General features: G+C 43.6%; 7 protein-coding genes across 18 annotated transcripts in view; 4 read left to right on the top strand and 3 right to left on the bottom strand.

Annotated features, from left to right (window-relative positions):
- Nucleotides 1-962, top strand: part of exoc7 (exocyst complex component 7) — an 11,204-nt gene extending 10,242 nt beyond the window's left edge. For all 12 annotated transcript variants that reach the window (XM_070926662.1, XM_070926663.1, XM_070926661.1 and 9 more), the window contains 2 exons: nt 2-135; nt 657-962. In XM_070926662.1, the coding sequence (XP_070782763.1) occupies nt 2-135; nt 657-759 (237 nt within the window). In that variant the 3' untranslated portion in view covers nt 760-962. The remainder of the gene's footprint in view (nt 1; nt 136-656) is intronic.
- Nucleotides 963-3,311: 2,349 nt separating this feature from the next.
- On the bottom strand, nt 3,312-4,716 carry LOC139303562 (galanin receptor 2a). Its single transcript, XM_070927413.1, has 2 exons — nt 4,406-4,716; nt 3,312-3,951 (listed from the first exon to the last, which is right to left on the bottom strand). The coding sequence occupies exons 1-2, from the start codon at nt 4,714-4,716 to the stop codon at nt 3,312-3,314; spliced, it is 951 nt and encodes a 316-aa protein (XP_070783514.1).
- A 45,431-nt stretch (nt 4,717-50,147) lies between these two features.
- On the top strand, nt 50,148-57,276 carry kcnj16a (potassium inwardly rectifying channel subfamily J member 16a). Its single transcript, XM_070927152.1, has 2 exons — nt 50,148-50,235; nt 55,886-57,276. The coding sequence occupies exon 2, from the start codon at nt 55,896-55,898 to the stop codon at nt 57,147-57,149; it is 1,254 nt and encodes a 417-aa protein (XP_070783253.1). The 5' UTR covers nt 50,148-50,235; nt 55,886-55,895; the 3' UTR covers nt 57,150-57,276.
- Nucleotides 57,277-63,919: 6,643 nt separating this feature from the next.
- kcnj2a (potassium inwardly rectifying channel subfamily J member 2a) lies at nt 63,920-65,203 on the top strand. Its single transcript, XM_070926553.1, has one exon. It carries the CDS (start codon nt 63,920-63,922, stop codon nt 65,201-65,203), a length of 1,284 nt encoding a protein of 427 aa, XP_070782654.1.
- Nucleotides 65,204-106,267: 41,064 nt separating this feature from the next.
- map2k6 (mitogen-activated protein kinase kinase 6) lies at nt 106,268-124,085 on the bottom strand. Its single transcript, XM_070926694.1, is given in 13 exon segments — nt 106,268-106,390; nt 106,662-106,707; nt 107,935-108,074; nt 109,447-109,524; nt 110,312-110,439; nt 111,564-111,615; nt 111,754-111,870; nt 112,649-112,768; nt 113,047-113,160; nt 113,747-113,795; nt 114,516-114,579; nt 123,948-124,040; nt 124,043-124,085. Coding segments are annotated over 13 exon segments (1,122 nt in total). The 3' UTR covers nt 106,268-106,312.
- Nucleotides 124,086-126,337: 2,252 nt separating this feature from the next.
- Nucleotides 126,338-129,681, bottom strand: btbd17a (BTB (POZ) domain containing 17a). The gene is made up of 3 exons (XM_070927262.1): nt 129,603-129,681; nt 128,125-128,419; nt 126,338-127,409 (listed from the first exon to the last, which is right to left on the bottom strand). The coding sequence occupies exons 1-3, from the start codon at nt 129,679-129,681 to the stop codon at nt 126,338-126,340; spliced, it is 1,446 nt and encodes a 481-aa protein (XP_070783363.1).
- A 6,817-nt stretch (nt 129,682-136,498) lies between these two features.
- gpr142 (G protein-coupled receptor 142) lies at nt 136,499-143,438 on the top strand. Its single transcript, XM_070927438.1, has 3 exons — nt 136,499-136,623; nt 141,089-141,222; nt 142,480-143,438. The coding sequence occupies exons 1-3, from the start codon at nt 136,499-136,501 to the stop codon at nt 143,436-143,438; spliced, it is 1,218 nt and encodes a 405-aa protein (XP_070783539.1).
- The last annotated feature ends 741 nt before the right edge of the window (nt 143,439-144,179 follow it).

Raw genomic sequence — 144,179 nt, 5'->3', positions numbered from 1 at the left:
GGGTTTTAACGACGGCTTGGAGGAGTTGTGTAAGATCCAGAAGGGTTGGGCCATCCCAGACAAAGAGCAGCGAGACTTCATCCGCCAGTCTCAGAAGAAAGTGGTGTCCGATGCCTACAGGGCCTTCCTGCAGAGGTGAGACATCGTCCAGAGGAGTTCAGAAATATCCCTGGTGGATGTGATTACCTTTGAGATGATGTTTATTACGTTCGGTACGCTTCTCTTTGAATCAGTGCAGCTGTTTAACACAGGGCCGCACCACGATCCCCCCCCCCCCCCGCGCTGTACACCTCACACAAATACTTTAGGTTTCGTTAATTCTGCTGTCTGTGATGTGATTACGACTGATTTCAAGAGTTAAACTACTAATAAATCCACCTGCTGCTGATCTTATAATCCATCTGTTTAAAACATGCATATGCAAATCATTTGGTAACCACGGTAACACAATCAGACCGTCAAAATGTGTTTAAATTGCAGTTTGTTGCGTTTACATCCTACAACTGCGAACTGTGTACAGTCCATTAAGTCACATAGTGCAGTGGTTCCCAACCTGGGGGCCGGGACCCCCACAAAGGGTCGATAAAGATAAATCTGAGAGGCCACTATGTGATGAGGACTCGCTGACTCTCGCTCTCCTCTCGTCCCTCATCTAGATGTGCCAACATCTCCTTCACCAAGAACCCTGAGAAGTATCACAAGTATCGAGCGGAGGAAGTGGAGGAGATGATCGAGAGGCTGTTCGACACGTCCGCCTGATCAACACCCGGCTCATGTTCCCCACGCTCCCCACGACACCCTGAACACAACACGACCCCCGGCCTCTCCTCGCACTACTGCCCCCCCCCCCCCCCCCCGCTGTGTCTGATGAATGTTTTGTACAAAGATATGAACATGATGTATTTATGTAATTTAGCCGTTCCAGCTTTGCATTTCAGACTAATAAAGGGAACTCTGAATTAGTCCGGCTGGTGATTTGTTCTGAGCAGACAGTCTGACTGATTCACTGACATGAAGAATAAGAGGCAGAGCTGAACGTCGAGTCTCCGCACATTCATCATTTTTTCCAGTTTGATTTAAATGTGTTGCCACACACAAACACAAGAGCGTTGGCCGGGAGCATCCAGCTCTTGTGCATCCTGAAGAGCGTTCAAGGGTTTCATTTGAAAGCTCCTCATATCTCGATATTTAGGATCACATGACTAGTGTTTGTGAAAGAGGAGGAATGTAACTAAGTACATTTACTGAAGTATAAATTTGAGTTTTACTGTGTTAAGAGCCTTGAACTAGAATACCGTAAAAAGTCTCTAATAGTACGTATTCAACATGTAATAAAGGCCTGTTAGAAAACGTTACACAACAGAGTCAAGTTATGTGATTTTCTGCTCTTTCAAATGAAGTACTTAATAAATAAAAGAAGAAAAATAAATAATTCATGTCAGTAAAAGGATTTAATTAGAATCAACACAGATCGTTTGTCAGGAAATGGGTCACCTATTAAAACAGCTGGATTATCAGTCAACAGTAATTTATTCATTTACAACAATCAGAACAAAGTAGGTGGGTTTCATAAGACGTTGTGTAATCGCATGATAAAGGTAGATAGACCAAAGGCTTAAATACATACAGACTTATCAACAATAATAAATACCAACATGACCTAAATCAATATACACAAATACGCTGGAACAACACACACTAGAAAGAAATGTAAAAGTACATGAATAATATGTTTTTAAGGGGTGTGTGTGCGGGCGATACCACAAACACCTGTGGTTTATTATTTTTTACTTAATAATGTTTTGATTTACGTCACGTTCTTTACATCTGTATGAAGGTTAAACTGGTTAGTCTTTAGTTAAAGGTGACAATATTAGTTCAGCTTTCTGCAGGAAAACACGTCTCCTCACATCACAGCAACAGGTCGACACTGAGGTGTCACACGAGATCACAAGAGGCACCATGGAGGCTCGGTGAGGTATCGGCACAAGACGCTGAATTAGTGATTGAAAATCTGTCTGGCAACGGTTGGCGTCAGTCCAGCACCACCCACATCTCCGCAGACTCCTCAAGGCAGCTTCCAGCCAAATCCTGAACCACCGCCCCTCTTAATGTAAGACTCATCTGCTCCTTTATTCCATTAAACCTGCTGGTCCACACTGACGACCCCCACCAGGCAAGGAGGCCCCCACCAGGCAAGGAGGCCCTTTATCGGTTTTAAAAACATTTTATTTCATTTAATTCATATTTCACTTTACTCTGATCCACACGTTTTCCTGACTTTATATCTATTAATAAAGCTTGTTTTTGTTTTTATAAATTAACTTAATTAGTAATATTATATAAATAACATTATCACACAGCTCGCTGAATACAATAGTGGTAATATCCCTTTGTCTCCTTTATTTCACTGAACATAAATTACTGCCGTGCTTCATCAAATGCTCTGAGACGATCTTCATGATGAAGCAGCTCCGTCTGCCCCTTTCAAGCCAGCGGTCGTGTGACTTCCAGGAAAAAGTACTCCAGAGTCTGGCCAACCATGAGTCAGCTTCAGGGTATTCGTTGAATCACGTACACCTTGCTATGTTGTGTCGTCACGGCGGCGTCCACATGCTGACCACATGTGCGATTCAGTGTCTGGTGCAAGAAAACTGGATCGGCCTCAGGTTGGACTAATAAGCAAATAAGCAATAAGGTATAACGTTTACCATCTTAGTTTAGTGTGTTAGCAATGTTTTCTAATTAGCACAAAGTGCAGCTGAGGCCTGAAGACTATCCTGAGGGGAACATGGACGTGTGCACCAAATACATGTAGATATATAACAGATAAGTTAAAACGTGTCACATGGAGTATCCTCGTGGATATCTGCAGCAAAAAACAAACATGTGAACCTCCTGGTGGCACCAGAGGAAAGGTCAGGGGATCACTAATGTCAGTAGGGCTTCTTCCTCTTTCCATCATGAACGTCTGTAACCAGTTTCACGGCAATCCACTAAACAGTTGTTGAGATATTTCAGTGCGGACCAACCGACAGATCAAGCAGCACTACTGTCCCTGGAGCCACGCTGCGGCTAAAAGTGTCACCAGCTCTGGGAAGTAGTTTCATTCCATGATCGATCAGTCTGCGCTGAGCCACAGTTCCTCCGTTCATCGCTTTCTTCTGTATTGATGGAGACGGTCAATATGTCGGTGGAGGTCCCTGCAGCTCTCCTGTCGTCCCGGACAGACAGGTGCGCCTCACAGTCCAGATGTTTCTGGTGAAATGAATACTTGTCGGGACATGATGTCATCTAAAGACAGTTTCAGTTCAGTTGGACGTCTCCACGCTGCTGACCGTGTTCACCGCCTGGACCACGTGCACCTTGTTGACCTCCCTCCTCCTCAGTGAGCAGCCGAACACCTTCCTGAAGCCTTTGCGGAAGTGCTTGGAGACGAGCGCGTAGACGATGGGGTTGAGGCAGGAGTTGGCGTAAGCCACCAGGTGGGACAGGATGCGGAGGACGTAGGTGGTGTGGTTGAGGGGGAAGCGTCCGAACCACATGCAGAGGATGACCAGGTGATGGGGGAGCCAGCAGAGGCAGAAGAGAGCAGCGACAACGAGGATCATCTTGGTGACTTTGCGCTTGGCCCGCCTCGACTCGGACACGTCCTTCACAGGATCCACGCTGGTCCACAGGTAGCGGATGGTGCGACCGTAGGTGAGGCCGAGCACCACGACGGGGATGAGGTAGCCGAAGATGAAGGTGCACACGTCCATTATCATGCGCGGCTTGGCCTCCCAGGCAGGAATACACACCACAGTGCCGCTCAGGTCCATCTGAGAGTAGTAGCTGAGATACGGTGCTGAGAAAACCAAGGCCGAGATCCACACCAGGCAGATGGAGGTGCGGGCGTTCTTAGGTGTTCTCATCTCCCTGGAGCGCAGCGGGTAGCAGATGGCTAAATACCTGAAAGAGCAGAGGGGTGACATGATTCAGATGTTCCTCACTGAAAGCTACTAATCATTGCGGGGACATTAGGTTGCTGCAGTTTGTGGTGATAAGAGAAAGGGTTTAGGTCGGCTCTTCTTCATGTAAAACAGGATGCAGGGTGTGAAAGCCTCTATCTCACTGATCTGCCCCTGAACTCCTGCCCCGGGCGTGTTGATGTGACTACGGGGACACAAACCGAGCCTCGTGATGAGCACAGTGAAGCCTTTAACGTGGAGACAGTAAACGTTTGAAGCTTTGAGCCTTTAAAGGATCATTGTTACTTTAATCTCCTGTTAACATTTCAATACAATATTACTTAACATTCAAGTCTTTTCCGTCCACACTGTGTGTAACGTGCTCGGGCTTGACCGGACACGTGTCTGTCACGGAGCTCATGAGGTGGGGGGGGGGTGAGCCGCGCGGGACGCACCTGTCCAGGGAAACAGCCGTCAGGGTGAAGATGCTCGCGTGCATGGTGAGGAAGATGATGAAGTGCACGACTTTACACACCGCGGGGCCGAACAGCCATTCATCCAGAGTGTAGATGGCGGCTTGGAAGGGCACGCAGAACACTATGAAACACAGGTCTGCCGTCGCGAGGCTGAGGATGAACACGTTGGTGGTTTTGGTGTCGATCTGTCCGCTGCGGAACAGAACCGCCAGCACCAGACAGTTCCCCGCGGCGCCGAGCAGGAAAATCACCGCAAAGCCCAGAGAAAGGACCACCGAGGAGGGGTCCATCTTCATCTTCATCTTTCACACTTCAGTCCGATACCTCTGCGGCGACGCACGGCTCGTGGAGACGCTCCTGGAGACGCGCGCCACGTTTCCATGTGCAGCCGAACAGAAGACCCGGATCACCTCACAGCAGGGACCGGCAGGGACCAGCAGGGACTGGGACTGCTCTACTGAGCCCCGACCGTCACAAAGCTTTTATACAGGCACGAAATAATAAATAGAAGCAGCGAGAACACGTGATTCTGCTCTTCAGGCAGTTTGAAATATGCACCAAAAGTTATAATAAGAATAAAGTCACCAGTAATCACAGACACCAGGGACACGTTTTAATACCTTTATTAGAATATTCTTGTGTTTTTGTGGACTGTTGTCTCACCTGTTGACTCTGTCCCCCTTCAGGCGGGTGAGAATGACACCAGTCTGCCCCCCTGTGGTCACTCTGCGTTACTGCAGTGATGCTGGAAATAAACAACTGTGTCCAAAGAAAAACAACCACAGCACTGAACACACAGACATTCTCATCAGTCCAGTTCAATAATCCAATAATTACTCACAATCAGTCATTTTACTGCTGTTAGTCCAGTTTTTATTTTTCATCTTACATGCACAGTTTATTTATAACAGTCGAACACTGAAAAATACCCAGTTTACAAATCGTGTTAATGGAAAAGAAAAGAATGTAAATCCTCACATTTGAGCAGCCGGAGGATGTTTGGCTTCTGGGCAGAAAAAATGACGGATACAATTAATCAATTATCAAAATAGTTGGAAATTAGTCCACTAATCGATCGATCCACTAATAATTTCATCTGCAACTTAAACTGCAAAAACAAGCGCAAATATTGTACTAATGAAATTAATGAAAAGAATCAATATCTACTGGATAGTTACTAATGAACTACTACAGTGTGTTCATGTTATGTAGGTGGCTGAACAGGTTTTTAACCACAACAGCAACAACAACAACAACAACAACTACAACTACTGCTACTGCTGCTACTGCAGCGTTAGCAGGATTTCATTGAGGTTGACTGAACTGTTCAACAGGGACCTGAGATGAATCTGTCTGCTGCATCTGCCCCCCCCCCCTCACTGAGTCCTGTTTGGTCTGTCCACCGTCTGACTCGCATCACACACACACACACACACACACACACACACCTACAGACAGGGACACGTTAACCTCCTCCAGCAGCTGTACAAATGCAAACACCCTCGCTGGACTAAATTTAACCAGCTGCTGTTTTTATCCAGGAGGAAGCGGCTGCCTCTGTCCTCCTGTTTCCTCCTCTGGGAGTCTGAGGTACTCCACGATCAAACATCCTGGAAGTCCGAGGAAGTCAAACAAGTCTAAAGAGTGCACATGATCTAACTATTATATTATTATACATGTTAGTAAACTCAAACTCATCCTCATGGTGCACACCTTAAAGTCTAAATGCCTTAAAGTCTAAATGCCTTAAAGTCTAAAAACCTTAAAGACTAAACGCCTTAAAGTCTAAACACCTTAAAGTCTAAACGCCTGAAAGTCACAACACCTTAAAGTCTAAATGCCTTAAAGTCTAAACGCCTTAAAGTCTAAACGCCTTAAAGTCACAACACCTTAAAGTCTAAATGCCTTAAAGTCTAAATGCCTTAAAGTCTAAACGCCTTAAAGTCTAAACGCCTTAAAGTCACAACACCTTAAAGTCTAAATGCCTTAAAGTCTAAACGCCTTAAAGTCACAACACCTTAAAGTCTAAATGCCTTAAAGTCTAAATGCCTTAAAGTCTAAACGCCTTAAAGTCTAAACGCCTTAAAGTCACAACACCTTAAAGTCTAAATGCCTTAAAGTCTAAATGCCTTAAAGTCTAAATGCCTTAAAGTCTAAACACCTTAAAGTCTAAACACCTTAAAGTCTAAACGCCTTAAAGTCACAACACCTTAAAGTCTAAATGCCTTAAAGTCTAAACACCTTAAAGTCTAAATGCCTTAAAATCTAAACGCCTGCATGCAGTTTCTCTACTATTCCAGACATCCGCTGGCCTCCATTCATTTCCCTAACAGAAGAGCATTCTTCATCAGACACAGTTCATGTCGTTGCAGTGAAGGTTTGGACAAAAGTAAACGCAGACTTGATGTTCACTGTGAGGGATTACACAACTCAAACAAGTTTCGAGGGTCTGCTAATGGATCGTCACACAGTACGGAAATGAATGGAAAACATATTCCTTTGTTTTTTGTTTGTCTTTATTAATATATTTTGAAAAATGGACGACTACGTATGACTTGTCTTTCATTAAGATGTCAATTATGAAAATGATTTCTAGATTATTTATTACAGATGGTTCTTTGATCTACTCGTAACCTCATAATAATATAAATATGTCTTTTTTTTGCCCATCCAGCAGTTTCTATTGTTTCTATTGCCCGTCTAATTCTGTGTTTATTACTTGAACTTATTACTTTATGTTTAAGATACTTAAATTACTTACTTATACAACTTAAAACTAAAGTTTTATAGACAGATGTGTTGGATCAAAAACATCCTGCACATCTTTTATTAACAACGTTTCTGCCTTCAGACCTTCATCAGGTTATTTATTCATTTATTTATTTATGGCTCATTAATATTTATCTTGTAAATTTCGGTATCCACTAAGACTGAATATTGTGTTTTGTGAAATCTACTTTTAAAAGACGACCATGTTGTTGTTTTGTTTAATCTCAGATGACCTAATAGGTCAGTGGAGCGTAAGTAAGACGACTGGAAACACTGATAAAAACAAGGCCGGCCAAAAAGTGTGGTAAATAAACTATAGAAGAGTTGTGCAACATGTTTTAATTTAGATTATAATAGTATTGTGCTAATTCTAAACATCTGAAATATACATATATATATATATGTATATATATATATGTTACAGGGGAATGTTTGCCTGTTGACCAGCAGATGGCAGCAGAAGAACAATGAATGACACCCGGACTGTGTTCACTCTGAGTTGCTGCTGTGGCCCGTTACACTCTCAGAGTTCATCAGTGGACGTTTCCTCAGGAGACCTACAGACGGTGGTTCATGTTTACTCCCGTCTCAGCATCCAGCACTCACGTAGGCAGAGAGCAGGGCCGCTTACGGCTTCTGTGATGCATTAAGTCATTGTGTGTGCATCAACCATAACTCACTGAAAGTCAGTTTGAGAGATTTTCTATGACTGACCGGTCTGCTGTTGTTGCAGGAGGTAACGTTCAGAGGTATCAGATCAAGACTAACCTGAGTCATGTTTGAGATACCGTCTGCTGCACTGTTAGCCATGAGGGCGAGAGCAGGAGCCCCCGGAGCAGGAAATGACATCATGGGTGTGTGCTCATTGGCCCGGGCAGCGCAGGAATGTTGAAAGTAGCCTACTGGGTGCGAGCGGTAACCAGACGCCACAGACTGGAGGTGACCACACATGGGAATATTTGAACTTTAATCAGAAGAAATCATTTGAGTCTGACCAGGAATGAACAACCATTACCTGCAACAGGACCGCTGCAGAGGATGGATGATGATAGAAACTCCTTCTGAGGCCCTTAAAATATCTCATGGAAGAGGAAATGTCATCGTAGCGCACAAACCTCAGAAAACAGGGTTGGATTGATTAGACGATGGGAACCGTAGGGTGCTGTTAGAGCTAATCATCGGCGCTTGAGGATATGAGCGACCGTGGCGCTCATTGTGTGTTTCCTATGGGCCGCAACCCACACATCATGATTCCCTCATTAAGTATGACTCCAACCCACAAGTGTCAACACTTGCAGGGAGGCGGATCGAGAAGCAGTGACCTCAAAACATCTGCTCTTTACAACAACACAGCGCTCCGCTCATCCGCTCAAATGGCCAAAACCCCTCATGACAAAACTCCACAGTGTAACCGAGGCAGATAAACCTCCGGGTAACGCTTATTTTGCAGCACTTTCTCTCTCTCTCTCTCTCACACATACACTCGGCCTTCCACATCCTCTCAACTCCCCGCCGTCTTGCCTCGCTGATAGTCCCACACTTTATAAATAGCGTGCGCTTTTAATATGCGCGTGTGTCCAGTGGATAACGTCAGCGCTTTGGGAGAAAGGCTCAAGGAGTGTTTCATTATAAACCTGTACCATTAAAACTTGCTGGCTGGGTCTGGATTTTGGCTCTCACGTCCCCTCTCAAACTTTTATGAGGCCAGTTATGATCCTAAATCGATGCAGGAAACTGAGATGGAGGAGTTGGGTAAGGTAAGCGGTGCCATGACCTCACGAATAAAAAGGTAGTGTTGGTGATTGTGTGGCTCTTTGCACCGTTGCATATTGTATTGTTCAACTTTAAGGGTTGATACTGCGTGTACTTGCATGTACAGTCAAGGACAGTCAGTGACACATTGGATTTGAAAGAGCTGGAGGACGTTTTCAGACCTTTTACTTAAGTAGAAGTAGAAATATCACACTGTAAAACTTCTTAATTACAAGTGAAAGTCCTGCATAGAAAAAGTACATCATTAGATTATTATTACTGATGCATTCATAGGTTTTACTGATAATATTCACTACATTATATACAGTTGGGGAGTTTAAATGTATAACTTTGCATCATGCGTATTGTATGCAAAGTAAACAGTAGCTCGACATCTTACTTGCAAAGAATCTCCAGAGACGTCTCACCGTGACGTGCCATCATACTCACGTCAAGTCTAGCTAGCAAGCTTACATGTGACTAGCAACCTGATTGGCTGGAACATGGACGGACTAACTAACTAACTAACTAACCCACTGACAAGTGAGCTACCAGCTGAGAACTACATAGCTTGCAAGTGAGCTAGCAAGCAGTTGTCAGACACAAATGATGACCTCCATGCGACTGATTAACTCTGTCTACTCTTTTTCGCTCTGCAAGCAGGTTCATTTTTATTCATCTTTAATTGAAGTCAAGCCGGCGGATATTCCGGCGGGGGACAATCGCAGTCAGATGTTGGCAGTAATGCCATTAAAAAGAAGAAGAAGCAGCAGCAGCAGTCATATGATGCAACCGTTTCCAGTGCTAGGAAGTAGCTTGTTGTTGCTGCCTTGTTAGTTTAGCTACTAGCCTAGCTTATAGTTAAAGTGTAAAGATGGGCTATGAGTCACGCACAGGTCTCCCAATATGGATACAAACACCTTTAAAGTGGAGAAACATCACTTGTCGTTATCTCTGGACAGCGACACATCTTTTATTCTTTGGCTAAACACTTCCAGGTGACGTAACAGAAGAACTCGTGTGTTTTTTCTGGCCAAGTTAAAGGTCACAAAGGTCGAGCGGCGAGGCATGCAGGTGCTTCAGAGAGCTGCAGGAGGAAGTAACGGGGGACAGCAGAGACAGAGGAGGCTGTGAGAGAACCACAATCACGCAAGCTGCGTGTGGTTTCCAGCTTCTTGCCAAGACCTCTCACTCTCTGCGTCCCAGACTTTCTCCCTGAGTTATCCAATCCCCCTGTCATCTCCACTGGCTGCCCTCCCCACTTCCACTCTCGACCGCACACAAATGGTTTGAATAAGAAGTCTGCATGACTGGGCTGAGGCTGCAGATGAAATCCTGAAGAGTGATAGTTTACTTAGCCTAAATACCCCCGATTAGACAAATTGAAACATTGTTGTTATGCGGTGGAAACTCAAGGACCTATTGGCCGAGTCTGTTCGACCCGTTCCGGAAAAGGCTGCGCTTGCGGACTTTCGTCATGCGAAAACCACAAGATCTGGCACAAGTGGAAAAAAACAAAACAACAGAAAAAAAAAAAAAAAAAAAAAATCTGCAGGCAAAATCACCTAAAATGCTCCACCAAAACAAAAACTGTAAAACTGAAAATGAATATTGTGACATAGAGATGATTCACAAAGGAGGCAGGCGCACGCGACTCAGGCTTCTGTAACTACTGAAAAACATGTCCAACCACAAACTCTCCGTCTTGATTTATGGTATGCCTCATGATGTCACATTTTCCCCTCATTTCGGTCTCCTCCAGGATCACAAACAGGGGCCACATCGATGTGCAGCTCTGAACTGATCACAACCCACACCTCCAGAAAATAAAGAAATCAATCCTAGTGTCGCACTTAATGAAGACATATTTTAAATACGACTTTAATGTCTCGACTTCCGATTCCTACAGCGTTTAAAGTCAGCCAACTGTCAAACCTCCTTCATCCCATTAAAAGCTGTAATTTGTAAGGCCATGGAGACCTTTTCCTTTTAGCTACTTAAATATTACAACACACACATGTACTGCACATGCACACAGTTAGTAATAATACACCAAAATGATTCTACCAGACTCGAACTAAACAGCAGTGGAGACTCATAAAAAGGAGCGGTAGCTGCTTCGTCCGCCAGCGGACTCCGTCTGGCCGGGCAGTCTGGTGTCAGCGCTCAGCTGCTGGACTGAAAATACAGCCACTCTGCAACTCGAAGAGTCTGCATTCCCAACGCAGGCCTCACATCTGTGCAGCGGTGAAATGATTTGTCAATTAATTCATAAATTACACACCTCTCTCACCTGCTTTGTTAGACCAGGAAGCAACAGAGATCAAAACACACACCTTGATCAATAATATTGCTCTGGTAGCTACTATGACCCACGAGCTAATGGTCAGGTGTGGGTTCATATGATGGACGGGGTTAGCTAGTCACCCCAAATCTTCAATATCAGGAAGAGAAAAGAGGGAGATTTGCTGTGAAAGTAGTCAAAAACGATCTAACATGTATATATTATATACATAAATAAATACTATTATTGTAGTAATACTGCCACCATGAGGTTGACACTTGTCTCTACATCTGTTGGATGGATTGCTTTGAAATTTGGATGTTCGTGTTCTCCTCAGGATGAATTCACTTTGCATCTAGCGCCATCATCAGGTCATAATTTCAATGTGTTTATGACTAAATACCTGCAACTACTGACAGTCCCATCAGCCTCGGATGTGCTAATCAGCTAAGGTTAGCATGCTAAACTAACATGGTAAACATTTTACCTGCTAAACATCAGCATGTTAGCATTGTCACTGTGATCATGTTAGCATGCTGACATTAGCATTTAGCTCAAAGCTAAATGCTAGCATGGCTGCGGCCTCTTTGTCCCTTGTATTGGATTCTTTGCAAAGTGATGTCTGAAAGTGCAAATCTCCTTGGTTTCCTGGTGAACATCAGTGTAAATGTATAGAAACAAGCTGAGGGCGACATTGCGTGAGAATGCAGCTTACAGTACATCAACAATGCCGTGGGCGCCCTCTTAATTTCGCACATGGCCACTCGGCACCGAAGCAAAGAGACGCACATCCGCACACATTACGTCACTTCTATCTTCAGCCTGGAATTACGTTGCCTCGATTTTGGTGCAATTAGAGCGTCGGGGCCTTTTTGCCAAGTCCCCTCGGAGGCTCACGTAAGTCTGTGTTGTTCGTGTGGCAAATGGGATCTTTCAGGAAGTGAAAAGATTGGAGGACCGCGGGCAATGAACTAAAAGCGGCCTGTCGTGCGACTGAGCCTTCCCAGGTCTCGATGACATGAGCGCAGGATCGCTCTCGCTTCACCGTGAGATGCTGTGTGGCTTCATCGGCCGGTGATGGGTTCGGAAGGCAAAGGGAAACTCAGCAGCCAAGAAATGTGGTCAGACTGGAGCCCTCAGGCATCTTGAATTCAAAGGACAGACTTCGGAAAATCGAGGCCTAATGACCTGGACTGGGGAGAAAATGGCCTCTTGTCCACAGTGTGTGCAGCTGTGGAGGATGAGATGGGGACCTCTTTCAGACACAGCTGCCGTGCCACCTCAGGAAAGCGAGGGCTATATTTCAGTGTGATGCCGGTCTTAGTTACATGTTTAAATGTCGTCACGGAAACAACAGATTCATGTAACCTAGACGTCAAGACGTCTTTTGGTGCTCCATCTTGAAATCAACGCACACGGACGCTCCTTGAGAACTTATCGTAAGTGATAGCTGGCTGATCGATACAGGACAGATATAAGGCTGCAACTCATGATTATTGACTTTTAGATAATTAGTGAAACCCCAAGAAATAGTATTTATTATTATTACAATATCCTATATGTCTGTATTAATATCTGTGGTATTAAAATATCTTACAATACCTAGCTAAAACTATAACTGCAATAAAATGTTCAGTTTTATGTTTTAGAGACGTGTTGAGTCCATCAGTGAGTGAGTCCATCATCATCATCATCATCATCATTATCCTCCATAATGATCATGAAGTTGATGGAGGCAGGATTTATGGCTGCACTGTTGTATTAGACTGCAGTAGTTGAAGCTAGGTGTACCTTATTCCTTCATTATTCAATGCAATTCCACCGCAGCAGCAGAGTATAAAATCCAACACATCTATACAATCCACTGTTAACTACAACTGATGAAGAAGGGTCCTCGTTTTAGTTCAGTTTCTTGTCTCAGATTATTTATGTTTCTTTTCTTGTGCATGTGCCATCAATCCATTCGTCTAGCAGAGCTCCACCTTTGGTTTTTCGTCCATCCGTTCATCAGAGTACTTTGTCACATTTCTTACATATTTAGGAGTATCTGTTATTGAAACCGAGCTCGTCCCATGGGCGTGGGATCAGGTTGGAGAAAGTTCAGCGCAGCTACGCGGAGGACAGCCAGAAGCGAAGGAGCGGGAGCAGAGTTTCTCAGAGGGGATTTCGTGTGGACTCTGCTCCGTCCCTTTCAAGTACCGAAACCACAGGACCTGGAGACAACCGGCTCTGTTTTCTCTTGACGTCAGAGCAGCGTGCACTGAACCTCATACCACCGGGCGGATCGATCAGTCTCTCCTCATCTCATTATTACCGTCTCACGTCCACGGGTTTAAGATGCACTTGAGTTTGATGATGTGCTATCAAGTGTTTGCTTATATGCATTTATTATTGTGTCCATATGGCTCCAGATAAGTGTTTTGGGAAATGGACTGACCCGAGTCAAACATTTCCGCTGCTTTGACCATGAAAATCTTTCCAGCCCTGAATACCTTTCGGTTTCGAAGTGACAGAGAACATTATGTTTTTAACAGAGCTCACACACACTGAAATTATTTGGACGTCCTCCCTTCCAGTGTGTTCCTCTGATTTTACAACAGATTTTACGTTTGATACCAGTAAACGAGAACAACAAAGGAATCTGTTGCCAGTTCAGGATTTATTTCAAATATCCTGACCGTGTTGCTATAGATGAGTCAAAAGAGATGCTTTGGACTAATGTGTGCACCATGCATGCAGCGACATGCATGCGTCGATCCTCCATGCCCACAGCCACGTGCTCCCCAAAAATGCCTCTGTGTATATAACTCAGAAGTCACTTGATCAGGTGAAGTCTGCAAACCCCACACGTAGCAGGTGAATGAACATATTTTCTGTTTTACTCCACTGCCTCTAACACACCACACAGGCCTGCCCCACCAGCACTGCCACCCACGTCCCCTCCCAGAGGCCGAGAGAAGTAAAGGGGGCTCTCTCTCTACCACGCCGGGCAGGCAGATTTTCCACTGCTTTAATGAGAATCACAGACAGAAGAGAGGAAATGTGCAGGGTATTTATAGAAAAACGAGAGGAATGCAAGCCCCCTAATTGTGCTTAGTCTATCTCTCTCTCTCTCTCTCTCTCTCTCTCTCTGCTCCCCCTGATTTTATACATGGACTCAAAGAATGTGGAGGGAAAAGAAAGGAAACATGGGACCGTAAAGGAAAGAGAAAGGCTGGTTTCCAGACAGTATTTAAGGAAACACTTGTGTGAAATGGGGTGTCATGGCGGGAGAACAAAATCAGGTTTTTGCATAAAACTTCAGGCTAACAAGTAAAACCAAAGAAAAAGCCATCCTTAACCTGGTTAGCCATTAGCTGCCGCTCTCTGTCACCATGATGACACCAAAGTGGTTACGGTTTACAGATCTACAGCAGTAACCTGGACCTCTATATATTGAGTGGTACAATGTCCCTTTAACCATTGAAAACGGTATTTCCAGTAAAAGCAGGGAAAAGTTTTGCTTAAAGTTGTTGTAGTTACGTTTGGAGGAAAACAGAAGGACTGATGCACTTCCTGTCCCTTCATCTGCGAGGCTGACCTCAATAAATCAGAGGATCTTCTCTAAAAGCCGTTAGTTGGTTAGTGATGGTATTGTGACATTTTCTTACTAATGTAAGGTAATCAGACTTTCGCATGGGGATTTCTTTTGCTGAATTGATATAAATGTCAACTCAGAAAGCCCGGCTACAGCAGCTAAATTGAATTAGAAACAAGCTTTCGACTGAAGACAACAAAGTGTTCCAGTTGCAGCCACGGTGAATGGCAACTCAATCAAAAATGTCCTTTAAATCCAAACATGTTAATTGAGTGGATGACTTCATGAGAACATATATTTTTATTTCCATTGCAAAGGTTTTCCATGTTTCATTCTTTTCCTCTCCGGAGGTAATCATTTTGACGTGGAGATCAGGTGAAAACAGCCAATTTCCAATCCAAACCCCCCCTCTGGGTGGGAAAAAGCTTTGGGCTGCTGTTTCGCTTAGACATTGTGTTGTACATGCAAAGCTCGTCCTCATCTTCCCGGAGGCTGTGAGGGTTAACCTCCGAGCAAACTCCCACTGGAGATTAATTCAGCATCCTAACCCAAATCCACACACGACCCCTTTCTGTCTCTGACTTTAGGAAAATCTAAGAAGCGCGATGAGCGAATAGCCTTAATGAAACGCACACTCTTTCCTAGGTGCAGTAAATCACTTGCAGCATGACTGTGTGTTTATGTCATGTTTGTCCTTTGTTGTCACTAAAACATTGTCCCCTCCACTGGCGCTGTTCTGCAAGGTGCACTCAGGAAAGAGGCTTTCCACTTCAAAGTAGATTCCTAGCAAAAGCTACCCAGCAAGAGACACAAAGTGGAATCAGACTTATCTTAAGTCAGTGATTAAATACATTAAACAAGGCTTCATAATCAGTTGAATTAGGTGGATAATACATCACAGGGATGAGCAGCATGGAAAATAAGTGTAATCTACTTCAGTGAAAAACACTCCCAAACACACGAGCGTAATGCAAGAGCATGTGCTGTCAACGTTATGTCATTTTGCATGCAACCAGGCACTCGAAGCGTACACATCTGCGAGTCCAAGATTGGTGGTGTAAAAACACCCAAACATCGGGTACTTGACTGTTTGGATTTCTCCATAATGAGGTATGATGATAGATTGAGCTAGTGAGGACTACAGGATATTTCATACTGACCAATGGGAGCTCTAATTTTGGATTGTTATTACAGTAGTCTCCCGCTCCCCGGGCAAAAGTGTTTTGTCATTTCTTTATTTATTCTGCAGGGCCACATGGTGGTATTTACCCTCAAACAGACAGCGGAACGGGAAGGCCGAGAGATTGGATCTCACTATTTACTAAACAGGCAGTAATACACCTGTTTTTGCCCTTAATCTTATCCTGACCCCTTGCTGTCCTTTTGTCTTCCTGTTGTGTTGAATGCCATTCCTAATTTCCTTCGCCCCCCCCCCCGCCCAAAGTAAGGTGGTCAGTTTTCCCTCCTTCAAGATGTAATCGTTGCAGTAAAAAGATACATAAGTGAGCAGATATTTGAAAGCACATGAAAGCAGAGCTAACACAGCTCCAGCTGTAAGCATGTGTACAGACTGTCGATGAATGATGCCTCTAACTGTTTCAGGGCATTGTGTTTCTGCCGTCTGACCTAAAAGCATTATGTGTGGTGGTGCTGCCGTGTCTGGTGTTGGCTCGTTCTAAAAAGCCCAAAACAGAAGACAAAAGAAAGTAGCACACACACCTTTAGTTTCTCTCAGAAGATTAGTTTCATCACAGCTCTGCTTTGCTGGTTTTCATGTTATTTTGATCAGGATAATCAAACACAGAGCTTTATTTTCTAGTCCAAAGTGGCTGCAGGATTTTCATCATTTCTTTCAAACATGTTTTTTCTTGGTCTCCTCTGGCCACTCGCAGAATTAACTTTGTCAATACAGGAAGCCAAGAGGTGAGGCAACAACACAGGTTCAAAAAAAGAAAAGAAAAAGCAACCATATCTGAGCAATTAGGTCAGGCCCAGTCTGCGCCCCGATTCTGTGTTCGGGAGGCCGAGCTCCAGTAAAAATCCTCTTCCAGGTTCATTAATTCTGAGTTGTGATCCCAAACAAACAAGTTCTGTCATGAAATGGTTTTTATCACTAAAAGTGATCTTTAGTGAAGCATTGCAGGTGAACATCAGGCACTGATAGATATCTTTCCGACTGGATGCATTTCTATCAGAAACAAGTTTTCTTGGCCAGACAACAGTGCGGAGTAGAGATACTGATATTACTGTGGTGCTGATAGAATTAGGTTTCTCCCTTTGATGCCTTTCAGATGTGTATTTTATTTTCTGAATGATCCATTCGACTGGATCAGTTCAGGTCAACCATGATGAATTGTAATAAGAGTTTCCTCGCCCACAGGTTACCTCAGCGGAGCAGTGAGCATCAAACGGTCCACACAACAAAGTGAATAAGCCATAAACTTTGTTATGATCTGACTATTGACCCTACTCTAATTGATCTTACTGTACATTTCAAAAACAGTATTTGGATAAAACTGTTTCCATGGGTTACTAAAACTGATGCCGTAGTTCATTAAAATGTTCCAGTATTCACCTTGATTTTGCTAATGTGGTGTACCACCCGTGTCTATTTGCACTGTGGTTTGACCCGTTGCATGAGCATACTGTAGGCTCACAGCAAACACACAGCAGTTTTGACAGTTTGGTTTCCTGCCCTAAAACTTGTCCCATGACGCAGACAGTCCCCCAAGCAGCCTAATATACACTATAATATACAGTAAATGCAAACTAGAATCACTGCCTCGCACTTTTATCCCTTTGCCAAGCAGTCCAGTTGCAGTTAACATCCACGTCTGTCCAGATGACATATGAAGGAATTCAATAAAAGGTATTAAGTGTATTTCACTATATTGACATGTAGGATTCCAGCGCTGTCTTCACACCACAGAGGACTGATGAACCACCTGAAGCTCAGTATCAGAAAGACCAACATGTCTCTCTCTCTCCTTCTGTGCACGTTGACTTTGTCTCTTTCTCCCTGTGTGTTTGTTCTTTCAAATCTCCACACAAATTTGAAATATGGTCACAAGTTCTGGTGTTCAGTGATGGCCAGAAAAGTGCCGACCATTAAGATGTCACAGTGAAGTTGACCTTTGGGATATAAAATCTCATCACTTAGACAAGTTGTGGTGTCTTGCGAGGTCACAGTGACCTTGACCTTTGGCCACCGAATTCAAATTAGTTGATCCTTGAGTCCAAGTGGACATTTGTGCCAAATTAGAAAAAACTCCCTCAAGGTGTTCCTGAGATATCGCGCTCTCGAGAACGGGATGGACGGACTGACGGATGTCATCAACAGTTTGAGGATATAATGCAGATAAAAGGAGCCTAATATTTATCTAATAACTCAACGTGCAGCACGATCAAAAGGTGCCTGAACCGACAAATCTGGCAACAGGTGGTTTGCTGTATGTGATCCAGAACGCCATTAAAAGCTTAAATGAGCGTTATTGTTTGATTAAGAGTGTTTGCATTTCTAAACCGCCCTTCATTGATGTGAAAGTTAAAATACTCCAAGTCTTAATTCAGTTATAACCTTTGTCGGGTCATATAATCAGAAAATGCTGTTTGCATGAGTTTCTTATTCAGGGTGTTGTCTTAATCAAGTTAATACTGGAAATACTACAGTCCATGTAAATGTTATGTCTGTGTACACCTGCCAAAAAAAGGCCTGATTTTTGGCCAGGTTTTTGTCATGTCCAAGACAGGCTATGGGAAGTCGTAAAATAAGCACAGAATATGATCTATTACATGGAGAAAAGCTTTGAAAGGGCAAATGGAGTCTCACTCTGACAATGAGACAATAAAAAATAAAATACTTAGAAGAAAAATGTTTTGGATCTCGGTCAGAGAGAGAAAATCTGGCCTGCCATGTTACGTTATTCAACACATTTCCTCCTGATCTCACAGCTGTGCAGGTCATTAGCAAACAGTTGCACGGGAACCACAGGCCCTGCCAAAACCTCTGCTGCAACTCCTGCTGTACATCCTGGGGTCACGGCAGGCCTCTGGGCCCAGATCCATCGGAGGTCTGAGACTTAAACGAGACGCTCTCAAACATAAGAGCTTCTGGCGATGACAGATCCCCGAGGCTGGACAGGATCGTGGCTGCTGATTCGTGACCTGAGGTCTGAACAGTAGGAAGTCGATAGCACGCAGTGGCACTCTCATACCAGGCTTGGCCAAGACTCGCCCGGAGAGCCGAAGGGTGTGAAGTAGAGCTGCAGACTTCAGATTTAGATTCAGGTCACAAAAGTGAAGACTTGAGACTTGACTGGGAGTTGACTGCTGCCTAAAGAATTAGGGTTAGGGTTAACAAAACATTAAAAACATTGACAAGTCTCAAATTTTTACCTGCAAAAATCCCAGAACAACAACAAGTAATCCATCCGATACTTCACTGAAAACTCAACCTGTCGCCCTCATGATGGTGCGAGATGAAAAGTCAGAGATTCATCCTCTGAGGACCATGACTGTCTGTACATTTTATGACAATCCATCTAATATTTACCAGGATATATTTCAGTCTGGACCAAAGTGGTCGACCAACTGTAATTGCCATCCCAAGACCCTCCACTACTTGCAATTAAACAGCTTTCAGAGACTCGGAGGACCTGTATGTCTTCCAGTCTTGACTTACGACTTACTCTTAAAAGATTTGAGACTTCAGTACAAAACTTTCACAAGCACTTTTTACAAGATTGACAGCTCAGCAGTTCTCACATCGTGCTTCTGCTGTCTTTTAATGGGGGTGTCCCACACTGCGTATCATGACTGAGGGTAGGTTTACCAAGGGTCCCTTTCTGGGTCCAAAAGAACACCTAGTCCCAAGAGTAAATATCCAGATCCAAAGCTTTACTGAGCACTGAGCTAATGTTTAAGGTCATCTCTATGCAGCAGATGCGGAGTAGATTTGGCCTTTCAGAATAAAATCCCTCAACATTAACAACACGTGAGAGGAGCAGAGCATCCTTCGCCGTTAGTCAATCAGCCCAATCAATGCAGGTAGGAACAGCAGATTCTTTCATTTAGCTTCTGCACAAATAATTCCACTGTGCTGTTAAGACGCACTACACTACACTCACTCTGACGTCATCGTATGAGGGTTTCCAAAATACATTCGCAGTGGAAGGTGACCAACGCTGCGCGTTGACCGGTGTGTTGCCATAACACGAGGTGCCTGTCATGTCAGTCTGACTGTGTTTACCAACAAAGGCCAACATGCCAGTGATGACAGACTGTCATTTGAACATATAGCGTTACAACACAAAGGCTTGCAATAGAAACATCACCTCCCGCTGGTGTTGTGTAAACTACAGACATCTTATACTTAAACAAAGGTTAGCTACGCCAGCTCAACAGACATCAGGCCATATTTCTGATGACAGGAATCAAAACATCGTGTCATTTCTTCCTGAGCCACGTCTTAACATTTTACTTTATGTCTCATGGCTCTGCACAATATGGCCAATAACTGTACTGCTAACGTCGTGCTGCATAGCATGTACACTGGCGCATGCTATGCAGCCACAAATATATGTAATATATATTTAATGTACACAATAATACGTCCATGCTGTGGAACACGGCAGTGTGTAATACAGTATGAGTCTCCACTGTACAAGAAATATTGTATTAGCACACATTTTAAATGGCCGCACTCATAATAAACACATGATAGAACACAAATACCAACACGTTGTGACCAGTCACCATAACAGAAACATGACCCACTGATCCCAGTACAGGATTACTGATCTAATGCTCTGGCTGCCCTTCAAGCTGTGCATAATATCATAAAACAGCTCAGATATATTCATTACAAGATTCTATATTCTTGACTTTTTGTTATACAGGTATTATTATTTTTCTGCCTTTTTATTCTGTTAATGATCTTTTTTTGCACCGTTGCCAAAATACACCGAATCTGCACATGTGCAGTTCTGTGCTGCCTGCATTTGAAGCATTCCTTCCAGCCCATTCTGACCTCCATTTGCAACCCCAAAAAGCTGCCCCCCCGAGGGCGATAGTTATTCAGCGTCTGCTGTTTTTCCCTGTGTTTGCTGGATGTGCACAGTCGGCTTCGGTGACTGTTCAGAGGGGTCTGGGTGAACGAGACCCAGATCGTGTTGATACAGTTGCCTACCCCGAGGCTTGACAACAGCCCCTGAAGAGAGGGGCCAGAGAAATGGATTAGGCCCCTGGCACTGACCTTCTTCCCTGTTCACCTCCCCCCGGACTTAAGAGGTCGCGGCCCTCACAGCTGAGCTCCGAGTCCAGTCCCAGTCCTGCTGGCCATATCCTACTGGCCTGTATTCTCCAAATGGACATTGATTATTTACCTGCTGCACGGGCGCCTGTTTGATCTGATGTCGCCCCTGAACGTCTTCCTGGAACCGGTCCAGACATGTGACAAAATCAGATCGCATCAGTCATGAGGAGCATCACCTGAGATCTGAGGAACATTTTGCTTTGCTCCTGCTGAGCAGACTTTACATCATAATAATTATGTTGAAATGGAGGAATAAATCCAAATATCTCTGGGCGGATGCCATGGAACCTTCTCACCAATCAAATGGATTTGCACAACACACAAGACCACCCTTCTGCAGAGGAAGTACTGTAGATCTCTCACACATGAAGGAAAATCTGAGTCATTGCTCACATCCAATAAATCTGTTTAAATCAGGTCAGAGTCCAAGCACATGCCCGCTGTTAGACTGAGGAATTTAACACAATTTCATAAGTGAAAGATTCTTTTTACAGGTTACCTGCTCTGCTGTTGGGCTTGAAACAAGACCCCCAATTGAAAGGATGAGTAGACTGACAAGAGACAATGATAACGGCAACCGCTTCAACCAAATCACTGGCTACTTCGACATAAAGTCACAGATGAAAAACAACAACAACATTCATTCCTGATGACAAACATTCAGAACTAAGCCAGCGATTCAAAAGAACTCCACATGGACTCAGACATCAGCTGAAGCTGCAGAGTCACATCTCCAAACAACATGACCTTCATGTTCCCCTCAGGATGAAATGTAGTAACTTGTGACAATACTTTGGTTTGGTATGACATTACTTTTAGCCCCAGCTGTACTTTATGTTAACTAGCCAATGTTAGCACATGCTAACATGCTAAACCAAGATAGTGAGTGATGTTAACAGTGCTCTGTCTGACTGTAGACTCTAGAGTCTTGTTCTTAGTCCCCCTTTGGCCATTAGCAGATGCTCAGTCCAGTTATGTCCTGGTCTGGTTCCGGTCCAGTTATAATCAACGTACTGCCCTTTACGTATGGAGCTGGTCACTTTAAAATTATTATTATCAATTATTGCTCTCAAAGTTCTCCAACACACACACCATGTTTTGGCACCTGATGAAATTATATTAAATTATAAATTATGTCATGGTATTAAACCAATTTCCTCATCAAACCTCTTCCACTTACAGTATAAACACTTGACTTGCTTTTCTTTCCGCTAATTATCTTTATTACCCAGTATTTGGATGACAAGTGTGTCCTGTTTGAAATAAAAGAAGAAATTCTACCACAGTGATGCTCTCATCAACCTACAGTGTTACAAGTGGGAGCAGGAAGGTTGCCAGATACACTAGTTAAGTATTATAAATGTGTCAGTGACAAAGACGACCGTCTGTAATGATTCTGTAACATCACCTGACATCACATGTCACTGTTACTACAGTTGTTGCTTTGTTTACTCGCGTTGTTCCTCTCCTCCTCATCTTTATTTTCTTTCCCTCCACTGTTAAAGGTCATAAGTTGATTTCCTATTTCTATCTGGAAAACAAGGGCAGCTTTTTCCACTAGGCCACTGCTGTGTGTCGTTAACTGTGCGTATGGACAACATGAATCATGTTTTTGATACCGGGGAGCTGCTTCAGTGAAGTCAACTCTTTTCCTTCTCAACTTATTGAAAACAGCACCTCGGGTAAGGCGAGGGGACCGCTGCATTTATCAGTCTTCAACTGAACCCGGGAGAAATCCCCGCTGATGGCTAATAACTCATTCATTAATTATTTATTTTTCATTCATATTGTAGGTGTGGCATATAGAATTGCTTTATTTAAGGAGGCCTAAATATCGGGAAATAGTTGAAATGTTCTTTTCAGATTTTGTTCCTACTACAAACATACTACAATAAAGTGTCCTGACTCTGGATTCATAAAACATCTCTGTCACATGTAGACCTACACACCATCAGGCTTAACATGCTTAACATCAGTACACTGTGATTGTGAGCGTGTTAGCATGCTGAGGTTAGCTGCGCTGTTCACTCTTAGTCTTGTTACAAATGAAGTCCGTTTCACCTCCATTGTTGTGGGGTGGAGGCAGGAATATGTGATAACCTGGGCTAATAAAAGCCAAACTGTCTGTTTGGCTAGACACCACTAGCCATGGGTCGGCGAGAAAAGACGTTCTTTGTAATTTGGGTGAACTGCAATGAGGCTGCATTCAAGTCACTCTTCAGCCATGTTCGCAGCCTTATGGAAATGTCATCAGACCCATCTTAGATTATGGAAAAGTGACTTGTTGGTTATTTTACACATGAAGTCAGCATGTAAATATGCCAGCGCATGTCTGAAAGGTGCTTATGTTGCCAACACGTGTCCTCAGCAGCACATGCTGCTTGTCCTCCCGGAGCCCCTGAACAGGTTTAACCCCTGGGACATGACACAGCAGGTCAATGACCCAGTCCCTGGGGCCAAAGGCAATAATGTTCTACACTGGACACACAGCACTCACCTCTCTTTCCACTCCAGCTGCATGTCGGCCTGCTGGACTCCTCCTGCGATCTTTAATTGACAACCGACCACGTTGGCACAATCGATGTGCTTTAAAAGCTGGAAGCAGAAGCCTCTGTGTGTCCTCCCGCTACAGTCCTCATCCTCAGTCTTTACATTGTCTAGAGGCATCGAGAGGAAGCTGACGCAGCCACGCAGGCCTTTTCAAGAATGTGTTGAAATTTATGATCACCCAACCCATTATTACACATCAAGTTCAGTAATGTGCGTTTTCAACACCCCGCCTTTCTGCTCGGGACCTCTCCCCAGGGAGGGAATGAGGTCATGTTGTTCAGGAACCGACTCATCTATCAGGACAATGGACCACTTGCAATTTCCCAGGGTGCAGTGCTGACTTGCACCAATCAGATTCCTGGGAATCAATGCCCATAGTTTCTTTTTATTTCCTAAGAAGTCAGAAGGGTATAACTAACCATCTGCTTCCTTCCTTGGCGAATGCTGAAGGGAAACCAACAAAGCAAAGTTCACGCTCAAAAGTTACCAGCTCCTCCCTCCTGTAACAATAAAGTGTGCAGCTAATTATACAGTTATGACGTTTGTCACCGATGATGAAAAACTCTCTCAGAGGAGTTTTAGAAAAAAAAATGATTCAGATTCTCTTCTCCATTTGGTTTCTTATCAAATCCTGGTTATGATTCTTGGCTTTTGATAAAGAATATAAACAAAAGATTTTAGGGAACAAACATGCTACGAGCAAGTACACGAACGCAGAACGCTTCGAGCTACGCAATATCGATTCCATGTTGTCATGTTGACTGCAGTCACATCACCTGAGACGCATCAGGGTGGGTGGCTGGGTGGAGGTGACTCATCCCATATTTTCAGAACATTTTCAGGGTTTAAGCCCAATGATGTGGTCCACGCATCCTTTCTGGTCTCTTCAGCTTGTGGACAATAGAAACGAAATAATATATTTCCAGATTGTGTTTGGTTACTAAAATACACTGTCGGTAAGGGAACAGAGCAAAGTCTTGTGTCAGATCTGGACGGTCATCAAAGGAACATTTTCTCCCTCCGAACCTCCGTTGGTGTGACTGAGAAGATTGATAACGCCTGAGCTGGATTATTAGGGATGACACATTACTCAGGTCTTTAAATAGACGTGTTGAGTGTGTCACCTCTGGCTGACCCGACACACTTTGCTCTCGCATGTGTAAAAATATGACACATGTATCCGATGGTCATCATCAGCGTGTATTTGGATGCAGTTTGAAGATATAGTTTTCTATTGTTAAAATAACTTTCGGAGAATTGTGCAGCCTTTGTGAGATATTCAGATATTTTTTATCTGCATCAAACTTTACACAGTGATAGATACATGACTCATTTCATTCAAGGAAGTGCAAAAGTTCATGAGAAAATACGACAAATCATCTTTCTGATGAAGACTGTGTAATGTTTGAAAGCTCCAGGTGGACATAGAATTTTTTCTTTTTTCTAGCTCCTCAAATGCTTTTATTTGTCATATATGATTAATATATGATTAAAATGTAAATGTGCGACCACGGTTTATTAATTTTTCACTATTTTCTGACATCTTATAAACAAAACAACAAATCAAGAGAATAACTGCAGGTTAATCAATCATGAAAATAATGGTTAGTCGCAGCCCGGACTCCCTGCACATAAATAAGACAAAACGTCGAGCAGCTGGTGGAGACCAAACGTGAACATTGGACTCACATTCCTCATGACTCCACAGTAATAATAATAATAATAATAATATAAAGTATTGCTAAAAACCAGACAAACAAACAGGACTAAATGTTTAACGTATCAGTAATATTTCAGTGTTCAGAAACGGGGCTGGGATTCAGAAACTTTACACCCCCACCTCCCTGACCACACTGCCTGCACAGCAGCAGCCAACTGTGGACTACACCACTGACATTCCAGCTGGGTCTACTTTGCCTGCCCCCCCCCCCTGTAAATTTTATTATTATTTTTAATCATAACTGTTTCCTCTTGCGGTTATGTTAATATCTGGAAATACACTCCCGCAGCCTCAGATCACTCACAAGTGTTTGCGTGGTGTGTGATTAAAGGCGCCTGGCGAGCCCGAGGTCCGGCCTTCGCGTGGGCAGGCAGAGACAGCAGCAGTGGCAAGACTTTCCAGGAATATCTCAAATAAATCAGGTGTGATAGCTGAGTGGAAAAAACGGCCCATTTTCCATGTCCACTTTCCAAATTTTCCCTCTACCAGGAAATCCAAGGTTTAACACCTTTTGTCATAGAACACTTCTGCTGGTGCTGCGAACAAAAGACAAGAAGAAAAAGATTTCGTCTGCGTGTAAACAACATCTTTTTCCACGGGTTTGTTTGTTGTATTTTCCCAGGCAACAACAGAATCATCCGTTTACGCACCTCCGTCATGCTATCAGCTATTCCCCCTCCTCCTGCTCTCATCCTCCCCAAGCTTTTCCAATACATTCTCAACAACACTCTGAGTAATTGTAGTGGTTAACGCAGCAGGCCAGATATCCAAACAGGAAACAGGAAAAAGTGCAGAAATTATTCCGATCAAGTGAGATTGGATGATGGAAAACAAGGCAAGAGGAGACATGAAAGGAGGGTCAGAAAGTGCACTCTTGAAGTCGGGTTCACACCGCTGCTTGTTGTGATTGCAGTGATTAAAAATGGGCAGCTGAAGACCCAAAGTCACAGACTCATCTTGATTTTATCACAGCCGAGATTTAATCCTCGGGAATTATTTTTAGCTTGGTGCTCCGGTGTTATCGGAGGTCTCCCGGTGACGGGATTCAGCTGTGAGGGATTATGTTGAGGTGAGAGACAGAGGTCTTTGCATGCAGACGGGCCCAGAGTGCGGTCACGCAGAGGTCTCCGCATCCACTCTGGGGCCGCTGCCATTAGAGGCTGGTCGTATCGCTGGCCTGTCACACAGTGTTGATGTTTGGAGGGAGAAAATGTAAATGGAGTGTAATTTCTGGATGACAAATCTCTTCTCTCTCTCTCTCTCTCTCTCCTTTATGTCATCTTCTGCCAGTGGTATCGATTCTGCAAATGAGTAAATATTGTCTTGTGAGGGATTACTGAGGGAAGTGGATTAGATCATTTTCCTTTCATAGCACTCCATGTCTCAGTACACTTGACCGTTCATTGCTTTGTTGAGAGGCAAATGAGTTGTATGATTTTTTGAGGTTTGGTTGTCAGGTTGCCATAGGAAACAATATTAGGAGAATGATGGAGGTGAAACAGAGTACCTCAGCTCCAGGCCTGTCAGCTGGTCCCAGCGAGGCAGCACCCTGTTTGAAGCAAAGCATATTTGGTACCAGCCATTTCCTGACCTAAACGTCGCTGTGAACTTACGGAGTGAAGTATGTTAGGTCAAGCAAGCTGATTGGTTGATCCAACTAGTGTCTGGAGGCGAGTTTGAAACGTAGAAGAAGAAGAAAATACCGTAAACATACGAGTTTTAGTTTTGTCAGCTTTTCCTCTCTTTTCCTGACACTGGTCACCAAAATGTGAAGATCTGCTGTTTTGAGCGTTCTTATTTCTTATTTACTACATAACCTCAAAGAAAAATACAGTTAAATTTAACTTTTGTTCCTTGGCACACACCAGACGCCCCGTAAAGACAGCGTAAGTAGTCAAGGTACAGTAGCTGGGATGTTCCAATCCAGGAAACAATTGTCAACACATGTTGACGCTGGGCAACATGACAGCGGGAGCGTTGACGTACCAACGCGCGTCAACCTGTGTAACCACAAGTGTTTTGAGGCATGTCTTATTTTGGCAACATAACTGCTGTTTAAATGTCAAGAACATTAAAAAGGAAATTCCCACTCCTAATCCTAATGTTGATCCTAGTGACCAGTATTTGTTTGCATTCTAAATGAATTCCTCGAAACAGTTTTGCAGTCTCAAGGTTTGCGGTCGAGCAGTCGGCTATGTTCATGCTGTAAACTCCACTCAGATGTTTCCTGGTAGGAAAGTACTCTCTGGAACACTTCTGGGGCCCAAGAACCAAACTCGGATGTAGGTTCCTGCACTTGAATCACAGGTAGAGAAAAGTCCCTCTAGTGGGGGAAAAAGCATTGTGAAGTGTAATTTTGCAGATTCACCGACTGCCACATTTAATACTGAAAACACAGGAAAGAATTTTGGGTCAAAACAAGAGATATGCTCCTGACTCATGTGGGGCTGTGGACTAAATCAGACGGACCTAATTGAAGCCACATTCCTATGAGTGAGGTTTGAATTCCAGATCTATTCCTGCATATGGTACACACTGGATGCCACACACCCACCCACTCACACACATGCACAAAAACACACCTACCAGTATAGGTGATGGCAGGCTTTCAGTCAAATATAACAATCTTGATTTTATCAGTTCGACTGGAAGCAGAGGCTGTAACTGTCGCGACGTGAAAATCCTTATCTCTTCCCAGAGTGACATCAAAGAGGGCATTTCCAAATTCTTTTCAGGATGTGCTTGAGAAGCTTTTACAGTTGAACGTGCGGTTGTGATTCACTGTGTTTACATAGAGACTTTGGCCACAGAGTGGCTTTGGCCACCGAGCCATAACAGTCCATGAAAATGCAGGGTCAAGACATCAAAGACTTTTCCAAGATCATTCCAGTCAGGAGCATGAAATAACACTGTGACAAATACAACTCGCATGGCAGGATACAATGTCCCTCATCCGTTCGCATTCTGTTCTCAATCAGATTGCTTATAAATGTCCAAAATTAAACCAGGCCGCTCCCTGGAATGTGGCTTCATGGTTGTGCTGAAGCTTAACACAAACAGGTCAACACTTAGCACCACGAACAGACGTTCCCGTCTCCAGTAAGTCAGGTACTTATCAATCCCGTCAGACCGCTCAGTCTGCGCAGGAGAAAGACTGAGACCACGTAATCGTTCGGGATGCAAGCTGAATAAAAATGACACCGGAGGGTTTGAGTGAAGCATGTCACAGCTGGGGCTTGTCGGATCAGCTAACAGCGTCTGAAAGCCCCTCCTCCAACACCTTCCCGCTGTCGGAGTTGAGGTGGCTGCAAACGTTTTTTTGTTTTTTTTTAACTGTCAGTTATTCACACGACTGGTGCGATGAACTCGCGTATCTGTGGAACAATGTAAGGTTCCTGTTCAACAAACCTAGAACACAACCACAACCAAGCAACCTCCAATCCAAACACACGTTTAACCTGCGATATCAGTATGGACTCCCTGATACCACCAACTGTCTGCGTGGACACTAAGACAATATTGGAGGTTTGTGGAGGTTTATTGTCTGTATTTTGTCCCAGCAACAAATGTATGTGGACAACTCTTTCAACATACATGTGTGAATATTGTATTACATGAATGTCGTTACAGTAACACGTTACCTTGAGATGGTTCACCTCCAACGCTAAAACCCATCAATATTACACGAAGCTGCTTTGTTGTTTCCGCTGCTGCATCTGCTGGAGGACGTTTGTAATCTGCTGTACTTTCCATCATCCCTGGAGTTCTCTCTGCTGTGTATACTGGGAAACTTTGGCAGGAAGTTTAGAGTGTATGTATGAGTGTGTGTGCGTGTATCGCCTGCGTGTGGGGTTGGCAAGTGCACGCAGCCACGGACAGCTGTGAAAACACCGTTTCCGCACTGACCGCTGCAGGCCGACGCCTGAGATGCTGCACGTGTGGTCCAACCTGGAGGAGAGGAGCTCAGGTGAGCTGCAGAGGCCGGTCCATCACTGGTGTAGGATGATACTCTCCTCATACTGTTCGTTTGGGTACTCGTTGTGTAATCACTCTGCATTTATTGCCTCCCCCACAATCGCTGGTTCCACTTGTGCTTTTCAATTTATTCCACAAATTCCATTTAAAGAAACCTGAGCAAGTTCGCGGCTAATTTTCTTTCATGAGAAATTCTCTGCACTAAAATAAGCCACAATGTGCTCACAATAAAAAGGCAAAACAATCTTCTTGCCAATCAAAATGGAGCTCCAGCTGCCGAAATAGATCTCAGTCAGGACTTGAGCGTCCTGCCATCACTGGCGAGGTCTGCTTTTAAAACTGCTCTCGTAATCGGATGGACGGTGAACAAGACACAAGACACTGAGACAGAGTTTGGCTCCACTAGAGTGCGGTTTCTTTATTTCAGAGCGTTCAACTGTGTGTTTTTAACAAGAGTTCTAAGGGCTTTTAACATGCTGTCTGCCATGTAATTAGTGTCTATGGCTAACTAGCTCCCAGCAGGCAGTTTTAAACACTTTCCATGGCTGCACACCTCACAGGCCAAGAAGCACTTGCAGGGAGAAAAAAGGAAAAACACTGGTTAAGCAATGTTTTGCAACGCTGTGTCGAGCCAACGCGTAAAAACACAAAAAAAGAAGATGTGTATAACTTACCAATATCGATGTACAGAACCTGAGCTGCAGGAAGGCTTCCATGGTTTAATTTGAAATGCACGTCACAGGTGGACAAAATAAAGCCGTTTCATTATCTCGTGCTCCAAAAATCTCATGCTTCTCAACTGAAATTCCAGAAAGACTGATAAAATATTTGATAACATGTGGCTTTCAAAGGAATACAGGATCTGAGCTGACCCTGGAAATGATGTAGCCTGATATGAAAACCAAACACAGAGTTTTTAGAACAGCCTAAAGAGGTATAAATATGGGGGGAAATGGAAATATATAACACTGTTCATTATTACAGATGTGTGTGAGAGCATGTATGCAGAAGTGTATGTGAGAGAGAGAGAGAGAGACTGAATGAGATAGAGGTTCTATGTGAATGCAAAGGCATCTGGATTTGATCAGCATTTCCCACTGAACTGCCTGGTTGTGTGGTCATACAGTGTGGAGGAGCCCAATGTGTTCGTATGGTTCACAGACCTGCTGTGATATAAGGACATCTGTAAGTTGTCCATCTGTGTGGCTCTCTGGGGAGTTTGAGTTATGTAAGGATCCTAAAGGGAGCACGCAGATCAAAGCCACGCTCGTATAAAGACATGCCTTGTTGGACAAACACAAGGTGAGAAGATGACAAAGAACAAACCAACATGTTCGGAAGCAATGACTCCGATGTTTGTTCTAGACAGCAAATTGGAAGACGTGAGAGAAGTGAAAACAAATTTAAATTGAAAACTGTCCCTCTTACAAAACAAGACAGTCAGGGGAGACAGAAAAATATTTGTGGGTAAAGTAGCCGTCTTTTCCCATGTGTTGAACTGGAGAATAAAATTCAATTACCGAGTTCACTGCAGTCAGTAGGAGCGCATGTAAACAGACGCAGGAACGCCGGCCGGCCCAGGTTAGCTGGGTTAAACATTTCAGTGAGTCAGACGCAGTTGCGTGGCCTCCCGGCCGCTGATATCTTCACTCATTAATGTGTGGCATGGAGGGAGAACACATGGCAGCAACGCGCCTTGGCTCGCTCGCACAAGTTTATGAAAGTAGAAGAAATCAGACACGCAAACGGATGCCGAGCGGCTCGCTGGCCTCTCCGCAATGTACGTCTGGATTCCTGGAGGTGCGTGCGTTTCGGTAAGTGGCTGCTGTATTTCATTTCTCAACATTTATCTGCCCGTGCTGTGGCCTTTGAGGTCCGGCTCTTGTCCACCAGACCTACAGATGTATGCTAACTAGTAGCAGAGCTCTCCTTCTCTCCCCTCTCGAAGGGTTTGGCTGAGGCCGCCCACCAAACACAACCGCCCATACCAGACGAGTGCATCACCCCTCTTCGGAAAGAATGAACACACTGCTTCCTAATGTGTTCCCAATGGGTGCAGGTATTTGTCAGTGATCTGCGGTATAATTGGTTCTTGAACTAAACCATGATGCTCTGCAGACTAATCCTCCCTCTGCTGTGACATCTGCATATTATACAGCAGAGACACAACAGCAGTTTGTAAACAGTCGGCCCTGTGATCACAAACTGATGAAAAAAAATCTAAATGACAACAAAAAAGATGACTTTCCCATCATCTTGAAACAGTATCTGACAATGTTTTCCTGCTCAAAACATCTTGGAATTTAATGCCTTTTCCCTCGAAAGGGTCTGATCCAAACTAGTGGCCTCTATCGCAACAGGGTCAGCACTGTTTGTTCCTTTAACAGTTAGTGACCTGACTCGGTGGTCCCTCTGATTAGAGCCCAGCTGAGATCAGACAGCAGGCTCCGGCAAGGAGACATCAGGACCACTCCGGAGCCCCTTAAAAACATGCCCTTTAATTATTTTTGTAAGTGTAAGTGAACAAGTGAGTGGAAACTATGCGGCGTCCAGCCTCCCTCTGCAGGGGAGCGGGGCTGTTAGCTTGTGGCACAGCGACGGGGTAGGATACATTTACACATCAGACGTTTAGGTTAACGCGTCAGTGTAAACACCTTAACTGTCCTCGTTCTGGCCTGGACTGCCCAGGTGCACTCAGCTTCTATCCCCCCTATCTAGGTCATTGACACATTTATTCATGGTTCATGTTGTATTATATCGCCTCTTGAAGGGACCTTAATCAAACTTTATTGGCTGAACTCCTCGCACAGCAAACAAACCCTCGCATCTCCTAATACAAGTCACATTTTCAAAAATAGAGACAAGAGGCCCAATAAGAGATACTGAACCGCCATGCAAATAAAATAATTTGTTTATATTTTTTGAGAGAGACTTGGGGGGGGGGGGGGGGGGGGGGGCAGAGGAGATTCGGAGTGTCTTGAAATGTCAGAGGAAGGGAGATTTTGTTCCAAAACAAAACATGAGCCAAATGTGGGTTCTGAAAGCCAAAAGTCTCAGCAGCTGACAAAGTCACTGTTGCGTCTGGGGCTGTATCTAACACTTATTCTCATTATTAATTATTGTGTTGATTATTAGCATTATGACTTCATAATGCGTCATCACTTCTGAAATACTCTCAAGAGCCCGAGCGGTGTCTTCAGGTTGCTCGTTTTGTCCGAAAAACACAAAGATATTGAGTTTACGATTATAGAAAACAGAGAAAAGTGGCACATTTTTACATTCAAGAAGGTGGAACCCAAAGAAAGTTTGGCCTTTTTACTTCGATGTTTACGCTTGTGGTCCGGACGCATCTAAAGGTTGAGGGGTCTGTATTGTACCTGTTCCGCATGCCCAGGAGGAAATCCTGCCGTCACGTTGAGTTTCAATCCAAATGTAGCTCAAATTTTAACCACATCGTCAGAAAAATGGCAAAAGAAAATGCGAATCAATCCGTTATGCGAATATTTAGGAGTTGGACGTATCAGGACAAACACTTGGGGGCATTAATTCTCCTGTCTGGTGCCATTAAACCAACGCAACGAAATGATGTCATTCAAAGAGCGACAGTCAAACCTCATACAATAAAAAAACCACGTGGAAAAGTCAGTGTTTTTCAGTGTTGGAAAGGTGTGGGAGTAGAGAAGCATGAAAGCATACTGACACCTTCATTCTGAATAGCAGTTGATTCATGTAAGTGCTTCGTGAGTTCTCAGTGTCGATCCATAGTCCTATGACACCCCAGTGGACCAGAGACAACATGACACGTTTGGCGGCGTCCACGTCTGTTTCTGGCAGCGTCTTCCTTCCTCACATCACGGTGAGTGTGTGGCCCGTCGATCACCCTGTGTCCTTTTCTTTCTGCCACTCCCTTTTCAACAATCCCTTTCTCCTTTCCTGCTTCCCTCGCTCCTCCCTTCCTCACCTCAGCATCTTCACCGCACACTCTGTCCCGGTCAGCCTCTCATTATTTTTACCCACCAGAATGTGGACCAGCTCCACTTCATGCGAATACAAAACCACAAGTTTTGTTCTGGCTGGACAGCAACCAGCCTCAAGAGCTGTTTCAGTCGGTTCACTAGTATCTCTACTTTTTTTGGACAAACTGACATATCAAGCGAGGGAATAGAAGCAAGAGATAATTACTTTCTTGAATCCAAAAATCATGAATTAGAACATATCAATCATGTAAATCCTTCATTCACAATATATCCCATAAATTCACTGAGACCAAAGGACACCGAGAGGTTGAGCGAGTGAAAGAAAATCCAAACTTTCACTTACTGCTCTATTTTTCTCCATGTCAGCTCTCTCAGGACGCTGGCACACTTCCATCACATTATGAGCTTCCCGGCAACACTTGCCAAGAAGCCCAAACACGGTAGTGACCAGAGCTGTGCATTGTCCCGGCTGTACTGTCACTAGGTCAGATCATGGAGGTTTGGTAATGTCCAGGTTTGGAGTCTCCATCAAAGCAACACCAGGACTGAAATGACCACCTCTTTGTTATAATTACCAGTTTAATTTGGTTGTTTTAAAGCTGCTGTCTGAAAGACTGGCAGCGCTCTGCACTGGGCCAGCTTTGACAGGAAACTGGCTGAGTTCTGGGCAACAGACTGCCATTGTTTCTTTAGTCAACTGTGAGTCAACTTCTGCAAGTTAAGATTTATATTCAGTTTGAACCTTCTTGAACATTATTACAGTAATTCAAAACAGCCAGAACTTTTTTGTATCAAGTTAAACCCTAAACTTATTTTAACAAGCTTGCTAACGGCCCTGCTAACATGCCGTGTTAGCTAACGGATCCTTGGTAGCTTAGGCCCACTAATCTGTGATCGTGGATGACCGGTAACTTAGCCCCAGGTGTGTTATGCTAGCCTGTCTTCATCAGTCTGTAGCTTTGCCTGCTAATGCTATGCTAGGTATGGTCCGTGTTAGCTAATATTGGATGGTTGGTAGTTTAGCCTCACTAATGTGCCAATATGTCAGTCCTGCTCACATTTTGCTAGTTTATCATGGTCTGTGTGTAGCAAAGCTCTGCTAATATTAAGCTAGCTTGTCCTGGTCGGTGCCTGTAGCTTTTTATTATCATCATACAGAATTTATCACATTTACCAGTTCCCATCTGCAACTTGTAACCACAAAAACTCCACAAGACATGAATGAAGCTTTAGCCCTGCTAATGTTACGTTAGCTTGGTGTTTTGTTAGCTTATCTGCCATAGCCCCTTGAGGCTATATAAATAAAATTGGACTTATCTGGTACTGTTGCTCCAGTCTAGTAAAATGTGCTAATTGTCCTGTTAGCGGGACTTTGTTTGATTACGCCAAGGTGTCGCAATTAACTCGACTGAAGATACATGCTACTTGTTGCGGCTTTGAAATGACAGGAGAGGAAGTTGGGATTTGTTTGACCAAACTGAGCCGTCAGCTGTCATGTAGACTGTATAAACTGAATCTAAAAGTGTCCCAGCATCTCACCGGTGTTTGGATTGGCTGATGAGGAGACCCAGAACAACTCACAGGGTGCGCTTTTCACCACCAATATCCCTCCAACGCACCTGGTGCTCTTCTCTGAACTCTCTGATGAATAATAATATACTGTACATACAAACTCGTTATTGTAAAATGTGTGCACGTGGACAGCTGCAAATTATTTTAAATGTGTTGCATGGCAAGTGACCCTCAGTATCCCAATAGATCAATGAAACTAGCCTCTGTAGACTATAACCATAAGCAGAAATCATTTCATTATTCTGTTGGTGTGCTTTTATTTGCCTGGTGACTTTATCAACAAGGTATTTGCTGTTCAGCTCTGCTCATGCCAAGAAATACATAACAATGAATGGGGAGGGGGGGGGGGCTCAAATGACTTTTAAAAGAATAAAAAGGTTGTATCAATTTCCCAAAGAATACATCAAGTCCAATGGGCAGGCAAAGCTCACACTTAAAGCAGTTTCAGGTTCATATAAAAAGGGATATGTTTTTCCATGTCATGTCTAATTTGCTTGTTCAACAATCAAAATCAACCCAACTGGGCCAGCCCCAGCCAAGAGTGTGTGAGCGAGAGGGAGAAAGCTGAATTGATTTATACACTGAAACATCTATAATCATTGAACAGTCGCTATTAAGCTAGAACAGAAGGCAAGGATTCAATTAAAATGCACCCTTACAAAGTATTACTCCACACAATAATGTGTCTGTGGCCTAACAAGAAACACAACCTAATAAGCTCTTTATAATGAGATGAACACTTACTTCTTGCCTGCAGCGTTCCTCCGCTTTGTTCTACTGGGAAAGATTTACTATTTGGTTGTTAGTTCAAAGTCATAGCAGTAAATTCTTCACGTAGACAGGACAGGAAAAGTGAACTGTACCCTTGTTATGACTTGATTTTCCTCTGCCATTGCCTTTATAGCCACAGATTAATAAGAGAAGAACTGGAACACTCTTAAAGTTAGGTCCTGACTGTTCTGCACCTCACATCCCATAAAGCTAAAAAAAGAAATTAGAGATGATAAATTGGATTTTTCAGAGTTAGGGCTCTGAGGGCATGTTGAACACTGGCGTCTAATGATAAGCCCTCTAATTGAGGCTCATGGGAACAAGGGCTTGGAAGTCTAATCATTACTTAAACGGTATATAGATCAAATCTCACCTTATCTGAAGCCCTCTGATCTTCAAGAATACACAGAAAGTCAAGTGGTAATTAACTTACAGGTACAGCCAAGACTTGACGTGTTCATATTTCTGTATGCTTTCAATGCAAGTTATTTCTAAAGGGTCGGTCACCATGTGAACTGGCCATGTTGAATAACACTCATGTAGTATGATTCAGCAGTGCATTAATCAGTGGTGTCTTGAAAGAAATGCAAGGGGTTGCATTTGAGGGGACATGTTGCCTCAGATACTAGTGAGACCATAAAACACAATCCGGGAAGGAGGTTTGAGTAACATGTCCATGAATCTGAAGGCTTATCAGAGGCCAAAATGCACAGCGGTATATAATAATAAGAGGACACAAGATGTTAGTGAGTAATCTAAGTAATCTACCAGTGCGCTTGCATGTATTTGATTGGTCAACACAGTGCGGGAGTTGAGCCGGGTTCAACGTCTTCGCCAGACGACACGGCCCTCTGCGTGATGTGGAGGTCCCGTTTCCTACCTCGTCTTTCTTGTTTCACCACGATGATGAGCTTCCCTTCCCTCGTAGCACACGCACACCAGGGTTTTACAGAATCCCCCCCCATCCGTCTTCACAGTCACAGGAGGCTGAAATCTATCCCAGCATGCATTGGCCTAGAGGCCGGGTCCAAGCTGCACAGGTCACCAGTCCATCGCAGTTTTGCAGAATCCTCCAACATGGAAGTTGTGTTTGTGCTCATTTCAGGAAGGCCGTGCTCCTTCTACATTTCATGCATCTTTACTTGACTTAATGCCTTGTATGTCTTATGTAAAGCAGTTTGTATTGCTTTGTTGTTGAAAGGTGCTATCCAAATGAACTTGCTTTGCCCTTACGTACCACATTTTGATGGTATAGCCAGACTTAAACCCCATACATTAAATAAACAATCCCTAGCTACAACATGTTTTCACTCCCAACAGTCAGGAAGACGATTCCCTCGTTGAAAATCTGCGTTTGTCTGATGAGGAGGAGGATAAAGGTCCAACACACTGGGGGCCTTGTGTTCATGGCTTTGCTTATGAGACCATTTGGGGCTGTGGATGCTAATGAGCACTTTGTCACACAATGTTAGAGTTGTATCATCCACACGTTTTAATGATTTAACGAGTAGGTCTGACAAAAAGGTAAAGTGTGTATAAATGGATTACTGAACTGCGTTTGCCAAAGAGCTCTCTGAACATTCCTCATTAAAGTCTTCACAGTCAGCTTTGAGGTGTTGCTTATACGCACACATTCATAACATGTCTGTTTTTATAAAGGTTAATAAGCACATTAAATAGGGGCGCTCATTTGGAATATTGTGTAACATGAATAAATATTGTGCAAGCAAAGACTGGATAATGTGTGGATAATGTGTTGGGAGTGATTGAGCGAATGTGGGAAAATATCATGGAAAATATTAGCAAATCGGAAAATGTTACAGGTAGTTGGAATACAAGAGATATTGTAACAATATAATGCATTCTGAGCTTGTGATGACAAATCTTCCAGAACAACATGAAATCTCACCCTTTACTCGCTCATTTGCTCATTCAGACACACACACACACACACACACACACATACACACCAGTGCGTGGTGAGGATTGTTTCACTAATGAGTTGGTTTGGCTGCAGTTGAGTTATGGGCATGAGCGCATGGTGGGACCTCACCCCAGTGCAGCCTGGGAGAGTGTACTGAGTGCACCTAACGCCACGCGCTGCCAAGGTCCTGTACGGACTGATTCATCAGCCTGCAACTGTTGACTGATGAGACGGAGGTGACGGAGGTGACAGGGGTTCGGAGACGGGAGCCGCGACTCGACCTCGAGCAGTTTGCAGGAAATACATTCACATCCTTTACTTCAAGTCAAACTGCTATTTGAATTCTGTTGAGTTTTAGTGAAAAGATATATAAACTAAATGATACTGCAGCTAGTTTGCGGATTTTTCTATTTTTTCATGTAAAAAAAAAAACGTTTCTAGACGTATTTAACAGCGTCTGAGCCTCCAGTCTCTGAGTGGGTGTCTCCTACAGCATCAGCGGAGAAGCTAGAAGACACGCTGTCAACATTTACAAGGAGTTCACAAAACGTTAGCTATCTACCTTTAGCAATTCAAGCTGTCCTTCTGGGAGGAGCCACAGTGCTGGTGAGCGTGCTAACGTTAGCACTGATTCCCACTCGACGTTACTCATCGTTCTTGTTATTTCAACACCTGCCGAGTCTTCAGCCAGGTTTCTATCCAAATGTAAGTGACAAAAAAGCTCACAAGGTCACCTGAAAAGTTTTGTGTACACACAATTCTTACTCAACAGCCATATTAATCTCTTATTGCATGTTAAGTACTGGAACCTCAAACGTGTGCTTAACTGGAGTACTGGAGTGAAGGAACATCAGTGTGGAGTTCGCTCTAATATTCAACCCTGCTGTTGAATTTCTGCCCTCTGTTTCAGAGTCTCAGTATCTCCGTGTCGGCAGATGAATGTGTGTCACTTTCTCTGAATGAATCAAAGGCCACAGTGGACAAAGTCAGAGAGACACAGAGAGTGAACGAGTAGAGGTGGAGTAAGGCGGGTGAGTGAGTAATTACCTGCAGCTGCTGTGCTTAGTTGGGGGGTATAAATCTGTTACCACATCAGAAATTATCCATAAAATTTACAGCTTAGGAAAACCATGTGTGTGGCTCTTTAACACTCCTTAACCTACACAGCCGTCTTTTACACTGAAAGGAGCCGGTGGCCAATCAGAACATTTCACTCCAGCTACAGTACACAGTGACATACGTCGTATAAATTCGTCAACGGAAAAAAAAAAAAAGAGATCACGTTACCGAACGCTAGCGCAAACTCGAATGTGCTCAAAAACAGGTAAATAAACGGGTGGAAAAAGCAAAGCCCTGAGCAGCCAATCAATCACTTTAATGAGTCTGTGTGACTTAAAGGAGTTATGAGGACTGGGCAGAATCTGGTCCCACAAAAAACACAAATATATAAACGCATGAATAAGCCAGAGGTTGTAAAAGAAAGAGCAAGAAGTAACTTTCTCACCAGGACTGGAACCATTCACACATCTGAGATCAATTAATCTGTCTGACCATTCATTTACTTCTCAATGAACTGAAAAGGTCGATGCAGATCTGAGCTGCTGAGCTCACATGAGAGGCTGTCTGTGTGCATGTATGGAGGACCTGATGTAAGGAGGACACTCACGGCGTCTTACCTGATAAGAGATCGTCAAGCTTTGGTCTGTGTCGGTTATCAGATATCTAAAAATAAAAATTACAAACTACCGACAAATAAACACTCATATGTCACATGTAAATTCTATTCTGGCCACTGCACTGTTGTTATTTATCTTATCTTATTTTTTATTTTTATTTTTATTCTTATTCTTATTTTAGCTTTTATATTCTACTTATTTGTTATCAAAACAATAGCACCAATAGCAGATCTGTACGTCTCGCTGCAAGCTGCCAGACTGATGTTTCATCTCTGCCATGGCTGCCTGCGTCTGCACAAGCTAGAAAAGTAGAGCAAAAAATCTATTTATTTATTCATTTATTGGAATCAAATGTTTGGCAACTTTAGGCAAATGCATATGAATGGCTTATGAACAGTTTAGTAGACATATAGGACAGCATCTATATCAGATTGGCATCAGGGTCGGCAGGTCCTCGATGTCGCGGTGTTGGAAATGAAAAAGTGGTATCAGGCCATGTCCATTCAATTCCAGCCCAGGCCCTTTGCTGCATGTCCCCCCCCCCCCCTGCAGCTGTCACTATCCAATAAAGGCGAAAGTACACGAAAACGTAATCTTAAAAAAAGTGGCACCAAATTAGGTCAAATTAACATATTAAATGTAAATATCAATGAAAAAGCTCCTTCGGTGGTCTAATGAATACAATAAACTGAGAAATCAACATGTTAAAATGAGCTATAAACTAAAATGTACGACTGTGTTTACCAGGTCAGCTTTAGGGGGTTTAGTGTAAATGCATGGGAGAGTAGTACATTTCTGGTCGGGCCTGTCCCCAGGATGATCCCAGTGAAAGCATTAAATGGCGTCAGTGGACGGGAGGAGGTAATAAAGCTGTTTATTGTCACAGGTGGGGCAGAGTGTGTGATGCTGTTGAGGTTGTAGGCCCAGCTGGAGGAACCAGCAGTGTCCAGAATGAAGCCCCATCCGGGCCATGCCTGAGGGCCCTCTCCATGACCAAGTGGACATGTTTACATGTGACTACAGTACAGCGCCTCCTTGCTGGAAAAAGTAAAACCTTAACTGTCATTCATTTTAGAAATAACTTAATGTTGGACTTTCCAGCTGCTACAAGAGACTATATCAACTGTAACCCCCCCCCCCCCCCCCCCCCCCGTGAACATAAACTAGTAACTACATTATTAGTTAAGCCCACACAGCTGGAATTAAAGAGTAAAGAGTATTAAAAACAATGAAAATAAACAACAGGCCTGTCACTCCTGGTTGCATCTGAGAATACAGCTGTTGATCATTGTTGGAACGGCTGGTCAACAATTTACGTTTCAGTAATTTCTCAAATATGAGTTGGTTCTAGCTTTTCAAATGTGATAATTTGCTGCTTTTCTCCATTTTTATAGTCAATGTAAATGAGTTATGATTTGGGACACATTTTATAGACTAAACGACTAAACAATTAATTAAAAACAAGACTAAGAATCTACAGCCATGCTAGCAGCACAGGGTGCTTTGAACTTAATGCTAATGCCGGCATGCTAACATGCTCAAAATGACAATGCTAGCATATTAATATGGTATAATGTTTACCGTGTTCACCATCTTAGTATAGCATGTTAGCATGCTAGATGACAATTCATCCTGTTGCATGTCTGCATCAACTCTCCCAACCATCCATTCAAGAGCTGCTGAAACATTTCAGCAACAACCAACAATGTCAACCTGCTGGTGGCGCTGGAAGAAACATCAGGGCATCTCCAAAGTCAGTGGGGTTCATCCTGTGGGGACCACGAATGTCACTGTGACAGTGCCGTCCCTACAGCCACGCCACTAGCATACATGTACAGATGAATTTGTACTGAAAAGAATGTAGGTCAAAGGACTGAGGTCTTAAAACACGTCATGTGACAAACTTTCCGAGATAAAAACACAACAACCTCGTAACACCTGCGGTGACCTCCTGCTGCCGTTCGGCGCAGTAGTGCAGCTTTAAAACAGAAAGGGAAAGGAAGTCATGAAAAAAGGGAACTGCCAAGAACCAGAGGTCAAGAGTGACACAAAGAGGAAGCGACTGTAAAACAGCTCGTCTTTACTGCGGCGTGCTGTACTGCGCTGGCCTGACAGCCGCCCTGCTTTTCCCCACTGTGACCCTCTCTGGTGGTCGCTCGTGGTTTTGCCCCGGGTCGAGCCCCGCCGGCTCTTGCCAGACCACCACACGCTGGCCAGGGACTCAGTGACAGCGCTGCAATGGCCGCAACCGGCTAGTTTCCACTTCTCCTTCTCCTGTTTCCTACAGCTGAGCGTCTCGGTGCTGATCAGACCTATAAATCTACAGTCCTTTCACCAAAGTCTTTATTGCTCTTCCCTTAAGAGACATGTTTTCACACAGGCACAGTTTCTCGACATTTCCTCATCCTCTCTTCAGTCAAATGACTCAACACCCACTTCAGCGGCTCCAGAATAGAAAGATATATTCCCTTTATTTCGGTTTTTAACTTGACTGGGACTCTCAAGTGTCTGGGTTCACAGAGTTTCTTTTGCTTGTTATCCAGCTGCGTAATGCTTTGAGTCCCACAATACCTCTCATCTTACTGTGCTTCTTGTCAGATCCTCTCCTGCCCAATTCTTAATCCTGCTTTTGATGTTGTGCTTCTCATCGTCCAGAGCAAATAACCGTTATCTGTGTCTTCTCCCCGTTCCTTTCATTTGTCTTCACTGTGGCCGTCTGAGAGAAACTAGTCACTTATAAAAGGACATTATTTGTAATTTTACAATCTGATAATGAAGGGCAGTGTGATGGGAATGTGCACACAACGTATTTGTAGTAGACGACCAAAAAAGGTATATGTCCTAAAGGTGCTGACTCGACCAAAAACTGAGTGAAAATCGTGGAAAAACCCAAATGGCTGGAAACACTTACAAGCCATTCTCCTCCACTGTTTCAATCTACAAATAAACTCCAGAGAATTTTCCAAAGCTGATGTGAAAAAAGAAAGAGGAGGAGATTGAGTGGGGGGGGGGGGGGGGGGGAGAAAAGCTGACCTTTAATTTGCCTTTCTCATGCTATGTGCACTTACATCTACATGATGTACAACCTCCCCTGTGATTTCACCAGAGACGGACGAGCATGACACATTCTGCGGACGATGGCACATAACAAAGGGGACAGAAAAAAGAAACCATTCTTAATGTCATCTCCATTAGGAAAACCTTATTTCCAGCCTGTGGCCAGATTGTTGCATAATATTTATATATAGCCCGGGGTGAAGTGGGTTACCCAATGCTGCGTTTTGTTCCCCAGTGAAGAGCTTCTGCGAGCGTTCAGCTTAAAAAGCGTCGGAGAAGCAGTGACGTAGGTCTGTGACAAAGACGCAGCGAGAACACCAAGTACAGCGGAGCAGAAAAACCATGAAGGTAACACCAAAATCACCATTTCAAAGAGTGCAAGTTTCTAATCAATGGCAACTGTCGCCCGCTGATTTACTCAGCTGTAGTTAATTAACATTAAATCACAAAAGAGGACAAAACGTCTTGGCTGTTGCCTCGTTAATACGCCGACTGCATGCTGGTGTCTGCACATTCACGCTCAGCAAAATGCCACTTTGACAAAAGAACGACTTTTTTTGCTGTTTATGAGAGACAAACAGGGTGGGAAGTCTTTTTGTACATAAACTAGCTTGGTGTTAGCTAGCAGGAAGCTCTGCAGTGTAAAGGAGGCTGGAGGAGAGCTGTCAGAATCTCCCAGTTAAACCATCATATCATGGTGTGTTCAGGGTCATCGTAACTTTAAAAGATCCGAATCTGGACCTCCAGGATTCAGAGCTGTGAAGCTCACGTTAAAGAGAAACGAAATCATGTTTTACAGACTACAAATACAGGTTGTTAGTTCAATTTATAGAAAAGAATCGCAGCATTGGCCACAACTGGACATTCTCTAGCTGACAGATTGGTTTCAAGGCTGCGGTGAAAACTCAAACCTCTCCTGAATGTGTTCAGTGACATTTCTATCAGATCTTTGAGCTGCACAGAAGTTTAAAAAAAACAAAAAACAATCATTACAAAAAAGCCCATTCAGCGCTCGGTGGTCCGATGGGACTTTGCCCCCACATGCCGTGGGGTCAGTCATTTCTAAAGTGGTGTTTAATGTACAATGAGAGTGTCCAGGCTCAAACTGTGTGATTTTAGGAGTGAGATAACACTTCCAGCCGCAATGAACTCCAAGCAAGTAACGGAGCTTTTCTTGGTAGGATTTAATTTTTGGCGTTAGTGTTGAGTCGTAAAATTGAAGGACAAACCCTTAAAAAAAAGCATAAAAACTGCCTGAGCGCCTGTTTTCACAGTTTTCGGAGTTGAACACCTCGCAAAAGTAAGTGATTGTCTCACACACATTTGTTGTACAACTATGTGTCTCAAAAAGAAAACGTAGTACATTTGTTTCTGCTTTTCCTTGCTGAGCATCAGTTTAAAACCTGTTTGTGAATGAGCTTCAGGTCTCATTAAGCTTTCCACACAGTACAGTTTTCCTGACTGTAAACTCTTTGGCTGCGTTAAAGACTATTTTTACCTCAGCACAGAGTTTAAAGGAAAACCAAGCCAAGACTTTCTTGATGGAGATTGTGGATGAATTAGGGGCTAAATAAGCAAGCTGTAGTCAAATCATTGAATTTCGACCTCATGCTAAGATCTGAACACTTGCCCTGCAGAATGCTGTCAATCTGATTGGAAACTTTGTAGTTGATGTTCAGACCGAACTCTTGTGGCCCGAGACCGCAAGACAACGCTTGAAGTCGATGATATTTTTAGTGCAGCTGGAATGAGATTGTTTAAACAAAAATATTTCCAAGAGATCCTGAGAGGTTGAATCATTTTGTCCAGCAGAGTCAAAGACATGAAGTTTGGCAGATCAGAAACTGGATGTTAGATCACTGATCGTGTTTTCATGAACTTAAGAAGAAATGGCATAATTGTGCAAGAGCGCGAACAGATCTGTTGCAAAAGAAACACCAAATCAGAACAGAGTCAGCAGCGGAGACACAATACGATGCAGCGGCAGCTCCTGCTTCCAAATGTAGCCCTCTTTGACAATATAGTATGAGCTGAGCAAACACAGGCCTGCTTTTATTGAGGTACCTAAGAGGCTGTTTACACTGCCTGTATAATCGCCAGTAAACAGCACAAATAGACGAAGGAAATTGTTTTTTTGTCGGTAAGTTTCAGACACCTTGATTTTATAGATCCAAACTCGAAGCATGGCACCATAAACGGGGTTTATAAAGCATTTAATCTGTGATTAAAACCAAATAGGTTAATAGAGATTTTAATCTTTTATGGGTCTGTTTGATCAAATTAGTGTCTTAAAGCAATAATAGTCGTATCGTGAGGCTCCGACTGTATATTATTAATGATTACAGTGTTTGAGCCAGGAATGTCTGGACGGGGGTTAAATGGGCCCATTAGTACCTTTCTAGGGGGTTCAAGAGGAACATAAACAATAATAATAGTGTTGAACTGTACACACGATGAGAGCTACAAAATCATATTACAATGAAACAAGAATGGATATTAGACATTCTCTCATCATTTTTAGGTGGAAAATAAGAAGAACTGTTCCTGACTTGTTAACCTTTAACAACCAAATATTTCACAATGAATTTCACTATTCAACTCTCAGGTGTGACCGAGCTGTTACTGTTGGCCGGTACTCGCTGGACGGTAGAACGTTAAGACTGTTCACCAGATAAAAGCCATCAGTTTCACGCCAACTCACAAGTTACAGTTGACGCAGTTGACAAAATCATGAGGAGCCTGCTATCAGCACCGATCGGGTGCCGGGAGGTCACAGGTTGTCCCAATGGTGCACTCTGGCTCGAACTCTGCTTTTATCTCGTTTCATTTCTTCTTTTGTATAAAGACGCAAGACTGAAAATGAGAGAAAATCCCCGCATGCCATTGGGTCAGTCGTTTCTAAAGAAATTAGAGATACACGAAGGAGCTGAAAAGCAGCGAGAGAAGAATAACAAGCGAAGATGGAAACCTGCAAAGTTCGCCAAACGATCCGGTGTGGTCGCGAGCCAGTGTAAAGTAGCTGTTTCCCCCGGTGGTGCTGAGCTAGATTAGCATCACATCACGGCCTCATGAGCCGTGACATAAGAATGCTCGTGAAACTCGCACACACAACACAAAGCAGTTGCTTCTGAATGAAACAAGAGACACAGTGAAATTACTGGAACCTCACGGATCCTCGGCCAGCACACTGAGCCTCAAACTCCCTCCTGACCGATTTATCGCTTCTTTGGTACATGAGTGTGTGTGTGTGTGTGTGTGTGTGATCTCTTATTTAAGAGCATTGAGAAAAACAGCTTTTTGAAATTTCAGCTGTTTCCCATACAGTTGAGTAACAAGTGCTAACCTAAATCTTCTGTCCTGAACACACACGAATACGCACTGATGAACAGATTCCGTGCTGCGTAGTTAAGTGATGAATAATTGGTGCATCTGGCTCCAAGTATAACCAACGACAGAGGATGGGATGCCGCACCAGTGGTGGAAGAACTACTCCAATAAATCTTTATGTAAGTAAAGAAATGGGAAGACGTCGAGTCTCGTGCTCCATATCTTATTTAGGTCAAAGTAGACGAGTAATATCAGTAAAATATTGACTGACGACTGATGACTAGTGTTCGTTCAGTTGGCAACTGGTCTTCTTTTTCCAGAGAAATTCCAACATCTGTGAAAAATCTGGTGTTATCTTGTTATATAAATTACAATTACAAAAATAATATAGATCACAAGCCCTGCATTCAAAACATGTGTCAACCTGCTGGTGCCTGCCAATGCACACCATATTTAGTCATTTTGAGACCACTGTACCACCAGCTTTGGTTCATTTACTGGTTTCAGAAGTCCCTTTTAGAGTAAAAGAAACTTCCCAAAACAGAAGATAAAGACAAAATAAAACCAAAACGCTGTATCTTGGGCCGCCCTGATGGCCTAGGGCAGCAAATAGTGGCCCGTGGGGCCAAATCCAGCCCCCCAACTCAAATATTTGGTCGAAAGCTGGTGTTCATTCATGCAACCGCGAGAAGAGAAGCTTTTTGAACAGCACATAGTCCTGAAATGAAGTCTAATAATCTCACCAGACGAATAACAGGTCAGTAATATAATCTGGCCTGTTTGACCAGAACAGATTCACAGTTTGATTCAACCACAAATGAAGCAGACGCTTTTTATCGTGTGTGGAGAATCACATCTTTAGTCCCGTACACAGAACAGAACAGAACATGCTGCGTACGAGTAAATAATGCTGAAATAAACGGGCACCTGGTTGATCCTAATCGCTGACCCCCGGCTGAGGGTTTACCACGCTGACCACGTAATCACAGATTTCCATCTCTCTCTCTCTCTCGCGCGCCTCAAATCGTGTCTGTCGTGTCCGACTATCTTCTCTACCCGCTGAGAAAAGTCTACAAGCTCCTTCACAAAGGCGTCAGTCAGTTCCCATCTTCGTGCTGAGCGCAGAGAGGGCAGTGCTGCGCTGAAGTGTGGACGGTGTAATGAACATGAAAGGCAGGCCGGTCTACACAAGGTGAACCCAGAGGCAGGATGTACAGTACAGCGTTCCCCGCTCTGTGAAGAGTCATTATCAGGCAGCTGAACTGCAGTGAACCAAACCTCTGCAGCTGCTGAACAGCCGACAAGCTTCCTACTGCAAAGCTGTTTGTTTGCTTGTTCTGCCTTTTAGGAAAAGATACACTCTGTGTCATTTCATGCCAACCACACAAACCCGTTGATGCAGGCATACACACTACATGCATGCAATCGCTCACACGCATGCCCTCACACACACACACACACACACACACACACACACACACACACACGCTGCACAGATGGCCAAGAGATGGACACACGCAAACACAAACATGCTCACGTACACACAGGAAACAAATGTGGGATCGGGACACGGCCGGATTTACCACCAGGGCTTCCTGAGCGGACACCCAGTGGGTCCTGGCACGTCCCCAAAGACAAGAAAGGTCTAAAAATATATTGAGGAAGTGTAGCTGCTGACAGGTGAGGGCACAAGTGGCAGCTCGGCAGCACAGAGACTTTACTTTTATAAGAGCTATGGCCGATTTATTGATGCTGTGTGACCAACAGGCGCGCTGAACATTCATACCTATTATTTTCATTATCAAATAATCGGACAATATACATTTAAATGAATCGATTAATAATAAGTTCCATAGTTCTGTGTTCAGACAGTTCAGTTTGGTGTATTTGTTTGTGCAGACGGCTGCACCTCATTTGAGAAAGACCTTAAAATACGTTGAAACTGAAAATGGTCGCTGCTCTCAGTTCAGCTTCCCTGTCTGTAAGCAAACGTTTTCAAAGCGGCCAGTGTCTGCATTTCACATCCTGAAATCTTTCTGGCCTCTTTAATTTTGTGCCTTGGCTTTGTGTTCGAACGTTTGATCAGAGCTCTGTGCACAACATTGTGTTCATGTATTTTTGTGGATCACTTTTATTGGGAACAAATTATTTCTTTTTCCTGGAAATGAGGTGATTTGTTATGGGTCCACTTTTTGCTGAGACCCCCGTTAACCCACCAACTGTGTGCACATGTAACACTAACGGACACACACACACACACAGATTTCTTCACTTTTAAAAAATGCAGTCAGGTTCATAAACATAAAAACTGGCGTTCTTTCACAGACATACTCTTACACACCCAGAGAAGTGTACTGTGCGGACCCCCCACTGTGCTCCAACTAGAAAAATAAAACCATTGAGTCATTTCATTTGCCTTGCCCTCTTAGTCTGCAGATTTTACCAAGGTGTCAAATAGCTCGCATTACTTGCCAGTGAGCATTTAGTGCTGTCACAGCAAAACACTGGACGGAAGATTCATGACTAAATCTCATCAAACTCTCGAACTTACCTGCTGCTTGAAGCTGAAGCCACACTTGCTCAGAGACTATGGTGATTTCAGGCCGGCAACTTGGTCCAGAGTGAGATCTCTGCAACTACAGCCATGAAATGTGGCAGGTTTTGGTACATTTATGGGCCCCAGAGGTTAAACCTTAATGGCCTCCTCAGTGTACAGGCTCTCAAGTGCTGCTACGTCTGACAAACTGAGTCTGATGTGTCCTAAAATGACCACCATACAGAAGACAAACCCCCTTTCGATTTAGGTAACAGTATGATTCTTATCTGCTTTTTGAGGTTCAGGGTTTTCATCTGGAAGCAGCCTCTTTCTATGAAACCCACCCTGAAACCTTCCTCTAATGAAACCAGGATGCATTTTCAACAACCTCCGTCGCAACAAAGCTGAGCAACATCCCATTTTTATGTGAATGTGTACCCGCCTCCATCTTCTTACCACAGTGTGTACTGAGAAAGCGAGGCCATAGTTAAAGGTGCAGAACCCCCCCCCACACAACGCCGTTCAGTAGCCATTTGCTCCGTCACCTACATACTATTCATACAATAAACATTAACACCACCAGGATGGAAAAGTCACATTGACCTGATAGCAGTCTCCCATTTCCATCGTCCCAGATCTGTTTGTGGGTACATAAGAAGGACAGCCTGTGTTATCACAATATGTCAGACCTGCAAGCCTTTTCTCCAAACCAAGCGCAGGCTGGCGGTCAAAAGACTTCCACGTTTGAAACCTGAGTTAGGCTTTCTGCTCGGGACAATGAATAGAGTTTGGCTGCAAAGCAGTTATTAAGTGAGAGAGGCCGAGATATCCGAGTTAAGCTCTCTAAGGAGTTTCAGGCTGGGAACAATGATCTCAAACAGAGGCACAAAGGAGGGAGAGCGGTCACCAATTTGTAATTTGTTGTTGTGAGTGAAGGTGTGAGGAGGTCAGATTCGTATACACTAAAACATATTTTATATTGTTTTAATGTGTCGTCATGCTCAGATAAAGTGAAGGATATCGTTGGAGTAACTGACTCTTAGAAAACTTAATCTTTAATGAACTTTTCAGTAACTAGCTTATTTTTCTCTCCAGGTACAGAAACTGATACCTAAACTCAGGATAATGACCGATATCAAGTATCAATACCGTACTAATGCTCTGTCAGAAAACTGTTGATGATTGTCTTCACGTTGCTTGTTTTGTCGGACCAACAGTCCAAAACCCAAAGATATTCAGCTGACAAAGAAAAGCAGCACATTCTCACAATTCTAGTTTCTAGATAGTTTTGGTTTTGAGATGGCATTTTATTTCTGGGGGCTCAGAGCACTGAATTACATTTAGAAAGTCTTTCCAGAAACAGTGTCCCTGTTACTCTGGATGATCCAAAGACCTCACTGTGAACAGGTCCACTGAAAGCTTCTTTCTACCAAAGGGACAGTCCCAGTGAAAACCAGTCACACATCGAGTTGCTGTTTAATTTCTCTTTAATGTACGTTTTCAATGTTGTGAGCATCACAAATTAAATTCCCTTTACCTGTATTGCACTGGGGTGGGGGCTTATCAACGTCGTAGTTGAGAAACTGAAGTATTTGGATCAAGAAGCTCATGAGACATATTTAATCAACATTTAGGCACATAGAAGAATTGGATTGTTTGTATAAAAAGCAGTTTACTTCTATACAACTGAATGGTCTATTGCTTAAAATGAAGGTGTCATTTCACAAAGCCCTCATGCACCAAAGCCCAACAAACACCTGCATGTACACACACTCACCCACAACACACACTCACTCATGCATATTCACATCAACCTGCACAGACACACATTCAGAAATACAAACATTCACCTGTCTGCGTGATACCATGTGATGCTGAAGGGAGGTGTTAATCTTTAGTTTTTGCAGTGACGGCTGGGCTGGCTCATTCCAGCAGGTGACCGCCGTGCTACTGTTCAGCCCCTCGGAGAGCTTTCCAGCTCAGGTGCAGACATTCCTGCAACTGCTTCAGCGTTTATTTTTACCAAAAGGTAAGAACTGATCTGTGAAATCTGTTGTTTCTGTCTGTTACACTTGATCAGAAGTCTCAATGTCAGACTGTTGAAGTCAATGTCAAATCTGGAGATGACCTTAAAAGGGATATAAATCTGAAAAGTACATGTTTATGTATTTACTGAATTTATGAATTCACGTTTCGTCGTTTTAATTGCATGTTCTTAAAAAGACATAAGTTATTATTAATAATAAACTTTGTTGGCCACTTCACCAAATATATTCCTTTATAAGACTAGAAGTCGTTGGTTGTTTGAAGATGTCACACTGAGCTGAAAAAAATCTGAGTACAGCAGACAGCAGGACAATCTGTAATCTGAGCTGCAGTATTAGGAGCAGTAATACAACGCCTGACTGGTTAAAAAACAAAACACGATGTAGTCAAGGTGATAAGAAATGTTCGTGATCATGTTTCACAAAGAAATCTGACCAAACGATCAGTCATGAGAAAGAAACGGGTTAATATTCCACATAGTAACGACAAACGTTAGATTTGAGATGCAATAACGTGAATATACTCGATATCATTTGATAAAAAAGACGAGGAGTGTTGTGAATGTGTGAGGCGGCATCACTGCTGTCACAACAAGACGCACTCTGTTTCATAAATATGATTCATGCAAGACACGTAACTCTGAAGGTCATGTTGGTCTTCAGGAGAAATCATACAGCAGCAGTCACACAGGGAAATCAAAAACTGACTGCTGACACAAACAGCCATAGTTCAACAAGTGACTCATTTAAATTCAGAGGCACAGGTCGATCCAACATAAGCCCCGAATCCACAGTACAAATCTACAACTTCCAGGTTAAATCCTGCGTCTCTTTTCAAATGCTTCCTCTTTAAAAGCAACGTTAAACTATTTCTGATGAAGCAAAACAAAACCAAACACGTGCTCTGGTCCACTTGGCACTTGGAAGCTTGGATAAACCATTAACCTTATAAAAAAAAATAAAGCAAATATGACACAACCCCTGACTTGATCATGTAAAAACGTCTCATGAAGTCTCAGCGCTCTGGCCTTTAAACAGCATTTTAAACAAACGTCTGGACTTTAGGAGAACTTCCAGCGCAGATCAATGTCAACAGATTTGACACTTGTAGAAAAATTCCAGGACCAAGTGGAGCGATCTGACCGCCGCTGCCAAACGGTTCGTTTGACAAGCCAGTGAGAAGCTAAGTGACTTGTTAAGATGGAAATATTTTGCAGCGTTCAGGTTTTGAAGGTCATTAGAGGTGGCAGAAAGCCCCGGGGCAGAGCTAGGACTAGCCACCCGTGCACACGGTTCTGTTCCAGTGAACCACAGATGGGTGGCACAATGTCATTTGCAGTAAGTGAGCATGTAATGGAGTTGTAAGTGCCCCGAGCAGGAGAGGAAACAAGCCAATTGCCTAAGTTGTTTCCAGAGTTCATCCCTCGATTCCTATTGTCAGCAGAGGATGACGGCCCTTTAGTCTAACTTTAGAATACAAAAGGACGCTGTTAGAAAATGTGATTGTGAAAAACAAAGACTCAAACCTCAAAAATATAAAGTATCACGGCTTTGTTCATGGAGAGTGCAGTGGAAACTTTATGCCAGAGGTCAGGATGTGTTTTGGTTGTAAGAGGTTGTTCTGTGTGAAGTCTTGTTTTGTACACAGAGCTGCTTGTTTCAGGTCGTGAGTGAATGTGGAGAAAACAGCTCAACCTAGTGGGTCAACACGACACAGGGAACAATCAGGGCCGTCTGAAACGCACTGCTCACTGGGAAAAACACAACATACAGCTTTTTAACGCTCGAGATGTTTTGCATTCAGTACGATTATTGTCCATCATTTCCCTGACAAATAAAAGAACCCCCTATATTACAGTAGTACATTAAGCAGACTGCAAGTGGTGGAAATTCCTCCTTGGTATCTTGAACCATTTAAAAAACATTCAGTGTTGATTAAAAAGTATTTTCATGGTCCGATACTCCAGATGCTATTATGGTCCGAATCACTCCGACAACAGTTACATCACGTTAAGAAATGTAGAATTAATAGTTGATTAATTGTGTCTTTTCAGGTTGACTTCATTAGCTGACCACATGAAAGAAGATGGGAGTATCCTAATTTAACTTTTCTGCCAGTGTTGAGACCCTCAGACTTAATTTATTCGTTTATTTCAGTGTCTTTGTTTGAGTTTGTTTAAGTCTACGTGGACTTTTAATACTTTAGAATTCAAAATGAACATTTTCAAGGGAATGAAAAAAACATGACAAGCTAATCCTTGCCTCATACATGCCTGATCCATCTTCATCATGCCTCGTTAGTCCCGACTCTACTGTGCAGGAAGATAAACTTACAGCCCTTAGCACAGCACAGCTACTGCATGAACAGTAGCTCCATCATTGACTTGTGAAATATGATTTACTTTATTCATATTTACACTCAATTTTAGTACAGCGAAAGTAAAATATATCTACATTTTATGTATTAGGCCTATAAGCAATTAGTAAAAAGGAGGGCTGCAACTAAATAATACAATAAACCAATTCATCGTTTAGTTTATAAAATGTCGTAATATTGTGGTAAATGCTCGACACAATTCCAGAAGGCCGAGGTGACATCTTTAAATAGTTTACTTTGTCCGACCAACGGTCCAAATCCCAAAGATATTAAGTTTACGACGACGTGCTTTGACAAAGAAGAGAAGCAAATCTTCTGGGTAATGTTGGTATTTATGCTTAAACAAAACTAAGAGTTGGCAGCCATGTTTAGTGGCTCTGTGAGGCTGTACTTAGCCACAGTGGTGTTTTGAAGCAAATGCTAACGCTAGCATGCTCAAAATGACAATGCTACCAGTCTGATGTATAGAAAATAATGTCTATTATGTTCACCGTCTTAGTTTAGCATGTTAGCATGCTAACATTCGCTAATTAGCACTAAACACAGCTGAGGCTGATGGGAATGTGGTTCGTTTTGCAGGTATTTGGTCACAAACCAAAGCACTGAACAAACTGATGATGGCGCTAGAGGAAAGGTTACGGGATCACCAAAGTTCTTATAATTCATCCATCCAAGAGTAGTTAAGATGTTTCACTCAAAACGACAAACGTCAACCTCGTGTCGTCGGGGTTCCTCTTCTGAGGACCATGAATGTGTGTTTAAAATGTTATGGCAGTCCATCGAGTAGAGGACGAGATATTTCCGTCTGGACCAAAGTGGTGCACCAACCAGCCAACCAGCCAACCAACCCACCTGGCATCGCTATCCCGAGAGCCAAAAATGAATTCAACGACTGATAACAAAAATCTTTTTCTGTCGATCGACTGACCACCAAATAGATAAATAATGAGACTGAAATTTACACAAACATTCACAGCTGTAAAAGCAGAGAAAAGCAGCAATAAGTTGAATCACAACTCTTTGACACACCTGTAGGTGCTCCTGAGGAAAAGTGATGATGAGGTTTGATTCGAGACCGATAACCCATGAGTGCAACAGTCACGAAGCGTCTCTCGGTTTTCCAGTAGGACGCTGCGTTTTTCTCCTCTCGTCCATATCAGGGTATTTAGGAAGGGATTATGGGAAGCTAATAAGACGTTATTTCTATGACCTCATGGAGTGAGCTCCATAGTCTGGCAGTGGGGACGCTCTCTGTAGCCAGGAGAAAGTGGAGTCTGTGACTGGAGCCCAGTTCACTCAGTTAGATAGCGGTGATTCAAACCCCATTTGTTTTGGGCGTAGAGGATGCTCTCAGTGGTTTGGCTGTGATTGATCCTTCCTCTGCCCGTGATCGCACCATGACACTATTCCAGTTTCCACATTCATTTTTCCCCCTGCTAACTTAGACCAGTTCAGTCCTGTGGCGCTTCCTTTATTGGCCCTCTGACAGGTCTTTGACCTCCACCCAGAAGAAGAAAAAAAAGAGGTCTTGGGCCATTGCTTTGGACAACAGTAAAACTTTGCATGGAAAAATGATTGTATGTTTACAGAGAGTTCAACGTTACTGGGGCAAAAGACATCCGACTGGCACCAAAACCGAGCACTCATCACTAAACAGATTGTTTAAGTAGAATTAAAGTGCGAAATGTCTTCTGTACCTGCACCATTTGATGCATTTGCAGAATTTTAACTGTTTTAATCAGCTAATGATTAAGTCCTACACTGAAATGCATTAAATGGAGAGAGGAGATATTTCTGAAAACTGACGTGGAGTAAAGGTATGAGCTGCACCTTAAGCGTCCTTGGTTTATACAAGAAGAAAGAAATCAGTGACATAAAGCAGCCCAACAGGTTTTGTTCGTTATGATTAAATGTACTGACACAGTACAAAGAGGCAGGAAAAAGACAATCATACATGGTAATCAAAGCGTAGACGAAAAAACTAAACGGACAAAATGTGAAAGAAAACATGTGAATGAAATCATAAGTATAACCCATAACAGAAAAAAACAAACAAAAAATAAAAACCAGCGACACAATATACTCTTATTTTCCCTGGTCAGGGATTATTTTTCGTCCCGTCTTACTTTTCAACAACAAAGTGCTGCTCATTATGTATTTATATTCGATGCTACAGGAAGGAGAGCAAGAGGTTGGAGATTTCCAGTGATCTGCCAATGTTTTTGATACATGGAAGACTCTGCTGTTAATCGTTTCCTCCAATAATAGTGGCTGGAAAAAAAAAAGTCGGAAAATGGGCAAGACTGCTTTAGGTGAATGGCTGTTTTTTGTATCAGAGCAACAGGGAAAGCCCTTTGGGAGTATTCTGAGTGATCTACGCAGAAGCTGCAGCATCAAAACATCCCGCAATAAAACATATATTTGTTTGCTGTATTTATATTTTCTCATATATCAAGATGTGTCTAAATTCTACTGCTTGTTTTAGTCACACATTTCCTTTTCCAACTGTGGAAACACATGCACTCAATTGTTTATTGGCAGTAGACTCAATGAAATAGAGCTGTAACTCGCATGCTGGCTGTAGTCCATACATGTTCTACTCTGTGACTTAATCTGTGTCTTTACATATCTGTAATGCTTTAAGAGGGATATGGGACGAAAATAAAATGAAACGGGTATTTCTACAATACTCCTTTTAATCGGTACAGAAGGTCACACACGGCCACGACAAAATCGGGATAACTGTGTCAGATTTGTGCATTTGTGTTGCAAATGTGGACGCCTACATCCTCATGTGGGTCACAGATCAGACAGACTGCTCTGCGAATGAGACCAAACAGCTACTGAAAGCTGTCTGTTCCTGCTGTCATGACCTGCATTACTCCAATGACCTTCTCTCAGTGTTTTGGGTCAGTTGAACTACAAAACAACTACAAAAGCTCTTAGTCCAAACTGACACGTTAGAGGGCTGCAGATTTGGGACTCTGATCAGGGATTGATTTACACCTGGGTTGAAAGGTAAATGCAGGATAGATATCGACTCAGAAATCAGAGACCTAAGATTGGAAACCATGTCTGGCCAGTGGTAATATCAAAAAAGACCTTTAGCAGACAGCCATGCTGTCTACGAACACATGAAATCCTGCACAGTGGCTTCAACGTAAAGGCTCAAAGTCAATGTGTTGATAACGCCCGATATTTACTAAGTCACGCTGATGAATACAGTTGCCTAACGTTCTTTGCCATCTTCCCTACAGACTCTGGAAGATGCATAATCAATATACATCGGTGAGCCCCACCGATGATCTCAATGTGAAGACGGAGAATGGACCTCAACCAAAGAAATACCGCTACGTACGCAAAGAAGGCAGCTGTAACGTCGTGTTCCGCCATGTTCCCGAGGAGTGGCTGCTGTTTGTGACCGACATCTTCACCACCTTGGTGGAGATCAGATGGAGGGTGATGTTCCTGATCTTTGCCCTGTCTTACATCCTGTCCTGGCTCTTCTTCGGCATCCTCTACTGGGTCATCGCTCTCGCTCATGGAGACGTCAAAGAACACACAAATGACCCCTGTGTGTACGAGGTGCGCAGCTTCACAGCTGCCTTCCTCTTCTCCCTTGAGACCCAGACCACCATCGGCTACGGTTTCAGAGGAATGTCAGAGAACTGCATGATTGCCATTATCATCGTCACTGTACAAGATGTCATCAGCTGCTTCATCGACACGTTTGTCATCGGAATTGTTGTCGCCAAAATGGCCTCAGCCAGAAAGAGGGCGCAGACGGTGGGCTTCAGCAACTGCGCCGTCATCAATCTTCGGGATGGTTTCTTGTGTCTTTCCTGGAGAGTCGGGGACTTCCGCAGGCACCACCTGGTGGAGGGGACGGCTCGCGCTCAGATTGTCCGCTCCACGGTGCATGCCACAGGGAAAATGGACGTGACCTACGAAGATCTGGTCATTCAGCAGAGGGACGTCATCCTGGTCACACCTACCACCATCTTCCACAGGATCGAACCCGGCAGCCCTCTGTACAAGATGAGTTTGGTAGATCTGCGGAAAGCAGACTTTGAGCTGGTGACGTCTTTTACCTACACGGACGACTCCACGGGCATGCTGCACCAGACCCGAACCTCGTACACGCCAGCTGAAATCCTTTGGGGTCAGCTGTTCCAGGAGATGATCAGGGTCAGCAGGAGGCACTACCGAGTGGATTACATCTTGTTCAATCACACCGCTAAGGTGCTCGTGCCCGAGGTCAGTGCTGAGGAGTACGAACACAAGAAGCAGCTGCGGCCCTCGCCACGTCATTCGCCGCGCCATTCACCTAGATCTTCGCCGCGGCCCTCTCCGAGGTCACAGCGGCATCATCATCACGAAAAACTTCTGAAACCCCCAACGGTAACTGTGGAACTTGTGAATGACAGTCGCCCTGAACCAACTGTTTCGACATCTCAAGCAGACAGTCAGCATCAAGACACTTTGACTCTGCCGAACGACCTCACAAGTCAAGAAATATAGAAGCGGAGCCACGATGTTTCAGGTTCTAATTGTCCATTTCTTCAAAGAAACCACTGCTAAAGAGGAATATTGAGGATGTTACTGAATCTCATTCACTGTGAGAATGTTGAAAGTTCTGGCGTTTGTCTTTTTTAGCATGTGATTTGTTTAAAGTGATGCTCCAGCAACAAACATATGATAAAACATGAACACAAAACACGACATAACATAACAAAACATAACATAAAACACGGTAAAAACATGAGCGTTACGAATGTGCTGAGCATACGAGTGGACAGAGGAGACGTGTAATTACGCTGCAGGAGTGGTTTGAGAAGTTTATATGGACATTTTTACACTTTTGTCCTTTTGGAAGTTGTTGGAATTTACTGTAAATGACATGGATGACACCTGTTAAGTCTACAGGTAGCCAGGACTTGATACACACAATATAAATACTTGGTGGGATGTCACTTTAAACATTTAAAGGCAACATAGAAAGAATATAAAACCTGTAACGTACAGAGGCTTGTTATTTTGTAGTCTTTATAGGGTTGTTGTAATATTCAGATTAAGGTTATTGAAGAAAACAATGGAAGACTAGATGCATATTTAAAAGAATATATTGTTTTTATACTTCACATGGACCTTGTGGTGAGATTGTTTTGTCAACGGCTGTTGCCAAGGTCATGGATGAACCTTCGGTCTCAACCTTTAAGCCAACATGGATGAACATCGTGTGATACAATCGGAAGCAGAACGGCGGCTGAAGGGACCTTGTGGTGAGATTGTTTTGTCAAGCGTTTTTATATTCTTGTAAAAGTGTAAAAAGAAATGATGTGAAAAGAAAATACAATTAGACCGTTTAAAGTTTAAAGTCGAGACACTGCTGAGAGTAAACAGAAGTCATAGGGGCGACTACAGGAATGTCCCTTATGACGAGTGAAGTCATCAGAGTTTGTATGAAACACATGTAAAATGTTATGTTTTCTTGTTTGTGGTGGTGGAATCCCATTTGTCCAGTGATTACCAGGAAGTCAAACTGTTCAAACCAGTTCATCAAACCTTCTCTTACTGTCTTAGAGTTTTGTAGAGTCTCTGAATATTTTACGAATGACGAATATGAGGATCTGTTGTATCGGATGTGTTTCTAATTTTGTTGATAAGCAGATTTTATAAAAATATTAAAAACAATTTCAATAAAGTGATGTTTAAATGTCTGGCTTGCGTCCTCACTTCCTGTAATAATCACGTATCTGTGCGAGATGCATCACGGTTCTCGTCGCAGAACAAAAGCTCTGATGGAGAACGTCACGTTTGATGTCGAGTAAACAGACAGACTAAAGTAACCAGACGCCGCTTCGTAATGCGGCGCTTTCATTCGCATCACTGTGTAATCCTATTGAAGACGTATTCTTTTTATCATCTGTCCAGAACAGATCAATCCAGAGCTCATGATGTTATTCAGGCCCGAGATCATGACAGTGTTCATTTACTGTGATGCCCTTATTTCTGTCTGTCCATGCAGCATCTCGGTGGCTTCTGGGTCAGCACACAGACCTCATGATAGTCGCGTCAAACTGACCCGTAAGCAACCGCGACCTTGTGTGACCTTCCCCTTGCAGCTCTTCATCTCTTCTTGTACCTTTGCTAAATGATTCAGAACTGATCTGCTGACAAAACAGCTCCAAACATATCCAGATTTTGTCGTGTAGAACATTTTTTATAAGATGAGACTTGATGAAAGTCACGTTGCAGCGGCACAGAGAAATAAGAAAACAGATAAAGGGCTATTTAGATGCAATAAAGAAAAATAATACAAAGAAATTAGAGAGTTGAAATTACAGCAGCATCACTACCTCTGTGACAAATGCATTGCTTTTCCTATACAGTAGCTGCTTCAAAATAAAAGCCTGAAAATGTTTGGTTTGCATCGACAGCAGCTTAACGCAGCTCAAATACAGCTCCGGTACGGCTGCAGGAAGAGATGCGTTGACAGTGATAAGGTTGATACCTCAGAGCTGACCACAGCAGGATGTTTAAAGACACTGCTTCCTCGCTAGTCACCAGCATAGCCACGCACGAGTTGAGCCGTCAGTTTGGGCTTAGTTTTAGGAGGAGCGCTTCAGGTTCGCTGCAGTCGGCCCTGGTTTCATAAAAATAAATTCATAATATTCAATCTATATTTAATCCCATTTAATTTTAGATCGGGAAAAAGACCAACTGCCGGCCTCATTTAATAATTGATGAGATGTTGGAGATTTTGGGGTTGAGGAGCCAATCCTCCGAGACATCCGTGGAGAAGCAGCTGGATCTGCGTGTCCGGTGTTATTCACCTGAGCGGACGATTAATGACGAATTAATGATGAATCTGATACGTCTGTGTTGATTTATTTAAAACATGTCTTTTTTTCTGTTTTTCAGATATCTGGACAATGAAGAGCAGCTCTTAAGCCAGTTCCTCGACCTGGTGAATGTCGCTGGGACCCCAAGCGGCCAAAGAGGATGATGCCGTCTATATATACGAAATCTCAAGACCCGGTCCACAAAATATCCTGCAGCAGCCGGAAAATCCTGCACTGCAAGAATGGCCGTCCTGCAAGCAGCATTTTCTGACTCAAGCATTGCAGGTAAAATGTGAAAGTCACGATAAATAGGGGCGTTCTGCAGAAAGATGATTAACGTTGTCCCACTGTCTGACTTTAATGTGTTTAAGCTCACCATAATGGGGAGACTGGCCTCCCAGTATGATGAATGGGGACAGCTCTACATCTCCAGTGCCAACTGTGAGAGAGACTTCTCAACTATAAACAAGGTCAGACATTTAATAGGTAATATCTGAAACAAACAGTGCCCTCTGTAAGCAGTGGGTCAAAGGGACATTATGTATAAATAAATAAATAGATGTCAATAAATATGCCCCCCCCCCTCGCAGCTGAACAAAAGTCCTAGAGGACACACTGAGTCATTTGTGCTAAAATGTACAAAGATATCTCTTATGTAAATGCAGATATCTTTACTGTTATTCACACATCTCATTGCTGCAGTGACATAAGTTGCATGGAAAGTTCAGATCCAGTGTCATCCTCCTCTTCCTCAGTGTTGTGCTGCTGTCTGCTGTCTGCTGCAGAGCTGCGTGTGTGGGAGGCAATCACTGCTTAATTCCAGTCTCCAGCTCTCCACCTTGTGGTCCACACGCAGCACTGGCCGCTGCATGCATCGCTCTCTTTATTGCTGGAAATTGGGCATGGAAAGCAAACACACACAACGCGCACAGTTCACTGACACAGGTGGTTTGGGCTAAATATACGTGCTGCTATAAATAACCACAACTAAAAATAAGACTTACAGGGGAAAACCAGCAGTTCAAAAGCCTTTGTGAAAAACATGTAGCTGTGGGTTAATGTTTATCATGAATTAGTGAGCAGGAAGAATGATTTAGTCAATGGCTTAAAGACAACACGGCTACAGCCAGTCCTAAAATTACAGGGCAACAGATGCATAGTCTAAACATCCGAAGCAACTTGATAGCTCAGTGGAGAAAGACAGTCATATCATAATACAGGCATGTAGGCCTTTATTGAGTGAGTCATTCTGAGTCACATTTTCCATACCCACATTGAAAAAAAAATCACAAAAATGAGAGTGATGGGCAGTTGAGTTCACGCTGTGAGCAGCAGGTGGGAACAAGCACAGACTCACTTGTTTTATTTAGGATTTGAATGTTTCTGCAGAGAAAAGATTAATTACTGACATGGATCTCTGGAAAAAATGGATTTATTTATTGTTTTTTTTTTACTTTTTATTAAATTGTGTCCCACCCGTGTTAAAAGTTGTAGCTTAACTGTTTTCTTATTGTAAAACTTTCTGTTATTTTGAACTTTTTGGCAGAGCTGAGCCACCTAAAGATGTACAACATGTAACCTGTAGTTCATTATACATCTGTGAAGCACTACTGATATTAACCTGACTGAAGTCCTGCAGGAAGAAGCAGACAAACTTTTCTGATGCTTATTTCTGTTCAGGTTTCAGCCTTGAACTCCTTGACCCCCCCCCCCCGTCTTTTTTTAACCCCTGATGAGACTGAACGTGTCATCGGTCAATTAGCGTCGAGTAGCTCTCCATTACTTCCATGTTGTGGTCTGTACACATAAGTCGTATTGATCAAACACAAAGTGACACAAAGCGGAGTATAATTGCGCCTGTTTCACAGTGCGCGCTCCCCTCCTCTCCCCATTGGCCGGGAGCTGAGCGGGGGGGGGCGGGCCGTCCCGGCGCATGCTGTTTAAAACGCTTTGGGGGAACTCATCGCGAGGCACATTATCGAGACCGGTCCTCCGGAGATGTGGGGGGAGTTTCACACTTCATCTTTTCGGCCAAATAACTAATAACAAGCGCGGAAACGACGCCGAGGATAGCGGAGCCAAAGCCGTCTGGATTATATTCCCACACTGAGTCCCACCGCCCCCCAGATGAGCAACAGGTAGAGGAAGCATGAGTTCCAGCTATGGCTTTTAGAAAACTAGTCCTCTTCTGCTTTAACGTGAGGCGCTTCACGCGCTTCACGCGCTTCACGCACGTCAGAACTGTTGTCTTGTGGCGGACAGCCGCTCATGTTCACTCGTGATGCTTTACTTCATTCTCCATGACGCGCCGACTTCCTGGCTTTTACGCACGACTTCTGCGACCACAACTGTCCTAAAACCCGCCAAAGGTTTCACTTTATGCGGCCCCGGTTCGCCTCGCTTCTTATCTAAGGACTTCGAGACATGTCCTGAAGTCCGGTGGCCCGCAACGAAGCGTGCCTGCGAGTCTCGGTCCGAGGGGTGTGTGTGTGGATGATTGCATCAGAAGTCAGCTCCTTTTTCCCCCCGCACCTGTTAACATTTGTCGCTGGCATTTGGTGCATTCTGAGAGCAGCCCCGCGTGTCTCCCTGCAGTCAGACACTGTTCAATAATACCGCTTAAAAACAAGACTAAGTAAGACTAATAACTATCACAGTATTATTATTAGTGGTATTTATTAGGGAGCTATCCACCACTCTTTTAGCTCTTCTCTCAGAGGACTGAAACTGAAATATAACATAATAATTATACATGGAATACTGAAAGTAAACATATGGCTGCATATAATCAATCTTAAAAGGAAGAAAACCTGCTGCGTTATTTATTGCAGCTATTTATGTTTCCTTATCGGCCATCATCTGAGAAAATGGCTTAGCAATACAGCAGCCTGCGTGCACGTGCATTAGATGCGACTTGCTTGTAGAGTTGTTTTGGAACTTAATACAAATATGCAACTTTATGTAAAAGCCGACAAATTGCATCAGCCAGTTTCACTTTCTGCAGTAAACTCAGGATGAGTCAGTGACTTGCAGCTGTGGTCATATCTGTATGTGATGCTGAGTGGCCCTGCAGGCCGGAATAACTTCAACAGTCTTCACTACAAGCTTCTCCTCGTGCCGCAGAGAGAAATCCATCCAAACAAAAAATAAAAAAAAGAGAACACGGTGAGACTGCAGCAGGTCGATTTAGACTTTGTTGCTAGGACAGCCAAAACTAATGAGTAGTGTTTTAGTTGTGCCAGGAGAATCCTCTCAGGACAGCCATTATTGCAGCAGAGAGAAGGAATCCCAGAGGGCTCTGAGAGAGTCAACAAGCTGTGCATCTCTTCTGCACAGCCAAAGACAAAGCTCACACTTTCCTTAAAGCTTCTTTCAAATAACAGACAGCCTCACGAAACCTTTGAGGATGACGTGATGTCAGTTATAAACTGTTGTAGCAGATCGCTGATCAACTGCCTAAACTAAACTAAAAGTGCTACCTATGTTTGTAGATTGTGAGTGCTGATGACAACAGTTAGGTTGCACATGCAAACTATCTTCCATCTTCATTTTGAGAAGGCATTGCATATGAAAATGTGCATTAATAATGCACCACTGAGCAACAACGCAGCAAGTAATGTGAAACAGTCGTCGTTTTGGTTCAATTTATAACTTCTTATTACATTTTCAGTTTTTTGCAGTCCATTATTCAAAAGATGACAGTAAGAAAAATGATCTGCATAACGAAGCTTTCTCAGTTAAAGTTTTTAACTTGATCCATCAGCAGCGCAAAACCGTCAGTTCATGGGATCCTGTAGAAATGCTGTAACCCACAATCCAGCAAGAAGTCAGTGCAGAGCAGCCAAGAAAAACAAGTCCACTTTGTAAATGACCAATAACGGGACCTGAGTGCAATTACAGGGTGGCCTCTCTCAGTGAAAGTTGAAATGTTAGTCAGGGTTAAATATCTCTGTTGTTTGTCATAACTGGATGAAATATTGTTGGCACAGCCAGACGAGCTTTGCTGACACTGGGTATAAAGTTTTTGATGGTTTTTCTCAGGCTGCACGCACGTCTGACTTGATCGAGTTATCAGTTCTGACATTATTATTATTTTTTTAATATTACTATTAGATGCCCTGAACATGATTTTACAGAAATGTATCTGATGTATCTGGAACTGGTTTGACTGACAGATATCTTCTGTCTCTGCTTTCTCGTAGCAGATGAACTTGATGAGGTCCAGTCAGCTGATGAAAGAGGAGTGACCACTTCATCCTCCTCTTGTTGCACTCCATCTAGGGACCTGTGAGGCTGAAGAGTCCCTTCAGCCCGCCTCATTCTGCCACCATTTCCTCTCCGAGTTGGTCCCCCAAAAGTGTTTCAAAACTGTTTCTCCAACGCTTTTTCCAGAAACTCAGACTGTTTTCCAAAGCAGAAGCAGCACAGCCCTCCCAGACTGAGGTGATGGGAAGCGTGCGAGCCAGCCGCTACAGCATTGTGTCATCAGAGGAGGACGGCATGAAGCTTGCCACTATGGCAGTACCCAACGGCTACGGGAACGGCAAGGGCAAGGTGCACACGAGGCACCAGCCGCAAAGCAGATTTGTAAAGAAAGACGGTCACTGCAACGTGCAGTTCATCAACGTGAGCGAGAAAGGTCAGCGGTACTTGGCTGACATCTTCACTACGTGTGTGGACATCCGCTGGAGGTGGATGTTCATCATCTTCTGCCTCGCCTTTCTCCTCTCGTGGCTGTTCTTCGGTTGCGTCTTCTGGCTGGTGGCCATCTTCCACGGGGACTTAGAGAATGACGCCCAGAAATGCGTCTCCAACGTGAGCAGCTTCACCGCTGCCTTCCTGTTCTCCATTGAGACTCAAACTACGATTGGCTACGGCTACAGATATGTGACGGACGAGTGCCCTGTCGCTGTCTTCATGGTGGTTTTCCAAAGCATCGTGGGCTGCATTATTGATGCCTTCATCATTGGCGCTGTCATGGCAAAGATGGCAAAGCCCAAGAAGAGGAATGAAACTTTGGTTTTCAGCCATAACGCCACAGTGGCAATGAGGGACAACAAGCTCTGCCTGATGTGGCGTGTGGGCAACTTAAGGAAGAGCCACCTAGTTGAGGCGCATGTGAGGGCGCAACTTCTGAAATCCCGGACAACAGCAGAGGGGGAGTACATCCCCCTCGACCAGATGGACATAGATGTGGGCTTCGACAGCGGAGTCGACCGCATCTTCCTGGTCTCCCCAATCACCATCGTCCACGAGATCGACGAGGACAGCCCCTTCTACGACATGAGCAAACAGGACCTGGAGAACTCAGAGTTTGAGATCGTGGTCATCCTAGAGGGCATGGTCGAGGCGACTGCCATGACCACGCAATGCCGCAGCTCCTACGTCGCCAGTGAGATCCTCTGGGGCCACCGGTTTGAACCAGTTCTCTTCGAGGAGAAGAACTACTACAAGGTGGACTATTCCCGCTTCCATAAGACATACGAGGTGCCGAGCACCCCTCTGTGCAGCGCCAGAGACCTTGCAGAGAAAAAGTACATTCTCTCAAACTCCAACTCCTTCTGCTACGAAAACGAGATGGCGCTGGAGAACAAAGAGGACACAGACGAGGGGAACGGGGGGAGCGTTGGTCCCGACGGCACCCAGACTGACAACATCTCAGAGACTGAACACAGCCAGGCGACGGTGCCGCTAGAGCCCCGGCCTCTGAGACGAGAATCAGAAATTTGACTGTTCAGACCTCAGACCTCAAGTGAGAGATTTTCTAAAATCACCTCTCTGCTCCAAAAGGCACAATGAGCCGAGCTGGGCCTTGGGTGTAGAGGACAAGCCGAACGGTACTGCTGTGGGAAGCGGCAAGGTCTAGGACTTTGTATGTAAGAGTCTGCTTGAACTTTGACTACATACAGTATGACAAAACACAGCACTATGAACCATGGTCATATTGCAGGAAGAATTCTCCATGAAGTCCCCATGAATGTGTGCTCAGTGTCCGCTGACTGCAAGGTGATGGAGAGGAAGGAGGTTGTTGAGAGGACTTGAAAATTGCAGGCATGTCTCAGTTTCTCTGTCCGGCATGAACAAGACACTTTGAGAAAGGTGGTTTTTGTAGTTAGGAGATGTTCTGCTGCTAGAAAATAGTGGAAGTTAAACTTTGTGCTTTCTGGTAGAACCAAAGAGTACACGAAAGGTAGATGTCTGGAACAAAGAAGGTACAAGTTGCGCATTTGTTCATGAGCTGGTCTCATAGCAGACATCACAGAAGTCTAAAGAAACTGCACCAAAAGCTTTTTATGCAACAAAAGTTCAAACGACTTGTAGAAACCTTTTCTGACTTGACAGCACTGATTTTCTGATCTTCTGCTTTAACCTTTGCAGTTATTGATCTGAGAGATTGTTCATTGCTGGTCAGACTGATAGAAACATGCCTGCTCACGTCAAGAGGTAGAGCAGGGTAGTATTAACGGCATCAAACTGACAGAAAAACATTAATTTAAACAGAGACCGGGGTAATATGAGAATCTGAATGTTCTTAAAAGTGCTGCTATGATGTTGCTTCTTTTTTTTTTTTCTTTTCTTTTTTTTTTATGGTTGATAAAAAATGCCAAAGAGTATTATTATCATAGTTATGTGTTTCTTAAAAACAACACCTGGTTAGATTTGGTACAGAGAAGTAGAACGTTTAGGATGTTTTAATAAGGTTTGTTTTTCAAGAACGTGTGTACAGTTTATCATCTTGTTTTTACATTGATCATCTTTATCTTGAGCCACTTCATCAAGCCTTAATCTGGCGAGTCTAAAAGGGGGAAAGTGAACATGTATAAAGCCACTAAAGTGGCAAAGGCTTTACTGTAGAGGACAGAAAACAAGAATCACAAGGTCTGTCGTGTTTGCTGAACTAAAACAATAATTCAGTTAGTGGCCCTCTGGTGTTCGGGGGATTTTTAGGTGTCAACTTGAAGCAAAAAGTAGATTTATACAGCCAAACTTACTTTAAAAGTTATAAAATATTAGGTGGTATGTGCTGAAAGAACTAGATCTCCTTTCTAATGTCTCAATCGGATACAGTGTTATGATTGGAGACTGAAAAAGTTGTGCTGCAAGACGTTTTCTTGCAAAAATATCAAATCTCCAAGTAAAACATTCTCAATTCCACTTTCCCTTTTTGCTGAATGCGGACTTCAGATCGGCCTACTTCACTATCAACACTACTTGAGCTTTCATTCTCCGTTTTAATGCTTTTGTTTTACCAGAGAATGTAAGATTTGAAGAAGCGTAGTTCAAAGCCAAACGTACTGTAACCCCCGGCATATGAAGGTTTACTGCATAAGAGTTTGCATCAATACAAATTTATATCCTGTATCATTTTTTTTTTTTTTTTAAATAGAAAAACAGTGACGGACGGCCAAGCGGCTCCAGAGATCCTACATGTGTAAATACCTCCCTCCCTGTTGCAGTTCTTTTGTATCAGTCTTCCAAATGTACTGCAAAACCACGGAATGTACAGATTTTTGTATTAATATTATTATTATTATTGTACATGATATTATATTGTTCCTTTTTCAATAAAATGTCAGTGGACAATCAGAAACACGCTGTGTGGCTTGTGATGAGAGACAGAAAATACATTTTCACTCAAGTTTAACTGCTTTACGAGAACAGATCAGATGAGGTCAAGTCAATTTTATTTATGTAAAACTACACAAAAAACATGTAACCAGGAAATATCCTACTGCAACATGGACAATTAATAGGTACTACATACATTTACTCAATTACTGGGTACTTTACTTGAGTATTTCCATTATACGTTTGTTTACAGAAGACTTTACATGCACAATGTGATCAACAAGTAAAATGATGCAGTGTCATCAAGTATGACAGTAAAAGTACTACTTGTGAAGAAGATTAGAGCTCGGTTTTGTTCGCCGGTGAAAACTATACTTATACTTTATATAATTCAAGGAAAGAGTGAAGGCAAAACTGAAAAAAAACAACTTTGAGAAGATTTCAAAATGACTTTCTTGAGATAGAAGATTTCTACCAGCCATCAGCCAATCCTTCGCGACCTCGTGCCAAATGTCAAATCAGTATCTGTAAAGCGCAATATTTCTGTCTGAAATGTGGAGTCCGTGTAACATCTCTCGAAGTACCACTACCTCAAACTACCCTAGTATTCCCAGCTCTGAGTACTGACATGAGAACAGCTACTGAATGGATTGCCATGTAATTTGGTGCATATATTGGTGGTGCCCAGAGGATGTATCATAATGACTTTGGTGATTTACTGACTTTCTCTCTAGCGCCACCAGCAGGTCAAAGCTAGCCAGCAGGAGTAAATCTGTCCAGACATTTGTGCTTCCCAGCCGATGAATCCTACAGACTTTGGTGAGCCCGGACTTCTCCTCTGGTGCCACAATGAGGTTGACTTTTGTGGTTTTCAGTGAAATGTCACTTTGTACGACTCAGTCTCAGCTGTACTTCGTGTTTAGCATTAAGTAGCAAATGTTAGCACGCTAACACGCAAAACTAAGATGGTGAACATGGTAAACATCTGCATGTTAGCATTTAGCTCAAGTACAGCTTCACAGAGGCTGTAGACTCTTACGCTGTCTCAGTTCACATACTTCCATGTAGTACACTGTGTACACTATGTACTTGCGTAGTGCATGAATTTTGCCAGGTAGTGTTGTCTCAAATCACTTAACGCCAACATTTGACCGTGTTTGTCGCCAAAATATCTTCAGTTGAGTTTGATTAAAAATGAAGGTGCTTTTACTTGCTTGTGTGTAGCCAAGATGGCGACCACTGAGAGTAAGTAAGTAAGTGTCCAGCGTTCCACACAGGACACCGTCTGGGCACTGCACCGCATTTACACTCAGAATATCAAGTGTACGTATGGAAGAACGCAAACTGAGACACAGAATTAGTCCATTGTTGTTCAGTCTCAGCGCTCTCATCAACCTCGTTGGTTGTTTTAAGCTCTAATAAACCCACTGTACACGACCCCCCTTCTTATTTACCTCTCAAGTCTAGAATGATCACAGTTAAATCTGGTTCAGGAACCACTGCTCTAATGCTTCGTCCTTAGTGCCCTTTATTACCTATTATTATTATTATTATTATTGTTGTTGTCTGTTGATTTCAAAAACACGTCCGTTTCAACCAAAGATGCATTTTGTGATCGAAACGAATGATAAACGTTTTTATTGTAATTCGTGCTCCATTATCTGTTCTGTGAAAGCAGAGACAGAGAACATTTTTCTTCCACAGCTCTACCTCTTCTCTTCAACTGCACAGACAAAAAAAAACAAAAAAACTGGACGTGAACCCGACTCAATGGAAAATTCCTTGGTTTACCATTAAGGAAGACTGACACTAATGTCAACTTCTGGAGTCAGAACTCCAGTCAGAGCTCGAGCTTTGAACGTGATGCTTCTGTGTGTGTGTGTGTGTGTGTGTGTGTGTGTGTGTGTGTGTGTGTGTGTGTGTGTGTGTGTGTGTGTGTGTGTTCCATCTGACATAAGCCAGTTACGGTATCTGATTCATCTCGATCATTTGAAAAAGGGAAGAGAGAGAAAATGAGTCAGTGTTGTTTCAGTTGCTTATTATAATCAGGATCTGTGTTTCATATTTCCTCCATGAGACATAATTCAAAATCACAACAGACAGTGTAGAACAGGACTAAATAGAACGTACATAAGTCAGGCATCTAGAATCCAACACGGTGGCCGAGAAAGAAATTCACCTCATTTATTTATTTATTTTTTGTAAACAAAAGGATTTGTTTGTCCCTGAAGGGCGACACTGGTGGGAAAGTAAGGAGTTCCTTTCCGGTCACACCATTTAATATTGCATTTATTTATTGAATTATTAATTTAAAGTTGTGACCAGGAAAGGCACATTGAGGTTACTTCCTGTGCAAAAGGAAGAATAGTGCCACATTGTTAAGCGCTGTGTGGCAGCTCTTGCTGCTGTAGGTGAACGTCTGTTTCTATTGTGCAGCTCTGCTCACTCCCTGTTTATGAAAACAATAACTCTGTATATCAGTGGAGTAAACATCCAAAGGTAAATGTTAGGCCAACTTCCATTATTTCTGTGTAAACCCCTGAGATATCAAGTATCCAAACAGTTTACTTTTTTATCACTATTTATTTGTGTTTTATACATCATGCTCCACAGCTGATTGAGCCTCGTTCAGACTTTCAGAGCTACAACTCGAATCTGGAAACAACAATGTACGAGTGAAAAGCTTGGACCTGCAACACAAACACAATCTGTGCTCCTGAACTATAACCGGAACCTCTGGCTTTTATCGAAGCTTCTGGGAACCTGACGTTCAAACAGACTCAGCTCTCGTCCAGACCTGTGATCCTCTGTGTTTTGTCTTTAGCTGAAGCCAAGTCTTCCTGCTTCACACGGACCCCTGCTTAGCTAAAACCATCGACACAGAAGGTGGACGGCTCCGAGCTGCTCAGATGCTTCAATACAGTAATGAACACAGTGTCAAACTAATTAAGATGTGCTGTCAGTGTGCCAAGAGTTATTACCCATCAGGACCAAGTGGAAATTATGACTTCCCAAAGCAAAATCATGACGACAGGACGACCTTTCAAATTTCAAACATTTGGTATCATCAAAACCGGCCTGTTTCCTGCTCCGACGAGCCACAAAGAGGCACAAATGTGCAGCTGCTATGTCATTTATATGTGGATTAGTTCAGAAGGACTTATTAAGGATTATATGGCCATAATCAATATTTTTATAATGACAGCGTTAAAAGGTGTCATTCGCAGTGTTGAACCTGCAGAATTATCGACTGAATCTGCAGCTGTGAATCTGTATAGTGAGTTTCAGCTCATTGTTTATCTGTCCTGTTCTTCTTCACTCTCTCAGCTCTCACAGTGTCCACTGTACACGAGCTGCTCAGCAGACGGACACAGTTAGGGACGAGCTGCTGAACAGAGTGCAGCATTTAGCAGCTAAAGAGCCAGATGTTTCCCTCAGGAGGTGGTGGAGACCAAACACAGAGCCGAAAGAGAGCGAATACTGGACCTCATTCATCAGGTGACCAGAAACACAACTTCAAACGACGGATCATGATGCTCTGTAACTGCTGGATTTGTAAATAAGTAGCTTAAAAGGTGATGATAGGTTGTGTTCCAACTTGTTTCCGCTGCTCTGCAGTTATTGTTGGTTTAAGGTGGATTTATAGTCGCTGCAGGCTGCACAGTCCCTACGTAGCTACACGTCAGGTCGACGGTTTCTCCTACAAGTTATGATGCTGGAAAACAACATTTTCATTAAAACACATCAAGCCAAGAACTTCTCCGCTCACCACCTTCAGCTCTCTGACACACTGAACAACAACAATCAAAAAACAGAAAACAGCAAATCAGAAACATTTGAGCAGCTGGAAGCAGAGAATATTTGGTATTTTTGGTTGAGAATTTCAACAAATAATCAAAATAGTTGATTACTTTTTTCTTTCTTATTATTGTCATTTTTGTTTCAAAAGATTTAATATATCTCAAAATGTCTAATAATTTGATGAAGGACTTACAGTAACTCCTGGAGCACTTAGTCATTCAAAAATTAATAATAATAATAATAATAATAATAATAATAGCAGCGCAGTAGGTTTCAGTGTATCCCAGCCACGCAGGCCTGCACAGAGACGGTGGAATTTTCCGAGGAGCTGACCATCCAGTGGACTTCAAACGCCTCACTGCGTCTCACTGGAGCTGCACTTTGAAGCTCTGCCAGCTGCTGTTGACCGTCTTTGAAGTGACGCCAAACACTGTCACCGACGGAGACAAAACCCGTCATCAGGCGGCACATAATCGTTTTCTCCTGAACCGTAACCTCCTTCGCATTCATTGAAATTTTCTTTCTCATTGTCGACATTTTTGTAGCAAACCAGTCAGTCTTTTTCAGACCCTCCTGCATGAGTCTTGGGCTAACGGGCACAGTGTGGAGGTCTGCTTGCATTGGTGGCATTATTTGGCAGAATCCGGAGCAGTGGGGTTGACAGATATGTGCTTTGTTACCTCCCTGGTTAGTGTTGTCAGCAAACAGGTCACAGCCAATGTCAAAGGAAGCTCTATGGCGAGAGTGATTGCACTTAAAATATTTAGAAATCATGTTTCAAAGGATTTCTGAGTATCGTTTGACCACTAACAAACACATCGGAGGCTCTGGACGCCCCCGACTTCTTCCCTGATAAAAAAAAAAAGACTGATCAGCACTTCAGCAGCAGGCGAGATGCAGCTTTCTACTTTTAAATAGGTTAAACAGAAGGTTGGTAAACAATATGTTACTGTTATGTCACATCCTGAATAATTCATCAGCCTTCCTGATACTTGTCTTCCTCGTGTGCCGTGTCTCCATTTCCTGCATCTGCTCACACACAGTCAGATAGCAGAGGACTAAATAAAGAGTCCAAAATGTTTCAGCTTGGGTCGCTTTCACACCTGCACTTCGGTTTATCTGGTCCAGGTATACATGCCGCCTGTACAGGTCGCTTACAAGATCATTCCTCCAAAATACAAGTATGTGCAGTAGAGCATACACTAAATAAAATGTAAAGACCCATGAAAGTGTTCTTTCTGCTCATCTACGACTTTAACTTTTTTATCTTCAGATTTGAAAATCCTCCTTAAAGCGAACCAATCAGCACAATTATTTTCAGGATTATACAAAAGGAAGTGTGATAATCTTTAAAAGAAACCCCTCAGGGATCAGCTAATGAACCAAATACTTCTTCATGTCAAATATAACTTGAATGCACGCCAAGCGGAGTTTGGAGACAGTTCTGTCTCTCCCCTGGAACTGTGACAGGATTAGACTTCATACATTTGACCCGGCACATGCAGGCTAACCGTGACCTTCCTGGTGGTGGAGTTAGCCGAGGTTAACGGGACACTGGGGGACGTGGGGGTCACCTTAGGTGCAGCCGCTCGCAGCAACCTGAGCCTGGCAGGGGGGCTTTACTGTTTGACAGATGGGGTTGTCCTCATATTTAGCTCCGAGGGTTGTGCGGGAGAGATTAGCCTCTTCATGCACGCTGACAGATGAGGAGAACATAGGAAACATGTCGGGATGCAGAGCTGTGATTTGTTATGAAACCCGTAAGACAGCAAGCAGGGAGGGAGACATGATGCACGAGTCTGAATGGTTCATATGTGAAAGACGTGTGAACGATGATTTGTAGGTCAAAACAACTTATTTTAGACGTCCAAGTTAGATAAAACTTCAATTTCAGTGACAATATTTCAACATATGGTAAAGATCAGCTTCACATTCAAATATATCTGTTATATCAAGACTGAAACAATGATCATATGTAACCTAAACATTCAAAATAAAAAGATAAACAGTTTAGCCCGACGTCTCCACATCTTCAGACCTAACAACAAGGGTCTGTCTTCATCAATAAAACCAAATTATGAATGTGCTGTATCTACTTTCCTTTCCTTGTTTTGTTTTTTAAATGTCCCCCCCAGCTTACCTGCACACCTCGGTGACATAAACCTACACCACACTTTGTGGCTGCAGAGCTTAATGAAGAAAAGTCTCCATTGTCTTTTATGAATATATTTTATTTTACTTGGCCAATCTTCTGAGGCAACAAAATAAAAGCAGTTGTGTCTTTTTCCTTTCCTTCTTTTAATCATTTCACATTACATCAGATGTGTAATAAAAGTGTTAAAAAACCATTATGCATTTGCTTCACCTGGGTGAAGAATGCAGCTTTATGGACTCTGTGGACCCACAAAGGTTTCCGAGTCAAAGCACAGTTTGTTCAACAAATTCCAGTTCTGATCCTCCTATTATCCGCCTATCAAACGCCCACTAGAATGTCAGGTTGGCAAAAAAGCCAAAGAATGTGAGTGATGTGAGTGGCAGCGTGATGTAGCTGCCCAACGGCAGGGTCATTTGGTCTTTTGTAGCCGACCACAACAGGGTGACAACGCTTCAGAGGGGGGGGGACAAGGACGCGTTACGGGTTAATGCACCTTGTGGTACGACCAGAGATCTCTGCTGCCTCATCCCACCAATAACCACGCGCACACACGCTGTAACGGCCAATTAGGAAGCGTTCCCATCACCATCATCATTACAAGGCCGAATCATTTTGTCAATTCAATCCGGCCTCACTTGTTCTTTTTATAGAGCATGACACGTTCAACAAATCGAATCAGAGAACAGACTTTTCCTCACAGGTCTGCTGTGGAGGAGAGCAGACCTCAACCATCATGTACAGGTACCAACATGAAAGCATGTAGTGACATCAGGATCTCGTGCAGGGTAGGTTTCTGGTATCTAGTCTGTCCACAGTGTGTCAGCAGCTGAAGGAACCACTATGTCTTCTACGGTCCTGGTTTTAGAGGAATAAAGGTGCATGTGTGTGACTGTGAGTCGGCCAGCTTTGACCTGGAGAAACCTTTGTGTGTAGTTGTTCCTCCTTTAAAGTTATAATCCTAATAACATTTTCATGAAATTCATGGTCAGACTTTGATGTATTTACATTCTGTAATTAACTCTCTATACAGTTGTTTTCATTGTAAGTGGCGGAGTCCGCCATTCCTGCCCTGGATTCAAATTTCCTTCATGTGCATGGAGGATTCACAGGAAACAGGCCTGCATGTAGTCCAGCGCTACCGCTTGTCGTTTTATCTCATTGATTATCAGCCGTCTACTCTTCACTCTCCAAACGACAGAAAATGAATCAGCAACTTTTTTGTTGATCGAGTAATTTTTAAAGTTTAATGGCAAAAATGCCAAATATTTCCTGGTTACAACTCCTCAATCGTAAGGACTTTCTTTTTCTTATGCAGCAGGAAGCTGAAAATCTTTGGGTTTGTGACTTTTGATTGGACCAACAAGACGTCGCTTTTGGTTTCAGGAAATTGGCATTTTTCCGTGTTTTCTGACATTTTATAGACCAAATGATTAATCAAGAATGGTAGATTACTTGATAATGAAAACAACCACTAGTTGCAGCCATACTCTGAATCGCTGCCAGAATCTCCAGCTGTTTCGGTTATCCAATATGTCTGGTGTTGTGCTAATTCAGCGGTTTGAAAGACTAATCAGAGCTTTGTTGGCAGAATGAAAAATGGGGACGTCATCTTCTCGTGCTGCAGCCGGACAAACAGCAACAGAAAGTTCTGGAAGTCGACTTACAGAAATAACAACTCTTAAATCAACATATTGGTTGAGTTAACTGTTCCCAGCAACCACTACCACTGATTTAGTATTACCTGAAAAGGGCATCGAGAGGATGGGCACAACCCCCCCTCCCAAAAAGGAACTGGCTAACATGAATGAATGTTGTGAATGAATGAAGTGAAACAAATCAGTCCGATGATCGAGCCACATGCAACCCCACCAGGAGGGCGAAGACACAGCTGCATTTACAAGTTTGTGTTAATGACACATTTACATGGAGTATATTTAAGGTCATCGGCTGATGTACGGGGGGGGGGCTTACATGTGAAAGAGTGTTTGGACACCGACAGTCTGTATCCTATGGTGCAGCTGCTGGGCAGCTAAATCATATTGTGTAATGTCTGATGGCTGGAGATCTCCTGAAGTGGGGAGTTAGAAGAGGCCTTGGCACAGACTCGGCTCGTCATATCTGCACTGCCACTGGAACGTGGCTGTTGATCATATTTTGACTGGTGACGTCAAACACAGTAGCTGCACTACAGCGCCGGGTCTTTCATGAGGCTTAAATCCTGATTTTCTTCTGTCAGCAGAGATCATGCTGCTTCAGTGAATGCTGATTTAAAAAATATCTCATTGGGAATGAACAGTACACGAGTGACAGACAAACAAACAAGCTAGGTTTTATTTTCTTGGTTCTATCCGTTATGTGTTATGTGTTACTGCACTCAAAGTAATCGCTGAGATCTCTGAATGCGCCAACATTGCTAAAAATAGGTCCAATGGGGACACAGAGAGGTTGTTAACAAGCCGGCAGTTTAGCCAAAGTCATTTGGAAAAGAAAAGGAAGGCCAACAGTAAAATTATGACCAACAATGTATAAATTCTTCCCGGTTTACGGACCATCTATAGTCCCAAGTAGTTACTGTAGGTGCTGCCACTTTTAGTTTTACCCCAAATAAAGTGGAAGCTAATCTGGCTAAACGGTTAGCTTGTCGCTAAAGACCTGAGGTATGTAGGAATGTATGCATTTAAGGGTTAACTCGTGTCTTTAGCATTGAGCTAAAGTACAGCCGAGCCTGACAAAGTAGTTCTTAGACTGATGAACGTTAAGCCAAGTCGGACAATGAACAGCTGAGTCTGACGAGCTCAGTTTGAGGTGTTCCTCTGGCGTCCCCCTCAGGCCAAAGTGCTTTTATTTTTTAGCCATGCTAACAGCGTGGCTCTGGCAGTGTCGGTGTGTCAGTCGGTCGGTCTGACTGAAATTTGGGACAGACTTTCTTGTTCCCTTCCGGATGAATTGTAAACCAAACGTTCCCATCAGCCTCAGCTTTACTTTGTGTTTAGTGCTATTTAGCACATATTAGCATGCTAACACTAAGATGGTGAACATTATACAGTACCTGCTAATGCTGCTTTGTAAGCACAGCCTCACAGAGCCACTAGCACGGCTGTAGACTCTTCGATTCTGAACACCGGTCTCTCTCTTCGTCTTCCATTAATCTCACTATTTAGTTTTCTGGCGTTTAGTGAGCGTTAGAGCGATGTTTTTGAGGACGATCCTGAGTGGAACTAGAGCTCCACGGTGTGACTCTGTCGTTGTCAGACATGTTTGACCAGGAGGGAGAAGCTTCGACCTCACGAGTCTCGTCAGACGGTCACATGCCAACCTGCTGGCCCGTGCACGGGTTGCCATACCGTTTGACACTTTTACACCAGCTCCTTCTCCACATCGAGGTGTTGGTGATTCCGGTTTCAGTGAGTGGGATTACTCTGATATTCTCACAGTATCTGCTGACTGTTTGCTCGAGGTTTACAGCTGATATATGACTCTTCCTCTTCTGGGTGGTGCAGGGCGAGAGGTTTCACATAGACCAGAGGATCTTTCTATATTCAAAGCTCTTTTTGACACGAACATGTGCTTCTGGGTGTCTTAGTTAAAGTCACAGTCACTAGCTTACTTCAATCCCTTGGTGAGCTAAAAATATGTTTTTTTAAGATCTGGGTTATGATGTATTTGCAGAATTGCAGGGTCAGGTCACTTAATTCTTATGCGTCCATCCCTGAAAGAAAAAGGTCAGTTTTGCACACTTCCCTTGCTGTTGACTAACATTTAACGTGCTATTACAGTTACAAAAATAAGTAACTCCTGGTCTCTTCAACCCGGAGCCTTTTTAGAGGGCTTCTGTTGCCGTCAGCTCCTTCTATGAAAGGCTATTACATGTCTCAAAGAAAGCCTGCAGTCGTCTTCTTTGACTTTACGGGGACACGTCATGAAGGAACATGTTTCACAGACTACGTATTAAAAAGGCCACAGTACAAACTAGCCCATCTTTTACAGATACTACATGTCTCAAGAGTTTTGATGTGACCATGACATGTCAGTGTCACTCAGCGAAGAGTTTCTCTTTTTCTTTATGGAGCAAAAATAAACTCACTAAACTACCGCAAAGAAACATTGGATTAGTCGACCGAGGGGACAATTTTGATCATTGATAAATTGTTTTGATTAGTAAAAGTGCAGAAAAATTGCGTTTTCAGCTCCTCCTTCAACTGACGTAAGACATTTGAAGAGGTCCTCCTGGGCTCTTGTGGTCCTTTTCTGATCATTCTAGATAAGTCTATTAGATTAATCAGCAGCGATCTGCAGCCCCAGATCAGAATCAGGTCATGATCTAGTATATGGAGCAAATGACAAACCTGCCAGATTAATTAAAAACAAGCTTTACTGTAACAACACATCATGCATGACGTGTTTGGAGTACATTCTCTCTTACAGCAAGCGCACAAAGTCAACAATTAGCATTGAAAACGGTAACTCCAGAGCTCCATGTACAGTGCCATTCATTTTCATTTTGTCAGGAGGGCTCATGGCTTTGTTAGCATGGTGATTTTATCGCACAGGATGCAAGATATACAAAGACATTGTCAATGATTAAATGGACACCACAGAAGCTCGGGATAAGGCTGCATTGCTGTGTGTGCCAGATATCTACAGACAAACAGAGAGAGGGATTAACTATACAGAGTGAGGGAGGGGTGAACGGGGAGGGGGGTGGGGGTGACTCACTGGTCAGTGTGGTTAATCGGGGACTGGGGCAGAGAGGAGAGAAAACAACAGCTGTGGACAGGATGGGATTGTTTTAAAGAGTGAGCCTTACACTGGCAGAAGTCTGGCAAGCACTTCACTTCTCTCACCTTTCTGAGAGCAGCCGCATCCTGGATACATTACTCCAACTTCTGCCTGACCTCAAAACATGTTAGTTAGGACAAACTATCCAATTAAAGTGTTGAAATGCTGCTTTAAAGAGTCAGTTACAAAAAGATCCTTTACAACTCTACCTGGGAAGGATGCAGCCCTGCAGATGGTTCTGGTTTTAGCATTAGGTGAATGAAATTTATGATTGGAAAATGTCATTTTCAGTGTTCCAGTTAGTCTGGACAATCTGCATGTTTTGTTGTCGACAATCTTTATTGGAATACTTCACAAACACTCCGTGTGGAAGCGCTTTGCGGATTAGCCAGAGTAAGGGCCTGGTCACACCAGAAGCTCTCAGAGTTTGAGAGAGTTGTTGTTGAGCTGAATTAGCTGCGTCACAGATTTTATATAACTCTGTTCTGCTGGAGAATAAACGGCCTAAAAAAAGAGGTATGGTCTGCAATCAGCTGCGAGACAGGAGTGGATGGTACAAATACGTTCCCTAACTCAATCAGTCTGGTTAGTAACCATGCTAACAGGTAGCAAACCCACTAGCCTGGAAAGCTATTTCAGCTGGCTTACACAAGCATGTTAGCCATGGAATCAGATTTGTGTCAATATAATCAAACAAAACTTCTTAAATATCAAGATGTATATTCAAGATCAATATTTTCTTATATTTTATTTTGTATTAGCAGGATGGAGGGGGGGGGGGGGGGGGGGGGGGGGGGTGACAGCTCAGTGCCCTGGACGTTGTTCACTGCAGTTTTGGCGACACGGATTATTAAATCTTCTTAAACATCCATGTTGTAATTTGGATGAAGTGCCTGCTTCAGCTCTTGTTTGTTGTCCTCTTAACAAACTGAGAATATTCGCATTGTTTAAACAAACGGGAATTAAAAGCACAAAATGTCTTCCATGTTTTGTTAAAAAGTCAAACGAAGTAGCAGCACAGCCTGCGCTGTATCTGCACGGGAGAACGTCATGCATTTTCTTTATCTCTGTATACACCAGGGATGTCACCCCCCCCACCTCCCACTGTGCCCAGTTGTTGCTATGGGCACACAGCATAGAGTGGGAGGACGCTAACAACCAACCACGTCAGCTCTGTGTCCACACTCCCCTGAGAGAGCCAGGTGAAGGAGGGACAGGTAGCGTACAAGTACACAAGTAAAAAGGGAACAGAATGAAATACCTGGCTGCTTCGTGATCTCAGCAGCCTGTTGCTGGTTCATGCAGAGCAGAGTGTGGCTGCCACATTTAGCTCCACAAGTGGCAAACAGGCAGCTTAATTAATGTAATTCCCACAGCGGACAGTTTTTTGATTTTGAAGATTTGATCAAATTCAAAGAAAGAACTACAAAGACTTGGTGAGATGTTACAGTCAAAAGCCTTGTGAAGTAACGGGCCGTGGAAACCTTTATTCCTGCAGGGCCTGGTCGAGTTGGCTTCACCGCTGTGCCAGGACTGGCCCACTGCCAAACCAGATTATGTCATCACAATTATGCCTGAAAACCAACAGATTTCCACTGATAAACTTTGTAGATCAAAAGATCGCTTCATTATTTTTGCTACAGGGCTCACATTTTATGACTCTGGTCTTTATTTGATTTCAGTTTCTCCAAAAACACTAAATACTGGTGTACATTTCTCTTTACTGACCGGCAGGAGTTGACTTGGTTTTTGCTTTGTACATTCCTGTTTAGTTTATAGAGCTGAAACGAAGCTAATTAATTGACTGATCGATCGCAACTGTTTAAGTAATCGATTCATAATTTAAGCAATTTTTTAATTAGAAATGGCAAAGTAGCAATTCCAGCTTCTGAAATGATGCTTTTATCTGTTTGATGCCGTTAGGAACTGGTTATCTTTGGGTTTTGGACAAAACAAGACATTTGAAGACGTCAACTTGGGCTTTGGGAAATTCAAATGGGCATTTTTCACCATTTTCTGACATTTAATAGCATTCAGGTTTGTGCCCCGATTAAAGACACTTTTAAACTACTCGCTCACTTCGCTCGATTTAAAAACAAACTTTCAGTTTAGTTGTAAAAGTAATCCTTCCATATAAGACAGATAATTTGAACAGTGCATGTCACATTAAATGTCTCTGTGTGCAGTTCAGAAGTCAATGAGGCTTCGACACAGACGCTATCCAAAGCCAGCTCCAGGGTCTTCACAGTGTCGGGGGACATTTGTGAGCAAGTTTCAGCAAATGAAGAAGATCTTAAAAGGAGTTCAAATGAAGTGCTCATCTAACAGCACCTGAAACCTGCTCCCTCCACACCTTTCTGACATCAGGCCTAACTGTAACTGTCCAAAACCGGCAATCCAACATTCACGTCCACGTCGTCCAGCCATCAGCCGGCTGTGCGGAGGTGAGAAAGCAGACAGAGGTTGTATGAAAAACAGAGCTGAGAGACAACTTCAACTGTCAGTTTTCCTGTAAACTACAGAGTGCAACACTTTGAACTCTATGACGGCAGACGCCCCCTCCAACGTGGCTGCGCTTAACAGCTACAAACACTTTTACTTTGTTCGGACATCATGTTGAACCAACGTGTCCATTTGAAGCAGGTGAAATAAAACAGCTGATCACGGAGTTGGCTTTATACAACCGCAGGAAGACATACAATACAAACTAAACTGCTGCTGTCGCTTTGAACATGATGTCTCACACCTGTTTGTAATATAGCATTATCATATAGCATTCAAAGAGTTTTCAACATTTCGGGGGCAGTGGAAACTAGAAACTAGAAACTTCTTTCACACCCTGTGGTAATTTCCTGGTGGAGGACGGGACGGGTTTCAGATCCCCTGCTGTCCCTCGGTCACATGGGCTGTGCACACATGATGATGGGGAAAAACTGCTGTTAGCTGTCCATGTACACCTCCGCTAAAGAGTTCACAATAACAGGCCAGGGGTGATTAATGCTGACAAGCCCTGGCTTTTTATGGATGCTAATGGTGCTGCGAGTGTGTGTAAGTGTGTATATGTGTGTGTGTGTTTGCCACGGTCACCTGGTCTGATGCCCCTGCTGTTGCTGCTGCCTGGGTCCTTAGTCACAGACTCGTCGTTTTGCAGCTCTCGCCTCTCCATAGCAACCAGGGGCGTGTGGAGTCAGGTAAACACATCTTAGACATTCTTGAGTGTGATGTTGAGATCATTTACTGATGGTTAGATTTTAACCACATTATCTCTGTTATGTGGCTTGATTAAAACATGTCAGAATATACCGTACCATCAACAACTGTGTAACAGGTATGTGTTTTCTGGATCTTTGAGGTTTTCACTCGTTTCATACAGTAACTGAGCAGCAGGATTGTATTCACAGTCATCTCGGTTTAGATGTAAAGGCTCAACATCAGTGAGGACTCTTGAATCAATGTGAACTCCCAGTACATACAAAGTGGTCCCTGAAGTCACATGCAGGTCTTCTCCAGCATAAGAAACTGGGGAATCCTTTGAAGGCCTTGGGGCCTTGAGAGTAGGAGGCCCATCCATGTCCCAGAGGCATGATCTATAGTAAACACCCTGGTCTGAGGTATACGTAAGTGGAGGCTCATTAGGTTGAAACATATTCACTGTATTTATGGATGATATGACTCTATGACCGTTGTATCTCCGTTTACTCTGTACTGTAAATCAAGAATGCCATAACAAGACTAAAAAGACTACTGCCACTTTGGTGGCCCGATGAGGCTGTTGTACTCATCACAAACCAGAAACAAAAAAAACTGTTTCTGTTCTTACATCTTCATCACTAGTGGGGCGAAAAATGTAAAGTTTGGTGGCGCGAGAGTTAAAGCGACATTGTTAACTAAATGAAAGAGGACTCCTCAGGCTCAGCTGGTCAGTTTAAAATTGTACTTTAATCAAGTTCAGCTAGTTGTCATTAGCTATTAGCCTCACAAAGTGTCCGGCACTCCCATCACATGACAGAATAGAAACGGACTGCACTGAGCTGTCCCAAGTTAAATTAGTTAACATGCTTTTGTTAGCATGATGGTGATGGTGTTAGATGAAAAGTGGGGAAAAGGATCCAGCTGGCATGAGACACAGACGGTCGGATCTCAGGCAGTCAAATCAGAAGTCATACGTGGGGGAGGATTAGCGCACCTGCACTACAACAATTTAAACCACAATCTTCTGCCTTTCTTGAAATTCCACTGACTGTTGAGGTCTGAACAATCTATTTTAAAACGGTATCTAATCTAATCTCAAAACAATCAATCCAGATGATGCAATTAGAAGAGGAAGGACGGCACAGAGCTTTCTTTCCACATCTAATCAGGATGGCAGGTATCGGCAGAGGCCTGAGATGCATCCTGAGATGAGGAGGAGGAAAGAGCTCCTCTTATTCTGTCATCAATAGAGCAGTTTGTTTCTTCAGCCGAGAGCCTCCTCCCAGATGCCTTTCACCCTCAGAGAGACACCATCAGGGAGTCGATGCTTTGTGCGGCGCGGATTACATCATCTGTAAAATGGCTCACGACCCTTTTGGTGTTGGTGAAATGGTGTAAAACCATCACGACGTCGAACAATACGAACAGATGTTTTTCGCTCATCATCTTTTTATCTAAGGAGCTCGGAGAGCAGCGCTACTGATGCGCCTGCCGTTACTAAGCAACCAAAACCGCTTTCCATTGCATTGCCGCATAACCATGATTGCTGATTGGTTAATTCTTGTTACATGACCTGCACCCGAAATAAAACAGGCGCGTTGGAAGGAATGTGCATCGACACGTTACACGTATTTACATAATCCTTGACGTCGGCGTTCTGTGTGACGTGAATGTAAAACTGAATGAATGCAAAGCGACCATTTACACAGAAGAGACGTCTTCGGTCTCTCTTCTCTGCGATATGTGATAGATGTTCTTATTAAAATACTTTTCTTTGGTCACTGTGTGCCATATTACAGTAACTACTTTGGAGAGATCTGTCACTGTTCCTTCGGCGTCGGGCAGCTATTTCGTCATGTTTATGGAAACTAACCAGCAGGCTTCCATCAGCCAGTCGGCCTTTTGTGCAGTTTGACAGCCGGTTGTACTTTTCCACTCGTCCCCGAGATCCGTGGGCAACCTGGGATACATACTTCAAAAACCACATGCGCTCGGCTCAAGTTGTGGACCTGAGAGCAGAGCGGACCTCCTGGGCCCGGCAGTACAGATCGACACGTGCTCCATGGACGGACACAAATCTGTAAAGGGACTAAATGAGGAAATACCCCATGAGGCGTCCTCTCTGTCGGAGTGCGTCGGATGATGGCCAGAAACAAGCGCTGTGTTTGGCCGGAGCTCTGTGGCTGTGGATCATTGTAAATGCTGCTGAGTCACTCAAAAGCTGAGGGGTCGTCATCGTCATCGACCCCAGTACGAGTTACGTACTTTCCACTAACGGAGGACTGCTAACGTTTCACAAACACACTACCGCCTGCAGGTTTGACTTGGGCAGCTCTGTCCAGTGTTCCACAAACCTCCTGAAGCGTGTCTACACGTGATCCGTGGCGCTGACATCGGAAGCAGGGTCAAGCTTCCAGCATAAAGGCTCCATCCTTCCCTTTTTTGTTTTTTGACGGGAAATCCAATCTCACAGCTTCTTCTGTGGCTTCTACTTATCTGAAATGTGATAGTTCAGTGACGCCGCCTCAAAGCGCAGCAGAGCGACAACTGCAAGCTGGCACAATATGGGATGAGCAGCTTTGGGAAATTGGTAATTTAAATTTGCATTTAATTAGGTTTGGTGAAGCTCTATCAGTGAATTAACAAGTACGCAGTGTTCTCTTTATAAACTGGTTATAAGTTGTAACTAATGGTTTTACTAATGCTCATCTTATTCTTGTCTTTCGCTCTGCATCGTCTTCAAAAGATAGAAATTAAAACAAACAAAAGCTCCCGTTAATAAATCCTGCCAATAAAAACAGAAGCAGAATAATGAACACGGATCTCTGACACCTAACTCAGCAGCACGTTGTGGACGCGGTGTGGTTCTGTGTTGCTATTCTGTTACACTGACGTGGATTATGTGACCGGCTTCGTTCTCCAGTGGTTTTCCTACAATCAGGCAAAGACGGAGACAAGAGTCGAGCTCCGGCCAAACCTGCTGTGAAAGCAGATACGGGGATTCTCGTGTGTTGATTTGAGTGGACGACGGTGTCAAACAACGGTAGTTTTGAACTTGCACAGGACAGCTGACCTTTGACCTTGTGAGGCTTCGCCTGTTTCAACCTCCTTGATCTGATTTGTGATGTTTTCTGTGATCATGGGGGTCCCAAACTAAGTGAAAGACGAGCTTTGTCTGCATCGCCCCCGGAGGTTTCTCAATCTGCTCCTTTTGATCTGATGACAAGTACAAACCTGTTACTTCACAGGGCTGCTGGTCCACACAGCTCCAGAGAAGGACGTCTCCAACAGTAACCAGACCGCCGGTGAAGAACTCGGGCACTAAAATGTGGAGCTACTTCACGCAGTTGACTCGTATCACTGCCGAGCATTTATAAAATATATATTAGACGATATCAGGCAGAATCTGCACTTTTCTTCCACGTAAAAGGACGTCTGTGTTCGAGAGGGTTCCTGACATTCATTCAGTCCTTCAGTCCTTCAGCTTTCTCGTAGCTTTTGATGCCCGGTCACTGCGGCACGGCGCTACTTGTTTCCTCGGTCACTAACTGGACACTAAGTTAAGACATTTAATTCAAGGGTGAGTGTGCACCATCGCCTCCCGTTTTCTGTCCTTTGTGGAGCGGTTTATACTCCAGCAGAGGAGGGTCATGTATCTTCGGTTCTCTCCGTTCCCTCAAAGTTCAGCGTTTCAGTTTCTTCTTCTGCGCCTCAGCACGTTAGATGACCTGGCATTTTAACCTGTTTGGTATGAGTCACCACACTGCCCAGTGCTGCTCCTGGATGGGGGGGGGGGGGGCTCTTATGGAGGTCATACTTCTTGCTCTGCCACCAAATGTAAACAAGATGTTTTCAGAGATTCGTTCAAGTGATGATTCTATATTCCTACAGGATGTTCAGGGGGCTTTGTGTCATATCACTGAGCACTAGTTCAACTGTGTTCACCAGCTGTAAATCATTCACACTCTGCTGCTGGATTTCTGCTCCGTCATGGTAACAGGAGCATGGCTGCGACAATTACAGGAAGACGGGGGCATCCAGCCTCACTAACCTCGACATAAAAACACCTCTATTACAAGAGGATGAAAACGTTATTTTCAGAGGCTCTTTGATGGAGTTTCGAGTTGCAGCGCAGTTGTCCTGCCCTTCCTGCAGCAGCGGTCCAAACACTCCCAGCTCCTCTGGAATCTTTGGATGTCACTGGAAACGGTCAGCGGGGTCTAAAAACGGACGTCGGCCCTCCAAAAGTTATTGTCTCCCGTCCGTCACACCCTTTTTCCCCTCACACAGCTGTTTCACACGAGGAACATGACAGCTGGTTGCGGGGAACGTGCACGTTACCGAGGTCAGGGTAGTGTGGAAGTGAACTGTGGGAAATCCCACGGCGGGAGGTTCTGGAAGTGACGAGGAGCAGTTGATGGTTTCTGTATCTGTCCCCTATTAAGAGGGTAAAGATTAATGACCGTTTGCTTTCTGTTTCATATTTCTCAAAACGATGCCGGCAATTTGCATCACAGCCCCTAAAACTGTGGAAGAGTCCATATGAATCTATTGTTTTAACGACTATTATTGCTTTGTATTGTTGTCGTTTCAATTATTTATTTGCAAAGCACTTAAAATCTGTTAAATTGCTCTATAAATAAAGTTCTACTGTTTTTATTCATCATTATTAATACATTTGTAAACTAGCATCCACACTCCAAACATTCAGATAAGCTGGAGGATGGGAATGTTTTACAAATGACTAAATATGATAAATGATTCATTGACAATCAAACTGTTGTCATTAAATTGACCAGCGCTCCAACCCCTCTGCCTCCGCGTGAGTTTATGTTTTCGTTTGGTCGCTCTCACCTTCCATGAGCCATTCGGGGCCTTGAATATTTCCATGGCGGACAGCTGTGATCTAAATATACCGAGGGACTTCCTAACTTCAGGAAAAAGATAGACGGAAGGGCCCGATTCAGATCCTCCCGCAAATTTCCTGTAATAGCGTCTCTCAGCGCCGAAAGAAAAACACAGTGAAAACAGTGGCAACGTGCAGACGGCTGAGGTCAAACAGGGCAGAGGCAGTTTAGGTGTTTTCTTTGTTTTCAGCCTTCGCCTGCAGACACACTGGTGCTCCTCTGTAAGTCTGTAGGCTTGTACATGCAGAGCTGTTGTCAAGGCTCTGTCCACCTGTCTGACTGACATTCCTGCACTCACAGTTGACAAACGACAGCTTCTCCAAAATGCTGCAGGCGCGCACACACACACACACACACACACACACACACACACACAGAGTTAATTTCACCACCACTGGTGCTGACCTGACACACGACTGTTCTTTAGCTTTAGGATAAATATATGCGTCAGCAGTCCATATCTGTGCTGATGTTATATAAGCAGAGTATTCCAACGCTGCCGCTTGTGGCTGCAAACATAAATAAAAGTGGAGTATCACACTTCACATTAGAGGGTAAAGGCCTGTGGAACATATAGAGGAAGTCCACTCAGCTGTCCCAAATATAGCTTTAAAAAAAGGTATTATCTTTTCATTCTGAAGCTGATCAGTGTGAAATGTTGCATTGATTTTATAATAGAAATGAATTGATTATGTATGCATGTGTGGATGCACAAACTAAGCAGCTAAAAAGGAACTTTCCCTCCATCTTTCAGCTCAAACAAATCTGCCTTCTCGTCAAGTTCTCCATTACGTGCTCGGGGTCCGTTTTCGTGACAGATTGAGATGAATTGTGTGAAAGAGGTGCACTGGGTCGCTCTGGGGACACCCTTGAGAGGTGTCGCTGTGTGGCTTGTGACGCTTTCTCCGGGAGCGGGGAACAATAGGTGGAACCAGCTGCTGCGGGAGTCGGTGAGACTCAGCGCAGGAGCTGTTTACAGGCGGTTGGCCGCTCGGCTCAGGCCGGACACCGGCCTACGTCACGGTTTATCACAGCTCGGCCCTGCAGAGCTGCAGACCCGTGCGTGTCCACCGGCTCACAGGGAAAGGTCAACCTTCATCACAAGGTCTCCGCCGCTGCAAGGTCTCCATATGACACCGTGAATACAATGAAGTTTATCTACAGTGTCTGTTTGATGGATAGGACAGAAATATATAAGTTGCAGTTTTTGCATTTGAGACTCAAAGTGCACCGAGTTGGTTTGAACTTTCAATTTTCAATGTAATTGTATTTACATAGCACCAAATCACAACAAAAGTCATCTCATGACACTTTACAAATAGAGCAGGTCGAGACCGACTCTTTATAATGTTATTACAGAGACCCAACAGTTCCCACCATGAGCAAGCACATGAACCTGAACTCAGGTCAGTTTTGTAGTTTTGTTCCATATTGACATCATTTTATATCTTTAACCCCTCAATTCAATTAAGCCTGCAGTGCACTCTTCAGCGCACATGAATGGTCTTCCTCTCCGGTAAATTTTACCACAGAGAAGTTACAGTAAACTCTTTTGAAACTTTTTTTCTTACTCAATCTCAGTTTAGCCAAAATAACCCTGATTGCAACAGCAGAAGCGCCAGTTTTCTGCAGCTTCCAAGAAGTCAGACACGTCTTTAAGGAACCATCCTTCCAGCACCGCTAACTCCCACATTTCATAGCCGTCCTTCTTGTATGTGTTTGTGTGGCGGGCAGCTGTCCCCGTTTTGTGGCAGGTAAATATTGTAAGGGGCGATTCAAAAATAGTTTCTTTTAAACGGTCCTGAGCTACGCGTAAACAACGCGTGCCGCAGATGCTCCGGCTTGTGTTACTCTGTTTTGCATTTCCCACCTCAACTATTAAAAGGACTGCTGCCCGTTAACAATGTCAGATGGAAATAGTCACATATTTGCACCTCAGTTTTCCACGTCTGTAATAACGTCCACTCTCATGGTGAATCATATTTTTTCCACCTCTCACTCAGTCATTGGTGATTATTAGTGGAAGGTCAGATTTGTCACTAGGTGGTAAATGTCATGTCAATCACACAGAAGTGATTATGACCACGAGCTTAAGCTGTGTGCTGGATCCAGGCTCGAAGCCGAGGATGCTGAGTCACTGCTGTGAAACCAGGGGGATCAGGCAGGAACCCCCACTGTGGTGAAGACGGAGACCGGAGTATCCCATCCTAAGTGTCAGGATCAGGGCCGATCAGGACGTAGTTCAATCGATCAGTATCGGCTAAAATGAAGCCAATCAAAACCAGATCCTTTCATTAATTAGATCCTTTAACTTTCATTAATATCACATCAATAATTTAAGCTTATCAGCATTTCTGAACCTTCAGTATTTGGATCAGGTACGCTGTGAAAAATAACTGTGGTTGTTTCTCTGTGTCAGATACATATTTAATCAATGTTTAAGTAGAGATACAGTATATCAAACTTTGATCGGGACATAATTACTGTAACAGCAACGATTACTTTTAGTATCAATTAATCTGTTGAGTATTTTGTCACATTTCTCGTCTTAAAATGTAAAAAAACAAAAAACTTTTACTGTCCTAATAAAAGTCAATGACAAAAAAACAGAACATGTTATTTTTGCATAACAAATTAACAATCAGTTATCAATTTTGTAGTTGATTAGTTTTCTGTTGATCCACTAATAAAGTAATCAACTAATGTTTCAGCACTAAGAGGAACATGCTTGTTTATGTTTTTCTACATTCAAAGACCTGCAACTGAAAAACGCCGTGACCGGCCGCAGGCATCGCGGCAACGCAATACAGAAGCAAATTAATCAATTAGAAAAAATGTTACAGATACATTTTGTTAATCTAGTAAATCAGATAATCGTCTCAGCACTGCATGGGGACAAAGAGATTAGCAACAGTATAGTGCCAGTAAAGTCTTTTTGTTGGTTTGTTTTTAACTGGGAGTCAATGAGGGCCGACACTCCAGATGTCAGCAGGCAGGGGAACAGAAACTGAATCACAGTTTCTTAAACAGTACAGTAAGTTTCACTTTCATGACTCCGCACCACCTGATCACTCCGTATTTGAGACACAGAGACACAGTTTCATTCAACTAACGACAGCGAACTCCGTAATCCTCCACTAATACTTCCAAGCGTTCAGTTTCACTCCAAACGCAACGATATTGTGGTTCAAACCCCATCCATCAAGATCAGCCCATCCCTCCTCGCTGCTATTTGCAGGGACACAAATAAAAGACAGCAAGACAGACGCAGTGACCCCAGCAGATGCAGGAGGGGACGGTCTCCATGTAGATATTCAGTAAATCTAAATTTAACCCTTATGCTTCCATTTGCTTGCTTTAACAAGGGGAAACAAACTGCAGTCAAGGAACATGATCGGCCCGGGCTTTTCAGATGGAAAAAACGCAACGAGTCAAAGCAGCACAAGGGGGGGGGGGGGGGGGGGAATACATGATCTCCAGTCTCTTTTCATCCATTCTGCAGCTTCCCTTTGATGTTTCAATTTTAACCCGAGCCACAGCCAATTGTGTTGTGTGGTCTTGAATTACACAGAGGAAGAGCGAGTGGAAAGAAAGACATACGATACACAATGGAACCACAAGGGGAGAAACTGAGCGAGGCTGCCAACATCTCTGCTCTGCTTCCCCTCCTCATTCACTCAAACACTCATCTGGTTTGTCTGCGCGTTACGCTGCTTGGATCAATTCACAATAAACTTTGGATTTAAGACTGAGCTCTCCTCTCCCTTTCAGACAGTGTGGGGCTGTTACATACGTGTTGTTGACATGATCACGAATAAGATTCTCACTATGATGCTTATTAGCAGTTTATATTTATCTCTTTTCTCTGTCTAAGCTTTTCACAGTGTGACACTTCATTCATTTTGGAGAAAAGACGCCTTTTTGACCCGATTACCTGGATGGCTATATGAGTGTTTCATCAACCTATTGACCTAAATTTTGGGGTCCTCTGATTGTCATCTGTCTGACATCTTTGAATATATTTAGACTTGTTGTGATGCTTGTTCATGCAGCTGATGACGGTCGTTTCATATTAAATTTATATGAAATAAACATGCAGCAAGTGAGACAGCGAGTTCTTTTCAGTTTTTAAGTTTTAAAATCTTGATTTTCCTGTTTTCAAGATAAAGCTTCATATAAAAAAAAGTGTCCTTTACAGGTGAAACAAACACTGACTGGTAGTCCCCTGTGTCGGTCGGGTGTCCCATGCCGTCATGCTTCAGCCTATATAGGAAACCTGTTTGGAGACGTGGGCACGCGACAACTCTTAAAGTTCGTCACTCCTTCTGCTGTTTACATTTTAAAGCCAGAGCAGTTTTATTGAGGCCGTCGACCCACTTCATGCACACTGTGCACGGAGACACACAAGTCCTTGGGTGTGACCTCCACACTGTCGCTTTAAGCACGGAGATGCCTTGTTGTTACCGGGTAGAGTTCCTTGTTCAAAACAAGGCACGGCGGCATTGTGACGAAGCTAATCCTCCGTTCCTGCAGCAGCGGCCCTGAACCTGTAAAAGCTCGGGGCCACGGCTGTGAGAGCCGATGAGGCTGGACGGTGTCAGGTTGGTCACACTTGCTAGTCTGTAAAATCGCCTGAGTGAAGGTCAACACAGATGGAGACTAAAGCAGCTATACAGTGTTAAAGGAGCATTAGCATATCTGTACAGACAGGAAGCTGAGTGGAACGCCTTCATTATGTGATAGAGAGTCAACTTCGTCACTCCAGATGTGCCGCTAATTTACAATATTGTGTCCAAAAGTGTCACAGTAAATGGTATTATCACAATATTAATCAAACTATTAGAGCTGACATATAGTAGAATTACCACTCTGAAATCTCTCAAACTGAACAATGAACCATTTACTGCAAAAACATCAAATACACATAACAACAATGACTATTTAATTAATGACTTTATCTGGCAGCGTTGATGAGCAGAAGATAATAATAACCAGTACATGGACGCGTGAGCTTCAGCAGCTCTGCAGTGTGATATGAAGAAAAGGAAACGAGCCGTCACATAAAGCCATCATTTTAAGGTGGAATATTTCTCATTCTTAGCTGAATATAAAGTGTATTGTGATGTTGACATCTGTACAAACAACACCAGCTGATGCAAGTCTGCACTGAACCAACAGAAAACCTCAGGATGAAGATCAACAAGCTACCGCAATAAACAAAACAGGGAAACAAGAGTGTTCATATTTCAACATTAGAAAACATTATAAAACATAATTAAAATCAGCCACAACAACAAAATCATTCACAATTAATAGGCTGCTAGTGCAAATACACCAAATGTAAAAGGCAGCAGCATTAAGAGCCGAAACATTTAGGCAGCAGAAGCTAAAACAACAACAAACAAAGCTGCAGACACTGAACACATCATGTCAGAGACAACACAGCAAATACCTGCAGCAGCAGTTCGCATCCACCGCATCAACAGCAACACTTCCGGACTGAAGTGGGCCTCAGAGGCCGACAGGTGAGGCCGACAGGTGAGGCCACCCGCGGCCGAGGGAGAGGAGCGGCCGCCGGACAGAGCAGCTGAGAGTCGGCGGCAGCAGGAAGAAGCTCCAAACAGGATTCATCGCTCTGATAACCGGCTGGCTTGTTTCTGAGACGCTACACGTGAATCAACAAGAGTTTCTGAACTGCTCGAAGTTGGCGGGCCGAACGAGCGGGCGGGGCGGTTCACGCACCGCCTGATTGAAAAGGTGCGTTTGATTTAGATTGCGGGACTAAGCCCGCAGCTGGATGTCAATTAGCTGACAGTTTGACTCCATTTGTGGAGTAACAAGTTCTTATGTTATGCAACGAATCCCATCATAACTTCCCACAGTGTCAGATCACGTCCTGAAATAACTTAAAATAATAAACTTACTAACATATAGTGACAGAGAAGCAGCAGATCCTCACGTTTGAGAGGCTGGAACCAGAGAGAGTTGACTGAAACCACATTTATCATCACTGATTATTCATTTTGTCGATCAACTAATCAATTAATTTACCACACTAGTGCAGACTACCTGCTCCCAGAGATAGAAAATACAATATAACGTTATTAGTAAGAGTTTAGTCTTAAATTCATGGATGTTTTGTATATTCTCCACTGCTTTAATCGGGCCTGCAGTGTCGTTCACTAATAGGGGCAGCCATGTTGGCATCTGGTCTGTAGTGATGACAGAGGAGCTACCGTAACATATGTGCAGGATCTCAAGGCTTCACCTCCCAGATGCTGCAGGCTGTGAGGTCGCTATTCTCAGACACAAGTCTGCAAACACATGCATGCACATTTAGTGCACACAGACATTAATCATCCTCTCCACAGAGCTGGGACAGGCTCCAGCTCACTGTGCACGATCTAAAGGCCAATTTCACCTGCAGTCTCCTTCAGAACATTGGATATAAATATTTTTTAATCAACCATAACCCTAAGCCAGTGAGGGGAAAGTAAAGAGGGTGCAAGTTCACGTTGTTCCCACTGTGATTTCAGACAGCTGCAGCATCCATCTACACACTGGAGGCTATTTAACATACATGAACAAGTGATTGATGAGAACGAGGGAATAACGGAGGGCGAGCCTGGTATGTGTTGGGTGTGCCCTCCTCTCTCTCTTTAGGGCATGCGAGGTCGGTTACACCAGAGGTGAGATTGCCGCAGGATGGCTAATAACAGCTGAACCTGTCACTGTCAATTACCCAAACAAAAGCCAGAGGGGGGGGGGGCGGTTTCGAGGGATGTGGCCTATGTGGAGGGTGGTGCACATGTTTGGCACCGGGGGCACATCACGTAGGCACAACAGAGGCATCTACGCCCACTTTGGACCGACGGACAGGCCCGCACACGTCTGAGCTGACACTGGACGAGACCAGCTTAGAGTTGTGGTATTGCAGACCCGGGCCAGTATTTAATGAAACTACTAGTAGAATTAGTCCTTCAAGTTACAACACTTAAAGGGGCACTGACTTCACACATGAAGATGAAATGACTCATCATGAGGAAAACTACTCAGACTATGAAAACAGTTTCATAATGTCTCCTGTGGCCGTGGAGGAGCTCTGCCAAGACTGGGTTATTTCATTACCTATTCAGGACATGGACTTTGAAAGATGTGGGCCTTTACCTGTGAGGTGAGGGACTGAAAGTCAGGATGTCTCTGTTTGTTACTTCTGCATCAATTTTTAAATATTTCTTTTCGTCAAATTCCAACCAACCAAACCATCGTACCGTTAATTCTCTCTACATAGTAGTTTTCGCTGTTACTGGCGGAGTCCGCCTTTCCTGCAGTGGATTCAAATGACCTACACACACAAGAGATGAGATGCAATTCACATGAACGTGTCATTTCAAACTGAACTCTGGGACCTGTTATAAAGTACACTTGCAGTAACCACCAGTGACCACAGGTGTCACCAAATCAGCCAGGACTGAAATCTTACGTCTCGTTATTTTAAGTAAAATATGGACAAAAAAAATATTTCATTTTGACTCCTGCTCACATAAGAGTCAAAGATTTTTATCATACGTCTTTTGACTTAGAATAACTCAGGTGCTGTCTTAAACTGGGTGTAGCTTGATGGCATGATGAACACTATGTAAAATGATATATATTTATAGAAACATTTATAATTCATTCATGTTATTACGAGTTTATCATTTCTGGGACTTGTTTTATTGAACAGCAGATGATATAGAGACGGTGGAGGCGGAGAAAGAGAGCGAGGGGTGACATTAATACAATTGAATCTAGGTGAAGTGTCTGTTCGTACTCACAGAGGCGCCAATTATTTATAAAGTCATTCCTTTTCCAAAAAAGAGGGTAGTGTTTTGCAGCTGGCATTTGTCGGATGTTTCTTTCTTCCTTTGCAAACAATAAGAATAAAACCAGCATTGATTTTTCCTGTAATCTTTTTCCATGCACCCTTTCTTCTGAATTCCCCTTATTATCTGTTTTCTCTGATGTTTGGTACTTTGTCCACGAAGGGCAGAATTTCCTTCCTGTTCCAGATTAGTTTCGTTTTTGTTTCCATTTCAGACAATTTCCAATAATTCAATCCCTATTTATATGGTTAATGGCTACTTCATGTGTTCATTTCACATGTGATTTGTTTCCGGAGATATTAAAGATTCCACACAAACAAAATAATGAAAATTATTTTGGATTCTGCAGAATAAAATCACTTGGAAAATGTAAGGATTTATTTTAAAGAATGGAGAAAGGGGCGAACAGTGAAGCTGCTTATATTTACTTCTCTGATGATCTTAAATACGTCATTTTTTTGTCTCTTTGTATTTCGTTTCATTCATTCAGATTTCTTAAATTCTATTTCAATTGACTTTATTGAGCTTTGTATTAAGTTCTAGTTGCCTTGCCCTGCCATTTGTCTGATTGGCTGTTGTCCTGTGAGCACACATGTGATTAATCATGTGATCACGTGAGAGCTGCTCTTAAGAGTTACTCCTACACTTGGCATTGCATTCTTTTACGTTTAATCCTGGAAACCTTGATAAATACGGGTCCTGACCCAAAACAACAACAACAACAACAACACACACAAACCCACTGAATTCACAGCAGCAGAGAGGCGCACAGAGGCGCATCGGTCCACATCTCAGGAGGGATGAAAACATGCTGCACTTATTATTTCGATTTTGATGAGCCCCATCAGATCACTGTCGAGCTTGGTGCGTGCAGCCAGGATGTGGCGGCTCAGGTGTGGCAGGCGGCGAGCCAGGAACAGGCTTTGTCAGTCCTGCTGCTCTGTTGCATCACACATTGTATTCAATAATTTCGTATTGTGCAGTAATCTGATGTTCTTTTGAGTCTAATAGGCTAACCATGCCGCACGGCAGGAGGGGCCCCATCGTGTATGTGTGCAAGAATGTGCCTGCTAAAATGAAAAACATGAATTTTCCACTGGGGAGTTCGAGGACCTCTATAGGAGCTCACTGTATAGATAGAGAGGCAGCCTTCTGGGGAGCGACTGTATTTTCCTGAGGGCACCGTATAGTTTCCACCTGTGTTTAGTTGAGGGCAGGTTCTCATGTCAGGAGGTTTACGTTCTCAGTTTCCCTCCATGCCCCCGCTCCACTCTCCCTGCACTCCCTCTGTGGTTGTTTTGTGGCGTTGGAAGCAGGAGCAGGAAGCATTTGTTGTGCACAGGATGCCCCCTAAACGCACCGCTCCCACTCGGCTAATAACTTTAACACTTCTTCTTCCTCTTGGCTGCGCTCACAAACGGGACATGTTCACTTCCTCTCTGGCAGTCACTTCCTCTGTGGTCAGCAGGCACGACGTTCACTCCGAGCGTGTGTGTGTGTGGTCAGACCGGTCGAGTGCAGCAATACTATCTTATGCAAGCTGTGTCTCCCCAGGGACGAGCAAGTTATGTATTCTGTTTTTATTTGGCTTTTTCTGATTGATTCAAAATATTGTAGATTTTGAGATTTTAAACATGAATTCAAAATTATACAGAGGTATTATTATACATCAATGAAGCTCACCAGTTATGGGACTCACGGTTGTGGGAATGTTCTTTCGTCTCTTTGGGAAACAAGTAATTAATAGTATTGGAGAGTGGCTGCTGCCAGGGTATCCCCAGCTGTGAGGATCAGAAGACCTTTATTATTCTCCACAACTGGAGGAGTCAGACAACAGCTGGTTTGCTGAATGGTTAAAATTAATTGACTGTATGAAAATTCGGGGGGAGGGTTATAGGGTTGCGGGGGTGGTCTTTTTTCTTTCCACAGATATATATGTTATTTAATCCTTTTCTTGAAGAATTGTAAAAAATATAGAATACACTTTTGTGGGTGTCATGAAGTTTGTATTTTGCCACATGCAGAGGACAACAGTCCTGTCTCTGTGTCAGGCCTTTATTTAGTGGCTGGTGGAACCAATATGTCTGTTTTGAGAAACAGTAGATGTGGATCTTTTCTCTTGTTCAGTGACAGCAGTAATAACGATCGGCCACTGAATAAGATGAAGTTCATTTCGCAGCTTGTCGTTGTCTATGGCAAGAGACGGGTCAGAAGCATATATTAATAACCCTGGGGAGGGTCTTGGCTTTTTTAAAAAGTGAAACCTAAGGTTCAAGCTGCTGACCGTGATTCCAGCACTACAATATTATGGGATTTGTTTTTAATTCTAGGAAATTCCCCCTCTTTCAGAGCTTCCCCAAAGCGAGCGGCGTTACACAAGAACGTGACAGAAATCCTGCGGCTCAGCAGTTCCTGATCAGCGCCTCATTCACCAAAACAGGATCTGATGAGCTCTCGTTCCTGGAGCGGCGATTTGAATAAAAAAGATGAATGAATGGGAAATCTGTGTGTGTCAGCGGGAGATGGCTTGTATGTAGATGAGCAGAGGCCAGCGAGAAGGAAGTAGCCCTCACCCGCCTCCCCCTCCTCCCCCAGTCTGATCCTTACACAAGGCTCTGACTGATTCATCTCTTTCCCACTTTCTACAGAGAGGAGCAGGAAAACAGCATAAACACTTCTGGGATTGGGGGAGGAGAGGTGTGTGTGTGTGTGGGGGGGGGGGGTTACAGGATGTTGTTTGAGCTTTAGATCCTGTTTTCTTCCCTTTTCCCAAGGAGCTACTCTAATGCAGGTGCACAAGCAGCCCCCCTCTTCATCTCCACCACCTCCACCTCACGCCCGCCCTCCTGCTGCCAAGCCCTGCCCTCTCTCCCTCCCCCCTTTTGCCCAAATAAGTACAGCTCTTCCCCTTTATTTGGTGGCCGCTCTGCTCCTCACAAAGCCCTTTATTGTTGCACAGGCTTTTTGGCTTTGCTGATCTATTAGCAGCCTGAGGAGATTAAGCAGGACAGAGGGATCAGAGATTTTCGTGAGGACTTTTTGTCTTTTCTTTACTTAACAGGATGAAAATATCCACTTGTCAGTCGTGTCATACAGTTGAGAAGCCTGAGGCCGGAGTGGCTCACTATTATGCTCTTCTCTTTCTTCTGCTGAACTCTCAGAGAAGAAAATTCGGGTCAAGTGAGGCTTTGCTGAATGATATTTGCAGTTAGAAGCTGGCTCTGGAGGTCAAACATGCATGGAGGCCCCACACATGTCTGCAGGCCCCCCTTTCTTTTTCCTCAGTATGTCAACATAAAATAACTTCTGTTGCTGGACATGTACAGAATGTAATGGCTGCTTTTGGTTACTTAGAAGCATAAATGTCAAGAGTTTAATGAACATAAAAACTCCCCGAGTCCAGTGCCGAACTTAAACCCCCCCCCCCCCCATGAAAAAACTGAGGGGCTGCATTTCATTATAAATCATTCTCCAGTTTTTAAGTGCGCTGCTCAGAGGAGTTTCCATGAGATCATCAGCTGTCAGTATGGGAAGCCAGTCGCTTATATTCTGAAATTCAAACCAGGACATGCAGCAGCAACATGGCAGGAATCTCCCGCTGGGATCGAAGTATAAATGGTGGAACAAAACCTGCAGCATGAAGACTGTATATGAATGTGAACAGCCAAAAAAAGTCCATGGAAAAAAACAGAGAGTGTGTGTGTTGGGGTGGAGTCAAGACGTTCTCTACCTTGAGAGAAAAAAAGCTTAAAAAGGAAGTCACAGCAGCAGGAGAGCAGCACATCCCACAGTAAGTGTTTATTGAATGAACAGGTGTGGCTGCCGCCGGTTCATAGAGGCCCGATCTGTGATGCAAACATCAAAAGCTGAGAAGTGGATTTGACCAAATTTTACAGAGGAATGAAAACAAAACTTGCACACTTTAACTGGAAGACTCCATAACAATAATGATGCAGACTAAAAGTTCATGTGATGGATTCAACAACTGAAGCAAGTTTCTAATTGCAAGTCTGCTAATTGATGTTCATATTGCACTGAAATAAGTGGACGCGTGACCATTTGAAAATGGTTTGATTTGTAGTTAAACTAAAAACTTGCATAAAACACTGATATGGTCCTTTAATGATTCCTCAGAGACACTAAAACCACGAAATGCTGATTTTCCATCCACAGCTTGAATAAAGTTTTACCTGTGAAAACTCAGAAAAATGAGTGATTGTGCGTTTAACAAACAAATGGCAGCGTCGTGTAACAGCGAGACAGTAAACGAAGCCCACCCCGGCTCACAGTAAGGTAAAGGGATCTCTGAGAGCGCCGGGCCCGGAGCGCTCTGAGGTGAAAGAGGAAGCTCGCATGACGTTGGAGGATCAAGGAGAAAACACACTGTTGGAGCGCAAAAAAGCAACCAGTTGGAGTGTTGTCAAAAATACACCAGTGACACCGGATAGTGTTGGGCCTTTGGACGAAGCCTGGCATCTCCCGGACCCTGACCTTCGCCTTGAGAGGTGGCTCGATTTACACAAAGTGACCGGGGTTCAGGGGGCGTGAAGTAGGCTCTCTAAGAATGCAGGATGGGGGTTTTCCAAACTGTAGGATGAACTTTGCTCCCTGAAGTCTGAGATGGTCGTGAGAGGAAGGAAGACGTTGTGTGGTAAAGCAGAGCTCGAAATATCCACCGCCCGACTTAAAAGTCTGAGAAGGAGGAGGGATGTGCGTCAAAACACACTGTATGTCAGAGCAGGTGGTGTGAGAAACCAGGGGCAGCAGGTAGTTTGCTTCCTCACACTCTCGTCCAATCGCGTCTCAGCACACTGTTTAGGTTGTCTTGGGTTTGTTTTGCTTTTCTTAGCCCCTCACTCTCTCATCTTGTTTTGTTTGCCAGGGTGTGCAGGAGATTCTGTGTTTTTATTTTCTGTTTTTTTGGCACGCAATATCCTCATACTGTACGGGCGCGGAAGTTCAACGGGTCCAGTTCCCAGCCCTGAAGCACGCCGCTTTAAAGCTGCTGCGCTACGTGACTTCTGTCTGGCCTCCAGAGGAGAGTTTAGTACCCAAACACGTCAGTCCACCAGGCCAATAAAAAGACAGAAAGACAGACGCGAAGAAAAAGAGAGAACCCAGAAACCGATGTGGTGATATGCAGATTCAAACACATCGAGGTTCAAACAGGCCAAATTTGGTTGAAATTCAAGGTTTTTTTTAGATGTCAAGGTAAGAAAACAAAAACGTTTCACTGAAATAACGTTACTGTTGAAAAAACGGTGACGTAGAGGTCTCAAAAACAAATTTTCAACCACATTTAAACTGATTTTAACCTCAATATCTAGACCTCTTTTAACCTGCTGATCAACAAATGAATGCCAACTAAGAAAGAAACTAAGAGGTAACTGATCTGGTGATTAGCAGATAAAAAAGGGCTAAATTTGGTTTAAAAGTTGTTTTAGGTCACGTGTTTCAGTGACGTGTTGCTACGACCTGCTTCACATTAAAATATAGCAACTTAAACACAAAGAGTTCTTTTATCTTTAGACATAGTTGGACGCCATTTTGTACGTCTCACTTCCTTTAAAGCATGCCGACCCCCCTTGTCTTTTTACCCTTTGGCCTCCCAAAATAAAAGACAAGCTGAAACAACAGAGCAGACACGGAACGTATTGTGTAAAAATACCTCTTTTTTATTGAATTTCCATCATTACAATTGCACATAATCAGTTTGAGCAATCTAAAATATGTATAGAAATTCATTGAGCTCTAAATGAACAGTCATCAGTCTTTAGCAGAGGCTTTAGAGATGTGTAAATATACTGAGAACTTCACTTCCCATGGGGCAAGGAGCTGTAGCCACGGTAACCCTCCCCGAACCCACCCAACAGCAACGAAAGACCCTCTTCCACGTACAGTAGCATCTCTGGATACGTCTTATTCTGAAGAACCAGCCCACCCCGATTAAAAGAACACAACACCGCAACATCAGAAGTCACATACAGCCGTGTGTACCAGCAGTTTACCACCTGCAACAGAGAAACAGAAAGCTCCACGGTTCACAAGTCATGTCGTAGTATTCGACCTCCAGAACGCTTGAAGCTTGAAGTGTTGTGCGATAGATGGAGAAAAACAAAGCGTTCAAGAAACCTCAGCACGGTTCACACACAAACAACAGAGTTACACTCGATATAATCTGGCAGCACACGATCTGTAAAGGGCTGGAAGCGTTATACACTGGCTTTTTGACATCCTTGATTCATCCACTGACACATTTTGAGGATGAGGAAGAAGGTGAGCGAAATTTCCTCCGATTCTCTGCGAGCCTCAAATATCTATCTGACCTTCGAACACTTCCAAAAAGAGGCGTCTTGTTCCAGTAAAAGCCGCTCGCCTACTGGATGTCACCGACGCATCATCCAGAAATACGTGCCTATTGTTGAGTGCTCAGATAAACTCAGAGGTTAAGAGGGGAATCATGATGGGATGTGACAATAATCACCCGCGAAGGACAGTTTCCACTCGGACGTCCTGCCCCCGTTAACCCCCAGTGACAGAGGTTTACTCAGCAGGTGAGCACGAGCCGCAAATAGATGCAGGACGGGAATTCCTACAAGCAGACATATACGAATGCTCATACGGAAAACACAAAGCCAGACATGTAAGAGAAGCTGAGACAAAAAAAGACCTTTTCTTGATGCAGGTTTTGAACAGGGAGGAGGGCGATGACTGTTGCATCTGTGTGAGCGATGTGACCCGCTTCATTATCTCCCCAGAGAGGACCGGCAGGGTAAAGATAGCACTGCCCTGTGGCCAGCGCACACACACACACACACACACACACACAGGAAAATGCCATGTAAGCCATGAGTGTTTGACTTTTTGTTTGTCATTACAGACCATTGAAAACTGAATATCAGTGAGTCAACAGTGAGCAGAAGAAATAAACAGCGAGTGGGGAGTTACAAGGTTCTGAGTGCAGCTTTGAGACGCTGAGCATCAAATATACTTCAGTAAAGGGTTTAAAAATATATGACCTTACACAACCATAAATGAATGTAATATCACCATTAACAGGTGGATACTGTTAATTCTCAAACAATAGCCAGAATGTGGCCTGTTGGCAGGTTGGATCTGAATAAAGGCCAGGAAAAAACTAAATTAGCATCCGTTTAACAGCTCTGTAAATTTAGCACAACGCACATTTCAACAGCATTAATCCCGTCAGTACAAGTCAGCTTCATGCTAATATAAAACACGTTCTGTTTGCATGTTTTCTATACGAGATATTCCTGTACTTCTCCAAAGGTCTGATAGTTTTTCTTTTGTTTCTTTGTTCTCTAAACTTTTCCTGCAGCTGCCTCATCATCATCTGCCATTTTTAATTTGGTCCAGCTGTGAGCAGCTATCTCCTGTGCATTGCATTGTGGGAGAGTAGTGTTCATCAAACTACGAGAAAATGTTATGAATGATCTTTTTGTTTAGCGTCATGAAATCTTGCTGGAGCAGCAATTAGTATAGATTCTTTCATCTGCGTCTCACCACGTGGGACAATAAAGTTAATCAAACTCTCAAATCAAGCCAATCTGACATGTATACCAGTATCTCTGAAACATATAAATTAGTAAGTACTGTAGGACGACACTGGGACACAGATACTGTTTCTTTCATGCTGACTGATTCAGTATTGCTGCACCTTCATGTTAAAGGTACTCTGTGGAGTTTGTGTCCACTAGAGGCACTACTGAGCAATGTTTGTATCTCGTGCACATGCAGGAGGACGCATGCACACAAAAACATGGCGACACAGTACACCCCAAAGGTTTCATGCTGTTCCACTGATCCGACAGTTGGTGGTGGTAACATGTCAAGAAGTCCAGCCATGTGTGAGCAAAGACACCAACGAAGAAGACAGTGAGCTAGTAAACATGAATGTAAACAATGCAGGATTTCATTATTTTAAAAATCGGCTTTGCAAATCTTTTATGAGGCAGAAAATGCACTCAATACACATTAAGTGATTCGGTGAGAAACACTCGACAGGCTTCCTTTAAACTGCTTCCAGCAGATGTTTCACAATAAAAGCTTACATGGGAAGTTGAGGGACTCCGGCCTCTAAACCTATGGAAGGCTTAGGTGTTGAGTTTACATTAGTAGCAAACAGCAGCATCAACAAACTAGTGGGAGCAGAAATACTTAAATATGCTTAAAAATAACCTGTCTCAAATAAAAAGCCTCGTCAGGTGAAGAAAACACAGCTACTATTTGAGAATTTACAGTACTCCGATTTCATTTTTAAAAAGTCAGAACCTCATAATTCCAAACTCTCTCAAAAGAGCCAAAAACCTCTTGCTGAAACTGAAACAATGTCCACGTGGACTGAAACCTTTCACGGTCAAAACGATAGTTTTCTTACAGTAACTCGCTACGATGTGACTCTGTGATATGGCTCCTCGGTACAGTGCAAAACATCACAGCAACATGCAGTCAGTGAGTCCAAGAGAGGAACTGAAGGACAAAAACAGTGTTTAAGCATCATTCACAAAGACGGAGAAGTGTTTAAATGTAAATGTTCACCACAGAAATTAATTGTTAGGCACTTAAGACCTACAAATACTACGCACACCTAAATCACTGCTACCAGACCATGCACATGATGAGTGAAAGCGGAGCATCCTGTTATTTTCAACAGGTGGGATGTCAGAGTGTCTGGACTAGTTGCTCATCAAGCAGCAGGAGGCCTGCACACACTGTCCCCCTCTTCTAAGACCCCCCGTCCCCTGAGCCCTCGCTTTTGTACTCTGGCTCTTTGGTCACATTCGCTAAATTAGTGAAAATGATGCCGATTATGTGACGCACAGAGGGGACTCTGGTACACCACTCGTCATGAGATCCTCAGGGACTCGTAAGCGTCTTTTCCAGAGGGAAAAAAAAAACAGCATGGAGGACGAACGCAATGGATCGGGACAGACCTGCGACAGGCAGCACTGCACCGACACATTTCTGCCAATTTCTGCCAATTTCTTCATGCAATAAAACACTAAGGGCAATTAGAGTTTCTCAAGAGTATATTTCCATCCTTTGCAGAGAAAATTACAAATGAGGAGCCCTTAATGTCGTCATTCTGGTGGCTGGCAGAGAGTTCTGTCTGACAGACTGCCACCTACCCTCTGACTCACCTTCATTACAAAGGAAGAGTGAGGAAAGCGGAAACGCGTCCACCGTGTGTCACCTGCTTTCAGCAGAGCCGGCTGTGGCGAAAGGTTTGGTAACCGTGACGGGAGGAACTAACAGAGGAGGGTGACAGTTTAGTACAGCAAGTAAAGAGCCAGACCTTTGTCTGTTAGCAACACTCGGAGGAACTTAAAGGAGTTATCTGGGGGACAGTAAGCCAAAGGCCGTGGGACCTGAGCCCAGCAGGGAGCAGATTATGGTGTGAAGGGTGAAAATAAGGTGGCAGGTCTGCTACAAAACAGGAAACTCCCTGGTGGCCACGTTTAAATGACAGAGCGGACTGGACGAAGGACGAAACAGCAAAGACAGAATATTATTTTGTTTATACAAACACACGTTAACGAATGTGCTGAAGCTCAGAGGGTAGAACCTGCTGTGGTTTGTTAAAGGCTCAATCTGTAATTGTTGTGTGTATTACAACTGTATTTACTGTATATTTATAATTCTATAAAAAGATCATCATTGAAATGCTCGGCTTGTTTTCTTTTATTTCTTCTTCTTCTTTTATTTATACCCAGTAAAAAAAAAAATCACTTAAAAGCTGCACTAATTGATATTTTTATATTAACAAAGGCTGAAATGACAATGTGCAAAATGAAAGTTGTCCAGTGTTTCTACTCAAACATTTGCTCACCTTTTTTTGGGGGGGGGGGGGGGGGTCTGCCTAACCTAAACAGATGGACAGTTTTTGCTCTCAAACCTTTGTGATGAATTTGGACATACAGGATTTGTTACAGTCACAGATGGAGCCTTTAAGCAGCAATCCAACAACTTGAGCAGCTAAAACAACCGAAACTCAGCGAAAATGGACACAAATACAGAAAACATCAAGACATAACCCAGCAACAAAGAATTTATAGGCAAGAAGATGATGTAAGTTCTCCAACTGTGACAATATCCTGCCTCATACAGTATTTCAAGTTTCCCATTTTGTCATTAGAGTAGTACTTGCATAACAACTACAGGCGTCAGCTGAGCTCTATGTAGGCAGCCCGACGCTTTCTGCCACCGGAAACCACCGAGAGAAAAAAGCCAAGAACCAAGACGGCAACAGAGACGAGTACTAACGTGAAGAAGAGAGAAGAACACTGACCATCTGGAGCTCCATCTACAACGAGAAACACAGAGTAACGGAAACAAACAGGAAGTAGAATTATGAAGCCGTGCAGAGTGTGAAGAGGGAGGACGCTGATGTGACGGGAGAGGCAGAGATCCCTGCATCATCCTTATTACAACATACAACATTTCCTTAGTTGTTTTCTATAGAGAGGCACATAGAAGGCTTGCAAGTTACAGTTCAAAAGCATTTACGTGTGTCTGAGCCAAGAAGAACAGGACAGAAACATCCACAGCCACACCAACACACGACAAACTAATGGATCGCTCAAGTCTTCAGAGGGAAAACAGCAGTCGAAATAAATAAGAAAAACTGCAGTAAATATGTCTGGGGAAAAAAACCTGGATCTAAATAATAACAACAATAATTAATATAATATTAATAATAATAGTAATAACATCCAGTTCTTTTCAGGTTGAACATGGAGTGGAGAGGGTTGTGATTGGCTCAGTACAGACAACAAGGAGAATATGGGCAATCTTCTCCCACAACTGACCACAAAGTCAACACACACACACACACACCTTAAAAATGTGTGCGTGTCAAGCAGGGCTGCACCATTGATCGGATTTAAATCGCAACTTGGCCTCGTACCTCTGTGCAATCTCATTACACGCGTGTATTTGCATTAGCAGGGCGGTCCGCTGCATCAAACTGAGAGCTTCTCATTTTTCCACAAGTTGAATCCACAAGTGACAAGACTGCGTTACAGCTGCGGGGGCGCGTGATCAGCGCTGATTAGTGACACCGTGTGGCTCAACACTTTGGTTGAGCTCTGTGTGATTTACATTTCCCTCCACAGGCAAATCTCCTGATTACTGCCAAAATGTTACTGTTTGAAATGCCGGTGCATTGCTGCGGATGTGTCACAAATCTTAAGCTGCATGTCGGTGGTCCGTGCAGACCCTTGCAGATATGGGCAGATGATGACACTGACATCATGCAGACAGACCTTGCAGCTAGGTGAACACCAAGGCTCAAGGCCACAAACCACTGGGAGGCAGGCATCGTTGAACCCTTTTTGACACGGTGACAAACAAAATCCAAAATAAATGAATCAGAATGAAGGAAATGAATGTTTCCAACCAAATTTCTGACAAAAACCTTGAAAAAAAGCCTCACATTTCTTTATGAGGGGCTGTTTCAGATTCAAACACAATGAGCACATGCATGTTTGGGCTACATACACATAGCATCGAAACGCTCCAAGAATAATATGAAGGTACCAAGGCCACGAAACGACCCGAAAGTCCTGCCGCCTGGCAGGAAAACACATAAATAACGGGGCGTTCGTTCAGAGCACAATGAGACTGCACAGGAACAACTTCATTTAAAAAATGTTACCACAAGAAAGTCATTATCTCAACTCAAAAATTCAGATTTTCTCCAAAATCGTGCAGCCCTACAAACACACACACCTACCATGCACCAACTCACACGCACTCACACACACTCACAGGCAGCCAGAGCCCAAAACGTGTAGTAGACCTCTGCTGTAATCAAGGGAGAGCAGTTGAAGTGCAGTACCTATTCGTGACCACTAGGAGGGCCTTGAAGCGAGGCCGACCATCTGCAGGTCTTCAACCATCCGACTCTACAACTGTTCCTCGCTGGCCCTCTGAGCCCCTTTTCACCCACAGATATATTCTGTACATGCAATCAATTAATAAACCGATGCAACACTTGCTTTGAGTATACAAACACTTAGATTATACATAGATAGCATTATATCATTCATCTTTTTTTTTTTATATAATCTGCATCTCTTTTCACTTCTGTTTTCAACAAAAAGAAAGAAAACCTTGAGTTTGACCTTCATGACCTTTATAACTCCACACACGGTCAACTCGCTGACTAATAACAACCATGTTAGAGAAGTAGGCGGCGCACAGAGGTGGGACAGATCTAACCAAAGAGGGAGTTTTTGCATACAGACATCTTAAATTATTCTAGATTATGCGCGAGGCACCTGCCTGCCCCTCCCCTCCCATGTCAGGTAATGTACAGAGGACACGGAGGCCAGGTGGGGGCGGGGACAAACTCCCTCTGCTTCGTCAGTGTCTCCTCTGGGCTCCGTCTGTCTTTTTCTGGAGGGAGGGGTGAGAGTACGGCGAGGCAGGGGAGTCCTGCAGGTAACGGGGGCTGCGATTGGTGCTTTTTGTTTGTTTGTTTGTTTGTTGGTTGTATTTTTTTCTTATTAACGGATCTTCTCCCTCCCTCCCGTGCAAGTGTGGCAGCTCAGTCCCCCAAGATGACTTTGACAAAGCTAGCCACGTCGGTCTCTTTGGCCTCATGGGAGGTGAAGAAGGGATGTTGCTGAGGAGGAAAATGACTTTCATTTAGTCTCAATTAGAAATCATTAGAATATCAGCTGAGTGTAATATGGCAACTGATTTATGTACTGAAGCATCACAGCTTATCTACTCATATGTGAGGGAGATGGAGATAATGGTACTAGCACGCCCCCCAGTGTCTGATGAACAATATTACAACGTGCACGCAGCATCTAATCTGTTCAACCAACAGAATAACAACAATAAAACAACAGTAATTAGTTATAATGAGAGGAAGACACTAGAACACTCACCATGAGTTCTGTGTAAGTCGGCCGCTCTTTGGAAACTTTCTTTAAGCTGCAGAAGCAAAAAGCAACATCAATGTTAATTCACAACAAATGTACGAACAAATGAGCTGATCCCCTCAGAGCTGGGCTTCTGTTTCAGCCATGACTTCACCTGATAATAAACTTCTCTTTAATTCCCAGGAATGAAATCAAACAAGCGGGCACATTTATTCACCAAAGTTCTCCAGAAATCAGCGATGTTATGTGTCGACATAAAAGCTGTCTCAGCACATGATGAATCCCTGCATGGGTAAAGCACCTGCCACTTCAGAACAAAACAAAAGCACCAGAAAAAGAACCCTGACGTAAAGGATCTTTCAGAAACACCATTTACACATTTAAAGATAAAATCCAGATGTGACTGAACACACTTTCATTTACACTTAATAACAAATAACTTCTGTTTGGTCACAACAGTTTAGCTCGGTTGCTAACAGCTAGTCGCACAAACAAAAGGCTGAGAGTCAGAGAGTTTTATCAAACAGGATCGTCTTCACTCTGCTCCACCCACACAGATCATTCAACTGTGGAACTGATCAGTTGATCGAAGCTGATTTCTTTTCACTTCTATGAGACAGAACGTAGATACACTTGCATCAGTTTTCTGTTGGTTTCACATGCTTCCTGGTTGCCTTTACAGTTTGCTTTCATGACGTTTGGCAGTTTTAGCTTCTCAGCTCTGAGGATTAGCTGCTTTTCTCCGATTCCTATCACTGTAAACTGAATACCTCCTGATCTGAGCAAGTTCACGTGCTGAGGAAGACCGTGAGATGTGGTTGAAAGCTGGGGAAAAAACTAGTGAGTGACCTTCATCAAACCTTGTTTATCAAACTGAACATCTTTGGGTTTTGAACCGTTGGTCGGACAAAACGTCACCTTGGAAATTGTGATGGCGCAATTTTTAACATTTTTTTATGAACCATTTTCTATGAACTCGTTTTGGAATACAGAGTCCCCGTACTCTCTGTCAGAACAGCCTCTTGGCCTCACAACAACAGCGACAACAAAAGAATGTCATAATAAACTCAATCTGATAAAGGGGAAATGAACTGAGGCCCACTCAGCTGCCATCAACGCACATTTTTGTCTGATTTTTTTGTGGCTTTGTCGAAGGACACCGCGACTCTGCTGGCTTCTCGCCTGAAGAGATCAGCCTTGAGTGGGTTGTTTGTGTGGGGGGAAAAAAAAAGTGGTTCTGGCTCATGAAAATGGGACAAAACAACAGAAAAAGACGTACCACAGAGAGGAGAAGTCCACAAACTCGGGGGAGAACTGGTCAGCAGGAAGCTGGGGCGAAGGTTCTTCCACCACCTGCTTCAGCTGCTGGAAGGGCGTCCCCCACGAGTCGTACGGGAAGCGCAGGATGGCGAGCTCGATCTGAGCCACACAGAGAGAAAGAGGTCACTAAAACACTGAGAACGTGAACTGTACAGGCACACGAGGGTCCTGGTTCTAGGTCTAATCCTATCGTGGTCACATGGAACACGAGAGACCTGGTTCTTCATTCACTTCATCCAGGTGCAGACACGTCTTCCTCTCCCCGTCACCCGGCCACGCTGTCCATTCTGTTACCTGCAGTCGTGGATAAACCCACTTTGTTTCATGGACGCCTGGACCCTGATCAGTTAGAGAGCAACGCAGTCTGTCCTCTGCATTACATCATTCCAATATTTATCCTCATGTTTCTGGTTTTATTGACTAACTACTCCCAAAACCCGACTCACCTGCACAGTAATCAGAAACCTGGAGAACATGTTAACATGCCACGAGGTTCCGGTTTCTATCAGTCATCAACAGTTAAATATCTTTGAACTTGTCGTGAGCATTTTTCTTACAACAGGATATGGGCTCATCCTGCAGAAGCTGAGAGAGCGACTTAAGAAAACACGAGCAAATGAAGAAAACGCCTTCACACACGTTGCATTTAGAAAAAGAATGATGATGGTTTAAGATTATGTACAATGTTTATTTTACTCTTTATTCAATATTATTCAGGTTTCTGAAATCGGGATGTATTTACATTTACATGACACACAACCTTCCAGAATATATTTCCATGTTTCACCGATTATACAGAGCTCCCTGTTCTCCGTCCTTCAGACCAACTGAAAGCTTGCAGTTATTTTAGTATCCAGTGTCCAGGTGGCTCTTCAGTCGAGCTCTAGAGGAGTAAGATGCTCCAAAAATCAACCCCAAATCACCATAAGTGTGTTTTACTCCACACACTGATTGCTCTCTCTGTCCAGTTTTGATGATATCTCGGAGCTAAGACATTAAAAAAAACAATTCGTAATGAAACTGTTTCTGAAAACGATCTGGCTGTTCTCCTCTTCTTGTTTAAAAGCCCTCTCCTCTACCCACCAAACATTAAGCGCTCTTATTACCATTCAAATTAGACTTTTGTGCTGGAACATTTGCTGCTCATCTATAAATGCCAAATCCAAAAGGACGAGCCGCGTTCAAACGACGGGGAATTGCCACAGATTGGTGAATCACTGAAGCCAAAATATTCTCCTGTCTGAGTTGGAAATGTGCAAATGAGAAAGCTATGGATATTTAACAACTCATAATAAACGTCTAGACGCTACTTTGTCGTGCCTCATAGAACGGCAGATTTCTTTTCATTATGAATCTTTTTTACCCGTCAGATCTGAGAAATGAGACGAACAAGTTAACAAGGAAATTAAATGTGTGAGTGAGATGAAAAGTTTCCAAGATGAAAAGTAAGAAGTCATTAAAGTTGCCGTACCATCGTGATGCCTAAACTCCAGATGTCAGACTTGACGTTGTAGCCTTTCTGGTTGGTCTCGGGGTTGATCCTCTCCGGCTGCGGGACAGAAGGTCAGGTGATGTCACTTATTGCAGCGGTTGTCATGGACGACCCGCACGCCTCCCTGTCATCCCAACTATGTTCCCTGAGCGCTAACCGGGCCCTAAAACCCACTCAGCCAATCAGCAGCAGTTAAAATGTAACCGGCTCATCAACTGTGTTGAGAGTTGAACCTGTTCACCCGCCTGCTGACGAGCCGAGGCCTCGCTTTAAAAAGCTGTGATGTTCAAACTGCGTCTCGGACGCATTCGGAGCTTAAACTACGTCACTTATGGTCCAGAGCAAAGATCTCATTGTCTGAATAAAATGAAACATTGGATGAAGGAAAACATCTGAAATCTCTGTAAAGAGTATGACAGTAAAAGAGGCTACAGGCGTGCTAGCAGCTCTGTGTGCGTACTTAAACTTGCAATAACTGAATATTTCTGGCCACTTGGGACCACTGGTAACAAACACTGACACGTCAGCACCTGTTAAGGTGATATGGTGAACTTTTTTGCAAGCAGTTGATTATTCATACATTCAGGAGTTACAGAGAAACATTTGCATTCATTTGGACTCTTTTTTCTGGCCACCTGATCCAATATTTACTCCCTTTTAGCTGCTTTTGGTCTCCACCAACTCCCGAGGGAAATATCTGGCTCTTTAGCTGCTGGCTAATTGGCTGTAGCACACTGAGCATCTTAAAAACTGGAAAGTCAAATTGGGGTCCTTTTCTTTAGCTGGTAAACGACAGTTAGAAGTCTGAAGACCACGTGACTCCTTTAAATCTCTTCCTGCTTACCGCCATGTAGGGTTTGCAGCCGGCGTCCATGGTTTTGGCCACAGAGTCGACCAGGTAGCCGCTGATGCCAAAGTCGCACATCTTCACCTGGCCCTGAGTGTTGATCAGCACGTTGGAGGGCTTCACGTCTGCAACGAGAGAGAGAGACGGACGACTCCGCTATCAGCAGGTTTACTCTGTGTGCTGCCACTTGATGGTTCTCTGCAGAAACAGCTCTGCGGTCGCTGGTGAAGACTCGTAAACTTTCTCCATATTACAAGGAGCTTTGATGCAACAAGAGCCACACAGCGGTCACGGCTGAGCACTGAGGTTTGACACAGGAAGGATTAACCCTTTAATGACCACAACAGTGTGTTTGCAAGTTGAAGCTTCTTGGCTACAAACAACGCGTGCTTTATTGTTTCTCTCCAGGTGGCTTTTTATTTCCATTTACTTCTATATGGTACGAAAATCAATAATCAATTAAATGTCCATGTCACATTATTGCTGCATGATTATGCGTTTTAAAGGAAAATTAAAGGAAACTCAATTACGACTTGGGTCTTAATTTTGTAGTTTTGTCAATCATTTCTATCAATTATAATAATTATAAAAGAGGCCGGTAGACATAGAGTAGCATTAGCATTCATTTGGAGCAGTGTTTCTGCCAACCCAACAAATGGAAGTCCAGTAATCATCAATCATTAGCTCTGGTTTGGTCTCAACCAACTTCCAAAATAAAACTCACTGGGGAGGGGGGTTCAATTGACCCCTAACCAATCCCTAGAGACCAACACATCCACCTGACAAAAGCTTGACGACGGCGTTCATTGGATAATTGCTTTTTCAACCGAGAAGCCGCTGTGTCATCTGTGTCATGTCGTGATGCCAGAATGAGTGAACTCGGGGGAGGGGGCGGATTCAAAGGTCTGGACCCAGGCCACATAAGAGCAGCTTTAAATGGAGATGAACTGGACGCCTGCGCTGCTTAACACCACGATAATGTAACTCACACAAAAATAAACGCAGACTTGATGTTGACTGTGATGAACTACGTGATTCATGCTGGTTTCTAGAGTCTGCTGACAGATTTTAACATCAGACAGACTTTTAGTTAAAGGGCTAAAACGTGCAAAACACTGGCGTGGTCCTTTAAGCAGGACGGAAGACAGGAAGACAGAAAGCAGCTCGGTGCAGCTGAGTGATGATGCATCGCAGAAGTGGATATTGACACGTCTCTGAGAGTTTAATGGGTTTCCACTCAGGCTCTTACCTCTGTGTATGACTTGCAGATTGCTGTGCAGATGCTCCAAAGCTTTTACTATCTGTAATAACAAAGCCCATTAATAAGCAACTGAGAGTTACATAACAAATATCTGTCATTAAGCTAAATGAGCTGAGCATTCACAGGAAGTTTGTCATTTGGAATTCATTTTTAATCGTTCACATTATGCTGAACTCACTGAGACGGCGATCTTTCCCAGGATGTCCTCGGGGATGGTCATGCCCTTCTCGATCACCTGCTTGTAGAACTTGTCGAGGGAGGTGTCCATCAGCTCCATGCAGATCCAGACGTCACCCTGGCGACAGACGGTCAAATATGGAAAGAGGTCAGGAAAAATGGCAACAAACGAAGCGCCAGGACGCATTCCAGACAGACGGGAAGCGGCAGATTTTCCAGTGTTTTAGTCACGGCGAGGAAATCCTGAACATCCACTCATTGCAGGAAGTCTTCAGAGGTGTTTGTCATTAGTACAAACCGGAGCTTCCAGTTTAGCTGCAAGTCAACAGTGGACGCAGATTTGGACGATGGACCAACTGATGCATTATCAAATATCAGCTGATGTCACAGATAAATCAATATCAGAATAAATATATGCAGATGTGAAAAAGACATTTCAGTCAGTAACAATAAAAATGCAAACTTAAATTAAACATGAAGGAAGGAAAGTGTAAATAAATAGGTTGCATTTATACGTATACAACACTTCTGAATCTGAGACACACACACGACGTCAGACATGTCGTTGTCAGGTTATATCATGTGTTTCTGTTGTTTTAGTTTTTAGTCGAGAGCCTTGGATGATATACTGCAGATTTTTATATCCACTTTCCTTCATTACTTTGAGAGACATTTTTGTCCTGAATGTTGTAAAACGTGTAAAATAACTAAGTAAATCAGAACCAGTCGGAGCAAAGAAGACGTAAACAAGATGATGAATATGACCAGACATTCGAGGCCAACTTGACGGCCAGAACTAAAACTGTATTGAGGTTTGATTAACGGCCCCGTAGTTCAGGCTGTAGTTAAACACTTGTGCAGCCTTGTGAGTGTATTGCGTCTCTACAACATGTTACCTCTCTGAATAGAGCTCCGTAGAAGGTGACCGTGTAGAAACAGTCCACTGTCCTCATGGAGATGTCCAGGTCCATGAGCAGCCTCTTCTGCTCCTGTGTGTTCACTGTGGCCCGAATCCGCTGAGGGAATCCAAATAAAAAGGTTTGGGTGAACGCTTTCTCCTTGTACTTTCTGTTTCTTTGTTTCTGAAGTCATCTACCTGGTGCAGTGCTCGACTGGCCAGTGGTGATCAAATTTGCATTGCGGGTAACATGGCCACCAAAGTTTACTGCACATTGTGAGTCTGACAATGTTTAGGGGAGTGCAATGCTCAGCCGGTGGGGTGGGGCTACTTTAACTCACAGAAAACGTAGAGGAACGGCAGAGGTCACCGTCCTCCCGTCCGGCCTTCACTCACCTTCACAGCCATGATCAGGCCGCTGGGCACGTGCCTCATCTTGTCCACCACGCCGTACGCGCCTCGGCCGAGCTCGCCGATCTGCTCCAGGTCATCTGCCTTCACCTCGAAATTCTGCTCCGGACACACGACGAGAGAACAAAGTCGGAGGGTTAAAACAGCGAGAGCAGGTCGGCTGACTGCTGCTGTCTGTCTTCTCCGTTTTAAAGAAAATGTACAGCCACGCTGCAAAATGTCAAGAAGCTTTGGAGTCTGAATCACTGAACAGTCTCCTTCACAGAGCAGCAAGATGCAAAACATCTCTTTTTTCAAGCCAAAATTAAAAAATCATTCACTTTGACTTCCGGCCAACTGGAGCAGAGAAGAGAAGGCACCTCTGCCAATGGAAAATTCCACTTATTTGATGAGTTCAAAATAAATAATTTTACTGCCTGATGGGCAATAAAAGGCATTCCAGTCTCCCCACAATCAGAAGTGTTCAATTCGGCTGTAATGTTCACTGGGGCGTTCTTTACAGCTGACAGAGCCTTTATTAAGCCAGAGCGAGGGACCTTTCTGAACCAAAAATACACTGTGAGCAGGGAAAGTAAACAGTGCAGAGTTATGTAAGAGTCCTAGGTAAGAGAAAAAATATAAACCTTGAATGGGACGAGGAAAGGTGCAAAGATGATCCAAAAATGAGCAAAAGAAATAAAATTACCTTCTCTCCGATGGTTACACAAGCTTTCGAATCCAAATCTCTGGGGGGTCTGAAACACACAGCCGGACGTTTCATTACAAATGAACGGGTTAAATAACAATGTTATAAACATAAAGTAGACAAACAAATAAATAAATGAAATATTGCTTTTGAAAAGATCTTCATCTCATAATCTTCATCATTATAAAATTATAGAATAAAACAATTAAATAAATAAAATGACACATTTTATAAAAAATTTAAAAATTAAATGAAATGTAAAAAGTAAATAAAATAAAAATGTCATTTAACAAATAAAATCAATAATGTGAATGCACTAAAAGCCAGATTTACTGTATTTACTGACTTCTTGTAATATGGCTGAAAGCCTCTGATATGAAGTTGGCTTGAAACCAGAACGCCTCTGCTGCTGCTGCAGGTTTCTCAATGAAGATGATTCACTTTAAGACTTCCTGAACATTTAGTTTCTCTGCAGCTCACAATCATTTTAGGCTCAGCTGCAGTCTTATGATAATTCTGCAGAAAGTCTTATTGTGTTGAAACGTGAAGAAATGAATACTTTTACATTCACGTTTGTGTTGACGTCATCAAGTTGAAGTTCTTGTTATAAGAAATATTTTAGCATCATTGAACTTCCTTCTCCTGTTTTTAGATTTTACATGTTCAGCTTTCTGATTTGGTTTAAAAGCAATCAGCTCTACAAAGGCGTGTCCAAAACAGGATGTGACGACCAATGAAAACCACCGGATGTGATGAAGCCTAAACTTACACTGCGGCGGGAGGAGGCTGCTCAAACACCTCCTTGGAGAGCTTGAGCACCGGCTTCCTCTTACCTGAAAACACAAAACACAGAACATCATGGGATGTTGGGCGATACGATGATATAAACCAAGAGATGACACATGTTTATATCCAAAAACAGTTCCTCGATATGTTTAGGAACTAAACACAGTTCCTAGGAATATATATATATATATATATATATATATGAGCAGGTAAGCATTTAGGGCAGCAACTAACGATTCATTTCATTGTCATTTCAGAGCCAAAGGGACGCCTTCAAAACTTTAAACTTTATTCAGTTTACAAAGCAGCAAATCTTCAAATTGCTTGTTTTGTGCGACGGACGGCTCACAACTCAAACACACTAAAACAGAAACTCTTTACATTTGAGAAGCTGGAACCATGAAAGTTTGGCATTTCTGGAAAAGGATGAATTGATTATCCAAATAGCTGCAGATTCATTTTCTGTAACTCATCTGTGTGTAACGCACCGGCATCTCAGTTTAGTCTGAGTGAAGTGAAAACAGGAGAAAGCAGACTGATGAGACTCCAGAGAGGACGTCTCACTGGCAGCCCAACATACCAGAAGATGAAAGCATACTTAACTTCTTAACATAGCTCAGAGATCAGTTGATCAGACTTCATCCCGGTCAACCTTTTACTCTCAGCAACAGCAGAGTGCAGCCTGTAAACTGCTCGTATGGACTTTCTATCAGTTTAAAAAGGCAAACTTCAATCAAACCTTGATAACATTCGGAGCGAGTCGGTGCTGGTTGTGATTCTCTTTGTGCTGAATAACTGACTCCATGTTTCTGCACTCCAGCAAGACTCAATGTCAAAACACGCTGCTTCTGTCCAGAGCTTACAACAGCCATCAGGCACTTCAGAACTCCCACTGATGCAAAATGACTCAAACTTCCTGCAGCCATCTCTCTAAACAAAGACCAGCACAGAACGCTTCGTATGTGTTACATCCAGTCTGCAGGCTTTTAAACTGTCCTGTTGATATAGCAACTGCAGCAGCGACCGGAGCTCCATCTCATCATCGACACTTACGGTTGGCTGCAGCAAGTGACTCCAGATCCTGGTTGAATGTAACAGGTGCTGAGAGCAAGAAGAAGAAGAAGAAGAAGAAGACGAAGAAGAGGAGGAGGAGGAGGAGGTCTGGCAGCCCAGGTGTGCTCGCTCCATCTGGAGATGCTGCACTGATGGTTTAACGGCCGGGCGCCTTGTTAACTGGGGCGTCACAGGTTCGTAAGGGTGTGACCAAGTGTGTGTGTGTGTGTGTGTGTGTGTGTGTGTGTGTGTGTGTGTGTGTGTGTGTGTGTGTGGTTGCTTGCCTGGTCTCCAGACATGATCTGGCTCAAACCTCCTCAGACTGGCTTGCAGCAGTTGAACCCAGTCAGAGTTTGTTCTAGTAAACGTATCGTAACATGCGGAGCTGCACCAGGAGGAGGGGCGGCCATGTTGGATCTCTGATGCATAACAACTTTTTTCCCCCTGCGTGAACACTTGGAAACGTGTGTGACGCTGTAAGATAATGTCTAAAGTCACCGGCCCCCCCCCATGTCATAATTAAAAGTGAAGCTGAAGGTGTGTCTCTTCGAAGGACGAGGAACTGAGAACTTCTCATGTTGCTGTCTTGTGAGAAAATACAAACACATGTAGCTGTGGACAGATCTGTTGGTCACACACACACACACACACACACACACACACACACACACACACACACAGCTCGTCCAGTGTGTCCTGGTTTGTTCAAACTGTGCAGGGTGTGACACTGCTGTGCTATGCGGCCCTCCACCGGCGGCCTCTAGCTGCCTGCCTCCTGGTCTCGGCTTTCCAAAGCAGCTTTGTTGCACTAAAATGTCAGTTTGAGCCCCTCCTACATGCATTTACACAGACAACAATAGTAACTGGAAACCAACAGTCTGCTAACAGGTCCACAACCAGCACACACTGGAAAAAACACCCAGAGGGAGAACAACTGCACCAAGTCTGCACATTGTGTTACTTTAATACTACAAAGTGTTTGGATATCTGGACACATTGTGATAGATCATGCTGATTGGCTGATGAATCAACTATATTTAGTTGCAGCTACTCAATATGTTCAAAGCTTGTCAAAGATAACACAATATATCCACATTATAGACCGACTGACGGCTGATACTAATATTGTTGTTTGAGATTTTAAAAATTCCATGCCTTCAGATATTCAGTATCTTCATCATTTATACTGACATATCTGCAATAAGCTAATATCTGCCCTCTGGCCCAGATGATGTATCGGTCTAGCTCTAAGTCACATGTCCAAATACTAAACGCCCAGGGACGAAAGTACCGAAGGAGATCCCAAAGCACAGCTGCTAGCTGAACGCAGTGTTCGCAAAAAAACTGAAAATGAACAGTGAAAGTTGTCAGATGTAACGTAAATGAGCTACTTGGGTTTAATGCAGTTACATTTAGATTTTGTACTACAGATGTGTAGAATGAGGCCTTTTCTCTGCAGGCTCTGGATCCAGAAACACACCAAAAACCAGTCAGTTCCTCTTGGCCTGTGGTCTAACTTTCCTCCAAATTTCACTGAAATCTGATGTATGAGATAACCTGCTCACCAACAAACAGGGTGGAAAAGACGGCCTCTTTAGCAGAAGTAACTGCAGGTTCCACATGAAGAGAGAGGATCAATAAATACTTTCATTTGCATTAACCAGACCTGGAACTTTGTCAGATGATTGACCTCAAACAACGTCAGAACAAAAGATTCACTGTGTGATTAAAGTGAAGCGACAGCATCCTTTTTCTGCCAACACTGAGTGAAAAACCTTCTGCCTTCCAGCCTTCAGTGCACTCAGATCATGAGACAAGAGGCAGCATGCTCCTCGCAGGAAGAAGCTCAGCACGCATATCAACATGCACAATGCATTTCAGTCCCCTTTAAAAGACACACGGGGAGACAGAGCTGTCCCGACACGAATGATGTGGGCTGCAGGAACACATTTGTATGTAACATGCAGTAAGTCATAAGAGGCGGGAGGCGTGCTGCATGTGGTGGTGGTGGTGAAGCAGGCGATCCGGCAGCCACGCATGCAAATCAAACTGAAGTGAACTGCGTGAACAATGACATGTCTCAACCAACAACAACGCTGGATTCAGTGTTTGCAGGGCTGCTCGAAAAAACCTGCAGATTCTGACGGAGGAGAGGAGAAAAGAGGAGAGTGAACACGAGTGGAAGACAGAGAGAGGAGGTGGAGGGGGGGTCGCAGGGCCAGAGGATTATGTAATCTATGTGGCTGGCAGGAATAAGCATGTCTTCTGCTTTGTATCATAATACATGGACTTGAAGCAAAAGTGGAAATTAAAGCTGAAACAATCAGTCAATCGATTTGTCGATCAACTGAAGTTCATCCATGAATCCGTTCAGTCCGTATTTAAGTGCTTTCTGCTTCTCGGGTGTAAATATTTAATAAATATTAGATGGAATATATATTTTGGGACAAAACAAGACATTTCTCAGACCCCAAGACGTCCCCATGAGGTGTGAAGACGTTTCTATTCATTTATAGACTGAACGATTTATTGAGTAATCAAGAAAAACATTCATCGATAACGAAAGGAATCGTTAGCTGCAGCTCTAGAAGCGAGAACTCAAATTTATGGACATTCGTAAAAGTACATTAGTAGCGACGTGGACTTAAGTATAAAAACTAAGTACTCACTCTGTTATACTATTAGCATCATATATCAGGGATTATTTTCATCATTAATAAGTCTGTCACCCCAGAGCCCCGAGGTGTCGGTCAGCTGGTCCACACTGAAATACCTCAACATCTATTAACTAATTATTTATTAATTAATGACATGAACATGATTACAGACAGTCGTGGTCCTCAGAGGGTGAATCTTCACTCTGGTGACCATCTAGCGCCACCATCAGGTCAAACTATTTGTTCAATATTTTAGTTTATGGCCAAATACCTGCAAAGCTAATGCAGCATGCAGCATGCTAGCATGCTGACGTTAGCATTTAGCTTCAAGCATCACTGTGCAGAAGTACAGCTTCAAAGAGTTACTCGCATGAATGTCTATTAAAATGGGACTCATCGACTAATCGATTCACTGAATAATTGCTTCAGCACTAATACTATTAGTACTGCAGCATTTAAATGTTGTGGCATCACACTTTATATGAGTACTAAGTAGAGTATTCCCTCTGAAAAGCAGTCAAATTAAAGTATTCAGCAGCAGAAAATGGAAATACTCAAAGAAAGTACAAGTACCTGCGGCTCGGCTGTACATAAGCACAGTAAATGTACTTAGTTACTTTCCACCAAGCTATGAAAAGCATGGCGAGCAATCTAAAAATATCCCTTTTCAGACGTTCTCCAGATGATGTTGCGTAACTCAAATACACAATTCCTTCCTTTATTCTTGCTGAGCTCAGCATCAAACTTGCACACTGTGGCAGGCCATGTGGGTTAATTAAAAGCAGCAGTACAAATCATTCCTGGTGATTTGCAGCACATGAGCTTAAGTATGCAGTAAAATGCCAGAGAGAGGCCACAGGTGATGGCTGCCTGCGCTCCCAGTTTCTGCCACACCCGATACGAGCCTGCAGTCAGCCCTCGACGTGCACGCCAGTCAGTTTGTGAGCAGTGAAAGGAAAAAATAATGCTGACAGGAGGGTTTGCAGAAACAGAGACAGAGCAGGCGGAGAGCCTCGGTGTGTGAGGGCAGGTGACGGCCGGCCTGCGTGATAATGAGCCCTGGATCACGGGGGACGCAGGGGCCCGCTGCTAACCCACACATGCACTCCGGCTGGAATTCCAACAATCCCAAGACTTCCTCAATGGAATTCCACAGAGCCAGAGGAAGACAGATCAATCACAGACGGTGGGAGGCAGCGAGCCGCAAACAAGTGACACAAGGAAAGACAGGAAAAGACAGCAACACAGGGCGGGGGGGGGGGGGGCTGGTAGCAGACAGAGATTTGAAAATAACTCCAGTCGGAGCCCTGGGCGGTTCGGCCCCCTCCGACCGCTCTGGCAGTCCGTGAGATACTCTACACTTCTCCTTTAGCTTACAGCTGTTGGAGGCTCCTTTTGGGAATCACGCTACACTTCCTGTGCCGAGTGTCGGGGTGTCAGCTTCAGGTCGCCTCAGAGCCAGAGCCGCTTCCACTGAGGCCAGGACGAATACCTGAGACCACCACGGCACAGTCACGAGACGCACCGCGAGACCCGAATAAAGTCAACAGAGATCTTGCAGGTCCATCTTGGGGTTCTGCACCATTTCTGCGTATTCCAGCCGGTCGGTCTGTAGATGTGGGTCGTACCACTGGAACTGCCTGTGCCACCAGCCGGTACACACAGGGACAGTCTGACCTGTCCACAGATAGTCCATCGTCCTGCTCTGGCCTGTATATAATAGCTTGATACTTTCGTTTGTATCGTCCTTGCGGCTTTAGTCTTCATGTACACTGAGAGCTAATGTGAACTGGAGTCAAAGTCCTCGTATGTGTCAACACACTTGGCCAATAAAGGCGATTCTGATTCTGAAACCACACAACGTCGCGGAGCCTTAGCTCCACATGGAAGCACTGCACCTGATTTACTGCCAGGCACCAACAACTTTTGTTGCTGCTTTACAATCCAGAATTATTCTGCACTTCATTACATATTATAACGTGTCAGACCGGATCTGAATAGCAAACTGAGCTCCAGCCTGACAGACAGACAGACAGACAGACAGACAGACAGATTAATACTCAAAGTGAGTCAGTGACTCTAAGAACACACCAAACACTCAAATCATTCCTTGCACCTCCACGCGGCCCTGATGGCCTTCTGGTCGTCTGCTTGTGTGTGTGCAGACAGCATGGAGAGCATGTCAGTGTATGCAAACACCCGACGCAGCACAAACAGAACTGTGTGTGTGTCCCCTCATCACATCTGTGTTTTTATAATGGGACTCAAACACACATACAGACCAAGCAGTCGCCAGTTTACTGAAATACTTTGTTTCTGAGGTGCTAATTAGAGCTGCTGACACAAACAGTAAGAGCTTTGAAACAGGTGCAGAAACATTACTGTATTCTTTTATTTTGTTGTTAATGTTGTTGGCTAACGTTAGCGAATCTCGAATGTTTCCACTCCTGACCATTTAAGAAGCGACGTGTGGAAACAAAAAGTAATAAATATAGATGTAGTAATCATCAAGATTTCATCCATGAACCTGAGCCACGGTACACGGTACTCTGCAACAGCGACTTGGCAATGCATAAGCATGTCATTCAAATATTAAAAAAGTGATAAGGAATGAAATTCGAATGGGATTATAGGAGAAGATTGATAGCAGTAATTAAGAGCACCTTCAGATTGCTCTCATGCAATTACAACAGTTGTAAAATTCAGCCCAGAGGAAAGAGCTGCCAGTGCAGCCACTTTCCTAAATCACCCTCCAAGTGTTTGGCAATAACTAAAGTCGCGTTGTGTTGACATACAGTGTTGTCTCACATCCAGACAGCCATCAAATGCAAACAGATTTTCCTCCAGAGACATTTTAGTTTTAATCTTTATGTTTTTCAGACAACTTAAACGTGTGATACAAACAGAAGAAGCAGGTTGGAGTGAAGAGAACCGCTGACAAGAGGAAAGAAGTACAGAATTAGATGAAGCAGATCGATCTGCACACCCCCCCCCACCCCCACTCTAACCCCATTTCAGCTGCAAAATCTGGAAAACCTGCTTCCATCATGACCACACGGCGTCTTCTGTCACGATAAAATCTCCCCTTTGCATTTGCACACCTGCCTGCGATAACAGCTGAAATAAACAGGAATTGTTTGAAATGTCCTAAATATTGTTGCTAGTTCTCACCATCAGAGAAGTTGCTGCAGTTTGAATGCATGCATGCTCACTCTGTCAGCACCCCCCCCCCCCCCCCCCCCCCCCCCCCCCCCCCCCCAAATGCTCTGAACAATTCTACTGTTATTGCAGCAAAAAAAGCCACTATAGGCCTGGAACTGGACCAACAATTGGCCCGTCGAAACAGCAAATTTAGTATCCGTGCAGCTGAAAACGCAGCCTCCATTTGCATGACAAACGAGACATTTGTGCAGGGGTGCGAGGGCCGGCCGAGGCTGCAGGGGGACACGAGCTGGGAGGGCCGCTGTCACTCTGCCATCGGCCAGCCGAGCACACTACAGCACTCAGCACAGCACAGCGCACAATAGTGAGGGCAAAAACCGGCCGGGCCTCACAGGGCAGCGCTCGAGACGGAGACGCAAGACTTCACATGCGTCTGTGCCAAATGATATGAGAATAGAAGGAAACCAGCAGCAGCGCAGTGACTTAGCTCAGTCTGGCATGATTTTACATGGTGCTTTTTTTAGCTTTGCACATTTTCATCAAGTTATACGCCACAGAATCTGTTCAGTTAACAAACAACCAAACAAAACGTGATCATACACCTAATGTCAAAACCTCTCTGCGCTGTAGGCTGCTGCCAAATGTCCCGCCACGTTTATAATCTTGTTTCCTAATTATTATTCTTTGTTCAGATCTTTCTGAAATGTTTCAAGCATTACATAAGTTGCCCATTTCAGACTCTTTTATTTAGACAAAGCTGTTGTGTAGCTGCTTATGTTTAGACAACATTTCACAAAAGAGATCTTTGGCTTCTTTTGTTAAATGCAAAAATTCTCTCTTTAATTTTATCTTGACATATTATCATCTTATTAACTGGCTGTGACTAATGTGTTAGCATACAAGTGTCTATTTATACGTCCACCTGACACAAAGCAACATTAGCGTTCCTGTTTCTGTCCAAGTCCAATTGCCATTTGGTGATGGGCAGCTCTTACAGTCAAAACACCTGAAGCCAAAACCATTAGTTAAAAGACACTAAAGGAGGGTTCGTCACTACGAGTTCTGAGATCTGTAGCCGTTCATAAAACGCACCGTCACACTGATCTATGATCTGTTGTCCTGTCAGTAAAACCAGAATATTGTTCTTCTCTTTGCAAACTAACGGAGGAAACAAGCGAGCTGAGAACAGCAATCGACTAATGAACTAATCGTTATTCGTTACTAAGATTCACGCTCTCACGCAGCTGCAGCAGAACCACAGAGGTGACTGACAGGTGGTTTTCCCTGCCGGCTCCATTTTGTTGACGTTTGTCGAACTACAAAAAGTCACGACAAGAAGTTGATAATCGATGGTCTCAGCACCAGATCTGTACGTGTGCAATGAACGACAACAGACACCGACTTCTGCTCTCAGGAAAGTCCCGAACCGACTCATTCATCTACAAACAATAAAAAAAAAAAAAAAATGTCAGTGCATTATTCATCACAAGATGAACCGGCTGCAACAAGGCAGTTCCTCTGTGTAGGTGGTGGACAATTGACTGAACCAGATAAACACAGTGAGGCTCTGAGCACCAGGGGCTGTCTCCTACCTGCTCATGTCCTGTACAGCCTCTGAGAGAGTGTGTGTGTGTGTGTGTGTGTGTGTGTGTGTGTGTGTGTGAGAGAGAGAGAGTGCTCTGCATGTTGTGCAATGAACCAGCCTCACTTTGGACTTCTTGGAAAACACAGTAACGGGAGGAAAAACGCCTGAGCTGCTTTCACTGCAGCTGCTTTTTCTCTGCAAGCTGCGTTCGCAGATGAACTTAAAGAGCTCTCGGGCTGCAGGGTGTCACTCCTCGGCTCGTGTCGTTGCTGCTGCACGGTGATAAAGTTGGGGTCAAAGTGTGACATGCATGCTTTCCTATGCATGCTGAGGAAAAAGCTGAACGTCAGTGGACACGCAGCCAGAGGTCTGACACACATCCAGCTCTCTGCTCGGAGGCTCGTGTTGTAAAACCCTGAACAAGCCCCTGCTCTTGAACTCACCGCCACTTAAACGTTCACAACAAATTCTATTATTAGATTTCCATTTTCTGTCCCATAAGCACAAACAAATCTGCACTCAATAAACACGCAAACTTGACCGCTGACAGCTGCGGGTCGTCACGTCATGTTGCCCCCCCTGCACCAAACCACCTATATTTGTAGCGCTGCACGCGACATGGCTTTCATTATTTACCCTGAGCATTGTGCACGAGCCACGCATCAACTCGTGCAGAGTTGATCTTAAAGAGTTGCAGGGTCCTTGTCTGTCTCGTGACTGTTACAGGCGTCCAGCCAGTGCGCCGCTAATAACGTGAAGAGGAGTGAGTACACACAGCATCGTCTTACCAGGAACTGTGCAAAGGGGAAGATCTGAAACAGGAAATGCAACTGACCCTTCGAAACCATCTAACTTTAAAATGCACCGACCGTGCTCGACCTGCAGCGGTGCATGTTGCAAACCGTGCAGCAGTGATTGCATGTCGCTAGTTTTGCACAGATGGGTTTAATATTCTTACCTCCCTTTGGCTGAGACATTTCCCCTTTGCTTTGATGAGGGGGAGGGGAAGCACAAAAGACTTTGCCTTCTTTCTCACTCCCTCCCTCCATCGGCTTGCTTTGCAACAAAGATGCAAAATACAAGCCTCGATCTTCATGCACTTGGAGCCTTTTTGCGTCCGAAGCGTGCGTGTCGGTGCAGAGAGCGACGGTGCGAGTGCGCGGCCCCCGCAGGCGTCGGCAAACGAGGTAATTTTGCAATTGCACTGCAAAGAATTCTCCGCAGCACTTACATGATGGGCCAAGGCTGGCAGCTGAAAGCTCCTAACTTGGATCAGTGTGAGCCCCTGCGAGAGAACGTTCTTCCTGCTTGGAGCGCAGGGGACACTGGGAAATGTAGTCCTGGGGAGTGCTACAGCGTTTAGCTGGCGGAGTCGTTTGCTTCTCAGCGCTGTTTTGTTTTAACGGTTCTTGTATTTGTTGTGACAAACAAAATTGGGCAGCTGCAGAAGTTTACAGGTGAAGGATACTTTACATACAAAACATAAAATAAAATGGGATTCAGTGTTGTAGATTACGTCACAGTGGAGGAGGAAGTATTCAGATCTTTTAATATTGTTTTATTATTCTCCATTAGAAGTAATTAATATACTGTAATATTTTATATGATTGGAATATTATTACTGATGCATTAAGCAGATAACAGGAGATCATTTCAATTACTTATTAAAAACTGTAGTAACTGAGAGTACGTGTAGAGTACATTTATTACAAAGTAATAAGTAAAGTATGATGTACAGTATTTGTAAATATAATTAGTTACATTTAGCATATAAATCAATATTTTGTTAATATTAGCTTCACCTCAATCAATTAAAGCATTCTGCTTACGCGTTAATGCAACTGTAACAATAATCCTATAGTACATAGTATATTATAACAATATTATTATTATAACACGTTTACTTTTGGTACTTTGGTACATTTTCCTGACAATACATATGTACTTTTATATTTTAATGCAGGACTTTTGCTTGTAATGGTGGTACTGCTGTACTTTTACTTAAAAAAAGAACTTATTGTCATTTTATTCTTCAGACATGTACTGCACGTCTGTAATTCCCGGAGGACGGATCCCTCCTCTGTTGCTCTTCCGACCTCTATTTCTGTCACATGTTTCGCAGATTAAAAAGTATTCAGAGACAAACTAGTAATTTTGGACTGTAAACATAGACTTGACTTGACAAAGACATATAGCTGATTATTTTTGCATCTGGTGGTGAAGTGATGAAAACACGAAATCAGATGACAATTTTCTCTTTAATCTTAAAACGTTCGTAAAAATCTTTATTATCAGGTAACATCAATTAATGCAACAGTGAATCTAGGTACAGACTTCAATAACATTAATGAACTAATGACAAGGTACTCTGACATCTACTATGCTGTGAAGGCCTACAAGAGTGGTTTTGTAAATACATTATGACTAAAGTGAAAGTAAAAAGTAAAAATGTGCCTGTTGGAGCACCTGAAGTTCAACAGGATGAACATGTGGGGCCCAGTAAGCACTGATCCAGTGATTTGCACGTTAAAATCAACATTTATTGGCTGTATTTCACTTTGAAGACAACAACATGTTGACATATAGTCATTGCAATGCTGTTGAAACAGCTGTTATATGTAACCTACATCTAGTTTGAACTACAAATCACCGAATTCGTGTTAACTGGGTGATGAATGACAACTGTGACCCCTTAATTGTAAATGGGGTATAATAGCACCAATATATAAAAACAATCCAAAGAATATGTGGCAGGAACAGACCCTCAAGCATAAAGGATGAGGCTGATGTTATTCTACATGTTTCTTATTGTCAACAATCCCATGAAAAGACCAAAACCACCAATGAGTTAGTCTGTCTGTCCGTATTTTCTCAGCCCCAAGCCCATTTTTTTTACAAAAGCCTCATTTATTTCCTAAAACAGCTGGTCACTGTAGTTATTAGCAAACATTACTCAAACAGGAGGAAATGGGGGACTACTTTCAGCTGCGGATTAACACACAGATTTATCAGCCTTTGGATACACACACAATATTTGTTAGTAGATTTATTCATAGTTGGTTTGGGTCTTTTCATGGGATTTATTGACTGTAAAAAATACACAGAATAGCACCAGACTTTTCCTTTAAGAGACACGTTTCATCATGATTTACAAAATGCTCTCAGTCACGAGTCAAGCTTTGGTGTGTTAGTTGCCCAATGAAAACAGCAGATGTATGAGACAAGACAAATGATCCAAACATCACACACGAGGAAGATTCAGATCCACGTCCCCATGAAGTGATATGAGTGAGATGTCGCTTCAGAGGGTGCGGTGAGGTACAGTGGCTCAGAGAGGAGGGTGGAGGGTCAGTTCTTGGTGGTTATGAGGGTTTGGTACAGCGGCTTCACCACAATATGGAGGAAGAGGGAGCTATCGATAAGGTATTCAGACGTCCGCCGGTACAGGTCAGCTTCGGCCAAGAAATCACCGTTTTCCTCGGTGCTCTGGTGGAAGTTGTAGACGTGTTTCACCACCATCTTCCCCTGCTGCTGAGCCATCACAAGCACTGTCTTCTGGAAGTTCACCCCGGCGAAATCCGCGCTGGACGTGGCCGGCGTGATGATGATGCGAGGGCGCCCTCCCTCCACACGTGTCGGCTGCATGGCGCCCGTCTCCGTGTACATCGACCTCACGCTGAGGGGTAACCAGCGTGGCGAGAACAGGGCGTTCCAAGTCACCCGCTTGCTGGCGTCGTGGCCGCTGGGCCCCAGCTGCGTCTGGAAGCTGGTGCTGCGGTCGTCTCGCGTGGGGTTGCTGATGATCCAGGGCGACCCCCACGCTGGCGACAGGTAGTTCCTGGGCATGAAGAGGCTGCAGTTCACGTCAAAGTATTTGGCCATGTGCATTGGCGACGCAGAGTGAAACTGGTAAGACATGTACAGCAGGTCGCGCACCGACTCCTGGTAGCGAGCCAGGACCGATGACTGGGTCTGCAGGCGGAAGAGCTCCCGTGGAGGCATCATGGCGTAACGCACAGCTCTCAAAGCGTTCTCCGCTGTCAGACCGTCCGGCTCATTCTGAATAATCCAGGCCTCCAGAGCTGCGAAGAGCTCCACCTCACTCTGCAGGATGAGGTCCGAGCGCTGCAGCAGGGACATGAGCAGCTGGCTGCTGATGGTCACCCACTCTCCGCTCTGCAGCACCGAGGACAGGTTCCAGGCCATATACTGGAGACAGCTGTCCCTCAGAGTCACGTCCCCGACCTGCAGGGCGTACTCGTACCAGCCCGCCACGTGGCCTGAGGAGTCCCGGGCCAGATTCTGGGTCATGTACTGGGTGATGCCCTGCTGGAGACCATTCACTTGGTACTTGGTGGCCAGCTTGTGTAAAGGTGTGGCCTGGTCCAGACGCAGAGAAATCTCTCCACAATACAGATACCTGCCAGGAGGTAGATGTTGAATGTTGGAGCATTTGAAGCACAACTTGTACCTTTTGAACTTACTTTTGTAAAATGACAACACACAGAATGTGACCACGTAGCCTAAAACAGCTGTTAAAAAATGTCCACATCAACTATTTTAAAGCTGCAATCATTTGTTTGGCCACTTGGGGGGCAAAATAACAACACAACAAGCTGAAAACACAACCCTAGCATACATTATCACCTGATAAAGTTGCTGTGGCTAACATGTTGTTTCACTTTGACTGAATTCTATCGCTGTCTTTAACCTCGAAGCAGCTCCTTTTGTTTTGGCATTCTGTGAAAAAGTCAAGATGACAATAAAAAAGAATATTTTCTCAGTCTGGCAAAAGGCAGGTGGACTGTAGTTTGGGTTCTGATCAACCTCATTAGCGTTTGAGATAAAAATAGATGTTGTTATTGATTGTTGCTGCAGCGCAGGCTCCTCGCTGTCTTACTGCTACACCACAGGAGCTGCTATTGAGCAACCCAGCAGTTCACTGATTGGTCAATTTGTTTTGTGTTGAACTCATCATTGACTGTTTGCCTCAGATGTCTGGCTGCAGTTGCAGAGTTCATCTAGAGGGTGTGATAACTCAATCAAACTGGGTGAAGCAGAGGGTTTATGTGATTCTCATATAGTGTGACATCTCCTTCACGGTGAGATGAAAATGTATTCTCCGCCCGTCTCACCTGATGAACTTGTCGAACGCAGCAGCACAGTCGGAGCTCTCTTTCAGGACCAGCGTGCTGCTATTGCGGCTCATCATCATCTCCTCGAACACCGGGCTCTGCAGGGAGAGCACCAGCGAGTGAGCCTGGATCACCTTCACCTCTTCTGCGTTGGGCGTCTCCACCCTGAGCGCCACGTCGCTGCCGTTCCCCTGGACCAGCAGGGCCTCCAGGCGCTGCACCAGGGTCACAGAGTGGCTGATGGTGTCCCCACCGCTGCCACCTCCATCCTGGGCCCCGTCAACTTTCAGCATGCCTGGAGGGGAGGGGGGGGGGGGGAGGAGTACGTAGAGATATAAGAGAGAGTTAGTTCAAAGCAAGGCTACAAAATGTAAATACCAAACAGACAACTTAAGATTTAAGATTCAAAAGTTGTCTTTCTTCGAGGAGCGTACAGAAGTTGAATGTCAGTTATTTAGTGGGGCAGTATCATCCGAATCCATGCCATTGATCAGCCCAGCTGCGCTCGCTGTCTGGATAATGAGGGATTGTGGGTCACGTTTAATTAAAGCTTTGTCTCTGCTGAGGGGGTTGTAGCACACCACCCTTCCTCCGCCCCGTCTCCTCTGCAGAGTACACTGTTACTGTAGCTGCTGGGATCTGAGCCTTGATTCATATCAAGTGTGGTCCCTCTTTCTGATTCACGATAAGCACTTCCTTTCCCCCGATGGAAACAGAACACGACAAACTCGGTTGTGGGCTGCCACGTTCCCTTTGAATCACGTCCTGGACTAAAGACCCAGTTTCTGGAGCAGCCTGTTCACATAGCAGCAAGTCAGTCAGAGAGACCAAAGTCAAATGTTTTCACGGCGGTCTAAAGCCTAGAAGGAAGATATTAAAAGGTTGGTTCACCCAATAAATATTGAGATTTTGATACTTAGTCGTAGTGTTGTACTTGTTTTTTGACTGCTCTGTCCTCTCCTCAACATGTCATAATAATTCAACAACAAACTGTAACATAACAAAGTGGTATAAATATTCCAGCCTCTCTTTCTGTTAGCTGTTGATATAATAATATAACGCAGATACGGACACTGGGCTGCTGTATATGGCAAAGAGCCACCTTGATGTATAATGTTAGTTTATATGATGTAACTAGATATATTATAAGTGTAGGTTGATTTAAAATATAAATCCAGGGTGAAGAAAACACACCATCCACTGCTGCTCTCCCCCCTCTGTTTCAGACCTCCCTGATTATTTTCATACATGTAAAAAGTAGTTCCAATGAAAACTATTCACAGCGGTATCTTTTTATGTAAGTTTTCGTAATTTGGGTGAACTGACCCTTTAGATGCACCACCAAAAAAACAACACATTTATTTCCAGAATTCTTTGTGTTGCTGCACATTTAAATGAAGCATAACACAAAAGATTCAACACAACACCGTCCTGCTGAATGGTGGTGGAGGCTGAAGTAGCACTGAACACTAACTTACCTGCAGCAGCTGCCCCCGAGTGCAGACAGAGAGCCAAGAACAGCACGCCGACATGGATCTGAACTACTAGTTTCACCATCTTCTCTCTGTCTTCCTCCGTCCGTCCTCACTGAGTCTGGATTTCTGTTTCTGTCTGCCCTGCTGTGGAGGGGGTCTGTCTCTGAATGTGGGACAGGGGGTTCTCCTTACCACATCCGGCCCACCACACACACACACAGAACCTCATCGATTGGTGGGTGGAAACAGGCCTGGGCTGTTTCCATGGCTACCACTTTGATTCTGACTTTCCTATCCTTGGGTATTAACGCGTGCTGCATGACATTGATTCGGTGAGGAGGCCGCGGGGACTCTCAGGCAGCTGTGCACTGGGAGACTGGGGGCCTGAGAAACAGCTGGGATGTAAAAACATGGAGCCGCAGGTCTGCAGGTGAGAACTCAATCTGTGCAAAAATAGTCCTCATTGCAGGTTTTATTTGTATCCTTTTAGCTGTTAGGATCCACAAGCACTGAAGCTTGATGATGAACCACCAGTGTGAAGAATTTAGGCAGTAATTACAGACTCCACATGCAGTTAAGTGTGTCAGTGTGTTCGCCCGATTCAGCCCATGTGCGTGACACAGCAGCACGAGCAATTTATTCACAGCTTCAGGCTACAGCACGCTTCATCAGGGGGGAGTAAGTTATACGATCAATATTTCTCTTTCAATGATTTTGACTAAAAATCCTCATAACGTTTTTAAAAAATGTGTATAATTACAAACCAAAACTCAAGCAGCGTTCAAGCAAAAAAGTGAGCTGGAACGACTCTGCTGCTGATCTCTGTGCATGTTTATATGTTTATGAGCTGTTTCGTGGTGTCATGGCGGTGTTGGTGACCCCGGCCTGTTTGCATGGATCACATGTGTGTCCGAGTCGATGGTGATCCCACAGGATGAGTTCGTCTGACTCTGGGTAGAGAGGGTCTCTCTGGGTCTGGATGTCAGCCAGCAGGTCAGTCGTTCATACGGTGGCCTTCAGTGTGCACATATCAAATGTTTGGTTCTATCTTGTCTCGCAAGAGTTGTTTTGTGGATGAGAGTGTCGCTGCTTCTGATCTTCCTTTAAGGGCTCGCTCAAAAAAAACCCACATATTTGCTCCTCCACCCCCAGAGGTAATTAATCATAATAGTTGTGGTTTTATGTGTCCATGTTTTCACATATTTGTCTCTGAGATTTCTGCCTCCTCTCCCAACACGCTCACAGAATCGTAAAAATTTCATTTTAATCCATGAATCTTGCCATTTGGAATTTAATTGGTGTTTTTATTCTTATTTATATTCTTATTTTTATTTTATGTACTTCTAATTATTTATTTTCATTGTTTCTTTCTTTATCTGTACTTATATCTGTACTTACTAACCTGAATTTCCCCTCTGGGGAGCAATAAAGGTTTATCTCATCTTATTTTATTTTCAGTGGAACTTCTCTCCAGAGGAAATAGTCCCTATAAAAACTGTTCATGCTGCGTTCTGTGAGAATCTCAGATATCTCAAAACATGGACATATAAAACCATTTCTGCCTGACTAGATACTACAAGAGGTTCATTAGAAAATGTAATTGTAATTCAGATGAACCTGCCAGCCCACAGTGTCGAGAGAGAGGCTGCAGTCGACGTCAACATGGTCACCAACCATCTGGAGAAGGTCCTACTAGTATTTTAGTATTTATATGTCATGTCCACTAGAGGGCAGACAAGCTGCATCTCACCAGCAGTCAGGATCCAAGTGATGAACATTATTCACATCATTCAATATGAACGATGAAGACAGCGAGTCATTGCCTCATCACAGAAGTCTCTCTCTTTAAAAACTAGCATAACATAGAAACTGACGTAACATGAAATGGTGATTTCACAAAAATTGAGACGACACAAGACAACTACAGGATGTGAAAATCAAAAAATTTAATCAAAAGAAGGAAGAGAAGAAAAGACGGACGTCAGGAAGAAAAGAAAGATTAACAAGTGTGATAAATGGATTTGGTCGGGGTAGAATAACGTGTTCTAATTATATGGAAGAATATATGTCCATATGGTGGGAATATGCATAGAAACATAAAAAGCAGAGTAACACTTCTACAAATAGCCAGAGTAAAAGATGTCAGACTAAAGGAAAGAGGGGGAAACAGAGGCAACTGGTAAATGAATAAATACGGATGGAAAGTTAGATACATGTACATTTATTGTGATTATCGTTTTATTAAATCAACATTTACAAGTTAAAGTGAGTGAACAAGAGCAAAGCAAAGAGCAAAGACTCTGGAATAAAGGAAGCAGGGCTGTCAGCCAATAACTGCTTCAACATTATAGATTTGCAAATAAAAGGTTAAAAAGGTTTTCCCACATTTTTTTTATGATCTATTGATTTGTTTTTTGAAAAAACAATAATAAGTAAGACAGTCTGTTATGCACATTCTTTTAAAAGTAAATCGTCCGCAGACACTCCCACATCCTTACAGTTGAGCATCTTTATCGATGATGATCTTCAGCCTCCATCCTCCTGTTGTATTGTCGGCTTCAGTGGACTGAATGCTAACTGATGCTCAGTAACCACACCGACGACTGAATACTGAGGATTCAGAACAGCTGCAGCAGAGCTGACAGACTGAGGTAATCACGCAGCCATTTGTGCTTGTTTGTTTTACTAAAAGAAAGTCAAATGCAGGTCTTTAATTAGTGAATCATGCAGCATCGGTGCCAGATGGAGTCACTGCTTTGGTATGATTTGAACAAATAACGTAGAAATGCGATATCAGGCAACAAGATAACTGGAAGATATTTCATGGCTGGACACAGGAGTTATTGGTTATTCTAATTCTACAATTAGAACATGAGAGCAACCAAGCTACAGTCCTGCCAGGTGCTGTTCAATATATATATATATATATATCATTTGATCTACAGTCAAGTTTATTGTAATATACAAAAGCTTGAACTCTGGCAAAAGAACACAGAAAACACATGTAACATACATAAAAAACCATAAATACAACTAAAATCTACATTTCAACCTTCATTTGGACTCAAAAGACACGTCACATGTGTGCAGAGTTTATACTCGACAAAGTATCGATGAGGTATTAATCAAAAGCATGAGTCAAAAATAAAGATTGTGAGATTTTTCTGCTGCAGCCCGTCGCAGAGAGAGCATGAAGTCATGAGGAGCGTGTGTGAGTGGAGATAAGGTGACAGTGTTTGTCTGGAGAGCTGCTCATGTTACAGCCACTGAGACTCTTATTGTTTGAAAGCTGCACAGAGTGACAGTTTGGAAAGCCGAGGTTATGGCTGGCGTCCAGGCTGAGGCGACCTGAGAGGAGCGCTCTGCCTCAGCATCAGTTTATCTCCCGGCAGCAGCTCCATTAGCTGCTCCTTTCTCTTTTTTTCCCCCCCGACAGCTCTCCAGCCGCAGAGGAAGATCTGTCTTTCGGGGTAGTTGTTTGTGAGGACAGAATATAGAAAATGACTCTGAATCTGAGCTGCCAATAGATTCTGCAGGCGTGAAATTGGCTGGTTATAAATCCAGAGATGGTCATTATGTGTGTCAATAGGACCTCCTGCTGTAAATCCACAACTATGTAATCAGAGGCGGGAAGATACTAAGTACATTTACTCAAATACAGAACATACTATACATATTTATATACTTTATGTACTATTATATATATTTACAAACATAAATAATTTGGGGTGACTTTGTACCACCACACTTATCTGATGGAGTTACCTTCAGCATTTGATTGGCTCAAAAATAACTTCAGGTAAAAACATCTCAAGAAAGTTTGAATCTGTTTTCTGCACGTAATGAAGTGTCTGTTTCATTACATGTAAATGCCATCAACGATGTAAAGGATGAGTCTGGTGTTATTCTTGTTGGTTCCAAGACCATTTTTTTTTATTCTACTGAGGACATAAATCTTTGCTGTTTATTTTAGTAGTAAAATAATGAATAATAAAAAGTAAATAACACTTCTTCCTCCACTGTATTTGTCTCAGTACACTTGAGCGTACATTACTGTTCAGTGCTCACTGTCATCTTTGTACATCTCACCAAATATACAGTTTTGTTCCCATTCCAGGAAGACATCTGACCCAGACGTGGCAGAGAAGATGTATCGTGCTGCTGTTTACTGACGGAGCCAGAAAAATGTACTTAAATGTGACCTTAACCAGGAACAAATGGTACATAACCAGACATTACAAGAGCAGGACTGAGCTCTTCTTACGTAACTTTAGAGGATATTTTTAACCACACAATGTTGTACATGTGACCGCTTTTGTAAAAGTACATTTATTTTCCCCAAGATGTACTGTGATGATTCTTGCTCTCAGGCTCATGCATGTAACATTTCATTTGACAAATGAAATGGACTTAAATTCAATTCTAAACAAATAGTTTTAGTTTTAATAATTAGTAAAAGCAGTGATGCAGACCACAGACCACACAGTCACCTGTATCAGTGGTGGGAAGCAGGTGAGGGATCCTTTTTTAGCTGCTGCACTGGTGACTCCTACAGGTTTGTCGGGGGGGTTTGTCTGCGTGAGCTCTAGGGGAGTCAGCATGTACCCCTGCGGTGATACGGCGTCCAACTAAAGATCCAGGCAGGTGAAAACAGAGACACTAAACTCCAGGTGAGGACGGAGGTGTCTGTCCACACTCTCCAGGAGACAACGGTAAAATAACGACAGCATAGAAGGTCTTAAGAGGTAAAACTAACCTTGTCTTTCACAAGAGAAAAAATAAAGATTTAGAAAACTAAAACATGGTTTTAGCAAGGTGAAGGGTTAAACCACTGGTAGTTATAGTCGAGGAGAATCAACCCCCCAGATAACGGCCTTTTCTCCCCGCTGCGGTCGGGAAAAAGGCACCAGAAACACCAAGCCAGCCCTGAGAGGCTCAGGAGGAGCTTCTACCCTCAGGCCACGAGGCTCCTTCATGAAGTCGCTGCCTCAGACTGGGCAGGCTTGTCACTTGATTTTACCGGCTGAAATGACAAATTGTTTCTGGCAGAATTTATTAGCTGTAGCTCGCTAACACGACCTAAAGTCTGTGAGTCCGTGAGTTTTGAATGTCTAATGTGCATTTGATGTCTGCATACAGTACGTGATGTCGGTGCCGAGCAGTAGAAGCAACTGATGCTATGCTAACAGGCTGACTTGCAAGTGAAGGTACTGTATTGTATCTGTATATGGTACTGCCTCAGTGCCCATGATTGCTGTCCATAAAATGAAGATTTAATTTCTGTTGACCATGGCGATGAATATCAACTGCTGCATCAAAATAATAAAGCAGACAACATTAAGCTTAACCCCCCACAGTCCAGCTTGATCTTTATTAATTCCCTTTGCGTCATCTGCCTCCAATCTAACAGGCCGGATCAATATCGAGTCATGTCTGTGCATGACCGTCGACTGCCAAGGTCCATTATTTGCTTGAGTGACCCCTGCTGCAGTGTAAAGTCAGAGGTGTAACACTGCGTGTAAAATAAACACATGAAATGAGACGCAGCTGCAGCGCGAGGGACGCCAGGCTGAGTCACAGCGAGCTCACGTAGGCTTCAGGTTTACAAATGTTTCGTCAACGGACTGAACTGATGGATGAATTAGTTCCTCAAATCTGCGCCTTTAACGCTCTGTTTGCTTTGGCGCTTTGCTATCGTCAACAATTTGCAGTCGTGAGACGTGCTCTCTCAAAGGGGTTTAGCTAAATTAAACCTGTATTAAGCTGATCTCGGTGATTTCCTCGCTTGTAATTTTGTTAGTTTCAACTGCTGTTAAGAATACGGACGTGAAATTAGGAAGCTGCTGCTGCTGGGTGTCGTTATTCTTTGGACTCTGCCTGCTGTCAGTGTGTGTGTGTGTGTGTGTGTGTGTGTGTGCGTGCTTATCTCTCTATATATTACATTATATATAATATATTGTAAATGGTAAAAGGTGTGCGCCATCAAAGGTTGATATAACTGCAACTTTAATAAGCTGCTTTAAATCAAACTTAATGAAAAAGTTAATTTTTTCCACTTTATTCTTTATTGGATATTCATTCTCCATCGTGCATTGCATTGTGGGACAACAAGTCCATCCCAGTTCATATCCCAGTGCTTACTGAAATACTGCCATTACATTTGGTGCAGACGAGAGATCCCACTGAAACATCTCTACATCTACATCTTCAGACTCTCGTGGTTTCCAGATGATGAATCCTGATGACTTTCGTGATCCACTCACTTTTCCTCCAGCGCCACCATCAGGTTTGGTTTTAGTTCCAACACTTTTATCATGAAATACCTGAGAAACGAATGACAGTCCCATCAGCCTCAGCGGTGCTTTGTGTTTAGTACTGATTAGCAAGTGTTAGCATGCTTAGATGATGAACGTGGTAACATTATACCTGCTAAACAGCATGTTAGCAGTGACACTGTGAGCACATTAGCATGCTGACGTTAGCATTTAGCTCAAAGCGCTGCTGTGTGAGTTAAAGACTCTTAGCCTTGTTTTCACTTCACATCTATCAAACTGCGACTTTGACTTATATTACTTGTTACTACGATGCAGTAAAGTACATGTAGTAGTTAGTATGTACTATGGAATGTGTACACAGCGTTATTCTGCGTACTGACAGCTTTGTGTATATTTATATCTTTTCCAGTGTGAATATGGAACAGGAACGCAGCCAACACAGAAACATTTGCTTTTTATTCCCTGTCAGACTTAATGTAGTTTTCCATCACTTTTTCTCTGCTATCTCTTTTGATCTGGTTCCTCCCTCATCCACAGATCAATCCCTCCCTCCCTCACCCTCCCCACAGTGTCACTCCCCTCTGCCTCATTTCTCCCCTCTCCCTCTTCTCACTCACTGCAGTGATGTACCAGCTGCCTGGACTCCACTTCTCCTCCTCCTCCTCCTCCTCCTCTCCGTCCTCCTCCACGTCTCCTCAGCGGGTGTCCAGCAGCGATGTCGGGGACTCTGTAGGAGCAGGGGACCGGCTGTAACCCAGGTGGAGAGTCGCTGTGAATCCTGGACGTGAAGGTAAGACTGCACACAGCAGGACTGACCATACAAGGACAAACAAAGCCCAAGAAAACTCTGTTTACGCGCGAGTGTCTGAGCGGCTCTGCTGTAAAAAGATGAAATGTTTCTGTTTCTTGTGCAATCAGCGCTGTTATACATCATTGGTGCAAGGTACAGTCTTATTATAAAAGTTATTTAGGGAAACAGCGAGCGAGTCTGGACTGTCTCCCTTCCAATTGTTTCATAATTGACTTTGTCTTGAAGTCAGTTTTCATATTAACTGAATTCAGTTGAAGAGTTTTCTTGTTATTTCACCCCCCTACATCTTCTAAGAAAGAGACGTTTGTCACCATAGTAGCCTGTAATTTCTGCTGCCAAGTTGCACTTCTGGATTCTGTCTTCTTAACAACACTGACAACATCAACTTTTTTGCCTCATGAATTCATTTAGAACAACGTTAAGAACCTTTTCTCCAGCTTCCAATTTAAAACCTGAAGCCGCTCTCACTTTCCTCATGAACGTGCCGCCTCCTCGCTCTCATGTGAAACTCTGATATGTTTGCTGTACAGTTATGCTGGCAGCACCCTTTATCTCCCCGCGCTGTTGTTTCAGGTGCACCGTCTCTTGATGAATAATTAAGAGGACTCAGTGGAGCGTAGATTTGTTTCAGTTCAGCTTCCTGGGCACTGAACCCCCCTGCAGAGCCCCGTCCTGCAGCCTCCAGCTGCATCTCAACTCTGGGAAGACCAGATCCATCCAAAATAGAGTCTTAATCAGAAACATGCCTCGGCCTCTGATCTTCACAGACGGGTCGCTCAGCTGTCCTGGTTAAAGTCAATGTTTTTTTAGGGGGCTTCTTCAGGGGACACTGCCTGTCGACACTTGATCAGCCTGTTCTGTCTCATTTCCCTTGTGTAAGAAAACTGTAACTGGATTCAATAAAACACCTCTGAAGTGAGAAAAGCTTCATTCCCACCTAGAGTCACCGAACGTGACGATTAGTCTGCACAGGAAGTTTACCAGAGAACAAAGTGTGATGAAGAGCAAGTAGAGGGAAGCGAGAACTCTCCAAGCCTCAACATTTCATTTGCTGCTTTCAGGACGGAAGAGTTGCTCGGGGGGTGTAGAAGGAGCGGCTGCAGGGATATTGATTGGTCAGTATAATTACTGTTCCCCTGTGCCGTGTTTTGTTAGCAACCTCACAACCATCTTATTCATTCATAGCGATCATCTTTCTCACTGCTGGTCCTGGGATGAGGCTCGCGAGAATACAGATCAGGTGTCTGAAAGAGGCAGTAATGTCACCTGTGCAGGTCTGCAGAAGCCATTCTACCAGTTTTAGAGTAACTTTATGCAGCAGTGATGTCATTTTTATATTAATTTCCCATTTTATCCTTATAGCACTGCTTATTTACTTACTGCAGTTGTGTTTGTAGCAGATAATAATGTAACAGGTGCTAGAAATTAAAACAAAACGCAACAATTTTGATTAATTAATTAGTCATTTTTTTGTCAAACGTTCACTAAATCCAGCCTCTCAAATGTGAATATTTGCTGGTTTTATTCGGTATAGACTGTTTTGAAGACGTCACTGTGGACTTTTTGACACTTGATCAATCAACTGAGAATATATTTACTACTTTTTCAAGCTACTTAATGAGACATTTTTGACAACTTGTGACATCATGCAGTTATTAATATTACCATTTACATTACACATACTGCAGGGGGAAAGAAGAGTGTTGTTGGGAGGTGAAAAACATTTGTAAGACCACAGCACCTTAGTCACCTTCCTTCATTTCACACAGATGTTAGCATCAGAGTTGTCTAGTTGAACTTTATTCTTCACCTTGAAAACAGCAGCTGACAAAATAATTTAACTTAAAGGTCCATTCAGTTCAGCTGTTCTGGAGCTTTTGATTATATAACATGATCCTCATCAGCACAAGGAAGTTGCTCAGTTGTTCAAATGTTTTTCTTTTTTTGTTTATTGCTGTTGAAGAGACAGCAGTAAATCTCAGTTTTTCCCTTGGAAGCTGAAAAGCGTCTAATTCAGATGCATATTGCTCAGAGATGTCCAGTGTGTCTCAAGTCCTCGGAAAAAAGGACATTTGAACATCTACAATTCCATGACAATTGGGCAAACTCCGTCTGATGAAGATCATGATCAAAAGCTCCAGCTAATAAATGACTGATTGATTATTTTACCAACCAACTGGTTCACTGAAACTGGTTATTTTTCCTTTTCATGTGGAAGCACAATAACATGAATATCAGATAAAACACTAGAGTTCATCATTCAGATTGGCTTTATTTGAAAGAGTGGACCAATGAGACTGAAGACCAGACATTTCAGATCCTTTAACAGGTAACACGTTGAGACCTTCGAGTGTCTTTGACTGGCGTCGTCAATAAAGGAGCCACTTTTAGAAGTTGTGGTTGACTCCGGTGACAAACCTGCCACTCTTGTCTGCCAACTCTAACATGAGACGACCACAATGCATCATCCTTCCTGATCTCCCTTAACTTCTCCATCATTCACAAAATGCAAAGTGCGGCATACACAGTCAGGCAGCTGTCTGCTAAGGAAAATCTAATTCCTGTTTTAAGGAAGGGAGGAAGCAGTTTGTTTCATACTGGCCTCTCCTCTTTCTACTGCGTACTGAATGACACCATTGATCTTGATGATGTGTTTTCGATCCATGCTTTTCTGCTAGCTTAATGTGCTAAGGTGAATTAAAACAGCCATGCACTGAGATATTTCTCAATTTTATGATCACATTCCAGCTACAGGCCATATAATGTGCCAGTCATATAGTGCACATGCAGGGCTTTTTGGCACTTAAATAGCCTTTACAATGGCAGTAAATAAAACATGACCAACTGTTAGAAGTAGTGCCCTGCTCACGTCATGAGGCCGGTTTCCCCCGATGATTCCATGATGATGTTTATGTGGGTTAAGGATCCACGTTTGGTTTGTCACTGAAAGCTTGAGAGATAACACAGTCCAAATATGGCTTCATGGATGAGTGAAGTAAATTAGGAGAGCAGGCTGAGGAGAGACAGACGGAGAAAAACAGGATGGATGGCTCCCAGGTGAAAAGGTTAGATGGGGAGACAGGATGATAATGACTCAGGGGAGGGTGGAGGGTGACAGGGTCATCGCTGTCAGCCCATCTGTTGTTGTGGACCTGCAGTTTAATTGACTGAGTCCAAAGTCAGTGGATGTTGTTTCCACAGTGGATCTCTGAAAAACAGCAAACAGCTCGTAAAGCAAACATGAGTTACTCATCACGCATAGTGAAATACAAGCTGCTGCAGCAACATAAAGCAGATCATCATCTGCATAGAAAATTAGTTATCAGACCGACCATCTTTTTATATTGATACATAACTTATATCGGCCAGGTCTGTCCTGTTTTTAATACTTTATGTAGATTTGAAGACCTGGTGTATCCCAGAGATTTCCCTGCCTTTGAATAAGTCAATCTAGAGCTGCAATGATTAGTCAGTTAATCAATAGCTTCTTTTCCTTGTCTTATGCTGTAATAAATCAAATAACTCAGGTTTTGAGCTGTTGGTCAAACAAAACAAGAACTTGGATGACATTGCCCTGGTTTCAAGGAAATTGTGAATTCACTTTTTCTGATGTTTTATAGACCAAAATATAAATTGATTAATCAAGAAAATAAACAGATGAATCGATAATGAAAACAATTGTTAGATGCAGCCCTACTGTAAACCCACTTATAAGAAATTGAGTTTCAGGTGAAAAATTATGTTTTTGTTTTTTGATATGACTTTCTTTATCATTAAAGCAGTTCAATTAAAAGTGATTTACTTTGAACACAAAATGTTTTAACTGTATCTGGTGGACACCAACCTTAATTCAACCTTAATAAATACTTAATTCCATTTTAGTATTACAGAGCAAACCCAACAACTTTACTCTGTCTGTGGTCCATCTGTTCAACCTGAAGGCATAAATATTTAAAATCAGCTCACAAGTAGTTTCATTTTTTTAAAGGCTGAAACAGCTGCTCACTGTAGTTTTTATCAAATGTTCTCTAGTGAGTATTTGGGGCAGCAGGACGGTGTGTGTGTGGGATTGAGTCAAAATAAACTAGTGTGTGTGTTCATGGTGATGAAGGAACATGTCACCCAGTGACACAGTGCGGCTCATTGATGTGTTTTTAATGGTTTCTGGACAATAACGGAGCTCTATGGCACAGAGGACGAAGATATATCTGCTTTGGATTAACAGACAATACTTGCATTAGGATCAATTCATTGGTGGTTTTGGTCTTTTCATGGAACTTGTTAAAAAAAAAGAAAATACTGAATATCACAGATACCAAAATCTGACATGTCTGTTCCTTGCTTTATTAATTAAAACACTGACTCTGCTTCCTACAAACATTTCTCTGTTTCTTGTTTTCCAGGGGAAGCGCCAAGGTCATGAGCGACTGGTCCAATGTGACAACGTCCGGCTACCAGGAGCCACCGAAGTCCAAATGCGTCCTGGGCTTCATCCCTGTCATCTACTACAGCGTTCTGCTCTGTGTGGGCGTTCCAGGTACACTGTCAGGATGTCCTGTAGTGAGAACTGTGTGCAGGTCACACAGATTGCAGAAAAAGTATTATCTCTCATACTCTAAAGCTTTCTACCCTTGCAGCTTTGGTTTCATATGCCACCGTCCCTGTACAATGGAGGTGAATTGAATGTCACGTGTGAAAAACTATAACAAATAATATTCTGTACATGAGTAAAATATACTGACATTTTAAGGTCAGAATATAAACAGATGCACTCCGTGATTTTATTAGTTGCATTTGCACTGAATCACAGTCAGAGTGTAAACTGAGCACAATTCAAATTGCTGCATTGATATCTATTTATAACAGAAGTGGGAACTGCACAAGACAGAAGAAATCAATACAGTGAGTAGAGGTACATTACTGTGCTGTAATGGACCAGTGAGGTAGTACTCTGTTGCAGCACTGATGGCTCTTCTCACAGGTTACAATAATCTAATCATCTGATAATCCAAGTATTTATTCACCCATCGATCCCTCCAGCCAACCGTCTTTGGAATCTCTCTGCATCAAAATGTGTCTCCTCAATAATTCAGAACCGGGAATAACTCACTAAAGTCACTTTGATGGACTGCGTTCACCTTGGCATTGTTCTCATTACAATGCTTCGTCTACAAGTCGATGGCGGTGATTTGGTATTGATCCAGCAAGGATTTAGACAGAGTGGCGTGTCACGTAATTATTCCCAAAGGGAAATAAATGTAAAGGTCAGAGGGCCGGAGTCAACATCTGTACGCCTGAAGGGGGGGGGGTGATGTTATCCAGATAGCTACTGTGAAAACATCCTGCTGTTGACAAGATGTTTTTTTGTTTTTTTTTAAAACAGATTGCACAGAGATCCTGTATTAGATGACAAATAAAATCAGTGGTTTGTAACTTATACTGCTATAAATGCTTTCCCCCCACCAATTCTACAGATGCCATAGAAATGTATAATTTCTGTTATTTCTATACTGAGTTAAAAACACAGGCTTGCTCCTTGGCTAAATGTCTAACTTCTCCCTCTAGCTGTAATTGAGTTTGTTATGCAACTCAGTTGTCTTATAAATAAGACAGAAGCTAAAGTCACTATGGGGAAAGTAATGGCTGTCAGTCCAGAGAGACATTGATCCCAAAGAGCTGTAGATTGTAGATCCTGCATCCTCCCTTCACAATACGTTACACTCTTTGCTTTTCCAGGCAGTTACATATAAACTGAAGATAATTTGTTTTTCTTTCGTCTCCTTGTTTCGGGCAGTGAACATCCTCACAGCAGTGGCTTTGTCCAGACTGGCGTCCCGCACCAAGAAAGCTCGGTACTACTACCTGCTGGCGGTGACGGGCTCAGATATTCTCTCCCAGCTCTTCATCATCTTTGTCGGCTTCCTGCTGGAGACGGCGGTTTTTCACCGCGATGTCCCCTCACTCCTGCTGCACTCTGTCAGTGCTGCAGAGTTCGCCGCCAACCACGCCTCCATCTGGTCCACTGTACCCCTCACCGTGGACCGCTATTTGGCGCTGTGCCACCCCCTCCTCCACCGCCAGATCAGCTACCCGGCCCGGGCCAGGAAGATCATCGCGGTGGTCCTGGCTTTATCGCTCGCATCGGGCGTGCCCTTCTTCTGGTGGTCGGACATGTGGAGGAACAGCCACCCGGCCACAGCGCTGGACACCGTCCTCGTATGGACACATGTAACTATCATCTACTTCCTGCCCTGCAGCATCTTCTTGGTGCTGAACTCCTTGATAAGCCACACGCTGAGGGTGAGGCAGAGGCAGCAGCCTTGCCAGGAGGAGCGAGTGTCAAAGTCCTCGCCTCCTCGGCGACTTGGGAAAACCACGGCCATGCTGCTGGCCATCACCTCTGTGTTCTCTGTGCTGTGGGCTCCCAGGACTTTCGTGGTCATCTACCACCTGTATGTGTCCTCAGTTCACAGAGACTGGCGAGTCCACCTGGCCTACGACCTGTCCAACATGCTGGCCATGCTCAACACCGCCGTCAACTTCTTCCTCTACTGCTTCGTTAGTAAGCCTTTCCGTGGCGCCGTGCGGGACGTCATACTGCTCAGGGGGGGCCCGCTGTATCCACACCGCGCTCTGCCGCACCCGCAGGCCCCCACCAACGTCTCCATCTCCTCTCTGTACAGTGGGAACCACAAGCGCTCACAGCGGGACTCCACCCCTTTGTCACCTCGCAGGGCCAGAAAGCCCTCATGACCCCGTGCCCCCTCTTCTTAATCCAAAACACCCATCATCCCACGGTCCCTGAGCACTTCTGACCCCAGGGACGCACACTGCATTCCGGCTGTGATCGTGGACAGCTGCCAGTCAGCCCTGGAGCTTTCTCAAAGGGCCTAAAGTGAACTCACAAGAAGTATGTTTGTTGTATTACAACATGTCGCCGGCTGCTGTTTGTCCGTGTAAATCAGACAAGTTGACAGCGTATTTATTTTTCTTCAGAAGAATTTGACAAAATAAAAGTCGATTTTTTTTCTTTTCCATACATGGTAGCAACGTGACAAAATATGTGTTATATTGTTTCCTCTGTGATGAATTCAGCAGTTAGATCCCTGGTTAGGACACAGCAGGCTGCCACAGTAGGTGAAACCCGTTCATCATGCCAAGTGGCTTTCAGTTTGCTTCAATCTATTTGAATTACCCTGCAATGAGATCCGCTCCGGAAGCGGCAGAGAGGGAGGAATAAGAGTTTTAACTTGAACTGGCTGCTGTCTATGCAGTTGCGTAAAGATGCTGAATGTCCAAAAGACAATCCGCCCTGCCGCAGCCAATCGAGCAAAGAAAGCGCACTCCGTCTCTACAGCGCGCTCCCAGGCACAAAACCCACAGCTGCTCAGGCGACTGTTTATTTTTCATGAAATGCAACTCGATGGAGCCTTAAATGAAAGCTTGCTGTGGCAGGAGTGAAGACCCTGCTCTTCAAACAGCCCCTCCGCTACA

Source organism: Enoplosus armatus, chromosome 20 (genome assembly GCF_043641665.1).
Source record: "Enoplosus armatus isolate fEnoArm2 chromosome 20, fEnoArm2.hap1, whole genome shotgun sequence".
In the NCBI taxonomy this organism is placed as follows: Eukaryota; Metazoa; Chordata; class Actinopteri; order Centrarchiformes; family Enoplosidae; genus Enoplosus; species Enoplosus armatus.
The sequence above is the reverse complement of the archived record's forward strand: the minus strand, read 5'-3'. Positions and strand labels throughout refer to the sequence as shown.

Bases quoted from the DNA above. Each gene is read 5' to 3' on its own strand.
- LOC139303562 (XM_070927413.1), bottom strand. From the start codon at position 4,716: ATGGACCCCTCCTCGGTGGTCCTTTCTCTGGGCTTTGCGGTGATTTTC. The intron at 3,952-4,405 runs GTGCGTCCCGCG...CTGCTCTTTCAG, and splicing joins ACGGCTGTTTCCCTGGACAG to GTATTTAGCCATCTGCTACC.
- kcnj16a (XM_070927152.1), top strand. From the start codon at position 55,896: ATGCATAATCAATATACATCGGTGAGCCCCACCGATGATCTCAATGTG.
- kcnj2a (XM_070926553.1), top strand. From the start codon at position 63,920: ATGGGAAGCGTGCGAGCCAGCCGCTACAGCATTGTGTCATCAGAGGAG.
- btbd17a (XM_070927262.1), bottom strand. From the start codon at position 129,681: ATGGTGAAACTAGTAGTTCAGATCCATGTCGGCGTGCTGTTCTTGGCT. The intron at 128,420-129,602 runs GTAAGTTAGTGT...CCTCCCCTCCAG, and splicing joins CTCGGGGGCAGCTGCTGCAG to GCATGCTGAAAGTTGACGGG. The intron at 127,410-128,124 runs GTGAGACGGGCG...ACCTCCTGGCAG, and splicing joins GCGTTCGACAAGTTCATCAG to GTATCTGTATTGTGGAGAGA.
- gpr142 (XM_070927438.1), top strand. From the start codon at position 136,499: ATGTACCAGCTGCCTGGACTCCACTTCTCCTCCTCCTCCTCCTCCTCC. The intron at 136,624-141,088 runs GTAACCCAGGTG...CTTGTTTTCCAG, and splicing joins GTAGGAGCAGGGGACCGGCT to GGGAAGCGCCAAGGTCATGA. The intron at 141,223-142,479 runs GTACACTGTCAG...TGTTTCGGGCAG, and splicing joins GCTCTGTGTGGGCGTTCCAG to TGAACATCCTCACAGCAGTG.